This window comes from Acipenser ruthenus, chromosome 1 (assembly GCF_902713425.1).
Source record: "Acipenser ruthenus chromosome 1, fAciRut3.2 maternal haplotype, whole genome shotgun sequence".
In the NCBI taxonomy this organism is placed as follows: Eukaryota; Metazoa; Chordata; class Actinopteri; order Acipenseriformes; family Acipenseridae; genus Acipenser; species Acipenser ruthenus.
This window is the reverse complement of record NC_081189.1, coordinates 57,465,769-57,609,947: the sequence shown is the minus strand read 5'-3', so window position 1 is coordinate 57,609,947 and position 144,179 is coordinate 57,465,769. Positions and strand designations below refer to the sequence as shown.

Here is a 144,179-nt window from a genome sequence, read left to right as displayed (position 1 = left end):
TAATAAATAAATGAAATATTTATCACATTTTTGTGTTATTTGTTCACTCAGGGTCCCTTTTATCTAATATTAGGTTTGGTTGAAGATCTGATAACATTCAGTGTCAAAAATATGCAAAAATGCAGAAAATCAGACAGGGGGCAAATACTTTTTCACGGTACTATATATATATATATATATATATATATATATATATATATATATATATACACTACCGGTCAAAAGTTTTAGAACACCTCAATTTTTCCAGTTTTTATTGAAATGTACGCAGTTTAATGTCTCAATGTACTCTGAAATTAAAGCATAGAACAAATAAACAATTGGAGATAAAAAAGAAATCATGGAATCGTTTTGTTTAACAAAATTTAATCTAAATTTTTGACTCATCAAAGTAGCCACCTTTTGCAGATATAACAGCCGAACACACTCGTGGCATTCTTTCTACAATGGAAATCAAATATTGTTCAGAAAGTTCTTCCCAACACTGTTGCAGAAGTTCTCACAAATGTGTTGCACTTGTAGGTTGCTTTGCTTTCACCCTTCTGTCCAGTTCATCCCAAACCAGCTCGATGGGGTTTAAGTCTGGAGACTGTGCTGGCCATTCCATGATTTGAAGCCTACCGTCTTGTTCTTTTCTTCTAAGGTAGTTCTGGCATAGCCTGGAGGTATGTTTTGGGTCATTATCTTGCTGTAGGATGAACCCCTGACCAACTAGGAGTATACCAGAGGGTATTGCATGGCGCTGCAAAATGCTGTGGTAGCAGTTTTGGTTCAGGGTGCCACTCACTCTGTGCAAATCGCCAACTCTGGATCAAGAAAAAGAGCCCCAGACCCTCAAGCTTCCTCCTCCATGTTTGACAGTTGGTGTCACACACCGAGGAACCATCCTTTCGCCTACTCGACAGCGTACAAAAACCCTGCGTGATGAACCGAAGATTTCAAATTTTGATTCATCGGTCCGTAAGACCTTCTTCCAGTCTTCAGTAGTCCACTGGCGGTGCTTCATGGCCCAGGCAAGCCTCTTTTTCTTATTTTGCCATCTTAGCAATGGCTTTCTTACTGCCACTCGACCTGTCAAACCTGCAGCTCGAAGTCTTCTCTTCACAGTTGAAACTGAGACTTGCTTACTTCGACCAGTGTTAAGCTGTGCTTGAAGCTGTTGTCCTGTGAGCCGCCTATCACGCAAGCTGTTGACTCTCAGAAACTTGTCTTCTGATTCTGTTGTGGCTTTGGGTCTGCCAGACCTCTTCCTGTCAGAGTTTCCTCCAGTTTCCAAGTGCCTTTTGATGGTGTAGGAAAGTGTACTCACTGACACCTTGGCTTTCTTTGCAATTTCTCTAAAGGAAAGACCTACACTTTTAAGGGTTATAATGGTCTGTCCGTCTTCCTTTGTTAATTGCCTTTTTCTCGCCATTATTTGAGCAATATACTACTTCCTGCAGTACAATACTGTCCAAATAATGCTTAAGAGGGTGTAGTAACACAGTCTGTTCCAACACTGCTTTTATACAGACAGAGAGTTTGTAAGTAATCAACAAAAGTTGGGACACCCTTAGGAATTGTTAGCATTAACTTTCAAGGCTTAATTTACTTCCATTGCTGCAGAACAGCTGTAAGTTGTTAACCCATTACTTGTTCCCTGAAAAAGGCCTTTTTGTATAACTCTGAAATGTACATTATTTTTCAGTTTTTGGTAACCTAAACTTTTTTTTTTAACCTCTGGCAGTTTACCGCTTACCTTTGTACCATTTCAGGTTATTCACTGGACTTGAACTGCTTAAATTTCAATAAAAACTGGAAAAATGGCGGTGTTCTAAAACTTTTGACCGGTAGTGTATATATATATTATATATAGGTACTCGTTGTATGCATTGATTTGTGTTTTGTTGCTTTGGCCCTTGTGCCCGTTTATTTTATGTTTTGAAGAAGTCTTTATTTTGTTTAACACTGTGCAGCCACGCAGTTTTTCATTCCTGCCTTTTGTGTACTGCTTACCTGAAACCTGCCGTCACACACACCACCACACCCCTCACATCCTGACACTCGCCTTGCCAACACAGGAGGCCTATTGATGGCCTACCTGGATGGCATGCTGCAATCTGTAACCCTTCCCGAGCCGCTAGCTTCAGAGCTAGGTGTGGTCTCGGGCACTTTATTACATATCTCTGGCTTCCAAGGGCAAGCACTGGGCAGAAGCCTGGCAGGCTTGGTAGTGGCGCACACACAGCTATGGATGTCTCATGCGAGGGTCCCGGATGCGGACAAGTCTGCCTTACTGGATGCGCATATCTCCCCTGGCCATACTTTTGGACCAGCAGCAGAGGAGATACTGTAACACTCTCACAGAGAGCGAGAGGCGTCTCGACAGTTGGCTGCAATGCTCCCCTCCCATGCCCCGGCATGGGGAAGAGGGAGGCAATGGCATCCGGCAGTTACTATGGTAACCCGGACTGTTCCAATCCCCACGGCACCACGGGGCTATCTGAGGCACCACCTCCAGGCCTACGCCCCAGCCTCAACAGTCCCGGCAGGGGCCCTGAAGGTTTGTGGCCTCAGATCCACCCTTTCGCACAACACCAGCTGCAATACTGGCGCAATTGCACCTAGACTCCTGTATGCTTGCCACTGTACACACCGGTTATGCACTGCAGTTCCGCGTGGGACCTCCTCCCTTTCGAGGGATCACGGTCACATCCGTGAATGACCTTCTCCAGGTCTTGGCTCTCAGACAAGAAGTAGAAACACTGCTTGTCAAACAAGCCATCTGTCTCGTAGAACACACCTCTCAAAGAGAGGGCTTCTACTTGAGAAACTTTCTGGTGCCAAAGAAGGAAGGGGGCCTTCACCCCATCCTAGACCTTAGACACCTCAACGGGTTCTTGAGGGAGAGGAGGTTCCAGATGGTCACACATCGCCACATCCTCCAGTCTGTCCGGCCAGGTGACTGATTTACAACAGTGGACCTGAAGGACGCGTATTTTCACGTTCCTATCCGTCCAGCGCACAGGAAATATCTCCACTTCGCCTTTCAGGGGAGGGTCTTCGAGTTTTACGTGCTGCCATTCGGCCTCTCCTTAGCCCCCCTCACATTCTCAAAGTGCATAGACGCCATCCTAGCTCCCTTGCGGCTGCCAGTTCTGCCAGCTGCTGCAGGGCCAGCCTGCTGTGCATGGATCTCCTCAGTCAGGCGAAAGGCACCCTCTGGCACCCAGAGCTGGCCAGACTCTATCTAGCAGCCATATCGACATGCCATTATTATTATTTATTTCTTAGCAGATGCCCTTATCCAGGGTGACTTACATTCGTAAACAAAAATACATTTCAAGAATCACAATACAAGTATTAATACAATTAAGAGCAAGATAAAATACAATGACTTTGGTTCTAGCAAGTACAAGTATATGACAAAATACGATTCAATAACGGAGCAGATAACAGTGTCAGTGATAGTTACATCAGGATATAATTAAACACAAAATACTACAAATTAAATAACACTTGACAGATTACAATACTCTGAAGTACAGGATTAAATGCAGTAAAATAGGGAGCAGATAAGAGTAAGTAGCAGGGGCAGCAGTGTGGAGTAGTGGTTAGGACTCTGGACTCTTGTCCGGAGAGTTGTGGGTTCAATCCCCAGTGGGGACACTGCTGCTGTACCCTTGAGCAAGGTGCTTTACCTAGATTGCTCCAGTAAAAACCCAACTGTAAAATGTATGTAAAAATAATGTGATATCTTGTAACAATTGTAAGTCGCCCTGGATAAGGGCGTCTGCTAAGAAATAAATAATAATAATAATAAGTAAAGCGCTTTAAGGAAGAGTGATAAAGTGTCCAGAGGGAAAAGAGGGGTTCTACAGGTGCTGTCTGAAGAGGTGAGTCTTCAGGAGGTGCCAGAAGGCGGTCAGGGACTGGGCAGTCCTGACATCTGTAGGAAGGTCATTCCACCACTGCGGGGCAAGGGTGGAGAAGGAGCGGGCTCTGGAGGCAGGGGAGCGTAGAGGAGGAAGAGCCAGTCTTCTAGTGCAGGAGGAGTGGAGAGGTCGAGTGGGGGTGTAGAGAGAGATGAGGGTCTGGAGGTAGCTGGGTGCAGTCTGGTCAAGGCATCTGTAGGCTAGTACAAGAGTCTTGAACTGGATGCGAGCGGTGATCGGGAGCCAGTGGAGTGAGCGGAACAGTGGAGTTGCGTGGGAGAAGCGAGGCAGAGAGAACACCAGGCGAGCAGAGAAGTTCTAAATGAGCTGGAGCAGACGGGTGGCGGATGCAGGGAGGCCAGCCAGGAGGGAGTTGCAGTAGTCTAGGCAGGAGAGTACCAGGGCCTGGACCAGGAGCTGGGTGGCGTAGTTGGTGAGGAAGGGTCGGATTCTTCGGATGTTGCTCAGGAAGAATCGGCAAGTGCGTGCCAGAGTGGAGATGTGCTGGGAATAAGAGAGGCAGGGGTACAGGGTGACTCCGAGGTTCTTAGTTGAGGAGGAGGGAGAGAGTGTGGTAGATTCCAGAGGAATGGAGATAGAGAGATCAGGAGGGGGAGGAGAAGGAGGAGGGAAAGAAAAGGAGGTCAGATTTGGAGAGGTTGAGTTTGAGGTGATGCGAGTGCATCCAGGAGGAGACAGACAGGTAGAGATACGGGAGGGGATGGTGGGGTCAGAGGTGGGGAAGGAGAGGAAAATCTGAGCATCATCAGCATAGAAATGGTATGAGAAACCATAGGATGCGATGAGGGGGCCCAGGGAGCGGGTGTAGAGAGAGAACAGGAGAGGACCCAAGGCTGACCCTTGGGGGACTCCTGTTGAGAGAGGGCGAGGTGTGGCGGTTGCTCCACGCCAGGTTACCTGGTAAGTGCGGTTGGAAAGGTAGGAGGAGAACCAGGCCAGAGCAGTGCCAGAGATTCCCAGGTCAGCGAGAGAGGATAGTAGAATAGAGTGATCGACAGTGTCAAAGGCAGCAGAGACGTTGAGGAGAATTAGAACAGAGGAGAGAGAGGCCGCTCGGGCAGAGTTTAGTGAGTTAGTGACAGACAGAAGGGCGGTTTCAGTGGAATGAGCAGAGTGGAAGCCAGATTGGAGAGGGTCGAGCAGAGAGTGGATGGACAGGAAAGCAGAGAGCTGGTGGTATATAGCCCGCTCAAGGGTTTTGGAGAGGAAGGGTAGGAGGGAGACAGGACGGTAGCTCTGGAGGGAGGTGGGGTCGAGGGTAGGTTTTTTGAGGAGGGGAGTGATAGAGGCTTGTTTGAAGGCAGAGGGAAAGAGACCAGAAAGGAGAGCGGTGTTAAGAAGGGAGGAGATGAAGGGATGTAAAGCAGGAGCAGCAGCTTGAAAGAGGTGAGTGGGGAGGGGGTCCAGGGCACACGTGGTGGGTTTGTGACCCTGGAGCAGGGAGGAGAGGTCAGAGTCTGAGAGGGGAGAGAAGGTGGAGAAGGAAGGTGAGTTAATAGGGGATGCAGTGGGTGTAGGGGTTGGAGCGGGAGGGAGTGGGGGGGAGGGAGAGGTGTTAAAGAGTTTGTGGATATCTGAGATTTTAGAAGTGAAGAAAGAGGCAAAGTCATCAGAGGAGATAGAGGAGGGAGGAGGAGGGGGGAGGGTTTAGGAGGGAGGAGAAGGTAGAGAATAGTTTATGTGGGTTGTTAGTGGAGACTTGGATTATAGATTGGAAATAATGTTTAGCAGGAGGAGAGAGCGGTAGAGGTCTAGGGCAGCAGGGGGTTTGGTTCTCTTCCATTTCTTTTCAGCAGATCGTAGTGTGGTTCTTGCTGAGTGGAGCACAGAGGAGAGCCAGGGTTGGGGAGGGGAGGGGCGAGCAGGTTGGGAGGTGAGGAGACAGAGGGAGTCGAGGGAGGAGGTGAGGGAGGAGAAAAGGATGGAGGTAGCAGAGTCTACAGAGAGTTGGGAGAAGGAGTCGATAGGAGGGAGGTGAGAAAGCAGTGGAGGCAAGGACAGAGGGGGAGAGAGAGCGGAGGTTAAGGCGAGATGTGACAGTGGGGGTAGGAGGAGCAGGGAGAGAGGGGAGAGAGAGAGAAAAAGAGATGAAATAGTGATCAGAGAGGTCCAGGGGGGTGACAGAGAGGGTGGAGGGGCAGCAGGCCCTGGAAAAGGTGAGGTCCAGTTGACGGCCAGCTTTGTGGGTAGGGGGGGATGGAGAGAGAAAGAAGTCGGCAGAGTGGCTGGGGTTGGAGAGATGGATATTTAAATCACCTAACAGGACAGTTGGGGTAGACAGAGAGGGGAAGGAGGAGAGTAGATAGTCGAGTTCATCGAGAAAGTGAGCGAGAGGTCAAGGGGGATGGTACAGTACAATTAGCAGGAGTGGACAGGGAGAGGTTAGTTGGACAGCATGAAATTCACAGGTGTTAACAGAGAGTGAGGAGAGGTCAGAAGGGACAGAAAAGAGTAAGGAGGGAGACCAGTCCCACCTCCCCGTCCAGTGAGATACGGAGTATGGGACAGGACGTAGAGAGAGGACAGGGCGGCAGGAGTTACAGTGTTATCAGGGAACAGCCAGGTTTCAGTGAGAGCAAGGAAATCGAGAGAGAGGTGGGAGGCAAAGGCAGAGATGAAATCAGCTTTGTTAGCAGAAGAGTGACAGTTCCAGAGTGCACCAGAGAGTGTGCGGGAGGGGGGGAGAGGCAGAGGAATGAGGTTAGAGGGGTTGGAGGAGCAGCGGCGGAGAGAGGGCAGAGGACGAGAGCGAGAGGACAGAACAGGGATGTGAGAGACAGTCATTGCAGGACAGGCGAGAGAAATAGGCACAGTGGGAGTGTGGGTGAGAGTACAGATGGCGTCTTCCAGAGTGCTGCTAGGTTCGGATCTTTTCCAACAGCGTCTCTGTGCAGGCCTCTACTTGCCAGACTCCCATACATGCCACAGAGCAGAAGTACCTCTCTATGAAGACAGCCTTTCTATTAGCTATCACCTCCACTAAGCAGGTCAGTGAGCTACAGGCACTGTCAGTGCACAGTTCCAGTATGCGTATTTGGGACAATGGAAACGGTGTCGTTGCGCACGAACCCTGCTTTCCTCCCTAAGGTGATTACAGCTTTTCACTTGAACCAGTCAGTGGAACTAGAGGCTTTCCACCCCCCTCCCTTTGCGGAGGAGATGGATCGGAGATTGAATTCCCTCTGCCCAGTTGGGGCATTGAGAGGTTATGTGGATAGAATGAGAGCGCTGTATCAGTCTGACCAGCTCCTCATCTGTCATGGTGAACGGACCCAAGGTCAAGCCCTCTCTTAGCAGCGACTGTCCCATTGGATTGTGTACACAGTTTCAACTGTGTATACTAATGCTGGGCTACCCCCACCTGGGATGGTGGCCGCGCACTCAACCAGAGGTGTGGCTACATCATGGGCCCTCTTCAGAGGTGCCTCATTGACCGATATATGTACTGCGGCTAGCTGGACTACCCCGCATACATTCACCAGATTCTACCGACTTAATGTGGTAGATCCCTCTATCTTCACTAGGCCAAGAGTCCTTGAGGTTGCACGTCCTTCATGTGCTGTCCACTCATTCTCCCTCGCGACAGCTTTGGTATATTTTCCCATAAGTATTGTTTTGATGTTCATCTTCGAATTGAAAGGGAACAAAGGTTACGGATGTAACCACGGTTCCCTGAAAGAGATGACTGCCAACTTTGCGAGGTTGCATCACTCGCATTCACAGGTTCAATGCAAAAGAGACTGAAGTCTCCGTGCAGTGACTATTTATTACCTCGGGAGGCGGGACCGAGGACATCACTCCACAGAGGGGCCTATCGGCAGCTTTGATATAAAATGCTCAGCAAATACCTGACAAACTGGCATATCCCAAAAGTATTGTTTTGGTGGTCATCTTCTCTTTCAGGGAAGTGGGAAGGACTACACAGTTAATGGTTGAGGGGCACATTTTTACACATTACTTGTACTTTACACAAGAATGTCTGTAATCTCTCACTAGTATTTTACAATGTATTTATTTGTTTCCATTGTATTTGCATAGTCCAACTGTTTAAACATTATGTATAACCTACAGTTTAAACTATCAGGAATAGATAAGGACTAATTGACCAATACAATACAATAATATTTATGTTGTTGAAGGGCACTGGTCTCTTAACCCATAAGCAAAAGAGCTGATATAGGCCTTTATTGTATTTTTTGGTGTTTGGTGATAGGTGAATAAAATCTGTTGAACTCCACCATTCTATTCATGTTGAGGTCTGATAACCCCCTACATTACATAAGCAAATGAGAAGTCCTTTTTTTGGAATACCATGTTCCTTCTCAAAAAATAATAAAGGAAAACACCTGCATTTCCATGTATCTGTTTCAGTGTAATGTAGTTTCTTCATTGTAATAAAGAAATACACATTTTAAAAAACATTTCAATTTGATTTTGTTTCTTTAAAAGAAAATTCTGGGGAGAGTAAAATAAATACATTAACTTTGATTCATGTACTTAGGGTTACTCTTAAATGAATTCACAATCCAGTTCTGGTGTACATTTTTATGGTAATCTGAGCATGACCTATAAACTGGGCTGTCATCTTTAAGAGCAGAACATCCCAAAAACTTTGCTGAATTCAGAACAGCAGAGTGACCCAGAATTTGGGAAGTTATCTAAAAACCAAAGTGTCCCAGAATTTGGGATGTTATCGGAAAACTAAATCAGCACAGAAATTGGGACGTTATCTGGAAACCAAAGCGTCCCAGAATTTGAGACATAAATGAGAACTGGGACAGTCTATATGTAAAACTGTGATTACATTAGAGATAAACTAATGTATCCTGTAACAAAATGCAAACAATTATAGATATATGGTATTTGAAAGAATAAAGTACATCACCACAGAAATAATTCTTACATTCGTGCATGATTTATATAAAGTAATAGTCACCCATAGTTTGTTATATTAGTACAGCAAAATACCACATTATACTTTAATGGAAAGGTGCTGGAAAGCAGCTCTCTGTATCTCCTCTACGCTCCCCTGCCTCCAGAGCCCGCTCCTTCTCCACCCTCGCCCTGCAGTGGTGGAACGACCTTCCTACGGATGTCAGGACTGCCCAGTCCCTGACCACCTTCCTGTGCCTCCTCAAGACACACCTCTTCAGACAACCCCTGTAAAACTCAACTCTCCCCTTCTGGTCAATATAGCACTCTGCCTTTAATGCACTTTAACTTGCACTTATCTGCTCCCTATTTTACTGTATTTAATCCTGCACTTAACTCAATCTGTAGTATTTTGCTTTGTGATGTGAACTAATGTCTTCAGAGCGCTCGATTGAGACCACCAAACTCATTTTACTTGTAACCTGAGATGTGTTTAAACTCAGGTCTGAGTTGAAAGGCATGAAAATGCAAGGGACCATGTACCTTCTTGCCCCTAAGTACTGTATTTTTCTGCATACTGGAAAGCAGTGCAGATTAAAAGTTATATTTCTCAGTTTCCTAATATTTAATTTAAATATATAGCAAGAAAAAACAAAGGATTTGGTGTTTACCCTGTCAAAAAGTCATGTCTGTGCACCCTCTCTTATAAAGGTTTACCACAGTATTTTTGCATAGCAATTTTGCACTTTTACCACACTTTCCCCATGGTTATACTGTGCATTTATCATAGTTTAACCTGTTTTGCCATGTTTTTAATATGCTTTACCATACATCTCTCTACAATGCTTACCTATGCTTTACCATGCTTTTTTACACTTTGCTAAGCTGTTACTGTTGGAAACTTTTATAAGGGATGTGCCAATTACAGAGACATTTTGCCAGATAGGAAAGAAGTCTCCTATAATGTAGAATAAAAATGCAACAAAAAAGGCAGTTTTTCTTATAAACTACAATACAAATGTGTACAGGAATAAATGTAAAGATGCTGATAAAAAGCAAAACTATGACAGGTTACAAAGGAGGTCTACTATACATGGGACATAATTGATGGAATACCACAGCATACCACACACACCCGCTTCATTATCAAAAGTACAGAACAACTACTGAGGGAATGCTGAATCAAAAGATGTCTTTAACTTGGATTTAAAAAACATCAGCTCTCTCTGAACTCTAAATAACTCCAGGCACCATGTTCCATAGTAGGAGGCACAACAACAAGTTTTTAAATGGTATCTTGACCAGTCAGCCAAACACAATAAACATACTGCAGAGGAGTATTGCTCTAAATGCCTGTTTGGGCTAAGCCAGGGGTCAGTGACCCTGGTCCTGAAGAGCCGCAGGGTCTTCTGGTTTTTGTTTTAGCTGAGCTCTGAATGACTTAATTAGACCAATTATTTTCTTAATTAGTACAATGTAACACGTTTTTCAGGTCTCTGCTCATTGATTATTTTCAGTTACCTATAAAACCTGCAGGACTGTGGCTCTCCAGGACCAGGGTTGCCGACCTTTGGGCTAAGGTCTAACACACATACATGCAGATGTAAAGCCATTTTGAACCTGTAATTGTTCTCAGCTCTTAAAATGTTGCCATTTAAGGTAACTAACATTTTACAAGTAACTTGAAATATTTAACTTTTTAAGAGCTGAGAAATTAAGAGGTCTGTGGCAGGGCAGGGCCCTGTCTGTAAATAGTGCATTGTTTGTTTTGTGGTGCTTTGGTGGTGGTTGGCAGGGATGGGGTTAATTACCTATCCCTGCCAAAAACATGTGAGAATGTGGCTGAAGCCTTTATTGAATAATTGATGATTAATTAGGCTCCAGTCACATTGGATAAAATGGGGAGAAATCCTTTGTTTGGTGGTGGTGTTTGAGAAGGGAGTTTGGTGAGTGGCTGGGCTGGGCTGGGCTGGGCTGGGCTGGGCTGGGCTGGGCTGGGCTGGGCTGGGCTCTGTTCAGTGAAGGTGAATGCGAATGCGAATGCCCAGCCTGACAGCAGTTTTGTGTATTTTGTTTAAACCTTTATTTTGGCCCTTGTGTCTTTTTGTTTGTATTTTGTTCCTGTGCCATTTTGTTTGTGTTGTTTTTTGTTTATTAAAAGTGCTCCTGAGCGCTTAACCCTTTGAGGTCCATTTATTCAGCGCGTCTCAGGCGCGTCAGGTCCACATTATTTTCACACGCGCAGTTTATTTTAGACGCGCTGTTTAAAAGTATTTTTTTTCTCAGTAAAACAGGTTTAAAAGGCACTGCATATCAACAGGACACTCAGTACTGCATCTCCAGCCCCGCCCCACCCCTTGTTCGCTGTATTTTTCACATACCTCTTCATAGTAGTGCATACCGATACATCATCTCCTGATCACTGGTTTTATCACCAAACTCCTCAATAATGCGATCCAAGGCATTATTTTATTACTATAACATCTCAAAAAGCTCTGCAAATGTCCGTGATATTCTTTGAGCACTGGATGCAGAAGCAGCTATCTTGTTTGTTTATGTCCGTGTTATCGCTGTGGTGCTGGGGCTATCTGTATTTCTCAGATACACCCCCTTTTTTTTCGGCTTCTCTCGGCTCCTATCGGCCATTGAATGGTTTTCATCGGCTTTATCCAGAGAAAAAACGACTGGATACCTGTTTTTTACGTCTTTTTGATGATGTTGGACAGGGTCTGACATTGGACCGGAAAGGGAAAATGATAATGTTGGACCAGGTCCGACATAGGACCGCAAAGGGTTAAACTGCAGCTCTCCTTGCCTCCAAGTCTCTGTCTCTGCCGATACCATTTGGGCCCGCAATGCTACCCTGTCACAGGGTCAAATTAAGCACATTATTTATTAAATTAAGGGTTTAGTTAAGCAATTGAGACAGTTGGAATGAAAACCAGAAGACTCTGGGTTCCCAAGGACCAGGTTTGGGAAGCCCTGCATTAGTCCAAGGTTAAAATAGTTGTAGAAGCTTTTAAAAATGATTAGCCTAAAAAGAAATTAAAATATAAACCTAAAACTGGCCCTGCTAGCATTTCCATAAGTGTTTGGTAGATGACCACCCCTCAAAATACTTGACTTCACCTTTTATACTTTGCACATAACTAATGAATTACCTCATTCCCACGTGCCTTCACAAAAGTGTCTCAGCCCTGCATTCCTCAAAGGAACCAACAAAACCCCAAATACCTATTTAACTCAGTAAAAGTGATATTAGCAAACTCCTTATATAAATACATACATATACATCAAGGTGTAAAAAGAAACAAGGAAAAAGAAACATTGTGCAATAGACATTGTGGAAGCATGTGCATAAATCAATAAGCCAAATGAGTGCACAAAAGAACAACAAGAAACAATAGACAAGTGCTGCAGCCTGCAGGTGCTGTATGATGGATACAGTGCTGCAAACCTTTGAGGCTGTTTGCTACAATTGTATATTTCTGATGTTGCAAAACAGGTCAGAAGTTAAAACCACAATTTTTGCTGTGCTGCAGACAAAGAGTTAAAACATGTTTAAACAACAGAGTTAATGACAAAGAAATCATATTGAGTATAGAAAGGTTTACAGCTTTACGTGCGTATCCCAGCAGACATTGCAAAGACTGAAAACAGATTCCATCATTTTCTTTGCGATATCCTCTGTACAACCCTGAACAAATACAAGTTTTCTTGCTGATTTGGCTCATTTGATCCCAAGCTGTTGTGGTGGTGTGCAGAGAGCACCTGCTCCGCCAGTGACAGCTTCTGTGGAGAATCTCCACAACTGAATGAATTGTATCAACAGTCCTAAGGACAGACTATCCCTTCACTCGGAGTAGAACAAAATTACCTGCTATAGACTACCACCCTTGCTTCTGGATGAAAGTGCCATTTTAAAACTCTTGGTTTTTATAACAGGTTTAAATGACATCAAAGACTGAATCTGTTTTGAAGGCAACCAGTCTTTTAAGGCAGGTGGCCTGCTATAACAGGTGGGTCTGTTAGTTTTACTGGGGGCGCTAATACATTAGATCTAGAGTGACACATGCATAATACATCAAAGAATAAGCAGTGATAGTCAATTTATATAATAACAGTACAAATATAAATATCAACAATAGTCAAAGTCTCAGATGCTGGATACCTCTCTCTCTCAGCTCCTTTCGTGTCCCGATCTTCCGGTACCGACTTCCTCTCGAGGGGCGGCTTCCTGAGTCATAACCCTCGTATGTGTTTTCGGTATGCTGGGTCCTTCGCCTCTGAGATGTGTCGGCATCGCCGCCTTCAGTCAGTGACCATCTTTTCTATCCTGTCTTCGGTTGCTGGGTCCTTCGCCCCTGAGATGTGTCGGCATCGTCGCCCTCAGTCAGTGACCATCTTTTCTATCCTGTCTTCGGTGGCTGGGTCCTTCTCCCCTGAGATGTGTCGGCATCGCCGCCCTCAGTCAGTGACCATCTTTTCTATCCTGTTTTGGTTGCTGGGTCCTCTAACCCTGGGATGTGTCGGCATTGTCGCCCTAAGTCAGTGACCACTTTCTGTCCTACTAACTGCTCCTTTCTGCTTCTTCTGCCCTATCCTTACATCCCCCAGCTCACGCCCCGTGAACTACTGTTAATGCACTTTGTCCATGTGTCCACCAACAGTGCTGCTCACAAGATTTGTATACCATTATTACTAAGTCAGGGAAGCTCAGCGACCTAGTCCTGCCAATTTTGCCTACCGCATGAATGAATCTCTAATTACAATTGGGTCAAGGACATGGGCAGTAACACATCATGCACAACAACCTTTAATTGTTGGCAGTGTTTACACACCGTGGTTGAATTTTTCACTGGGTTTATAAAATCCAGTCACTTCCTGTTTAAATCTGCACAGTTTATCATTTACATAACATATTGCACTTTGTTTTTTAGTTTTTTTTTCTAGTCACCTAGTCACTCAGTAGAAACAGCTTGGCAAGGTTGCTTGCAGCTGTGAAATTCGGAGTTAATGAATAAAGAAATAAGTATGATAATGAAAAACAAGAACCAGGCATACTGTAGTTAACCTTGTTACTGTGGGGCTAACACTCACAAGAGTATTTTGCAGTTGTTCTCAAGCAATATTTTTGACATTCATGCTGGATAAATCCACTATCATGTGAAAACTAGTTTGCAAGTACATTTATTTATAGATTTGTTGATTGTTTTTGTACAGTACCCCTAATTTACTGAACTATCAATTATTGTGAGTTTTTCCGGTTGCTGTTACTCAGATATTAGTTTTCTTTTTCTTTTTGCTGCAGCCTTTGGGAAGGTGTTTTGTGCTGACATCAGGGGCTGGTTGTTCAGTTGTAGCTGCCTGACTCTTTATTCCCTTATTTTCTTATTATATTAATGTAGCCATAGCCATTGTAATGCTTCTGTGACACCACTATTGATAGTGTTATAATGAAGGACACTGGAGGCATTAATATAGTTTATCAAACTATTACTAATTATATACACAGTTATGTGATAGGAGGAATACAGTATATCTCTGATGCACATCTTTCAGTTACTAATCCGGCAGCTCTGCCCTTGAATATTAAATATATCCAGTATAGCATCCGCTGGGACTATTCTACTCAGGAACATTGGTTCCGGATACAGTAGTGCTGTGCCTATCACCACATCACCCCTCCTTTGAGTCTTATAGACTTCTGGATTCTTTTATTGTTTTTAACTAAGCATTTGCTTTAGTTTGAATTTACTCAAACCTATTTACCATTTTCTGTTAAATATTTACACAGACATATAAAGACATCTCTAGCTCTCTAAAGGCTTCTGGGTAGACTACTAGTTGCCTTCATAGCAGCTGAGGGTTATTCTGCTATTCTTTTAGCTTTGCTCTGTTTATCTAGCTAGGTCTCTGTAGCGTATCTGGCTTTTCCTGGTTCTTCCTGGACTCTGAGGAGGATCAGGCTCAGGCACATTTTTAGGATCTTCAACATCAGGTAAGTCTTGTGTTTTAGCTTCTTCATTCTCTCCTTCCTTTCCTTCTCAGCACAAAACATTCTCTTTTATTAGCTTCAGGTGTCTTCTGTTCCTGTGAAGCACACCTCTCTCTGTCTGGACCAAGTAATATCTGGGAGTTTCACCAAGACGCAATACTGTAGCTGTGGTCTTCCACCCTGCTCTCTGTCCAGTTTCACTGGTACCTTGTCTCCCAGATGCAGTACTGGCAACTGATGAGTGTATATAGCTTTCTTTTGCTTTGTCATCAACTTTCTGAATTTGTTTTAAGTTTGGCCATTTTGGCATAAAATTCTTCTGTCATGGGAATTGTAGTTCTGAGCTGTCTTCCCATCATCAGCTGTGCTGGGCTGGTTCCTGATGCTTGCAATGGTGTAGCTCTGTAACTTAGTAAAGCTAAAAATATATATTTTTGCTTCAAGATTCTTTTGGCTGTCTGTACAGCTCTTTCTGCCTCACAATTGTCTTGTGGATAGTGTGGACTTGTTGTTATGTGGTGGAAATCGTAAGCTTTGGCAAACTCATTTAAAATCCTCTTCCTTTTAAACTGTGGTCCATTGTCTGTTACCAGTTCATTTGGGCAGCCCCATCTAGCAAAGATGTTCTTTAAATGATAGATCACTATATCGCTAGTCACGTTTGGTAGATGAGCAATTTTTAGGTATCTAGAGAAATAATCAATAACTATCAAATAGTGTTGCTTTTCTAATTCACTTTTGCAAAAGCTTGTTCCTGTTTTGAACTCCAGTTTCAAGCTGCATTGCTCTTTAACAATTCATTCTGAGGTCTCGTTGTCTCTGACAGTTTAGGTAGGTATCTACCTAGGTAGTGTATCATGCTTGAATTCTTCGCAATTAAGCTACATTTTTGGGTGGCTGTATCTCTGCTATAGCTGTTACCTTCATTGGGTCTTGGTGTATCCCATGGCCATCTATGCAGTGACATAAATAGTGCAGCTGTCTTTGTCACATTAGACATTTTTCTTTATTCAGCTTCAAACCCACTGCTTCAATTATCTGGAGGGCATCCAAGAGTTTTCTGTTGTGTTCTTCTTCTGTGTTGCCGTATATCAGGATGTCATCCATATGGAAATATAGACAACTACTCTGTCTTGTTGTCAGAATAGCTCTGTCATCTCTTGTTGAAAGATTTCTGGAGCACTTGTGATGCCAAAGGGTAACCTGTGAAAAAAATACCTCCTAAATGGGGTTATAAATGCTGTTAGCTTGGCACTTTCCTCTTGTTTCACTTTCAGCAGCATCGGCACTGAAATCTTTCTCGATGTGGGTACGCTGTAAGGCACAGCACATTCTTTAAGGCTGATTATAATTGGATTACAATTTAGCAGACTGTGACGGGACCAGTGTTGCTAACTTAGCAATGTTGTCACTAGATCTAGCGACTTTTGGGTTTCCCTAGTGATAACAACATTGTCAAAGCGACTAGCGACAAATGTATCGACTTTCACTGCCAACAACAGCGATTTTCAGAGAAAGAAGTCCCCAAATTGTATCATCATAATATCAGTCACACAGCTCAACACACCTCCCATCCTCAAGTAGTACAGTGGTGGCGTTCTTGTAGCACAGATTTCTGCAGTGCTGCACAGATCTGCACAGTTCTGGACAGAATCGCAGAGATGTGTGTTCTTTGAGGGTTGCTGCATGATGTCACTCAACTGAATTCTGTGCAGATCCTGCACAGCCCAGCGCAGCTTTGAAACGTTGCTGCGGAGACTGGTTGGGTCTGTGAACCAAAGCGATCACAAGTGACCTGCTAATCGTAATGCAAATAACTACTAAAACTACTGCTGCCCCCTAGTTAAAGGAAGCGAATGACATCAATTATTTAAACAAACATATTGTACAAAATTCATGATAAGTGATGTATAATGTTACAATACAGTTAATGTTAAGCAATTACATCAAGCTAACTCTGTATAGGTAGATAATCCAGACAAATATAAATTAATCGTTCAGACGAAGAACCATATATGTGCATTCCAAGTAGTTCTGAGCTATTCAATCTTTTTTAAAGTGCTAAAGACAATGTCCTGAGATGCATTACCTGCATCATATTTATTCTTCTGTAGGCCTTCATCTTTCCTTAAATTATTTTTTCAGTTAGATTTTGGTTTGTGACAGAAATACAATGAGTTTTGGTTGTAAATCTCCCTCCCGACCTGTGAGGGCGCTAAGCAGGAAAAGTAGAGTTCTTTGGACGGGCTGGCCTGATAGTTCTTTCCCCGGGCCGGGAAGTCGGTCAATCTGGAAGAAGGCGAGACTCTGTTACAGGAAAGTATTGACCCGGAAGGGAAACGACGTAGCAGCTGCAGATAGTAGAGACAGCTGCACTCGTTTATCAAGGGGTCATGCGTGATAGCATAAAAGGGGACAGAGAATCGCAATCTACTCCTTCGCTTTGGTTAAGGAAATATAACCCGGAAGGACCCGTGCAGCATTTTATAAAATATCGTGAGTGTTTGTTTGTCTTGTCTATAATTGTTACTTGTGTTTTATAGACAGCATAAAAACCCGGAACAGCACTGCACTATTGTCACTCATTAAACTGTATCAGCCACCACGAGCACTACAGCACGCACCCAGGACTGGTGACCGTGTATGTATATTGTGGGAGAGATACCTGTTTTTATTGTTTGGGACTGCAACCCATTATTATTTAACCCCGTGCATTACGCATTGCTGTGTATTGCTGTGTGGGGATCATTGTTTTGGTCACCAGACCTGGAGTATAAAAATAAAATACCCCTTTTCCATACCGGATTACAGTCTCTGTCTGTGTTATTCCTGCACTGCATCACCTCTGCACCTGTTCACAATCAACCACTTTACCACACGTGGTGTTAGTAGTGGGATCATGGACCGCAACGCACTGGCAGAGCTTCTGGAGGCGCTGGATAGCAGATGGGAGACAGAGGAGAGAAAGAGGGAGGAGTGCTACATTGCGCTCATTGAACAGGTAGGGCTGGTGTTTTCCACAGCACCAGCTCCTACAGGAACACCAGCAATGTCGGCACCGAAGGCTCGGGCGATAAAGATGTTGGTGGAGGATGACCCAGAGGCGTACCTGGTCACGTTTGAGCAGATGGCCACCACCGTGTCATGGCCGCAGGAGTTCTGGGTGAGCCAGCTGGGACTCTGCCTGATTGGAGAGGCTCAGGGAGCCTACCAGGCTATGAGCGACATCAACGCCGCCAGTTCGACCTCTTTAGCTGGCCATTCTCTGTCGCCTCAACATCATGGCAGAGACCCCCCGGGTACGGTTCAGAGTACCAAAGATCCTCGGAGACACGCCCCATGGTGGTTGCAGAGCGGTTATGTGACCACATGGTGCACAGGCTGACCCCCGAGACCAAAACCAATGTGCAAATGGGGGAAGCAATAGTGGTGGAGCAGTTCTGCCATTTGGTCGGCGCCGATACCCAGGCTTGGATACGGCGCCACAACCAAGACACCCAGGAGGCCGCCGTGAAACTGGCCGAGGACTACGAAAACAATTACATCCCAAAAGTAGACAAATCTAAATCTAAAACAAAATGGCCAAAATGGTTTAATAGATCAATTAAAAAAAATATTCACTTTACAAAAAGGCACTTTACAGAGTGTTTAAAAGAGACCAAAGTACACAGAAAGAGTACTTGGAACTACAAACACAAGTCAAAAAGGAAGCTAGAAAGGCCAAGAGAGAGATAGAAATCAATATTGCTAAGGGGGCTAAAACCAATTCAAAAATGTTTTTTCCACTATTATAACAGCAAGAGAACATTCAAAGAGGGGTTAAATGTCTAAGAGACACAAATGGCAAAATCATAGATGAAGAAAAAAAATAACAAATATATTAAATGATTACTTTTCACAGGTTTTTACAAAGGAGGACACGGACAACATGCCCCACATGTCGACCTGTTCCTATCCAATTTTAAATAACTTTAGCATAACATAGGCAGAAGTGTTAAAGGGACTAGGAGCTCATAAAATAAACAAATCCCCTGGGTCGGATGAGATCCTCCCAATAGTACTCAAAGAAATGAAAGAAGTTATTTACAAACTGCTAACCAAGATCATGCAACATTCTCTTGACACAGGGGTTGTACTGACAGACTGAAAAATAGCAAACGTAATACCGAGGGATCAGTATTAGGTCCTCTGCTATTCCTAATCCACATTAATGATTTAGATTCTGGTATAATAAGCAAACCCGTTAAATTCCGATCTAGACAGCATTCAGAACTGGGCAGATACTTGGCAAATGAAATTTAATAGAGAAAAGTGTAAAGTACTGCACGCAGGCAATAAAAATGTACATTATAAATATCATATGGGAGATACTGAAATTGAAGAAGGAATCTATGAAAAAGACCTAGGAGTTTATGTTGACTCAGAAATGTCTTCATCTAGATAATGTGGGGAAGCTATAAAAATGCCAACAAGATGCTCGGATATATTGTGAGAAGTGTTGAATTTAAATCAATGTTAAAACTTTACAATACATTAGTAAGACCTCACCTAGAATATTGTGTTCAGTTCTGGTCACCTTGTTACAAAAAGGTTATTGCTGCTCTAGAAAGAGTGCAAAGAAGAGCAACCAGAATTATCCCGGGTTTAAAAGGCATGTCGTATGCAGACAGGCTAAAAGAATTGAATCTATTCAGTCTTGAACAAAGAAGACTATGCGGCGATCTGATTCAAACATTCAAAATCCTAAAAGGTATAGACAATGTCGAGCCAGGGGACTTTTTCGACCTGAAAAAAGAAACAAGGACCAGGGGTCACAAATGGAGATTAGATAAAGGGGCATTCAGAACAGAAAATAGGAGGCACTTTTTTAAACAGAGAATTGTGAGGGTCTGGAACCAACTCCCCAGTAATGTTGTTGAAGCTGACACCCTGGGATCCTTCAAGAAGCTGCTTGATGAGATTCTGGGATCAATAAGCTACTAACAACCAAACGAGCAAGATGGGCTGAATGGCCTCTCGTTTGTAAGCTTTCTTATGTTCTTATGTTCTTAGGACTATGAATGTCTCTACGAAAACTATTTTGGCAAGCCATTAAAACTGAATGTTTGTTCTCAAAGACTTCTGTACTCTTGTATTGTCGTAGAGACTCTACCTTCACTATATACAATTACCTTATACTGGTCAGCACCTCTTCAATATTAAGCTTTGCATTGCACAAATGACTCTCTTGTTTGTGTATATATATATATATATATATATATATATATATATATACAGTGCCTTGAAAAAGTCTTCACACCCTTGAACATTTTTCACATTCTGCTGCCTAAAAAAAAATTCAAAATGCATTAAAGTAGGAGTTTGTTTCACTGATCTACACAACATCATCTACACTTTCAACGTGAAAGAACAATTATAGAAATATTCAAAAAGTAATTAAAAAAAAAGTCTTGATTGCATAAGTCTTCACACCCTTTGTCATAGCAAACCCAAATTAGCTCAGGTACAACTAATTGCCTTAACAAGGCACATAATAAGTTAAATAGAGCCCACCTGTGTCCAATCACAGTAGTTCAAATGATTTGAATACTCCTGGATGAAGAATCAAGCTGTTTCTGTGGTATGAAGTGAATTTGAAGCAAATGGCAAAACATGCCGAACAAGGAGCTGCCAAAAGAACTCCGGGATAAAGTTATTGAAAGGTACAGATTGGGGGAAGGCTATAAGAAATGTTCAATGTCTTTGAATATCCCTTGGGGCACTGTATGGTCCATCATTGTAAAGTGGAAAAAGTTTGGCACTACAAAGACACTGCCTTGATCAAGCCGTGGCTTAAGGAAACTGCTGAGGGAGGTCACTGTGAGGCCTAAGATTACTTTAAAAGAACTACAGAGGTCTCTGGCTGAGATTGGGGAAAATGTTGACTGTTCAACATTTCAAGAGTACTCCACAAACATGGCCTGTATGGGAGGATGGCAAGAAGGAAGCCACTGCTGAAAGAAAGCCATATGATGTGCCGCATAGCTTTTGCAAATGCATGCATGTTGGAGAAGGTGGAACTTTTTGGTTTCAATGCTAAGCAATATGTGTGGCGTAAACCAAACACGGCACATCACCCTGCTAACACCATCCCTACAGTAAAGCATGGTGGTGGCAGCATTATGTTTTAGGGATGCTTTGCAGCAGCAGGGACAGGGAGGCTTGTGAAGATCGAGGGAAGGATGGATGGTGCAAAGTACAGGCAGATCCTGGAGGAAAACCTGTTCCAGTCTACCAGAGACCTGGGACTGGGGAGAAGATTCACCTTTCAGCAGGACAATAATCCTAAGCACAAAGCAAAAGCAACAATGGAGTGGCTCAGCAAGAAGAAAGTGAATGTCCTTGAGTGGCCTAGTCAAAGCCCAGACATGAATCCTATAAAAAATCTGTGGCAAGACTTGAAGACTGCAGTCCGCAGACGATCCCCAGCCAACTTGAAAGAGCTTGAGCTATTTACCCAAAAAGAATGGGCAAAAACTGCACCATCCCGCTGTGCTAAGTTGGTAGACACTTATCCAAAACGACTCATGGCTGTTATTGCTGCAAAAGGGACTTGCACCAAGTATTGACTCAAGGGGTGTGAAGACTTAATGCAATCAAAACTTTTTATTTTATTTTTAATTACTTTTTGAATATTTCTATAATTGTTCTTTCACGTTGAAAGTGTAAATGACGTTGTGTAGATCAGTGAAACAAACTCCTACTTTAATGCATTGTGAATTGTATTTTTTAGGCAGTAGAATGTGAAAAATGTTCAAGTTTGTGAAGACTTTTTCAAAGCACTGTATGTATATATGTATACAGTATATATATATATATATATATATATATATATATATATATATATATATATATATACACTACCGGTCAAAAGTTTTAGAACACCCCCATTTTTCCAGTTTTTATTGAAATTTAAGCAGTTCAAGTCCAGTGAACAACCTGAAATGGTACAAAGGTAAGCGGTAAACTGCCAGAGGTTAAAAAAAAAAGTTTAGGTTACCAAAAACTGAAAAATAATGTACATTTCAGAGTTATACAAAAAGGCCTTTTTCAGGGAACAAGTAATGGGTTAACAACTTACAGCTGTTCTGCAGCAATGGAAGTAAATTAAGCCTTGAAAGTTAATGCTAACAATTCCTAAGGGTGTCCCAACTTTTGTTGATTACTTACAAACTCTCTGTCTGTATAAAAGCAGTGTTGGAACAGACTGTGTTACTACACCCTCTTAAGCATTATTTGGACAGTATTGTACTGCAGGAAGTAGTATATTGCTCAAATAATGGCGAGAAAAAGGCAATTAACAAAGGAAGACGGACAGACCATTATAACCCTTAAAAGTGTAGGTCTTTCCTTTAGAGAAATTGCAAAGAAAGCCAAGGTGTCAGTGAGTACACTTTCCTACACCATCAAAAGGCACTTGGAAACTGGAGGAAACTCTGACAGGAAGAGGTCTGGCAGACCCAAAGCCACAACAGAATCAGAGACAAGTTTGTGAGAGTCAACAGCTTGCGTGATAGGCGGCTCACAGGACAACAGCTTCAAGCACAGCTTAACACTGGTCGAAGTAAGCAAGTCTCAGTTTCAACTGTGAAGAGAAGACTTCGAGCTGCAGGTTTGACAGGTCGAGTGGCAGTAAGAAAGCCATTGCTAAGATGGCAAAATAAGAAAAAGAGGCTTGCCTGGGCCATGAAGCACCGCCAGTGGACTACTGAATGGAAGAAGGTCTTATGGACCGATGAATCAAAATTTGAAATCTTCGGTTCATCACGCAGGTTTTTTGTACGCCGTTGAGTAGGCGAAAGGATGGTTCCTTGGTGTGTGACACCAACTGTCAAACATGGAGGAGGAAGCGTGATGGTCTGGGGCTCTTTAGCTGGATCCAGAGTCGGCGACTTGCACAGAGTGAGTGGCACCCTGAACCAAAACTGCTACCACAGCATTTTGCAGCGCCATGCAATACCCTCTGGTATACGCCTAGTTGGTCAAGGGTTCATCCTACAGCAAGATAACGACTGAAAACATACCTCCAGGCTATGTCAGAACTACCTTAGAAGAAAAGAACAAGACGGTAGGCTTCAAATCATGGCATGTCCAGCACAGTCTCCAGACTTAAACCCCATCGAGCTGGTTTGGGATGAACTGGACAGGGTGAAAGCAAAGCAACCTACAAGTGCAACACATTTGTGGGAACTTCTGCAACAGTGTTGGGAAGAACTTTCCGAACAATATTTGATTTCCATTGTGGAAAGAATGCCACGAGTGTGTTCGGCTGTTATATCTGCAAAAGGTGGCTACTTTGATGAGTCACAAATTTAGATTAAATTTTGTTAAACAAAACGATTCCGTGATTTCTTTTTTATCTCCAATTGTTTATTTGTTCTATGCTTTAATTTCAGAGTACATTGAGACATTAAACTGCGTAAATTTCAATAAAAATTGGAAAAATTGAGGTGTTCTAAAACTTTTGACTGTAGTGTGTGTGTGTATATATATATATATATATATATATATATATATATATATATATATATATATATATATATATATATATATACCTTAAAACTTCAAATAATTGCCGGATCTCAAATAATCGCCTGTCTCCAATACGCATCGGGTATGCTGGCAAATACTGTAAATAAACGCCGGGTCTCTCTCATTGAAGCTGAGAAAGATGAGGAGGAGCTTGAGCATAATGAACTGCTCATAAGTGACAGTGATGATAGTGACTCTCAGGATTAATAAATAATAATAATAGAAAACGTAATTTAAGGTGGGCCTGCATGTAATGCATATTTGTTTAATGCCGTTATTGCGTTATTAAAAGTTTTGATCATTTTAAGCGCGCTTGAAAGTAGGCCAGATACAAACCTCTTGGTGTATTTTAATTAGTTTTGTTGTATTAACAATGTACAAGTTTGAGATTAAACAGTGTTTATTTTTGATAATTATACGTATTGCTTTTATTCTTCATTTTTAAAAAATATTTTAGAAGTTTGTATTATTATTATTATTATTATTATTATTATTGTTGTTGTTGTGCTGTGTAGCGTAGCCAGCATACCTGTGTTGTGACATCTACAAGGCTGTCTTAGTGGATTTAACTGTGATTATTATTATTATTATTATTATTATTATTATTATTATTATTATTATTATTATTATTATTATTAATGGTAGATCTAATTCCGTTTTTAAATACAAATTCGAACTTCTGCTTGTTCATTTTCCAACGTTTTGCATACCGTATCTTTGTTAGCCAGTGCATATAAAAATACCGTAATAATACTTTCGCTTTATACTTGAGGGTGTACAATCAATACAATGTCGTTTTGTTATAAAACAAGGTTGTGTTAGCGGCTTCTCAATGGCCGCATGAAGCTTGTGATCTAATATAATTGCCGGTCTCCAATACGCCAAGTTTTACGGTATGTATAGCGCTCAAAAGAGCCAACTTCCCAACGTTTCGGTATGTTTACATACCTTTGTCAAGGGAAAGTGTGTTTGAAAACAAACAGTGGAGGTACTTATAGGCTTTGGATGTCCTGGCAACTACACTCATTTATTTCTAATTAAATCTATTAATGTGATTCACCACATACTGTAGTTGATGATGTAATTATCTAATAGGCTATTCCTTTCTCTTTAAACCTTCAGGCATCATGGTACTGAGTTTATCCATTGATTTTCTTTTAGTCTTCTGTACATTGTCTAATTATTTTCTTTCTAAAACTAAGAATTTTAGGTGATTTCATGTTATGCTTGTTCTTTGTAAAGTGCTGAACCACTGTTTACTTTTGTATTTCATATGTTTGATAGGTGGTTCTGTATGCGTTTGTATAATGTTGTACCTGTCTCTCCGACATATTTAATTTCATTACATTTGTGTGTGTGTGTGTGTAATATATATATATATATATATATATATATATATATATATATATATATATATATATATATATATATATATGTGTGTGTGTGTGTGTGTGTGTGTGTGTGTATCGATCAATCTTTATTTTTTATAGCGCCTTTCATAGATTAAATACAGTGGAAAGTGCATAATACATGATAGTAATATATAAACACAATTCTAGTTTTACAAATACTGCTAATGCAGAAAACCACATTAGAATTGAATTTAGTAAATCTAGAGGTTTAAATCAGTTATGAACAGAATTCTCAAGTGTATGCAAAAAAAAAAAAAACACAGTCGGAGCCACTGTAGAAACTGTTACTCTGTCGTTTTTTTTATTATATTGATGAAATCATGATAAAAACGAAAAAAATCGTGACAAACAAAAGCTGCTACTTGCAAACCTTTTTTTTTTTTTTGCAGAGGCTGCAACCAGATTTTACAAATTCGTTTGTTGTAGTATTAAGTCTAAAAAGCATGGTCTAATTGTAGAACATTTAGAGTTTTTGCACGTTCCACCCGTCTCCGAAAAATAATGACTCCTGCTGATACTCTGGTCAGACTGCAGCACTGCCTCTTCCCGGAATTGCAAACTTTCTCCTCCTTCGAAGGCGTCAACATAATTCAAACAGATCGGATTCACTCCCGGAGGCATTGTTTTGCAATCTGAAGAAAACGCATCATTCATTTCTTATTTTAATGCATTTATTTACATTTATATCACATGAAGCTTCACTCAAATTCACAAAGGAAGGCGTCTTTTAAATATCCGTGTTTTTTATTTTATTTTATACATCATGGTTTTACGCTTATTTCGTGCTGTCATCATGGGACCCCCCGGCTCTGGGAAAGGCACCGTGTCTGAGCGGATTGTAAACAGTTTTGGATTGAAACACCTTTCCAGTGGAGACGTTCTAAGGACCAACATTAAAGCAAAAACAGGTACGATGTAACGGAGGGAAATTTAGTTCTCACTTGAGTCTTGCTTGGTTAAATTGACAAAAATAAAAAAAAACAAATGTAAAGTACAATAAACTGCTTTTGGGTCATCTGACAACACTCGGTTCACTTAAACCCTATCAACAACATAGAACTAATATTAATGGGGGGAAAAAAAACAAAAAAAACACATGAACATATTTAAAGAAACTGAATGTGCATGTTGTTGGCATGAATTATACTTTCTTGTATGTACCCATGTTTGAGAATGCGAACATGCGGATTTCATCGGTCCTGTGTTAGCAAATGTGACTCGCAGAAAAAGTTTTTGACAAGTGCGACTGATTTACTCACGGCTTTTGTAATATCAGCAAATGTATATGGACATTTCGGTGTATACATGGTAAATTATATTAAGATGCATCTCTAAAACAAAATTAACTCCTGGTGAATGCAGCTTTGCAAGTAGAACAAAGGTGACCTATGTTTAAAAATGTGTATGTTTGGAAATGTTGAGAATTGACACACGGTATTTGAAAAGTACATTTTGCATCAACACTTGTTTGGCTTGTATATGTCCATGTAGGTTGCATCTAGTCGAGGTGTAAGTTCTGTGGAGTGAACCAAACGACTTTAGACACGTTTTTCAAATTTCAACAATTCACTTTTGTTACACAGTCACGTAGTCAGTTGTATTTCCAATGGAGATCATAAAGGCCTCCCATCATTAGAAATCTGTTTTTTGCATCTTGCTGAAACGTTTGTGTGGGTCACTCATGTAAGGTTTTCAGACAGTAATATATATATATATATATATATATATATAATATTCGGCAACAGCTAAGTGGGTCTGGTTTCATCATTACAATCCATTAATCATAAAAGATGGATAACGAGAGAAACATACGAATTTACCTGAACAACTTGCAGTTTGATGGTATGAAACAATTAATTGCAAAAAAAAAAAACTGTCGAATGGGATCCAAACACAAGTTTCATGCAACTTTGTCAAAGGAGAGTTGATTTTGTAGAAGCAACATTGCATCATAGGATTAGTCAACCAATTAAAAGTCACAAGTAAAGTCATGTGACTGATATCTTGCTGACTAAAGGCTATGAGAAAAGGGCGGCAAAGCCAGTGTGGGATGTCATCAGTGAAAGGCTCATGTACTGTATTAATATTTTTGTGCATTGCGTTTAGGGTGACCACCCGTCCCTAATTGGGTGGGACAATCCCAAAATGTAAAGATCAAGTATCGGTCCCAGGCTTAATGCCTCGAATTCCTAGACACTCTTACAGTTTTTAGCGTCAGTCAAACCATAGCATATCTGTTTATAACACATCATAGCACCACTCCTACCACATTATTTTGAAACAATAAATATAATGTATGTATATATACCCCAGCATAAGAAATGGAAGCTGTCCCGTTTTTGCATTTTGAAAGGGTGGTCACCCTAATTGTCTTATGTATATTTACAGATATAAAAGGTATAGTTAACTAGCCATTTATATTTTAGTTGTAAAATGCACAGCGGTTCAAATAAATTGAAGGTGATAAATTTAATAGGCTTCTGTTAATAAATACAATATTTTTGCGGTAGTGAATAGATCAAGTGAGTTTTTTTTATGGCAAGCAGTTTCAATATTGGGTAGTATGGTGTTTTGTGGGCTTGTAAATATAAATACGTTGTTTACCTTTAGTTATCTGAACCCGTATGTGGTGCATTTACAGCTAAAATATAAATGGCTTTACCTTATTTCATGACTTTCCTCATGACTTTTCATTGGTTGACTAATCCTGTGATGTAATGTTGCTTCTACAAAATCAACTCTCCTTTCATAAAGTTGCCCGAAACTTGTAATTTGGATGTGACAAAAAAAAAAAAAAAAAAATTCCTTTCTACAGTTTTCTGGCAACATGTAGACTAGTGGCTCCTTGGTTTAAGTCGTCTTGCACGTGTGACCAGCACGCTTGCTTTACCTCATTTCCACAGAAAAACAAAAGTCTAGAACACTTGTTATGTAAGCCAGATATTGCTCCTAACCTGCTTATTTAATTTATATTTGGCACAGTTAAGATAAAGCTACAATTAAGGAAGGAATCATAATTATTTAGCCCATTGCATTTTGCTTTTTTTTTTTTGTGAAAGGAAACGTAGGCTATTATTTGCAACCTCAAATATTGGTTAGCACTAAAGACAGCTCTGGTTTCTAATGTGTGTCACTGTAAGAATAAATGGCAATTCTGAGGGTTTCAGGAAGTCTTTCTTTACAAATCAGTGCGAGTTGAATTAGAATCCACTCTTCAACCCTTCCTGAATACCAATTGGCCAACATTTCAGTAGTACCGGACTGGACCAGTGTGCTGTATGAACAAGAAGGGCAAGTAAAACAAGCCAAGGGAACAACACTTGAATAGAAGAAAGGATTTTTGAGGAGGTCTTTGGTTGCGTAGCTGGAAATAATCTGAGAAGAAAAAACAGCTTGATGTTTCAGTGAATGTATTGTATTGGTAAAAAACAAAATCTGATTTTAGAAGTTAATCATTTATCATTGTGCCTTTTTTGATAAGGAAGCTGTTTGTTTGGATTAATACATACAGTACACCCTCGCTATAACGGACCTGTTGGGGTCCAAACCTTTTGTTCGTTATATATGGAGGGGTTTGTTATAGCGAAAGGACAATCAAAGTGAACGATAAACTGTTGGAGTAAGTTAATGAGATGATATTGTGAATACAAGTAGAATTACATGTATCTGTTCGTCTCATGTATGCAGTATTCTGCCTTTGCTTTTTTGGTAAAGGGTGTTTGTGAAAATAGAAATTCATACAATTAACATAGTTAATGTTGATCAATTTCTATGTTGATTCATAACTGATGGTGTATTAATCAAAGCAAACTCAATTCAGCCTCATTTTCATTGCATGAATTTATAGTGTCTTAAAATACTTTTCCCAGCTATTGGTAAAATTAACTGGTCCCTATTTAAATTTGTTTTATAGTGTGTCAGTGCTCACTGAGCCCCAGACGTTTTGAAGTGCCGTAGATCTGCCCTTGTGTTCATTTGACAAACAAACATAGGTGATCTTGTTATAAGTAAATACACACCTATTCAGTCTATTTAATTGATGTAATCAGTTATTATTATTTTTAAAATCACTTAAAAATCAGGTCCTTCCTTTAATATATAACCTTGGTAAACATAATCCTGTTTAGTTATCTAAACACAGTTCATGTATTCAGATATGCCTTTGTTTAATGATTTAATTGTCCCCCTCCATTTTATTCAGTTATTTATTTGACAGTAAAGCTCACCAGATGTACTATAGTTTGACACAAAGTGATTGGAAGACAGTTGAGAGAGTTTGAATGTGCTGAAAGTTTAGCATTGGAAAGCACTTAGTGTTTACCTTGTTAGGTATACCCTTTGGGAATTAAAAGATTGTGCAGGGTCAAGATAATGATGTTGTAATATATGAAACAAAGGCCTGGTGGTAAAGCTGAAATAGGTGAAAAACAGGAATTCGGTAAGTGGGTGTTTCAAGCAAGACCATGGTCAATTTCAATTCAAACAGTGGAAGATACTAGTAACTCCATCTGCTTGACTTCAGAGCATATTCTGTACACCAGTGCCTGCCTTGAAACTTAATTAAGCATTTACAAACAAGGTGAGAACCCCAGATGTACGTTTAAGTGAGTTCACAGTTTAGATTATGCAGTGTTTTCCCTAATACGTAGTGAGATTTAACACTTCAAAAGGTTAAAGATTAATTGCTGTTTTTTAAAAATTAGTAACTAGCCCTCCAGATAAGCTGTGTATAGAGTGTTTTACGCATAACAAAAATATGAATAAAAATAATAAAATTATTTTGCTGCACAGCTTGTGTTTGCATGTTACCAAGCTTTGTGCACTTCGCTGGTTCCCGGCGTCTCAATGGTTAATTGTTAATATACTGTAAGCAATAGATAGACAATCCACTCGCTTGCAGTGCGTGTTTGTAACTGGTGAATAAGCGATTGGATTCTTGATCTTCAGGATTTCTCTGTGCTGTTTTAGTCCCCCTCAACCTAACCTACCAATTTACTGTTAACTGAATTTTTGGAAGGTAAATCTATATAATAAATAGTGCTGGGACAAATATCCGAACAAACAATGTGTGATTCCGTGGGCGTTAGCTAGGCCCCCTCTATCCTATCATCTCCTTTCATTAATTATCTACTCTATTTAAACCATTAGTCACCCGTATGTAGTCGTCTTGTGTTTTAGTTTTTGGTTCATGTATCAGACCCACATCTAAATCGATTATTTGGAATACAGAAGAATACTAACCCGTAGAAATGTTCTTTCTGGAATCAGGGAATCTCAAATGATTCCTCACAACCTGGCTTTACTTACGGATGCTTCATTTAAGAGATTTGGAGGTTTTTTAACAATCCATGGTTTTCTAGTGCATGGTCACTAGAAATCGAAAACCTATCACCACAGCTAAAATCCACAGTTCTTCAAATGTACCCAACAGTCGCAGCAGTATATATATCGGGTCATCTTTGATCAAATAAATCAATACTTTTCATGTGCGAATACAAATGTACAGTTCATATTATCAATAAAGGCCGTTCCAGTTTTCATCTGTTATTATGCAGTTACTTCGGCGGTGAATATGGATTTCAGTATAATTATTTTCTAATCCAAGCACGCCATCTACCGTGCATTTATAAAAATGCAGCTGTCGCTCTTTCTAGTATACAGATTTACAGATTTTAGTCTGGTCCCTACAGCTCTGCCAATTCCAGCAGTGACACCCCAGTTCAACCAGCTAATTTTCAAATGAACCTAACTATCAGCGGACTACTCAATACAGCGCAAGCATACATGGCTGCAGCACTTGTTACTTCCATCACCCCTCTTATTTCACCGGCTGGACCACCTATTGATTTTCTGTTCCCAAAGCAGGATTAATCCTACTCCATTTAACCAGGACTGGATCATGGATTTCATAGTTCATGCAAAGGATTCTTTTCATCTGGGACCAGCTACAATCAAATCCTATTTGTCAGGAATCCAACACCAATTTCGCTTGATGTCCATCGCTTCTCCAACCATACTATTAATCACAGCCGTCTGTCTCCTCCTGTGAGGAATTTCCAAGAACTCTCCGATTGCATCTCCTGCTCACCTGCTTATCTCTATAGACATTCTCGGCAATTTGATTTCAATTCTCTGTCAAGGCTCTTTTCTCCAATTGATGATCTAACAATGGAAGCCATATGCCTATATGCATTTTTTTATTTTTGAGATGCACCAAGTATACAGTTTCTTCTATTTCCAGTTTTCCTTCTCTGGGTATTTGCTGCAGTGATCACACGCATATTCTAGATTCCCATTTTTCAAAAGCAGATCAGCTTTCAAAAAAAAACAAAAACTCTCCTTTACGCCCATATGTTTCCATGCTGAAATATCACAGAACGTAAATCCAAATCTCCGTCTGACCCCCTGTTCATCAATGTAAACAGGTCTGTTGTATCAAGGCATTGGTTTTCTTCCCAGCTCTCTACTTTGGTTTCCAGAGCAGGATTTCCCCCTAATTCTACACTCCTCATTCATTCAGAATCAGAGCAGCCACTTCCGCAGCAAGAGCAAAGATTAACCAGCATCTAATCAAAAATATGAGATGCTGGACTTCATCAGCATTCTAAGCTTAAATTTGTTCTTCACCATCTGAAATAGCATCTGCCCATCAGTCCATTGCTAGTATGTCCAGAGTGGGGACGACCTATCCGCCTGGGCCACCAAAGGATTCCCCCTAAAAAAATAAATAAAAAGAAAGGGTGTTCTTCCTTTCCACTGTGTGGAGGGTCTTCACATAGTCAGTAGGGTACAGTTTACTGACCCCTTTGTCACTGTAGCAGGGCGAGTGCCCTGCACGTGTGTATTTAGTGTTGGTTATATAATTTGTATGTGGAATGGGTTTATTTTGTGTCATTTTGGGAGCTGATTTGTTTAATTGAATTATTGTTTACAGACGGACGCTCGATTGAGACTTGCTGCCTGCTAGGCTTGGTTGAGGGGAAGGGCAGCAGGTGATTGGCTGGGCTGGACCTCAATCAGCAGGTGGGCGGGTCTTGATCGAGTGTCCGTCAGGTTAAAAACATCCGCGGGAGATGGTTCAGGGCTGCTGCAAGGCCTGCCGTTTTCACGGCACCTTTGATTTATAGTTTGTGGTATTGTGTTTTATTTTGCACTTTTTGTACAGCTTGATGTACTGGTCCTCTGTGCGTTACCATCGCTGGTAACGTCACATGACCATCTTTATTTTACTTTCGTTTTGTGTTTCTTTGTTTGTGAATAAAACCTGCGCGCCTGTGCCGGCGTTTTCAACACCACCACCTCTGTCTCTCTGTATGCTTGAACAGCGGCTACCCACACGCGTGACACGAGGAAGACCCGGTCACAGTCACGTTAAGTGTTTTCTTTCCTTCTCGTGTTAAATGTTTTTTCTCTTTTTCTTCTTTTCTATATGCATTGGCAGTTCTCCTTTTTCTTTTCATAAACGTCTTCAGCGGGGAGCTGGGGGTCCATCCTTTGGGGGGTTAGTGATTCCACTTTCTCCAACCCTTTGTTAAGCATCGCTTCATTTACCTCATAGAGGAGGATTCTCCGTGAGTCAGAGGGGACCCCCGGCCAAACCGTTCCTTTAGCATGCATGATCCCTCGTCGTCTTCTCTTTCAGGTTCTGATGCCTCTCTTTATGTGAGGGCCCCTAAGCGATGGGACCCCTTTTCGTTTGTCGGGTCTCCTCAGAGACGGTGACCCCTCTCCTGTTTGTCGGGTTTCGTCAGTGACGAACCCCCCTTCTCTATGCCGGGCTTTTGAAGAGGCAGAACATCCCACTGTATATGTTCTAATAACTACTAACTCCATGTTTTCTTTCCAGTTCGCAAGCCTCTTCGTATGTCGGGTTATGTCAGTGACGGTGCCCCTCTTCGTATGTCGGGTCACCTCAAAGACGGTGGCCGCCCTTCTGTTTGTCGGGTCTCCTCGGCGACGGAACCCCCTTACTATTACATGTTGGGCCTTTGAAGAGGTGGAACCTCTCGTGTTTTAATATATACTAATCCATGTTTTTCTTTTCGGTTCACGAGCTTCTTGGTATGTCGGGTTACCTCAGCGACAGTAACCCCCCTCCTGTTTGTCGGGTCTCCTCAATGACGGAACCCCCCTTCTATATGTTGGGCCTTGAAGAGGCAGAGCCCCTCTCTTCATGTTTCATCTATTATTAACTCCACTTACTTAAACATCACCTCGGGGGCCTTGCTCGCGCCCTGTGAAAGATTTTTTGACATTTGAAAAAGGAAAAGGCTGTGTCCGTCAGAAATTACTTTATCTGTGAGATATATATTGTAGCAAAGCTTGGGGAGAGTCGGGATGCTTTATATATTGCTATAGCAAGGTGATCAATAAGGAACAATGTTGTTTTTTTATTTGTAGGGATGAGACGATTCATCGTGTGTCGATGCATCGCGATACTTTACAACACGATACGATACACCTCTGTGTATCGTGATACAAGCTTGAAATGAGTAGCTTACAACGGACAAAAACGTGAAATAAATGACAACAATAATAAAAAGTTTACGAAATTTAAAGAAAAAAAATACTTGGATAAAAACATAATAATAATAATAATAATAGGCCGAAATAACAAGAATGTTTTTTTTTTCTGTATTCCATTGCTAGCAAGCAGGGAATACTGACACTGTACTAAAGGCTTCAGAACAGGCTGCAGAAATGATGCCTGGCCAATGGTAGTTGAGACAGCAGTGATTCTGTCCAATGGGAGAGTAGAGGAGGCGGAGATGGCCTGCTTTGTTGTGGACAGAGAGGAATAAGGAAGCGAGCAGTGTCTGTAGAAACTCGCGGCTATGACTGTAATTTTACTAGTTGCTAGTTTTTGTATTCAATTGCTATATATCTCCTTTTGTCAGAGACAATTTTATTTCATATAAATAGACAACTATATGTTTTTCTTTTTTGTTTTACCAGTTTTAATGTATTCCTGTCCTTTTCATGCATCCTAATTGGGGCTCTACATTTAGATTTTTAACTACTGGCCCCTTGGGCCGCTGAGCTACTGTTACTGGCACGGAAGCAATTTTATCTGGCCATATATATTTATATATTTTTTCATGATGGTTTTTATTTTCAGTATGTTTCTAACTGTGTATGGTAACCAAAGAGAGCCCACGTCTCAAAAGAAAGTGGCTAAGCAAAGCCTTTCAATATATGTTACTTCAGCCATTTAACATGCACACATTTGTGTGTGCTTGTTGGAAAATGAAAATACTGTATTCAATATTTGAAAATGTATGTGTACAAATGATACTAATTTTTTCACAAGCAAACCCGCAACTGAGCTGTTACCATATGGTCACAGCAACGCTAAAACTGAATTATAATAATCCTAATTAGGGATCCATGGGTCAGTGTAGTCGAATACACGATTACACGAAAATGAACTATTCGAATAGCATATTACATATTCGAGTACACAAAAAACAGCCTTATACATTAGCTAATGCTGACGCTTAACACGTTTTATGTCAGTCTTAAACCCGTTGTTATTTGCATATTAAACGTAAGAACCCGAATTAATTACGCAATGCTTGTAATAGCAACATTCTACAGTAATCGTATTCTGTTTGAAATTGTTGTCAATTTTATTGCCTTGTTTTTAGCTAATGTTAATAGATCCCTGCATGAGTTCCTCTGTAATGACTGTACACAGCAGCTTCTGCAGCTGTTGCTAGTGACTGATAAGAAAAGGCAAGATACTTGGAGTTGGAAAAGAGTTAACATTTGCACTGACCATTAAAAGTACAACCAGGTATCCTTGTTTTGAATTATTTATAGGTTATTGAATAAACAAAGTGACTTGACTTAGATTCATCTGATGTCAGTACTTGATGGCTAGTTGTAATTAGTAATGTTAAACTATTGTAATGTTGGAATGTATTTTCTATTGTTTTGGCCAGGTTACAATATTTACACTTAAGATTATTTTATAAATATTATTTGTTAGAATTAAACAGATGTAGAATATTTAGGTTGCTATATGATAGATGTTATTGTATTCTGAATACACTACAGCAAAAAATTATTTGGTGGTTTGCGCAATATTATGCTACTGTTGCTTTAATTGGAAGAGATACACGCTGTGACGTTGCTGCTCATTGAGTTCTGTATTTTAATTCAGTAAACAAAAGGAAACACTTGTGCCTAAGGAAATAGGGTATTGAACGAAGAAATCTCGTCTTGGACATTGTTTGTACACTTCGTGAACCCGGCTAAACTTTACCTGCTTACACTGTTATGCTGCCTGCTGTACACACGCATTTGCCTTTTACTCTTGGTAGCGTAAGGGACCAGAGTTCGGGTAATCGAATACACAAAAATGTTGCACCCTGTGTATTCAAATAGGAAACTATTCGAAATTCCCATCCCTAATCCTAATAATAAACACTATTAAAACAATATTCATAATACAAAATAATAACAATCCTTCTCAGAGTGTTGTCGCTTGTGTAGCCTCACCCAGTCAGAGCCAATCTTGCTGAGTGATCCTGATAGTACCAACGAGCCCTGGAAAGATTGTGAATGGCATTTTTGACCTGAACACATCGGATCTCAAATCTAAAAGTTAGACAATTCGATCGCGTATCTGGGTGTCGATTGGGACATCTTACTGTGAGACTGGATATGATGTAAATGAAATGTTGAATTCACAACAATAAAGCTGCTGTTTTATCGGTTTATTTGTAGTTAAAATAACATTGCAGTTAAAATGTTAAGCTGTAATTTAATGCATACACCATAAGTTAGCATTAAAGTATGTACAGTATTTATTAAAAGCATGACTTTAAGTTAATGTTGCATTTTACTCAACCAAAATACAGTTTGGAGAATAAATCACTAAATGATCCAAAACCGTATCTGGAGCGCTGTTAGTAACATAACAGAACAAGCTTGAACTATTCCCTTCAAGTGAAATTCCTTATAAACATGCCTCTCAAACACTGCCTGCCGTAATTAACATGTAGAGCTTGATGCTAGTGTAATCGAGCAGAATATACAGCAGTATGCAGTTAGGAAAATGTGAAGGTAATATAAAACCAATCTTTAAGAAAACAACAGCAACCCATAAAACTTTATTGTTATTGAAAGGTAGTCTACATGAAACAAGCAAGTGACAAACAAGTTTACAACCCTATACTCCAAATAGTTGTATGTATTTTGATGCTGATTCTGTCTTGCCTCTGCTTGCCTTCACAGAAGTAGGGCTGCTGGTCAAGTCTTACATCGACCAAGGTCAGCTGGTGTCAGATGATGTCATCACTCGGCTGATCCTGCATGACCTGAAGGGTCTGGAGCAATGCAGCTGGCTGCTGGATGGTAAGAACTTTAATTTTTTTACTGTGTTTAATCTTCTAATCTTTGTAATTGTTTGTGTTTTATATTCTATTTGAAGACTGCATTAACTCACAGTTACCTTTTAACTATCGTTTTGTTTTTCTTTCTCCCCCTGCTGCCTCTGGTTGTTTGCACAGTAGTCATTACTTCAGTACTAGTCTGTGGTCAACGGTCCCCTGCTGTGGATGAACACCATGGGACATCCTCTGCATTGTGTTGTGCAGAATAAAGCTAGTCTTGCAACAGTGGTTTGAATGCCTTGATTGTAATGGTGCACATTTTGGGGATTTCTTCTAGAACACAGAACAGTGTTCAGAGGTTTATTTACCCACTCCCCATGTGAAATGGTGAAGGACTCAGAACATTAGGGGTCCATGGTATACACCCATGTGGGTCATTCCATGATCAATCACCTAAAAAGTACTCTGTTTAAATTCCTACCGCCTCAGATTGACACCAAACTCAGTGCTTAAGGTTGTTCAAGGCAAAAATAAACAGTAAATTGATGTTTTCAGCCAGATCAGTTCAAGGGGTTGATTTAGAGGGGGTCAAACTTTCCATTTTTTTTCACAGCAAACCAAAAATATTGCCTTCCTGTAACTTTGTATATGTGAAGCAGAGACTTTGACTTTAACATGATATTTTTTTCAGAATTGTTTTAGTACTGGGTTTGTTCCCAAAGGTCAAAAGTCAAAAACTTGATTTGTTTTTTAAATGTGTTTAATATAATTTTTGGATTCATGCAATTTCCAATAAATAGACACTTAAAGTCTCTAGATCAAATAGTTTGAGTAAAAGTTTGATTTAAAGGTTGGGGATCCAAAATCAAGCAGGCACAATGCATGGGGAAAACAAGGGAGGTGGATTATATGAATAAAAATGAACATGCTCACTTTAAAGATCTGTGCTATTTTGTGGCCATTGCTGTTGTGGTACCCCTGTAGATGTAAGGTGGTGTCCGTGGCTCTTGCCTAAGTCCTGTAAATGCTATACCCGGTGCTCTAAATAAGGTTTTGGGTCATTGAGTAAAATGTATTTTGGTTGAGTAAAATGCAACATTACTCATGAGTACTTTAAATACTTTAATGCTAACTTATGGGGTACGCATTACCTAAAGTCTTATAAATACAATAATACAAAAATACAATTATTCGTATTTGCTTTATTGACCACGAACAGTATGAAACAAAAACACAAACATATTTATTTTTTTATTCCAATGCTGCAGATGGAATGACTGGTACTTAATAAAAGGCCTGCATGCACATATACAGGTAGTGGACAAAAAAATGGAAACACCAATGTAAAGTCACTTAACAGGACGTTGCACCACTATGGTATCCCGCTCTGTGGAGTTCTCGGCGGACCGTTTTTGATGAAACTGGCTGCTTGCGCCCCAGGTTGAAATTTGCAGTCTATTGATCTGCAGTTGCTCGCCTGTTTTGCCTTGCACTTCGAATTAATGCACGGATATCACGATACTGGAGTATGCGCTTCCGCCCACTGTTGCCCTTTGCTGATGATGTCTTTCCCTCAGAGTTCCATGCCGACATCGAATAAACAGAAACTTTCCTTGCGGAATTGAAACTTTGACTTGGGCGTGGCTGTTTGTTATGCCTCGGCTCACTAACGGCTTCAAGCATTTTGTCTCGCTCAGCCCAGGTCAAAGCGTATTAACCCACATTCTGAGGTAGGTATGTGGTTTCACACTAAGCAGGATTGTGACCCGCTTAGCCAGGACCCGGGTCCGGACCGCGTAGGAGTGCCAGTGTGAAAGGGGCTTCAGACGGCACTGAAGAATGCAGTCGCTTATTCACCAGTCACAAACATACATTGCAAGTGACTGGATTCAATTGTAGGTTGTTTTTTTTTTTTTTAATATAAATGAAAACCCGAACTTAATGGTCATGTGTTTCTGGCAGTTCACAGATCCATTCTCTAGCTACCGCATGCAGTATATTCACAGTTGACCACTGAGACGCCTGGAATCAACGAAGAAGCTTGATAACTTGCAAACTCAAGATGTAGAGCAAAATTGCTATGTGTATTCGTTACGCATTAAATGTAATTATCATACATAATAATTTTTCAATGCATACCTGTAATACTTTAGACAGTTGTTAAAAGCAGGCTGGTCTATACCCCGGCGGAAATCTAGGATTTGGTTTAAAACACAGGAGTTGATTTTCAACTGAACAGTTAATACAGTAAATATAAATGTAGCAAATGTTATGCCTACAGACTGCTTGGCTCATGTTGCTCTTAAGCTTTATGATGTACAGGTATTTATTCCTAGGAGTAACCTGAGCTGCTTTTTAATTGAAAGGTTTCCCACGGACAGTGACGCAGGCAGAATGTCTGGACACAGTTTACCAGATAGACACTGTGCTAAACTTGAATGTGCCTTTCGAGACCATCAAAGAGCGCCTTAGCTCCCGGTGGATCCACCTAGGAAGTGGCAGAGTATACAACACCAACTTCAACCCTCCCAAAATCCCTGTAAGTTGTCTGTAACTGTCTTAGAATTACAAAAAAAAGATGCCTTTGACACCAATCGGTTCTGGAGTCTTTTGTAACGTTGGGACAAGGTTCTGAATTTTATTTTTGCTGCAAATCAAACATTTAGATTATTAAACTACGGTTTTTCTTTTAATATTTTCTTAATTTTTTACTGCTAACAGTTTTATTTTGTTCAGAAGCAGCTTTATACAGTATACATCTTGTTTCGTATTGTTTCTTTCTGTTCATATTCATTAGCCTAAACCTTAATTCCCCGGGTGTTTTGTATGAATCCAACATTACAAATATTGTCGTCTATGTACAGACGTGCTCAAATTTGTTGGTACCCTTACAGCTCATTGAAATAATGCTTCATTCCTCCTGAAAAGTGATGAAATTAAAAGCTATTTTATCATTTATACTTGCATGCCTTTGGTATGTCATAGAATAAAGCAAAGCAGCTATGAAAAGAGATGAATTATTGCTTATTCTACAAAGATATTCTAAAATGGCCTGGACACATTTGTTGGTACCCCTTAGAAAAGATAATAAATAATTGGATTATAGTGATATTTCAAACTAATTAGTTTCTTTAATTAGTATCACACATGCTTCCAATCTTGTAATCAGTCATTCAGCCTATTTAAATGGAGAAAAGTAGTCACTGTGCTGTTTGGTATCATTGTGTACACCACACTGAACATGGACCAGAGAAAGCAAAGGAGAGAGTTGTCTGAGGAGGTCAGAAAGAAAATAATAGACAAGCATGGTAAAGGCTACAAGACCATCTCCAAGCAGCTTGATGTTCCTGTGACAACAGTTGCAAATATTATTAAGAAGTTTAAGGTCCATGGAACTGTAGCCAACCTCCCTGGGCGTGGCCGCAAGAGGAAAATCGACCCCAGATTGAACAGAAGGATAGTGCAAATGGTAGAAAAAGAACCAAGGATAACTGCCAAAGAGGTACAAGCTGAACTCCAAGGTGAAGGTACGTCAGTTTCTGATCGCACCATCCGTCGCTTTTTGAGCGAAAGTGGGCTCCATGGAAGAAGACCCAGGAGGACTCCACTTTTGACAGAAAAACATAAAAAAGCCAGACTGGAATTTGCTAAAATGCATATTGACAAGCCACAATCCTTCTGGGCGAATGTCCTTTGGACAGATGAGTCAAAACTGGAGCTTTTTGGCAAGTCACATCAGCTCTATGTTCACAGACGAAAAAATGAAGCTTTCAAAGAAAAGAACACCATACCTACAGTGAAACATGGAGGAGGCTCGGTTATGTTTTGGGGCTGCTTTGCTGCGCCTGGCACAGGGTGCCTTGAATCTGTGCAGGGCACAATGAAATCTCAAGACTATCAAGGCATTCTGGAGCGAAACGTACTGCCCAGTGTCAGAAAGCTCTGTCTCAGTCGCAGGTCATGGGTCCTCCAACAGGATAATGACCCAAAACCCACAGCTAAAAGCACCCAAGAATGGATAAGAACAAAACATTGGACTATTCTGAAGTGGCCTTCTATGAGTCCTGATCTGAATCCTATCGAACATCTATGGAAAGAGCTGAAACTTGCAGTCTGTAGAAGGCACCCATCAAACCTGAGACAGCTGGAGCAGTTTGCTCAGGAAGAGTGGGCCAAACTACCTGTTAACAGGTGCAGAAGTCTCATTGAGAGCTACAGAAAACGTTTGATTGCAGTGATTGCCTCTAAAGGTTGTGCAACAAAATATTAGGTTAGCGGTCCCATCATTTTTGTCCATGCCATTTTCATTTGTTTTCTTATTTACAATATTATGTTGAATAAAAAATCAAAAGCAAAGTCTGAATTCTATTAAATATGGAATAAACAATGGTGGATGCCAATTACTTTTGTCAGTTTCAAGTTATTTCAGAGAAAATTGTGCATTCTTTGTTTTTTGTGGAGGGGTACCAACAAATTTGAGCACGTCTGTATAATACATATCTTATTTGAGGCTGAAGCAAAATAAATAATAATCAATAATGAATAAATAGATTTGTTGCGGGAGTAACCAAGCCACAGATGTGGAGCATGTCTCTGAGCTGGGAGATCAAATTGTATTTAGCTTTTATTTACTATTAACGTCACCTTGGGTAAAGGCAGCAGCTAAATAAATAATAATAATAATAATAATAAAAATAATATGTTGTCATGTTACCCATTATAGTATGCAACAAAAGAGTAACGACTACATTTGAGCTATTTATGAATAACTTCAGTATCATAAGATAATAAATTAACTAAACTACAAAGGATAATCTCTGAAAGACAGTACTTAAACTATTGTTGATTTATATATGAATGTTAAAGCTCCTTCATTTCAGTAACGGAGTACTTTGTCAGACACCAGTGCAGACCGCTACTAGTCTAGCACATGCTTAATCCATGTGACAGAAAGCACCATTTTAATCCCGGGGATCTCTCGGGTGAAAGGATATTGGCTTCTGAAACAATTGTGAAATAAGGAGTTCATATGTAACAACGTTTGTAAGTGACAAAATGGACATACACAATTTTGTGCAGTATGTACCCCCAGCGTGATTGTAAACACTCACCTCTGTACCAATTATTTTAAAATGTCTTGAAACAAGGAGGGTGCCTTTATTACAGCACGTTATTGGAGTCTTCATCAGAAGGGCAGCTCAGCTAGGTCAAAAGTTTGGAATTAAGAAAAAATGTAGACATATCATAAATGGAAAGGGACAAATCATAAGAGGTAAGGGCTCCTATTTGAAACTAGAAATTTTTGTATTTCCTTTATAATAATAATAATAATAATAAAGCAAACAGAGATCAGATAAGGCTCAGCTTTTGTTTGCTTTACTGCAAGTATAATAAGGTGTTTTCAGAACATAGATATTTTATTTGAGTTGGTGTCAACAATCATTTGGCATTGAACATTTTATATAATCCATATAGAGCCAAATACTAACCATTTAACATTAAGTGCAGGTAGTCAATGTGTTTGTTCTGTCTTGGCTTGGAAAAGGGTTTAGATGACGTTACTGGTGAGCCCTTGATACAGCGGAATGATGACAAACTGGAGACTGTCACAAGGAGGTTAAAGTCCTACGAGACGCAGACCAGACCAGTCCTTGAGTATTACAGGTATGTTTGTATTTGCACGATTCAAATAAGTGTTGAAACCAGATGTTCATCACGTCACACAGCTTAACCACTTTAACTCCAGATGTAAAAATGAAACCCCTTCCCAGCTACCAGATTTTGAAAATAATAATAATAATGTTTTCAAACCTGTAATTACTATAAAATGTTAACATATAATGAATAAAACACAAATAAATGACCTAAACTGTGTGTTTCATTAACCCTTTATGCTGCTCTGTACTACATAACCATATTCAATATAGAGATAAAAACACTTTTTTTTAACAATGAAAACAAAAATGCTGCTAATAACAATAATAATCAGTAAACAGTAATTATCAAATACAAATCAAACAACATCAAAACGTGTGCCATTATCGACTTGCTCTGTGCCATTTATTGAAATGTTCAATACAACAGAACCCGGGGTTGCCTTCGCAACCACTGCACAGTTTTCTTGTGTCTTTTCTTTTGTTTTCATTTTGTACAAATGCGTGTACACACCTACTTTGCACAGGCATTGTGATGGATCTGGCTGCCTCAATGCCTGTACCCAGTGCTGTGTTTTGATAGTATTTCGTCACAGCACTGCTATTTCAAACCAAACAGCTTCCCGTTTGCAGCTGGCTTACCTGTAAAGTAGCTGCATGCTCTTCTGTTTGTACAGTTTGTATTGTTCTTGGCTCCACATCCTCCTCATCATCATCACTGAGTGATAAGTCAGCATCACTGTCGCTGGTATCGAAATCCTCCGAACCAACTTCACTCCCGTCGCTCATTATAGAAAGACCACCTACGTTGCCATGTTTAGCTTTTGCTAAAAACTATATAAACTACAACTAAACAAATAAAACTAATAATAAAACTAAAAATAATAATTTAAAACACACTATATATATATATATATAATTTGTAAAAGTTGAATGACTTCCCGCAAAATATCTCAGTCTTCTAAACGCCCACAGGAAGATTGGAATCTCTACATGAAACGCAATTGGATACAAATGTCACCTGACCCTCCCCCGACTTTCATTGCACATTCCATAGCACTAGCACTGCCTTAGAGAATGAAACCTGAAACGCTAGACTGAGAAACCGATCATAGAATAGAATGGGAAACTTGACGTACGCAGGTACGGCATGGTACTGTAAGTGGGTTTTCATTTGACGTAGGTGCATACGTCATGGTGTTGAAGTGGTTAAGTATTGGCGATCCACTGCTTGGTAGCCTAATATTTTGCTACAAATCAAGGAGATTTTAAATGATGGACTTGCTATAGGTGTACACTCCGTACTGGGTATTTTATACTGAAAAGAAAATCTGTCAGGACAACTCTGTTAAACAAGTGAAAATGACAAAAGCACTACGATAAACTAGGCGTGCAAGAATGAAATGCAATTAGGATCAGTGATGAGCAATTCACGTAATTTGTCTGTTTGAAATAAAATTAAGGGGACCAGAATTAGGCACAGGCAAAAGATGAAGGTAAAAACAAAGATTGTTTTGTAATTAACAGCTATTTTCTGATTTTAATTATGAAAACAGAATCAGCTCAATTTGTTTAAAGGGATGTCACTTGATTAAAAATAACCCCCCAAAACTTGAAGCCCTACTTGTGTGTGTGTGTGTGTTTGTATTTACTTTTTCCAAAGTACTTGTTTTATTTCTTTTTAGCAATATGCACCTCTATTAATATGAAGTATAACCCATTATTTTAAAATAAAATACAGTGCATGGTGGGATACTATCATATTCATTTCCACTGTTCATTGTGCTGCTAGGAACTGTAACCGGACCATTATAATAGTCTGTAGACGCATTAAGCCCGCTTTGTGCTGGATTAATTAGAACGGTTTCGAGTACGGTTCTTGAGATCGGTTATATAGTGTGGACAGGGCCTTCGTGTACCTTGGGTACTAATCCATGAAAATATCAAATAAGGTTGATGGCATTACATCAAGCATAGTTGGTTAAGGAGTACTTTGATGCTGTGTTGCAGGGAAACATGCCATTTCATAATGCCATTTTCTTGTCTTATTTTTGTTTTATTGTTACATGGGGTGACCGTGAAATTTAAAATAAAGTTACAAAACTAAAATGTAATCCCAAGGTTTAGTCTCATGTTGTAACAGGCCAGCTGTTGAGTAAATTAGAAGACAGGTTGCTTGGAGAGCCATCTATAATTCGTTGATTTTACAGATGTCTCATGCTAATAGTACATACCCATTTAATTGTCCAACTAAAACTTGAGGGTAAAACATGATCTCAACAACCATAAATTAGATCCACTACATATTTCCAGGATATAAGTGCAAGCCAACGTAAATACCTTCACAGATAGCTCTTTATTTTAGTCTGACTTTATGCTGAAGAGTTCCCATGTTCAAAGTACATGAATGCCTGAGAAAGCTCTGTTTTTAATGTTTAAGCCATCTGTGATCAGTCAACAGACATATTTTAAATGGGATTTCTAATAACATGTCAACAAAATCTAATGATTTAGGAGGAGGCCTACTGTGTAAGGGACTTTAACTTTAAAACTGGAGGTGTTGATTTTTAATACGATGTGATCTTGGTTTCCACAGGAACAAAGGGGTATTGGAGACCTTCACAGGAACAGAAACCAACAAGATCTGGCCTCACATACAAACTTTTCTCTGCAGTAAAACCTCAGATGGTGACCAGAAGGCTGCAGCTGGCAAAGCTTGAAAAAATAGGCCGTTCTGAAGAAATAAGAGGGAGGATTACTCCATGGTGTGAACAAACACAAAAGGACCACTCATTGCTTGAGGGAGTAAGATCCTTTCATGGGGCCAAGACCACACCTGTGTTGGCTGAAACTAGAACTGATGTTTTCTGTTAATAAATTGGGTGGGGGGACGACGACACTGCTCAAAATAAAGATCACAATTATATTAATGTTTCAAATATTACATTGTTGATTTAAGACTTTTTTTGTTGCTGTTAATTTGATTTTATAATCATGTGTCCTAATGATTCCTGCCTTAGTACGCGCTAGCCATTACTTTTTTTGTACACCCACAGATTCTATTAAAATGTATTTCTGTGCATCACATAAATGCAATGCAGCACAAATGTAATCACAGTCTAAACCAAGTTAAAACATTTCTGTAGTGGCTTTGATCAAACAACCTATGTCACTATTGCACACTTTAAAGTAAAAAGATACTGTACCTGTAAAACATTTTGTCTTGCGCACTGTCAGTAGTTGATTTAGAAGTAGCATAGAATAACACACACACTTTTTTATATTGTGAAAATAGAAAGCAAATGCCCACTTTTTTCTCCTCTTTTTTTGTATTCATCTTGGCCCCTTGCTCTTAACCTTTAACCTGTCTCATTGTTGCCCGCTTGTAGACCAGCCCTTTTTTTTTTTTTTTTTTTTTTTTACCTAATCTTAAATATTTCTTTCAATTGTTTTTATGTATTAAAATGAAAGTAATATTTTATGACCAAATATTTTTTATTTTTTTTTAATTAGTATTTAATTTTATTTCATATTCCCACATGGAAATATACAAGTTACAGTATAAAGTACATCCTGCATTACTGGCTGAGACTTTATCAAGGTGTTCTAGTGACACTAGAAACCCATGAGCTAAAAGCTAGACTAGTACAGTGTTTATGTCTGCTATTGACCATCATAACTGTACTGTTATTGAGCACTGTATTTCCCTTGCATTTTGCATTGCTCACTATAATTGTATAGCTTGTTTTGACTGCAAAATGCATTCTTATATGATAGGTATTGTTGGTGATCAATACTGTACCACTAAATATTGCACATAGCCAACTGGAATATAACCACAAATAAACTATATGTGTTCTATGTTGTGTTCCTATTGGAATGAAATACAGTTGTGTATCTACCCAGACAGAATAACGTTTCCAACATTTTATATAGGAAAAAGACAAACACAATAAAATAAATTAACAACATCTGAAAAGTGTATTATTGAGTTAATAAAAAAAAACCTTGTCTTTAATAAGCTGCCATGAAAATATGTATCAACTGCACAAACAGCTACCTTTAACACAAACATTACAATACAGTCTAATATTTATTTGTGAAAGGTAGAAAGGGTAAATTCATCCGCTATAGAACTGATTTGTCTGTTCAGAATTTAGTTGAACTAATCTTGTGAAAACTGAAGAGACCTACTCCCCAGCAGGTCGGAGTTGTATCAGACCAATCTGAGGGTTAGTCTGAACACAGCTTTAGTGAATGAGCTGTAGTCGGGTCTTGTATAAGTGGATTAGCATTAAAATGTTAGTAACAAACAATATAAATAAGAAATGCAGAAGCCAATATCCCTTTTCATTGACAAAGACAGTAGGAATATTTGTGCAGTGAAGTTGAAGACACATGGCACTCCACCCATCCCTCCCTTCACACACACACACATCACATTACTGCAGCATGGAAACATTTGTAATGGGGGCAGGAACCTGTCTTGGGGCAGGGGTCAAAAGTAATTTGTTGCACTGACAGCATGAGTTTTAGGATAACAAATTTAAGAACAGAAGACCACAAAAGTAACGTAGCATTATACAATCAAGGCACTGTATGCTTACAATATATAGGCCCTTTACCCTTCAAAAAAAAGTCTGAACATATTTTTTTTTTTGAGAGATTTGTAGGAAACAATTTAAATTTATGAATTTTTTAACGAACACTCAGCATTATGGACGTCCATACCCAAGGGCGCTCTGGCTGATGGTAGCATGGGCAATTTCAAATGAAAAGTGTTCGGTATACTGAACAAAAGGGCTGAAAACATTCTGAAACTCTCTGTAATCTTATTAGCACCACCTCATTCAATAAAGTTCAAACAAAAGGGTCTCATCTGAGATACACATTAAAGTGAGTGGATTCCTAAACACTAACGAGGAGGGCTAATCCCTTCACCTCTTCGTTTGGAGGTAAACCCTCAGTTCAAACAAAGGCAACATAAAACAAGGTAATAATGAAGAGAACCTAATGAAAAACACTCAGGCCTTATCAATAGTTTTCTGTATATAATTGCCTCTCAAACCACTTCTCTCCTCAAACTCTCCCTCATAAACAAAGCTGGCTCTCATTTTATAGCACCAGTCAGAGGCAGATAGGTAATTAATCCTGCTTCAAGTAATTAACATTAGCTGTATTTAAGTAACATTATAAGGTGGTGTTGTTTTAATTAGGTGATCTAGTGTTTGATTAGTACCAGGTGAGTGTGGTTAAATTGAAGAGGTTGATCTGCAATTTGATTGGTTTCCACACAGTGTTTTGTAGTTGTCTGATCCCATTGAAGTGCATTGACACTATTGTATTGCTTAAGTATTGTCTTTAGCAAAGTTTAGCAGCTGTTAACCAGTTCCCTTGCAAAGTGAGGGTGGAGCCTACTTAAGCTGAGTGAATCTACTAGTGGTCAGTCAACAGGTAAGCAGAGGCAGAGGCATAAGTGATAAGTGATAAGTGATAAGTGATAAGTGATAAGTGATAAGTGATAAGTGATCCTGCTTCAAGTAATTAACATTAGCTTTATTTAAGTAACATTATAAATGTTGGTGTTGTTTTAATTAGGTGATCTAGTATTTGTGATTAGTACCAGGTGAGTGTGGTTAAATTGAATAGAGGTTGATTTGCAATTTGATTGGTTTACACACAGCTTTTATCCATCTAGTTAGTATAATAGACAGCTAGCCTATTTGGGCTCCAGCATGAAGTGTCTCTACTAAAGAGCCGGGAGTCCAGCTAGGAGAGGCTGTTAGAGAAAAGCCGAATCTAGCAGCTCTGGAAGACACCAACTACTAGACAGGTCAGTACTCTCCCCCCACCGCTCCTGCTCCACTACTACTGTACCTATCTGTCTCTCACATCCCTGTTATTCTGTCCACCCACTCCTGTCCTCTCTCCGCTGCTGCTGCTCCTCTAACCTCATCCCTCTGCCTCTCCTCCCCCCCCCCCCCCCCCTCCCCCTCCTGCACTCTCTCTGGTGCCCTTGAACTGTCAGTTTTCTGCTAACAAATCTGATTTAATCTCTGGTTTTGCCTCCCACCTCTCTCTATTTCCTTGCTCTCACTGAAACCTGGCTGTCTCCTGATAACAACACTAACTCCTGCTGCCCTGTCCTCTCTCTCTCTCTCTAAAAAGCTGGGAGTCTAGCTGTGGGAGTCTACAGGTAACCAGCGTCTGAGGCAAGATAAGTAATTGATCCTGCTCCTAGTAATTTTAAATTAACTATGTTTAAGAAACATTATTACATTGGTGTAATAATGTTACCCTCCTCTGTTGACTTTGGCTCTTCTCAAATCTCTGATATCCGCAAACTTTAACACCTCTCCCTTCCCCATCCCGCTCCAACCCCAACACCCGCTCCCTGGGCCCCCTCATCGCATCCTATGGTTTCTCATACCATTTCTATGCTGATGATGCTCAGATTTTCCTCTCCTTCCCCACCTCTGACTCCACCATCTCCTCCCGTATCTCTACCTGTCTGTCTGCTATTTCCTCCTGGATGCACTCGCATCACCTCAAACTCAACCTCTCTAAATCTGACCTCCTTTTCTTTCCCTCCTCCTCCCCCTCCCCTGATCTCTCTATCTCTGTTCCTCTGGAATCTACCACACTCTCTCCCTCTTCCTCAGCTAAAAACCTTGGAGTCACCCTGGACCCCTGCCTCTCTTATTCCCAGCACATCTCCACTCTGGCACGCACTTGCAGATTCTTCCTGAGCAACATCCGAAGAATCCGACCCTTCCTCACCAACTATGCTACCCAGCTCCTGGTCCAGGCCCTGGTACTCTCCCGCCTAGACTACTGCAACTCCCTCCTGGCTGGCCTCCCTGCGTCCGCCACCCGTCCGCTCCAGCTCATCCAGAACTCTGCTGCTCGCCTGGTGTTCTCTCTACCTCGCTTCGCCCACGCTACTCCACTACTCCGCTCGCTCCACTGGCTCCCGATCACCGCTCGCATCCAGTTCAAGACTCTTGTACTAGCCTACAGATGCCTTGATCAGACTGCACCCAGCTACCTCCAGACCCTCATCTCTCCCTACACCCCCACTCGACCTCTCCGCTCCGCCTGCACTAGAAGACTGGCTCTACCTCCGCTACGCTCCCCTGCCTCCCGAGCCCGCTCCTTCTCCACCCTTGCTCCGCAGTGGTGGAACGACCTTCCTACAGATGTCAGGACTGCCCAGTCCCTGACCACATTCCGGCGCCTCCTTAAGACTCACCTCTTCAAACAGCACCTGTAGAACTCCTCTGTTGTATCCTGGGACACTATCACCCTTCATTTAAATATGCTTTATTTTGCTCTTATCTGCCCCCTATTTTACTGCATTTAATCCTGTACCTCAGAATATTGTAATCTCCCAAGTGTTTAATCTGTAGTATTTTGTACTTAATCATATCCTGATGTAACTATCACTACTTAATCATATCCTGATGTAACTTTCACTATTATCTGCTGTATTATTGAATTGTGGTTTGTCACACTTGAGAATTATTGTATTTCTTGTTCTTATTGTATGACTTATATTGTAACACTTGAATGTATTTGTATTTGCTTGCGATTGTAAGTCGCCCTGGATAAGGGCGTCTGCTAAGAAATAAATAATAATAATAATAATAACAACCTGTCTCCCCTACTAACTCACCCTCCTTCTCTCTCCCCTCTCACTCTGACCTCTCCTTCCCTCCTCAAACCACCTCCCACCTCCCTCCAGAACTACCATCCTGTCTCCCTCTTACCCTCCCTCTCTAAAACCCTCAAGTAGGCAGTACACCACCAGCTCTCTGCTTTCCTGTCTAACCACTCTGCTCGACCCTCTCCAATCTGGTTTCTGCTCTTCTCACTCCACTGAAACTGCTCTCCTGTCTGTTACTAACTTGCTAAACTCTGCCTGTGCTGCGCCTCTCCTCTGTCCTAATTCTCCTCAATCTCTCTGCTGCCTCTGACACTGTTGATCACTCTATTCTCCTAACCTCTCTCACTGCCCTGGGAATCTCTGGCACTGCTCTAGCCTGGTTCTCCTCCTACACCTCTGACCACACCTACCAGGTAACCTGGCGCGGCTTAACCTCCACACGTCACCCTCTCTCAACAGGAGTCCCCCAAGGGTCGGTCTTGAGTCCTCCTGTTCTCTCTCTACACCCGCTCCCTGGGCCCCCTCACCTCCTATGATTTCTCATACCATTTCTATGCTGATGCTCAGATTTTCCTCTCCTTCCTCTCCCTCCACCATCCCCTCATGTATCTCTACCTGTCTGCTATCTCCTCCTGGATGCACTCTCATCACCTCAAACTCAACCTCTCTAAATCTGACCTTGTTTTCTTCCCCCTCTATCTTGATTCCTCTGGAATCTACTACACTCTCTCCCTCATCTTCAGCCAATAACCTCTGAGTAACCCTGAACCCCTGTCTCTCCTACTCCCAGCACATCTCCATTCTACACGCACCTGACGATTCTTCCTGAGCAACATGCGAAGAATCTGACCCTTCCTCACAAACTACTCCACGCAACTCCTGGTCCAGGCCCTGGTACTCTCCCGCCTAGACTACTGAAACTCCCTCCTGGCCGGCCTCCCTGCGTCCGCCACCCATCCACTCCACAAAACATCAATGTCACCAATTTTTTTTGTTTTAAACTTATTCACAAAAAAAAAATGTTTTTGATAGCCTAATTGATAGCTCTCATCAGTCAACAATTCATGCCTTTTTCTAGGTAATGACACAAACTGTTTAGTTCCAGTTAATGATACAAAGTGTACTTGTCCTAAAATAAATTATTTCCATTTGTTTAAATGTGAAGAACGACTAAACACTGCTCTTTAATTCACCGTTTTAGTTTTCTTTCTTTTTTTTTTCCTTGCACTGTGCTGTCATAGGCAAATTTGAAACTCTGTTTATATCATGAGCTATGCCTGCACGGCCATCATGACATAAAGCAGATTCATCTGCTTATGTTTAATCACACACTCAAACACCCACTTTTCCTCTGCAGAGCCTCTGCCCTGTCACAATAGTTCTTAATATATAGATTGTTAAAACGCATAGCTGCTGGATGGCATTGAGCAGAACTACTGGTGAATCCTAAAATGACAAGGTAACAAATATTGTGGTAACTACCTTTGTGTTAAACCAGGGTCATTCCACGCCAACTCAACCAGGAAAGGGCATTTTGTTGCCCGACTGTCAAATTTTGCTAGAAAAATTCACCTGGGGGGTTTAGGGGTCCGCTGAGTTCAGAAATGCTAACTTATTTATTTTTAATTTCACCTTTGAGGTGTGACCTTGCAAAGGTCACCCTGAAGTGAAAAATCACCCTAGGCTCAACTTAAACACTATCGTCACGTGTAGCACCTCATTCGACTCGTAATGAATAGGGCTTTTGAGAAAAAAAATACCAGGAGCACCTCACTCACTTTTGGCAAGTTGCCAGACGAGGGGTAAGTGACGAGTTTTATTCGAACTTCAGCCCAACCCTTTACGCTGTAGGGGATGCGGGTCCTAAAATGTTAGTATTGCTATAAGAACCTTAGGGACCACTCTTCCACATTTTGTGAAACACTTCTGGTTTCAAGTCCCCCCCACTGGTCATTAACCCCCTCTGAAACGTGAATTTTTAGTATTTCTACCAAGTTTAGGCTGAAATAACTGGGGGGGGGCAAGGCAAAGGGTGGTCACACCAAATATGGATTTGATTTAGATTTTTCTTCTGTTCACTCACTTTGCATTTAGTTAATTGATAAATATAATCTATTAACATGTCTATTTTTGAAAGCATTCTTACTTTACAGCATTTTTTCACACCTGCCTAAAACTTTTGCACAGTACTGTATTTTTGGTTAGATGTTGATGAGATTTACAAGAATCAAGCAAAACATTTTGGTATCCATGGATTTTGGATATTTGGCAGATTTTTGAAGTTGCATTTGTCTTGCATTCGAGCATTGCTTATGGCCACTTTGGTGAGGCTAAAGTACCACGTAGTCCTAACCGAACTGGCGTTATTCTTCAATTTTCCATTGTCTGGGGTTAGATCTAGAATAAAGTGACAGGGTGTGCTAGCTTGGAGCTGAGGGGTTATGAACTTGCGTGTGGAACTTAGATTCCTTTGTTACAGTAACACATTTGATACTACCAAAACCTTACTTGGGTGCATTTTAAAAACTACAAACTGATAGAAAACACAAAAAATAGATAATCTTGGCAAACTTTAGGTGCTTGAGGGGTTAAGCATTTCATGATCTTTGTATCATACTTACCGTACGCAGTTTCCAATCTCAAAATTTCCTTTGGCTGTAAGGTCTGGTGTTGAGAAAATTCTGTAATATTCACCAAATAAAAAAAGTCTGTTTACCCCACTGATTGCATACATATGCTTTCCGCCATCTTGACAATGCAGGGTGGTTGCCATGTGGTTTTGAACACTGCTCCGTGCGCCGCTGCAGTGTCCTGGCGCCATGCATACTGGCAACTGGCACATTCTGAAGAAATAGGACTTGGCCTATTGTGGCAAGGTAGAGCTTCCCTGCCACTGAAGACTTTCAGGTAGCCTGCCCAGGAGGCTTAATTGACTGATTGGCCAGCATGAGAATGCAGCAGATGGCTTTCTAATGAATGATTGGCCAGTCAGTCAATTATCCCTTGACTGATATTAAACAACTTTTAAAACTTTTAAGATCCTTTCCTTTTTTGCGTAGTTATATACTTGTCATAAGAACTGAGATTTTTAGTTTGATTCCAGTAGGCGTAGACGTGAAATTCTAGTGATGCCGGAAGTTGTTAATCTCTCAGATTCCTTAAATTTACCATGGTAATCTATTTTTTTGTGTTTTCTATCAATTTGTAATTTTTAAAACGTCCCTAATTGAGGTTTTGGTAGTTTCAAATGTGTCACTATAACAAAGAAACCACACGCAAGTTCATTACCCCTCAGCTCCAAGCTAGTGCCACTGCAAGCACACCCTGTCACTTTTTTATTCTAGATCTAACCCCAGACAATGCAAAATGGAAGAATAACACCAGTTTAATTATGACTATGTGGTACTTTGGCCTCACCAAAGTGGCCATAAGCAATGCTCAAATGCACAACAAATGCTACACATAATGACAGCGTCTAAGTTGAGTCCAATGTTTTTCTGGTCAGCATTTCTGAACTCAGCAGGTATGAAAACCTCCAGGTGAATTTTTCTAGCAAACTCTGAGACAGTCGGGCAACAGCTCTGGTTGAGTTGGTATGGAATGACCCACCACTACATTCACAATCTATAATGTTATTATGATAAGTAAGAACAAACAACGATTATTACCAATAGACCACCAGTGCTTCATTCAACTTTATTTTAGAACACTTTGTAGTAGGCACACATTGAAAGTAGTGATTATTGTACATGTAAATCCTACTGTTTATCTTGCAATATATAGCATGTTTTTTTTACCCAAAAACTTAACATTTGAGAACACTTATTGGTTATTTAAATAACTATTAAATGCATTTCAAGTTTTGTCCAGTGTGAATACATTACAGAAACAGCATCACCATTTAGGCTGCAATGAAAAAACAAAAATACAGAAGTCTGTTCTCTGATTTTATATCCTTAGCTTATCAACTATAAAAGAGAATATAATAGTGTGCATCACTGTTGAACCATGACAACATTTTCTTATACTGTATATACCCTGACATTCCTAATTTAACAAAATAACTAGCAGATTGGTTTTGGATATGACATTGCCCATAAGCTCAGTAAGTGGTGTATTTGTGGAAGAAGTGTTTTACAACAACATTTACAAATGTAATTTCAATATTGGTTTAAGTGGCGTTTGCCATCATTCCTGTTTCTTCAATATAGCGCTTTTTTGCTTGCAAACCACTATTGATTTAACATGTGTCTTTGCTTCCTGGTTCTTGATAAATAATGTTCTACTGTGATCCTTCAACTCAGCTGGCTCCACCTACTTTGTAGTAGAGCATAGAAGCAGGTAGAGGCACTGAGCTGAAAGGTTACCGTGTCACATAATAGAACTAGGAACCAAAGAAACATGACAAAACAACATGTGCCTGCAAGCAACATGGCAGCCAGTTAGACAGAATAATTAGAGCAACAGAACACAATTTGCAAACATTATAAAAAGCTAAGGGATTGTGCCAGTACCAGATCAGCAATAGCATAAGTGGATATACCCCAAGCCAAGTAAACAAATATGAACAGACTGTAATACTACACAATAATCCTTCAGTATAACTGCTGCTGCTTCACACAGCGTAATGTACAAATAAATGTGACAGTAAAAGCACTATTTATTTATTAGATAAAACTAAATTTCCCTGGGTAAATACCGGTATTGTGGGTAATAATGGGGGCAGACTCAGCTGCTTCTCTTCACTGTAAATGCAAACTACTGTAAACAGAGCATAGAAATTTCTCACGAAAAATGTATATGAGAAAAATATAAATATATTACACACACACACACTACATAGCTTTTGTAAAACCCAGAAATGTTTTGGGGAAAAAATGTTAAGAAAAAATGGAAATTAAGGCCCTGTCCACACTATTTCTTTAAACCATATTAGTTGCATTTAAACCAGCTTAAAAGTGCTAAATACGGTTTTCGTCCACACTACGCAGCATTTAATACCGTACTCGAGAACCGGACTCGAGACCACCTCAGGAGGTAGTCTTGAGTCTGGTTTTAATTAGATCGCATCAGGTGATGCGGTTTATTAGAAGTGTGGATTCTGTAATACCGAACTACATTTTTTGTGTATTCTCCAATACCCCAAAATGCTTTATGGTATGTTTGGCGAAATACTCAGAGCAGGCGTCTCAAGGACTTGCTGTCAGTGTACACTCTACTAGGTATTCATTTTTATGCTTAAAAAAATAATGTGTCAGAACACCTCTCTGTTAACCTAGTGGGGAAAATAACAAAAGCACAACATTAAATTAAAATATAACCCAAAAACTTCAAGCCCTACTTCTGTTCGCATTTACTTTTTTTCCAAAATACTTGTTTTATTTCTTTTTAGCAATATGCACCTCTATTAATATGAAGCATAACACATTATTTTAAAATAAAATACAGTGCATGGTGGGATACTATCATATTCATTTCCACTGTTCATTGTGCTGCTAGGAACTGTAACCGAACTATTTTAATAGTGTGTGGACGCATTAAGCTCGACTAAACATGAAACGGTACTTCAGTGTGGACACTTTGAGCTGGATTAATTAGAATGGTTTCGAGTAAGGTTCTCGAGTTCGGTTATGTAGTGTGGACAGGGCCTAAGACATCTCTACAACATGGCCAGAAAAGGAGCACTTCTCACAACACTGAAACTAGGGTTACTGAAAAAAAATGAATACAAAATAGTTTTTAAAACTAGAAATAACTTTTAATATCCCAACCCATCAGGTGTCGGGATTGTGAAGTACCAAACAGTCAATTTTAACTAAACATAACTCAACCTTTTGACCAATCATAACATTCAGCAAATCTGGAGCATTTAGTCTTCATAAGAAAATCAAAGTCACATGACCACAAGAGAGCATCAGTAAATTAGTTTCTGTAATCCTGCAATGATGAAATCGGAAACAGTTTCTGATATATGAAGTGCTGAAAGTTAATGAACACTTTTTATTGATCCTACGGCATGTGCCTAACTTTCCTAAACATTACCAGAAATAGTTAACTGGAAATAGGACACTGTCTCCATCAGAGAGCGTTAGGGGGCTTTAATACCTGTGGAACACTCTTTAGTGTTTGGTGTGAATACTGTGTAAAAATGGCATTCACATAGATGGAGCAGTGACCACACTATTAAAAAAAGGGAGTTATTTTTAGATAACAATAATTCCAAATCAAAGAGACATCTTTAATTTCTGAATAGCTTCTTAATTTTATTGTGTTTTCAGTCTTGTTTTGTGAGGTCTAAAATTGTCTTGTTCTAAAATTGCGCCGTTAAAAAATGCAATGAACCATTTTGAATATCTATAGTATGGTTTAGTTGTGTAGAAAACAAACCCAATAAATGTATGTATGTATGGTGCCTAACCTTAAATTAAAAAAAAATAATACAAATAATAACAATGAAAACCACACACACACATTTTGCAGTTAATGAGGGAGTGTAAAATGATGCATCTTGAAAGGTGGGGGACTTCTGTTCTTACACAATTCACCCAAAATACTGCACCATTAATTTGGAATTTCAGTGTATCTGCTGATGCTAACATCATTAAAGTTATTTCTCTTTTCAGCAGACACTGTTTATATGCCAACTATAATGACACAAGGTTATGAATTAACCTGCTGTGACTGCAGATTTCATTCTATCCTGCACTGCACATTAATATTATTTGTTTATTTAGCAGACATGAACTGCAGCCATTTGATGCAAAGTTTCCTATGGAAGAGGGAAGATTATTTAATAGTAACATAAGTATTATATACTCTTCCGATTAGCACCACCACTAAAAATAGCCTTTTCTTAACTAACATAAAAAGAACAAAGCAAAAATACAATTTCCTCTTAAATACTTTTGAACAAATATAAAGTGCAGCACTTATTCAGGCACATACCAATCTGAATACAAAAATAGTCTGAACCTCTCCCATACCCCACCCTGTTTACGGAAGCATTCCTCTGCATATTGCGGTTGAGCACAATTCTTTGGCTATGAAGTCTCCATCATTCGAGTTTCATCGGTATCCTCTTTGGTTGGCACAACCCACAGGCCAGCATCTATGCAGCACTTCACATAATATTCAGAAACCTATGGATTAAAGGGAAATGCTTAACAAATGTAACCGCATCCTGAAAATGCTGCATACTGTGCAGTGGACTCCCAAAATAATGGGATTATCTTATAATATAAAATTTAAACTCTCTCTCTCTCTTTTTTTTTTTTTTTTAAATTTGGAATCGGCAATTATTTTCCCCCTGATTTTCCTCCAATTTGGAATGCCCAATTATTCAACCCGGCTCACCGCTGCAACCCCCGCACTAACTCAGGAGAGACGAGGACGAGCACCCGCGTCCTCCGAAACGTGTGCCGTTAGCCACCTGCTTTTTTTCGTACTGCAAGCCCGTGGTGAAGCAATTAAAGAACTACAGCATCGGAGGACCACGCTGCACACAGGCAGGCCTGCAGGCGCCTGGCCAGCCACAAGGGTCACTGATGCGTGGTGAGCCAAGGATTCCCCAGCCAACTTAACCTTCCCTGCCCGGGCAGCGCTTGGTCAATTGTGCGCTGCCCCCTGGGAACTCCTGGCCACGGTCGGAAGTCGCATAGTCTGGATTCGAACTGGCTATCTCCAAGCTATAGGGCGCATCCTGCACTTCACTGGATGCGCCACTCGGGAGCCCACTCTATTTTAAACTGAGCAAAATATGTTGGATATTTTGACACATATTTTCATCCAGCCTGGTTGTATTTTTCAAGTTTAATGGGTATGCTGAACACTGAATTTGTTAAAGTATCCTTTTTATGACCAGTTTAAAATACATCTGAAATATACGGTGATTTTCTTGGTATTTACCAATTTTCACATAATATTTAAACTACATTTTTTATAAACAATAGTTAAAAGCAATTTCCAGATACACTAAGTGATCACAGAAATGCTAAATATCAGACAAAGAGCACCGGCCCTCTGCTGTAGTTTCAGATTTGCTACTGTTTACAATGAACAGTAAACAGTAGAAACCAGGGAGCAATTAACACTGACTGTCTTTTTTTTTTTTTTATTTAATGGTCGCCAATTATTTTTATTGTTTTCTCCCCAATTTAGTAATATCCAATTATTTTTTTTAGCTCAGCCCACCGCTACCACCCCTGCGCTGACTCTGGAGCGGCAAAGATGAACACACGCTCTCCTCCGAAGAGTGTGCCGTCAGCTGACTGCTTTTTTACACACTGCAGACTCACCATGCAGCCACCCAGAGCTACAGCGTCGGAGGACAAAGCAGCCCTGGGCAGCTTACAGGCAAGCCCGCAGGCGCCCGGCCAGACTACAGGGGTCGCTGGTGCGCGGTGAGCTGAGGACACCCTGGCCGACCTAACCCTCCCTCCCCCCGGGCAGCGCTCTCGTCAAATTGAGCGCCGCCCCCTGGAAGCTCCCGTCCTCAGTCGGCAAAGGAATAGCCTGGACTTGAACTCACGACGTCCAGACTATAGGGCACATCCTGCACTCCACGTGGAGCGCCTTTACTGGATGCGCCACTCGGGAGCCCCTGACTGTAATTTTTAATTAGCAGGAAAACAAAATAACTGCAGTAACACCACCCCCCACAACTGTAATTATTCCCTTAATTGAATTGCTATCATCAAAATCTGAAGGCTTTGCTTCAATCTGCACACTGAGTTGAGAGTGAGAATGTAGAACCCTTGCTGAAGTCAAAAGTGTAGTCTCCAAGATATTACAATTATGTTCTGTACTAGCGTCATACCATTTCTTTATTTTAAAGTGTTCCTTTAGGAGTTAGTAGCTACAAATTAAATTCTCTTTCTTTTTTTTGCCATCTTAAGATGTTTGCAATCATTTGGAGCGGTTCTTATTGTACCGTATATATATATATATGTGTATATGTTTAAATGTATATGTTTAAACAGGCATGTTAGAATGAAACCGAAACATTTTCTGTGAGGTGCTATACTAACAAACTGAATTACTATATACAGTCAGCACTCATATATTCAACCTTATAAAGTTTTGACTTCAGTGACGGTTAAACGCGCGTGACGCATATCTGATTATTTCATTTTGGCCCGTTCCAACCCTTTTTTCAGGGTGCAAGTCTGTTTTTCAGGGAACACAAAAAAAATACAATATCAAAAATACATAGCTGAAACATGAAACAAAACACAGAGCACAGGGGAACATGAGAGAGGCATGGCGGGCCCACCAAACAAAACGTACGTAGACAAACCAGTGCAAAGCCTACATTTTTTTTTTCAACTTGGACGCACGTGTGCCTATGAAGAAAAGTTAGCATAGAGCCCTACCTGATCACTAGATGACACTGTTGTTGTTTAACAGAAGGTTATATACAATGCATTACATTGCAACTAAAGGTGCACGTTTTAGTGTCTTACTTACCTGTGGGTTCATATTACTTTGTACATTCTGTAGAACCTGCCTATCTTGTAGCTGGAATCCTCTCTTTAAGTCCTTAAACAAAAAAGGAGACATGCTGTTTGTGACAGGATAGTGACACGGCCCAGGCTGATTACCAGCAGGAAAGAGGCTCAAAATAAGAGGTTCAAACAAAATAACAAATCACTTATAGGCTGGGCATTAGCCTTCACTACACTGTTACAAAACAATACAAAAATCACAGCACAAACTCCTCCAACAAAGGATCAATCCTTCCTTATATACATGTGGCCACTCACAGTTAGCACCAATTACCTAACTGGGGAATGACCACACCTGTAATTGCTGGCAGGGATAGGTTTAACCCCATCCCTGTCAACCTTACATTCCCACACACACACTATTTACAGTTGTATTTCAAATCTAATTCAACCATGGTCCAGTTTTGCACATCATATACAACATGGATATAAAGTCAGTTACACACTCTGAATCAGGTTTATCATGGTTCATTTAAAGTCTATATAGCGAAAGATACCATTTATGTATTTATTTATTTATTTATTTATTTTTGGACACATGGTGACACAGAAGAAAACCGTTCATTGGATTTTCATTCTTTTTTAAAACCTACTGGTGCTAATGATTCCATGACTTCCGTAGGCTCCACAGAGCAGTGATTCAAAGACTTCAGCTGCTGCATCTCCTCCGAGATCTCGCCACTGCAATTTAATGGATATTGTTTCACTCGCCACTTGAATGCTTCTAGTTCAGTTGTAAAGGCTTCCAAATAACCCTCCTCTCCTGCCTAAGAAAAAATGTAATCAAATATCATTAAGCCTTAGGTATTAAAGCTGCAGTCTTGCCTAGGCCAATCTGGCCCATGTACTGTGCCATGTGACTTCTTATAATACACAAACTCTATGTGCCTGTGGCCCATTCTAGGTGACCACAATAATCAATGTCCAGAGGTTAAAGCAATGTGGCACAGACTATTTTTAAAAAACAAACCTTTTCTGCTTAAACCACAGTGGTTACAGAACAAACTAACTGGTGAGTAGATTAGCAGTATTTCTCAGCCTGCCCAGCAGATTTACAGATACGGAACTTAACAGCAGTTGTGGACTTTGATGTAAAGCTGCAATAAATATGTAGATTATGATGCAGTCCTTGTGACGCTAGTCTCCTCTAGAGGTAGATCTCCGTGAAAACAATTACTTGGGAAGAGGAGGCTCAATGGAGATGGGCAAGATTAATTCTTACTTTTGCTTTCTGGAAGAACTGTCGAAAACAGCCCCTGGGGTCAACTTTATGGCTGTTGGCCATTTCGAGAATGAACTGCATGGCCATGGCCTGATGGGCCACCTGCTCCATCAGGGCTTCTTTCTACCAGACACAGAGAAAGAAAAATACTGTCAGAAAAAAAAGCTGTTTACTCTTTTTTCCTGTCAAAGGCTGAGGAAAGAGAATTCAAACCTGCAAAAATAATATTGTGTACTATATACTGAGCATCAAAATGTCTGAGACACAAATGGCAAAATCATAGATGAAGAAAAAAAAATAGCAAATATATTAAATGATTACTTTTCACAGGTTTTTACAAAGGAGGACACGGACAACATGCCCCACATGTCGACCTGTTCCTATCCAATTTTAAATAACTTTAGCATAACAGAGGCAGAAGTGTTAAAGGGACTAGGAGCTCTTAAAATAAACAAATCCCCTGGGCCGGATGAGATCCTCCCAATAGTACTCAAAGAAATGAAAGAAGTTATTTACAAACCGCTAACCAAGATCATGCAACAGTCTCTTGACACAGGGGTTGTACCGACAGACTGGAAAATAGCAAACCTAATACCGATCCACAAAAAGGGAGACAAAACCGAACCAGGTAACTACAGACCAATAAGCCTGACTTCTATTATATGTAAACTTATGGAAACTATAATAAGATCCAAAATGGAAAATTACCTATATGGTAACAATATCCTGGGAGACAGTCAGCATGGTTTTAGGAAAGGGAGATCGTGTCTAACTAACCTACTTGACTTTTTTGAGGATGCGACATTGAAAATCGATAATTGCAAAGCATACAACATGGTTTATTTAGATTTCCAGAAAGCTTTTGACAAAGTCCTGCATAAAAGATTAATTCTCAAACTGAACGCAGTAGGGATTCAAGGAAATGCATGCACATGGATTAGGGAGTGGTTAACATGTAGAAAACAGAAAGTACTGATTAGAGGAGAAACCTCAAAATGGAGCGAGGTAACTAGTGGTGTACCACAGGGATCAGTATTAGGTCCTCCGCTATTCCTAATCTACATTAATGATTTAGATTCTGGTATAGTAAGCAAACCCGTTAAATTTGCAGATGACACAAAAATAGGAGGAGTGGCAAACACTGTTGCAGCAGCAAAGGTCATTCAAAATGATCTAGACAGCATTCAGAATTGGGCAGACACATGGCAAATGAAATTTAATAGAGAAAAGTGTAAAGTATTGCGTGCAGGAAATAAAAATGTGCATTATAAATATCATATGGGAGATACTGAAATTGAAGAAGGGAACTATGAAAAAGACCTAGGAGTTTATGTTGACTCAGAAATGTCTTCATCTAGATAATGTGGGGAAGCTATAAAAAAGGCCAACAAGATGCTCGGATATATTGTGAGAAGTGTTGAATTTAAATCAATGTTAAAACTTTACAATGCATTAGTAAGACCTCATCTAGAATATTGTGTTCAGTTCTGGTCACCTCGTTACAAAAAGGATATTGCTGCTCTAGAAAGAGTGCAAAGAAGAGCAACCAGAATTATCCCGGGTTTAAAAGGCATGTCATATGCAGACAGGCTAAAAGAATTGAATCTATTCAGTCTTGAATAAAGAAGACTACGCAGCGATCTGATTCAAACATTCAAAATCCTAAAAGGTATAGACAATGTCGACCCAGGGGACTTCTTTGACCTGAAAAAAGAAACAAGGACCAGGGGTCACAAATGGAGATTTGATAAAGGGGCATTCAGAACAGAAAATAGGAGGCACTTTTTTACACAGAGAATTGTGAGGGTCTGGAACCAACTCCCCAGTAATGTTGTTGAAGCTGACACCCTGGGATCCTTCAAGAAGCTGCTTGATGAGATTCTGGGATCAATAAGCTACTAACAACCAAAATGAGCAAAATGGGCTGAATGGCCTCCTCTCGTTTGTAAACTTTCTTATGTTCTTATCACTTATATTTGAGTATCAAAAGGAACTTATCACTTATATTTGGATAAAATTCACTAGATGTGATCGAAAAATTACAAACTCTGTTTTAGAGCAGGTGCAGTGACTTTTTATTGTGCTGATTAACAATTGACATCACGAAGATGTTGCAAAATGATCTTGGGCAGGTGTTTTGACTCTTGGTCTCCAAGTTCGTGGCCTGTCATTGACAGAGTGTGTCTGGTTATACTGTCTTGCCAGGTTTGAAATTGCTGGCTGTGAGCACCCAAGACGGCGAGCCACAGTACGCTGCCCTAGTCCAGCCTCCAACATGCCGATTGCACGAAGGCGTTGCTCTCTTGACAGACGTGGCATATTGTTTTTTGTTTTTTTTCTGTGATTTTCTTTATTTGCTTTTTAATTAATTCAACAGCTGAAATCACCCCATATCCAGTGTCCAATCAACTGTCTCACTAATTAGGTGATTAAGTGCATATACTTCAGTCATAGTCACTCAAGCATGTCACGGTCAAGGATGAATGATCGAGTGATTAAAAAGAAACCAAAAACATTTAGTCAATGTCCATCATTTATATACCTTATTTTTTTTCGAAAATAAATGTGTTATAATAGTGATAAGCTTCTTTTGATGCTCGGCATATATATATATATTGTTGCAGAGTAGGGGGAGGAGCCAGAGGAACACATGGTTCAAATGGAGTTAATGAGGCCCCTGCATAAAAGGGTTGGAAACCCTGCAGTCGGTGCTGTGTGCCAGGCTGTGAAGCTACATGTGCTGGGGAGACCTGTGTGATCAGAAAGAAAGGGACTGTATGTACACTTTTTTTGTTGCTGGTAAACGGCATTGCTGTCCAGCATGTTAGTGAGGGCAGTTCAAGAAGAAGTTTAGTTAGTGCTCCATTCAGGAGTTTGTTTATTTTGTTTTGTGTTTAATAAAAGTGTGCAACGGCTCTAAAAATTTAATTTCGGTGTCTGAGTCAGTGTTTTTAAAGGGTGCAAACGAGCCTAAGATGACATATCTATATGTCACACAGTTAAATTCTAATCAAATAAGCCTCAGCCCGGAGTAGCAATTCTTAACCTTAAAATAAAACATTTTCTGCTGGGGAAATAATTGTGGTGGGTAAGAAATTTGATGTATCTAGATTATGTTGTTTTAAAAGGCTGAACATCTACTTCTACCATGTTCATCTGATTAAGCTGAGTCTGCATCATAATAAAGTATATTCAGGTGTTATGGCTTTTCTTCAGTGTACTAGCTGTAGGCTAACAAATCAAATGGGCATCAAAAGCCTGCAGCATGACATATGAAACATTTCTTGATTTAATACATTATTTTATTCGAAAAAAAATATTTCAGAACTTGCTACCAGCAAACAGATTTGGTTATGCATTTAGTCCACATGTACATCTATGACTGAGGCAAATCACAGCTAATACCAGTGGTTTGAAAAGATTAGGTCATTTTTTAATACATCACACAGTCAGGAGTAAGGCTGGAAGAGTTTAAAAGGTAAACAAAAATAAAACATTTTCGTTTTACACTTAGATTATACATAAACCCCTATTCCCCAACAAAACATCTCCATTCAGTCATTTTTACTTCCTCTGCGCCTTAGGCTTGCCCCACTTCCAGTACACCATGCGATTAATCTTTAGCCAGTCAGAGAAGACTGGTACAATGCAGGGTGCAAGCGTAATATGTACTGATGTCGTGCGAGTCGGTAGCGATAGAAGCAAATACAACATGTCTGATTAAAAAATTAAAATAAGGAGTCTTGTTGGGACCTACTTGGGACAATACTGTAAAATGCAGTTTGTTCAAACTTGCCAAGTTATCACGGAGGTTCCACGGGTGTAATGCTCAATCATGAAGATGAAGACTCGGCCCAAGTGCATCAGCCCAGGATAGCACAATTTGCACACCACCACTTCTGTGATCCAGTAAGGGCAGATAACATATCTGATCTAGCAGCAGAGATGACTGCGATAGACTGTTTACCAGTCTGAGTTGAGGAAGGACAAGGATTTAGTCGTCTTCTGTCTTTTATTGAGTCTGACTACAAAACCTTCCACAACACCAGCTCGTTCAGCACGTAAAAAAGATTTGGCACACGGATAATTGTATGCTTGAGCATCTCTTGGAACAGAGATGGGCAATTTGTGCTGTCTTAAGCAACAGATGAATCACAAAACTCACTGATGCTTTAGAGATGCTTTAGAGATGACAGCTGGCAGATAGCCAAGACTCTCTTGACTACATTAAAGCCATTGTACTTTGCTATAACTGTTCTGTATGCTGAAAGCACCGCAAACACATTTGAGTCCATTGTACATCCTCTCATGTAGGGATTGCTCGACAACCATCTTGTTTTTTCCTAATGACGACTTGCCCGCAATTAAAAAATTCAAGAGGGTGTTAGCTGGAGAGATTCAGTCCAGATTCAACATAGAAAACGTACGATCAGCTGCTGTGCTTTCACTGCAGTTGATTGATGCTGATATGAGAGAGCAACTCTGTTGCGTAGCAAAGTAGGAAATGCATACAGTAATTATCCTTACCAACATTGGCAGTGAAAAAACACAGCCATCAGAAACTGTATCATCAAACACAGAAATCAAAGCTTCATCAACTCACACTGAGGACAAAGGTGCTCCGGCAGCAAAGCGGGGACATGAGGATCCAAAGTCAGCTTTGTGTTTTCTACTCGGAAGAAACACACAGAATGCACCCTCCTTGCCAAGTTTGAACGTGAATTTGAACAGTTCTTAACCTGATTCTGATATTGACAGTAACCCACTAAACTGGTGGGCACTGAACAGCAAAAAGATACCAGCCACTAGATAAATTGGCACGCAAATATCTTATTGTTCAAGCCACTTCTGTACCAGTGGAGAGGATTTTTTCAACTGCTGGGAATATTGTTACAAAACTCAGAAATTCTTTGGATCTGGAAAACATACACAAGCTAGTCTCCTTGCAGAAAAACCTGAGGAGTGGATTTTACCATCGAAGTGGCTTGGATTTTTTTAGACACTTTAATTTGATTCACTTTTAGTTGACATTTGCTGTCTTTTTCTTTTTTTGTGTGTGAAGTCTGACGAGGAGCTAGAATAAAAGACTGCTTGAATTTATTGTATTTCTTGCTCTCATTGTATTACTTGTATTGTAACACTTGAAATGTATTTGCTTACGATTGTAAGTCGCCCTGGATAAGGGCGTCTGCTAAGAAATAAATAATAATAATAATTTATACATTTTAATTTGCCTTCACGTGAATTTTTATTTCTGTACAATAACTTTAACGGCAATATTGAAAAAAAAAAAGAACAATAACTTGCAAAGTGATTAAATAATATATTGGTTGATTCCTCAGTAAGGTAAGGTAATTTTATATCAGAACAAATGTTTTGTGACAACTTGTGTTAACTGATGTAGTTCACTTCCAAATAACAATTTTGTTTTGTTTTGTTTTACTGCTAGTTGGTGTATACACATTGTGCACATCAGTACTGAAAATATATGTCAATATTAAACTTAAAAGTAAAAATAGGAGTTAAAATAAAGTTAGTAACATCTGAATAAGAGTCACAAGAGTACTTTTATTAAATATGGATGTTATGAATCATTTAACTGGTAAATGACCGGATATTTAAACACATCAAACGTATATATATATATTTATTTAAACGTAGATTTACAGCCTTAGTCAGGAGGTGCTGCCTCATTAGTCAATCATTTCTCAATAATGTGTACTTTTGAAATCAAGGATGGCAATTAACTACTGAACCCTGGAGGCAAGGCAAATTTGTCTTTGCTTTTACTGTGTCAAAGTGAAATGAAGTTTCCTAAAGAAAACAGAATTGTGTTATTCTACTGTACCACTGCATAACCACATGTACACCAGCTGATTTTCACACAACAACGTGTAAATAATTACCTTATCCGCCTGCAGATGGAAGCACCACAAAAGGAGGTAATTGGCGGTCTCTTCACAGACAAGATGAGAGTGATCAGAGAGATACCTCTGGCTGTCATCCCATCTGTTTAGCATGCCTAGTGAAACACAACAAACACATCACTAGTCCGTGCCCGAATGCATTCATAAACAAACAGTTTATTTCATCATGTAAGACTAAATGCATGCTAGTTACTCAAACCAAAACCCACCACACACAATCTTATCTGTATCAATATATATATATATATATATATATATATATACATACAGTATATACAGTGCCTTGCATAAGTATTCACCCCCCTTGGACTTTTCCACATTTTGTAGTGTTACAACCTGGAATTAAAATGGATTTAATTAGGATTTTTTGTCACTGATCTACACAAAATAGTCCATGATGTCGAAGTCACATGATCTCAGATTAAATTCTGGAAGGCCCCAGAGTTTGTTAGAGAGAATATCTAAACAAACAGCATCATGAAGACCAAGGAGCTATCAAAACAAGTCCAGGATAAAGTTCTGGAGAAGCACCAATCAGGGTTGGGTTATAAAAAAAATATCCCAAACTTTGAACATCCCCCGGAGCACCGTTTAGTCCATTATTAAAAAATGGAAAGAATATGGCACAACCGCAACTGGGCCTAGAGAAGGCCTTCCACCAAAACTCAGTGACCAGGTAAGGAGGGCATTAGTCAGAGAAGCAACCAAGAGGCCAATGGTAACTCTGAAGGAGCTGGAGAGATCCACAGCTGAGATGGGAGAAACAGTCCATGGGACAACTATAACCAGGACGCTCCACAAAGCTGGGCTTTATGGAAGAGTGGCGAGAAGAAAGCCATTGCTGAAAAAAAACCCATATCAAATCCCGTTTGGATTTTGCCAAAAGGCATGTGGGAGACACAGCAAACAAGTGGAAAAAGGTTCTCTGGTCTGATGAGACCAAAATTGAACTTTTTGGCCTTAGCGCAAAAAGCTATGTGTGGCGCAAAGCCAACACTGCTCATCACTCTGAGAACACCATCTCCACGGTGAAGCATGGTGGTGGCAGCATCATGTTATGGGGATGCTTTTCATTGGCAGGGACTGGGAAACTGGTCAGGATTGAGAGCAAGATGGATGGAGCCAAATACAGGAATATTCTAGAGGAAAACCTGTTTCAGTCTGCAAGAGACCTGGGACTGGGGCGGAGGTTCACCTTCCAGCAGGACAATGACCCTAAACACACAGCCAAAGCTACACTGGAGTGGTTTAAAAACAAGAACCTGAATGTCTTAGAATGGCCCAGTCAAAGCCCAGACCTCAATCCGATTGAGAACTGTGGCAAGACTTGAAAATTGCTGTTCACCAACGCTCCCCATCCAACTTGACAGAGCTTGAGCAATCTTGCCAAGAAGAATGGGCAAAAATTGCAGGATCCAGATGTGCAAAGCTGGTAGAGACTTACCCCAAAAGACTCACAGCTGTAACTGCTGCCAAAGGTGCTTCTACCAAGTATTGACTCAGGGGGGTGAATACTTATGCAACCAACAAATATCTTTTTTTTTGTTTAATTAACTTTTGTGTCACAATAAAAAATATTTTGCACCTTCAAAGTGTTAAGAATGTTGTGTAAATCAAATGGTAAAAATACCAATTAAATCCATTTTAATTCCAGGTTGTAACACTACAAAATGTGGAAAAGTCCAAGGGGGGTAAATACTTATGCAAGACACTGTATGTATAATATATATATATATATATATATATATATATATATATATATATATATATTATTAAAATAAGCACAGCTATTTAGTTGTTACAACTTACCAAAATGTTTGAGCTGTTCTTCATATTTCTGTACAAAGCTTTTGCTTCTATCCTCATCTGCTTCTTTGTTTCCATTTTGAATGTTTATAAAACTCTACAAAAACCCAGGTAAATCAATAACATATATTAGACTGTGAAAACAAAGTTATAGTTGTCGCTATAAAAAAATTGGAAAAAGGTAAGTACAGCACATAAATGTACATACAGACACCTCTATATAGTCACAGATTCTACAACTATCACATTGTACTTAAGAAACAAGTTTAAATCACAATTAGAAAATGGACCCAAGATTTCCTTTAACCTGATTGGTCAATACGAGGGCTTTAATCTCTGATAAAAGGACCTTGAATGTTATCTTTCAAACTATGTTTAATCACTGTTCAAAATCAATCCGCCTGAAAATACGTAAATACAGTATTTATATATTTTACCTTTTTTCTACTTGATGAAAGAAAATCTCTGTTCTTGTACACGTCCTCTGAATGTTGTCTGTCAATGCAGACTAATTCAGCTTCCTCGCTGTCCTATCTATCTATTTAAATTTAGTATAACAAATAAAGTACAAAAACAATTAAATAATCAAGGTTTGCTGCAGTTAGCAGCAATACCGTAACCACATATGGCAACAAGTCTCCGGTTTAAATTACAAGTTGAAGAAATCAAACAACTGGATGCAGACTCTTAACTTTCACCAACAGTATTGCGGCATACCACAGTAACAACACACTGTTCTCTTCTCTAAAAGCCAGGAAGGAGGCTTTAAAAAAACTTGAACACACATATAAACTGTGAACAAACAGCAAGATTAGGATTAACACAGCCTAGATATTTTTAATTACTAAACTTTTTTTATTTACTCAAATCCAAATAAAACATTTTAAAAGTTAGCTTTACTTTTATTCTTTACTTGTTTTATAGAACCATGTTTTTGCTTTTCTGTACGAGGTACCTGAACTGAAGAACAGCTCCATGCAAGTAGAATTTTTTTTTTTTTTTACTATTATTTGGCAATTGGAAATACCCAGGAAGCATCCACCACTGGGATGAAGCCCGAGTGAAGGCTACCAGACCACAGATGGAATTCAGCGCAAACCGCATTACTCATGGAATAATGTATTCATTAGCAACAAAAACTAGTGCTGCATAAAATTAGGAAAAAATCAAACAGAAAAACTGAAAATGTGTTTTTTGTTTTTTTTTTGTAAACGTATCCATTTTCTAACAGCAATAGAACCCTCATAATAGGGATTTACCGTCTGGTAAGGCCCTTCTCATTATGTTAAAGGCCCTGGCCTTCGGCTCTGTACATTTAACAACACGAGACCAGCCTTACCAGAAGATAAAGCCATCTTCTTCAGGTTCTATCGCTTAATTAGATAAGAATTTCTAGATATAGGTTATAAATGTAAGTGAGATATACAGACAGACAGGTGACACAATATACAAAATCCCATGTACTCATACTCTCAATAAATTGTGCTTAAGAATAACCAAGTTTCATCACAATGAGATATGAGGTTCTATATATGTAAAACTTTGTTCTGGGAAGGCAAAAATTGAATGCTTTCCAGAAAAATAAATATACAATTTAGCTGGGACATTAATGGTACAATTATGCATGAATGTGAAACTTGAGGAAAATGTACTCAATGCAGGTTAACTAGGCAGTGCTTTATGGAGTTTAGACAAATGCAAGGCTACAATAAGTGTAAAAGGCAAAAAATATCAACGCATCATCTGTACTTCAATAAAATATCAAGTCACGTTTCAAATCCTGGAGCTGCATACCTTATTGAACACCTCTCTGCTGAAGGCATTGCTAAGCACGGGGTTCTGCCTTTCACCCCATCTTAGCATCTTCTCTTTGTGTCTCCAATCCTGCTCCGTCTGTCTGAGCTCAGAGGAATCGGCCTGGGCTTTGGCATGCTCCTGCTCTAGAGACTCTGAGTTGTGCAGTTCCAGGCTGCAGAGTTTTTGCTGGGCTTCTGCCAGGTGCCATTTGCACTCTATAGAGTTTTTTACACGCTGCTTTTGACTTTTGAACATTAAATCAGCATTCCCCTAGAAGAAAAAATGATTGTAACAGTGGTCTGCACATGGGTCCACTGCCACTACACGCTATGCTGAGTTACACTACACTGCCACCACTACCTAAAGTTCTCAATTGGAATGCTTTACTTTCAGGGAGTCTGATTGTTACACTTGAACTTTACAGCATTTTCTCTATCCTTTTCCCTGTCATTTACTAACAAGCAGCTTCCCCTAAACTACTTTAACTCTAACCCCAGTAACACTGCAGTGAAGTGTGTTTACAGACTACCTCAAAGTAAGGCTTGCAAACATACCATGTAAGGTACTATTTTTTTTATTAAGTTGGGAGAGGACATTTTGTTCTTGCACAATCTACACAGAATGGTCCATACAGCCATCACTTTCTCAGTAATTTGTGCAGTCTTAGATACAGATGCACATGCCAACCTAGTGCTTCCTCTGTAATATCTGCAAATTGCACCTAACTTGCAACAGGGAGAAAGCTTCATCTTTTATAAAATGACATGACATCAATGCTCTTTGCATCACATGACTGGCACACACAAATGTGTGCTGCAAAAAGGTGTTTTAATTTTTTTTTCAACCTTGTATTTACTTTATCTCTCAACTATTTAAAATAGCATGGAGTAACGTGTCCGCACCCTGGAATATATGACATATTATTTTCTTGGGAATGCACCAGAGACAGATAGTTTTGTCTTGATAAGAAAAGTTTTAGTAAAAACACTGACAGTCACTATATTACTTTAAGTCCAAAATGAAATAGAACACAGTCAATGTTCATTCCCTGATGCCATACAGACCTGTAAATACAGTCAAACAAAAATGTACTTTAATATGGCATAAGATATCTTGAAATATTTAGAGATATCTGTATATCATTTGCAGATCTGTAAATAAACCATTTTGAAGATATCTTTATTTCATTTTTAGATATCTCAAAATTAAATTAAGACATCTCAAATTGATTTACAGATTTCTTTAAATAATGTTTTGCTTGCATGGTACGCCTACAGATATCTCACAATGACTTCCTGTTCATTTAGAGTTATCTCTAAATGAACAGTAAGTTATTGTGAGATATCTCTAAATGAACAGGAAGTCATTTTGAGATATCTTAAATTGAATTTCAGAGATCTGAAAAGTATTTAAAGATATCTTACAATGGTTTAAACATAAATGAAAATGCATTGTATATACTGTATCTAATTTAAAGCTCCATTTAAAGATATCTGGAAATCATTTTCATGTATCTCTAACTGTATTTTACATATCTTAATTATTTAGAGATATCTTGAAATATTTAAAGATATCTGGAAATAATTTAGATATCTTCGAATATTTAGATATATCTCTAAATGATCATTTGTTTGCCATATTTTAAGCACCGATGAACAACTGCCAAAGGAACGTCACAGTGTATTCTACTATTATTATGTTTATTAAAGCGACTTAGGTATTAGTTTTTGAACCTTTTGAACATACAATTCTGACATTCTAATAAAAGTTTTTTCTAAAGTACCCGGATAGTTCCAGCATTTGGTGTAGTGTGAAAGCATTAAGTTAATATGTATTGCCCAGTACCGTACACTACCTGCTGATGTAGCTGGGAAGTACTGGCAGAACTGTCAGCTCCAAGCCCTTCGTCATCCGAGATCATACTGGCTCCATCGTCACGCCACTTGCAGTACTCCATTATTATCTTTAAGAACTCTTCGTTCTTAGGCTTTCCAAAACGATTCCTCTCCAAATCAGTTCACGTGGACATCAGACTCTGTTTTTGGGTAAATTACATAAACCTCCAGCCTCCATGCTGCTGACTCACATGCCCACGTGGACCAGGGGCTGGATCACATGACAGATATGTTGTGATCACGTGACATTGCAGAATACCGAGAAAGCTAATGTAGTACAGTAGTAGGTATATGGAATAGATTTGGTAGTTGCAAAGATATTTTATATTATAATAGAATGACTTGTAATAGAATGAATATGTCTAATCTGGATACGACTACTACAGCGTCCAAAACAATGCACCTTATTTGCATCTTATTGCCGCATTATAGTGCAGTATTGCATTCGAAAACTGTCCGTTACAGAGTATGTACTTTTTTTTTGCACATTATTGAGAATTAAAATGAAATACATAATGGTACACTATACAACGAATAGTATATAAGTGCATTGTAATATTTTTTTTCATCAACATACTGTTACCGAGGTGTATTGTGACAGTTTTTCCTTGTGCTCCTTTTCCATACCAGGTTCTTTTTTTTAAAATTGCAAAATATTACCTCAGTAATATCGTACATTTTCATCTACCTTCTACATTGCACACATGTGCAGCCAGTAGACACAACTAGAAACAGGAATAGTGGCTTCGGAAGAAAAGTGCCTCTTATTTGTAATCAGCGCGCATGCAAATTCATTTACGCATGCCTAGTTTATTTTTTGAATCTTGTCTGCCAGGTGTAACATTTCAACGGTTTTGCTCCTAACGTATACAGTAGATCTTTAATTCTTGAACCTGTTGCTAAGTATCTCAAACTTTATAATCTTAACTTCGTTCTATAATACAAAATCATTTTTTTTAAATATACAGTATTTCTACAGTGTCAGTGAGAACATTTTTTGCATCCTCAGCACATGAGTAGACACAATAAAGAGTATCGGGGTTCTGAAAAATATAGCGTTACGCGGCCCCACGTGTTGCTGCAACTGTTTAAATAACGTACCTGTGATTTTTATTTTCATTGTTGACATCCTGACAACTTTTTACACTTATAAAGCTATTTTCAAAATGGCCACCCTAGTGCACTGGGTTGAGATCTGTCCTCTAAATCACTGCAAGAATAAAAAAAAAAAAAAAAAAAAAAAACATAAATGGTCTGTCTTTTTTGTTCAGGATCGTTATTGCTGTTTTACCTGTTTGACAATGTGGGCAATAATCCTTACACTATCAGTGCACTAGAGCGCACATTTTGAAAAGAGCTTTGAAACAGACTTTAAAGTTATAGGTGTAAAAAGTTGTCAGGATGTTAACGATAAAAAGAAAACTTACAGGTATGTTATTTAAACAGTTGTAGCAACACATGGGGATGTATATTTTGGGAACCCCAATACTTACTCTTTAAAGTGAATGGAGACGGTATTCTGCTCCGCAGCAGTAGTAAGTGCACTAATTAGCATTACAATGTTCTCTCAGCTTTAAAAACAAAGAATGTAAAACAATTCAAATATAAAATCAATACGGTTAATATATTGCACATTATTACTTTGTTTTTACAATTGTGCTGGAGACACTATTTGGCACGTAGACTGCCAATTATACTGCCGGGAGACACTATTTGGTAGAACCCCTGTACAATGCAACAGCTATGTATATGTATTAGTATTTCGATTGTTTTGCAGTACTCTATTAACGCTTTAACTAATGAGTTTGTTTTTCAACACTTTAATGAAAAATATACTGCATTTTATTCATTACATTAATACACACTTGGAAAAAAAATACATTCTCATGAGTTAAAGCTTTATGAATAGGTACCACACTGCTGTAAGAGTTCAACAAAAACTAATATTATCAATAATAAAGAAATACAAAAAATCGTTACAATCTTTCTAAACAAAAATTTAAATACAATGAAAAACACTGTTCAAAGATGCCGGTGGGCCCGTTTCATGGCTTTAGCTATCAGAACTAAGGAGGCATAGTTACATGGAACACTGGGAAATGATTTAGTGTTTACATCTACTTTAAAATTTACATAAACTTGTAATATACAAATGTAATAGCAATATAGCTATTAAAATAGCTAATAGCTCACAATTTTATGTTTTTGTTATAAGCAAAAGTATATCCTCATGGGCAGCAAGGGGACATTCACCACACAGTCTTTTACGCATTACTGTTCATGGGGAGATTGTTTGAAGTGTTTTCTCCAGTCTTAAATAAGCTTATATTTTTTGGAAAAAACAAAAACAAACAAAAAAACACCTTTAATTAATTTTACAAAACTATAACCAGACAACTAACAACTAACTAGAACCAACACCCTGGGGTCAAACATAATTACAATTGAAATTACAATTACAGCAGAATTGTTTGCTCAAATTGCAATTACAATGCTATTTTGTTCAATTATGATTGCAATTTCAATAAAAAGTAATATAAAGCTCCACATATTGACATGTTTACTCTGTTTATTCTACAGAGCAGTAATCACAGGTACAAATATAGAAAAATACTGCAGGTGTGGTGTTATTTTGTGGTATGTGTTAAAACGTGGTATGGCATGCACAAATGATTTTAGCTCAGAAAACAAGGAAAAGACCATCTGAAAGGAATACGATGTACTGAGTTTGGCCCTTAAAGATCTTTTTAATATCTTTTTTTCCACAATTCAGCAGATTCGTGTGACTTTAACTGATGAGCAACAAATTGGTTTATCTAAAATTGTAGACATATCCAATTTTGTGGATGATCTACAGTTTGTCTGGTTCGTAGTGATTTGTGCAGTAGTCAATCACAACATTGACAGACAGGATACCATTTTCTGGCGTTAAACGGGTATGCGTACCACATTATGATGATGTACCAATTTTTGGCCCTACACCGGTATATAATTTTTTTTCAAACAAATGGGGTCACTAAAAGTGGTTAAAGAAGAATGTTCGCTCAATGTAAAACACAAACATGGAACTGTGAATGATTAAGCTTGGAAAGGTATGTAATTGAACTGCAATTGATCCATCATATAGCAATTACAATAACAAATACAATTATGCAGGTGTTCCATAGTTCAACTGCAATTACAATTGTAAAAATATGCCAACTCCTTGTTTTATATAAAAAAGAAAAGAAAACAAAAACTGCAAAATTAAAGTTCACGCCCATACATTAGTTTATAAAACTCAAACCCCACCACTTGGAAAATACTAAAACTGAGACTACAATGTGAGCTTTATATAGAAACAAGAAAATACTAACTTGTCAGCCTTGTCAGTCCTGCAGTGCTGACGGGGTTATCACTGGTGCCTGAGCAGCCGTGTGTGGGGTGGAGGCACCCTGCTGTAAGAATGAGGGCGGCCCGTGACGTCACGTGATACGCCGGGTCCTCACGGAAGTGTAATGAATATGGAGGCTGATCTCGGCTGAGCAGAGCATTGAGAGCAGAGATAAAAAATAATTAAAGCGACGGCTACAGCAATACTTCATTTTTTAAACCGATCCTTTGGAATACATTACACGTTTTTTTTTTTTTTTTGTTAAAGCAACAGCAGTACGTTCTCCCCAAGTGGGTCGCCAGGACGATTATGTCCCTGTTCCAGTCGGCACTTGATTTCCTGGCGGGGCCCGGCTCTGTTGGAGCCGCCAGCCGAGACCAGAATGATTTTGTTGGGCAGACTGTAGAGCTGGGCGACACGAAGCTTCGGATCAAGCGGGTGATCGCAGAAGGTAAGATACATTATCTAAAGGAATCGGTGTTAGCATGCAGCTCAAGATACATTGAACGAATTTTGCATGGAGTGTGGCAGGGCAGACACAGGTAGGTGCACAGTGTTGGTAGTGGATGATGAATATCTGATCTGGCCTGGCAATACAGTCACAGTACACCTGCGGTGTTGTCAATGTACACCTGTGTTCTTCTGGTTGCACCTGCTGATCAGGGTGTTGTTCTGGGTGGGGATCAAGCTAAACAAACAAATAAAAAAAAGCAGTGTTGTTTTGAGCCACAAGGGTATTGCTGCAGTGCAAAACATTTCAAAAAATATTTTTCTTGGAGGTGAGATTTGTTAGTTTAATCTATTTATTTTATTTGAATCGAAATGAATCAGTCAGCTGTGGTAACACGTTTAAAGTGAACTAGTACAATCTGAGGAGAATACATTCGGTGCATTCAGAAACGCTGTTTCATTTTTTATCTTTCCTGTAGACTCCTGTATTTTATGTGATTGAATGTATTACATTATACATGTATTAGATTGCCAATCATGGTCCTATAGGGGGATTCCACTCCTGGTCTTTGTTCCAATCCTGTTCTAAATTTAATTGAACCAATTAAACCTCCATACAAGCCCTGAAGTTGTTAATTATCTCATTTTACCTGTTAAACCTGGAGTGGAATGGCCCTCCAGAACTGTGATTGGCCACCCCTGCCCTTGTCTTTCAGGGCATTTACACACTTCAATACAGGAAGCTACTGTGTAACAGGTTATGTACTGTATTATGATGATGATGTACTTATCAGAACTGCATGAAAAAATATATAGTTCTACTCTTTTTTTTTTTTTTTTTTAAATAATATCCACAGGATGATCATAGGTAATGAAAGATATATTTTCATGTTTGAAGTAGCCTGTCTACCTAATGAATCCTATGTTTTAACACACCTTTTTCAGATTTGGCTATAGGGTCATCTGGGATAATTTTGAGAATTGTTCTCAAACTGAATACCACTTTTCTAGGGGTGACAAAACAGTACATTTTGAAAATACAGTATTGACCAATATTAAAGCAGGATTTTGAATCTTCTCTTAATCCATTTCATTAATACTAAAAGAAAATGAATGGCAATAAGTTTCTTTAGTATTCCTACATGTCTCATATTCCCCTTGAAAACCAAAAAACTAACCAGGGGTAGACTGGATAGAAGGATTCATTTGACCTTATCAAGGCTTTTCGCTTGTGTGTTAAGTTTATTTCTATTACACTTTTGAACTGAAGAAACACATGAGGGGAAATGTATGCATGAACAACTGGCCACTGGTCTAGTTGTTGTCCAGAAAGCTGTTAAATAGAAATCGGATTCAAAAGGTTTAGTTTTTGTTTCTTCTATTTACACCTGATGAATGGATGTGGCTTTTCGTCCAGTAGTAGACTAAATAGGCCATCGTGGTGGGTGGAGTTGTGTTTGCCAGTCCAGGGTCTACCAATGATCATGGGAAGCACCTCTAAAATGAATGAATTCAGATCCATACAGTATTTGGAATGGTTTGCAATCAAAGGTGTATCTCTTAAAGAATGTGGTTGTCCGTCGCATGTCAGCATGGTTTTATGCATACATTATCTAATACTGTAACAGTAGTAACAGCAGTGTGGAGTAGTGGTTAGGGCTCTGTACCCTTGAGCAAGGTACTTTACCTAAAATTGCTCCAGTAAAAACCCAACTGTATAAATGGGTAATTGTATGTAAAAAATAGTGTGATATCTTTTAACAATTGTAAGTCGCCCTGGACAAGGGCGTCTCTAAGAAATAAATAATAATAATATAGTACTGTAGTGTTCCGTGGTATATCGATACCTATGGTATATCATGATACCAAAATCCTACGGTACCTAATATCTGGGTAAAATAAAAATATCGCCGTATCGTGGTTTTTTGATATTGAGCTTTTAAACAAAACTCTGTAATTGTGTGCTTTAAAAACAATGTAAACTAAGCTTACTCATTTCTGCTTAGCGGAAGTGACCAACTACCCTGCACGTTTTGGGAAAATGAAATGACTGCAGCAGTCATGGCGAATGCCGGAGAGAAGCTTGGTGTGGAACTATTTTGGCAATCCGGTTGAAGCGGACAGTCAACATGTTGAAAGTGTTTTGAAGAAGTGAAAAACAAAGGAGGAAATGCCACCAATTTATTGAAACATCTTTCAGATCGGCACCTGTTTACTTTTACTGTAGTTTCCTCCTTTCTTTTAGTTTAAGTAAGTGAATCCCAGTGCATATTAATTATAAAAAGTCACAGCCAGTGGTCCAGATAAGCTGCGTACGTGCTGTTTTTTGCGCATTAAAAAATTCAAAATACACACTAAATTAAAATTTAATATGCATTGCAATTTTGCTGCACAGCTTGTCTGCCTCCCCTCCCGCCTCCCCTTAAACTTCTACTAACAACTACATGTCCCAGAATACAATTTCTTCAGTTACTAGGAAACTGTACACAAGAAAAACCAACCCAATAAACATTAACCAATCTCTGGCTAGCCTTGTTGTCATTGCAGCCAATCACAGTAAGAATAAGAACATTTTGAAGCTACACAGGTGAAGCGTAACACCCCAGTCCAGCTACAAATCCAACTGGAACCATCGTCAGAGGCAACCGCTAAAAAAAGGTTCCTATAATAGTATATAAACTATTTTTTTTCCTTATTTTATTTATCTGTATGGCTTTGTTTAAGAATTTAATGTTAAAATAAGTAACAATTAATTTGCAGTCAGTGTGATACCTGGAAAAAAATGTACTGAGCCGATAAAGAACCTTGCAGAACACGCATGGTTGTGCAGTAGTTCAAAGTAACACTGCAGTTAAAATGGAAGGCTCTTTTTTAATGCCTACCCCATTGCCATTACAGATTGTACAGTATTTCTTGATTACTCATGACTTCAAGGAAATGTTGCATTCTCCCCGCCCCCCGAAAACACATTTTACTCTCTGTGTTCAAATTATAGGGTAGGTTACTCCCAGAACCAAAAGCACTGGTCACAGCAAAGATAACACATAAAGCAGGAATGCGCTAGAAGCTGATCAAATGGGAGTTCATTGATGCTTGTTTATTTTGTCATTACACTGCATTTGCTAGAAGCTGCAAAAATATAATTTGCTGACATGTGTCATTGAAACTACCCCATGTCAAAAATGTTAGCAATGTTTCTATATTCTTTGGATTTTGTGTTAATCCGTATTTTATGAGCATGTAATGTGATAGCTGTGGAAATCCTGTGTTTTGAATTGCATGCATGAGCATTGGAAATACCAAAATGAATACAGACTTCATTGCCAGGATATCAGTTTCCCTAACAGGATCAATTTGACACTTCACCTGCAGAAGAAAGCACAGGACCTATAAAGCTTCTGAGTCACACTGCAAAAGTCCACCAATGCAGACGGCAATAAAAAGTACTTGCAGTTTATTATAGTAGCCAGAGTGGTTGTCTCTTGTCTAATTTACTTTTTTGCAAGATTTTTAACAACCAAACGAGCATGATGGGCCGAATGGCCTCCTCTCGCTAGTAAAATGTCTTTTGTTCTTATTTAAGGTGCACTGGGGCGTTGTTTTGACTGAGACATTTGGCTTGAATACGTTTAAACAGAATTCTGTTCTATAATATCTAACACTTTTGTTCGTGAACCACCTGAATGTTTATTTATTTTTATTTTTTTATCTCTGCGGACCACGCAATAAACAGTATAGGTCACTGAAAAATAAGCACATTAAATAAATACTAAGAATAACCATAGACTGACTTTGTTTCAATGCGATGGACGGGCCTGTTTCTGTGAGCAAAGTTATTTTAAAATTGGAGTTTTAAAGAACAGTTCTAGTTTACTTTTCATTAACACAAATTTACTGAGATGGAAAAAAAACGGACTGATTTTTAAATTGATTTATGTGAATTAATAATCTGTGAAGTTACAATACATCCATGAGGTCCCAGCACAGTCGGAGCTACGAATCTCCAGCTATAATCTTTATTTATAAAAAGGAATGTTTGGATGCTGCACGCTGATTGGCTGTTGAAGATTTTTTATCCTGCAGAATAGTACAATGCACGGCAGACTTCATTTTTGCCGAAGCAGTTCAATTAATAAATTATCAATACACAACATATAAAACTCGCAATAAATATTCACGTTGTTGAGGGGTCCTTTTGAAATTTTAAAAAATGAGTGACCTTCCTTTCGTCACATTTGATCTTTTCGGAGTACAAGTGCATAGAATTACAAGAAGCAAAAACTCTTGAGGAAAAAAAAAACAAAAAACAAGAGACACAAAGATTTAACAAGTCAACAACTTAACAACTCAACAAAAATGCTTCGGCAGCCGGTGTTTTTATTGATTTGATGAAACTTAGACACTTAGTCTGCTACGATAATGCTGTGCTTCAGCACGTAATTCTGCTGCTCAAGCGTAGCCTACTCAATATTGGTATGTTACCTGCGTACTGGTCTCAGTCGCTCTGTAAACAGTGCTGACATAAACTGCAATAATAGACCAAGCATTTAAAAATGCCAATCATGTATTTTTGTATTAGCTTCTCCTGGTCAGTGGTAGTAACGCATGGATAGTGAACTTTGTCTTTGTCTCCTTTACTGTATCTTTTCATTATCAGCAAACATACATGATTTGGAATTTAAATGTTTGGTCACTAACAAGGCTAACATTGCGGATTCTGTTAGTTCTGTTTACGGATTAATTCATTTTAATTAATTACAATAAATGGAAACGTTGAAAACCTCCAGTCTTGTCGTTACTTTACAAGCTGCTGTGTTGAGTGCACGTGAGCGCACTACACGAAAACTCCCTACTAACGAATACATTTTAGACACTCCGACGTTTTTTACCTTGGAGATATTCTCCATGTATGCTTTGTCTTCCTCCATCTGTAGCTGAGTTAAGGTTTGGGGTTTGCAATGGGATCTATAAACTATGCTGCAGAGTCCTTTCCGTAATTATGTAACCTTTCCATGGACCACCTTAAAGGAGCCGGCAGATCACCAGTGGTCTGCAGACCACAGATTGAGAACCATGTGAATCATTTTACAGTGCACATCACTCAATCAGGCTAGTCTAGTTTAGCATTTATAGTCTGTGTTCACTTGTTTTATTTATTTATTTATTTATTTTTTAATTTAGTAGTCGCCAATTATTTTTATTATTTTCTCCCAATTTAGAATGTCCAATTATTTTTAGGCTCAGCTCACCACTACCACCCCTGCGCTGACTCGGGAGGGGCGAAGATGAAAACACGTTGTCCTCTGACGTGTGTGGTGTCAGCCGCCCGCTGCTTTACACACTGCAGGCTCACCATGCAGCCACCTCAGAGCTACAGCGTCTGAGGACAATGCAGCACTGGGCAGCTTAAGGCAAGCCCGTAGGCGCCCAGCCAGACCACGGGTCGCTGGTGCGTAGTGACCCAAGGACACCCTGGCCGACCTAGAGTATAGTATCGAATATCATAACACCGTGCATGGTATTGCATCGTATCGAGGCTCCCTAAATGAGGTATCGCAGAACACTAATATGTACACAATAACACAGTTTCTTGCTGAGTGAGGTTGAGAAGTTACGGACAAAGGAGAGATGATTTTTAGTCTGGTTTCACAATAAAGTTGACGTTGTTAGTAACCTGATTAAGCATATGACTGCAACAGTAAGCACTTGTGTGGAGGTGTATTTTTCCAAGTGAGTGTTCGGGCAGTCGGGGTCAGGTGATGCAGTAGTATAAGCTGTGTGAGAGATGTGTGCAACTATTCAAAAACCATTATGGGAAACATGATCCAGAAGTTTCCATTATGCATTATTTTTCAGATTATTAAAAGTAATTGTAGCATATGTAGCTAAAGGAAGTGCAAAATGCAATTATTTTGTTAAGTACAATTACAATGAATCATCCGAAAACACATTCACTTAACTTGGAAAACCAGAAATAAACAGCTCTGCTAGGGGCTTGTAAGCAGATGATTTTTATTTGTTTTATTTGTTTTCAATTGATGCTTTTTCCTCTATAAATGTTCCCTCCAAAAAGTTAAAAGTTCACCTTCATATTGTAAAAGTATTGGCTGGAATTCCTAAAACCAACCACTTTTAAATGTGGTCATGACAAAAGCTTTCGATGGGTGGGAAAGACTGCTCACACCCGAAACTCGACAAAAGACTGAAGACAACAAAAGTATAATAATTTGAAATTAGTTTGCACAAATAAAATGTGGGGTAGCACACCATTATTATATACTGGTATACCATGTGTTTTTTGTAACCAGGCAGCTTTGACCAGTACAGAAGGATTATTACTGAATCAAGGCCACCAGAAAGTGCAGGCTGACCTCCAAAAGCTGTCTGCCGTATCTGATTATCTCACTTGTATATTGTGTGTGTTTGACAACCTATATACACACGTAGAGGTACAGCATCTACCTCTACCCACACAGTTACAGTAGCTATACTGTGTAATCCTACAGCAATACAAGCTCCGAGCCTTCAGACAACATCCTTGCTTCTGGTGATATCATGTGTGATGGACTTTACAAACACAAGACATTTGAGGCGGGGTTGGCTGATTTAAATAGTCAATTTTAAATCATTATTTAAATCACTTTTTCATTTGCTACCTGTTTTATATAGTTTCTCAAGGAAAAGACATGAAAAGTATGTTTTAAAAACCTTTTATTAACATAAACATCTTAAACTCTTACTGTCTATAAACTAAAACTCTTAGGGCTGTATTCTGATTACAGCGCAAGCGCGAACTGCGCTTGCCCCCCGATTTCTGTGGCGCATAAATGGAGCGAAGACGTAAAAAAAAAAAAAAAATACTGCACTGAAATGGTATTCTGAAGACATCTTGCCCCCGTGCCCAACCCTTGTGCATATTTATTTATGTATATAGTGTTATTGTATATTGTGTTTATGTGTGGGTGGGCGAAAGCCCTTTGTTATTATATATTATTCGAGACCGGCGAAAAGCCGGCTGTATAATGTGTAGCTGTGTGGATGGGGTTAATTCCGCATCCTTTATAAAGCTTGTGGGAAGTAATTGTTTAATTGTTTTTTTTATATATTTTTTATATATATATTTTTTTTAAATAAAAAAAAAATCACCAACCCTGATTTGACAAAACTGCGGAAACAATGTCTTCTTTTCTGTTTAGAATATTGTGCTTGTTGCCAGCTGTGATTGCCTCGCAAAAACTGAAACGCAGTTCAGTGGTTAAAGAGTAGACCTCAACTAATTAAGCTGCGGCTCTTCAAACTCAGTAAACATATCTATTCTGTGATTCCTTAGGTCAAGTCTGATGGTGGGTCATTTTACCTTTTGAAGTTACAGCTGCAACACTGAGCTAGTGCCTAAATGTCTGCTATACAGCTGTATTCTTTGATTTTCTTTCCATTTAACCTTACTTTAAATACCCACAGATTCAGATACTAATAACTTGAGGTAATGAATTTCCTTTTGAATTTAACATTAGTCAGAGTTTTCCCATCATCTGTTGCCACCGCCTCTTACTGGTTTAATTTCTTTGGATTGAATTTTTTTTTTCATATGCTTCAGGAGCAAGAACACCTGTATTCACAATCTCAGTTTCAAAAGAGTTAGGGTACATTTATATTTAGGGCTTCTGTTTTTAATTTCATTTTTCTGTGTTTTATTTTGAGAGCTTATGTAGATTGAGTTTTATGTAGATACCCTGAAATAGGGTTGGGACGATTTACGATAACTCTGTAATATTGTATCGAACAGAAGTCACAATAAAAAAATTGCATTATAAAAATAATTAGTTATCGGAAATGTACGATATTTTTAATGACAGCTAAATTTGTGCTAGTTTTTGTTTAATTATTCCACAAGTAATTCCAAGTATTCCATCTGTTCTAGTCATATTTAATTAGTATGTCTTGTAGTGTATTAGAGCAGCAGGCACTTCTGCCTTAACGATGGCCCAGTGGTTGTGAGGCTTTTGCGAGATTTAGTTGAGAAAAGGCCGCGAGTGAAAGCAGCAGTGAGCACTCTCTTTCAAAACAGCTTAACAGCTTTTAAAACAGCTTAACAAAAAAGAAAAACGCTACGCTAAGTTCAGTATCTATTTCGATATTCTTGGAGAAAATGGAGGTAACATATGTGCAAAATATGCTACACTAAGATTGTCATACCAACATGAAACAATTGTGGACTATTTTAGAAAATAGCAGGTATGCTACATGTTTCTTGCAGCCTCACGTACACTGTAAACTATTCTGTAAATTTAAAATGTATTTATTATTTCTTTATCGTGTGTAGTATATGTAAGGTGCTGTATGGTGTCATAGCTTGTACTACGAACTATTTTACCCTTACCCTGAAAGGTGCTTTTGCTTTTTATATACTGTACAGGGTTAGAAATGTACTTTTTGAGGAGGTGGACACTTGGACCACCAGTCAAGAAAATCTGGTGGTCCATTAGAGATGAACTTAAAAATAATCGCAATAAATCTGGTAAATAACACAGCGTGTGAACAAAATAATATCACACCTTCAAACCAAATTACACTGTTTGCATCCTCATCCTCAGATTATTAAATTCATTTAATGTTTTTTATGGCACTTTACTCAAATGTTAAATGTTCATCATAATACAGTAGATTAAGTTAAACATTTTTTCCTTGTATTTTTTCAGGCATTAGCAGTACATAAAAGTAGAAAATGCGTTTTTGTAATCCCGACCATTGTCATTTCTTTGCAATAAAGAAAGTGACAAAATGCATATTTTCAAGTAATCGCATTACTGTTTTACCTGAAAAATCAAGTGAAAACTTAACCCAGATAAACACTTCCAATAAGTGAACGTGGAAAGGGTGTTGTACAATTGGGGGGGGGACGACGACTCATTTTTACATTTGACATGCAGAATATTAAACAAAATGTTACTCGCTACATAAAATATTTCCATCGCAAGTTAAGCCAGTGTTCGAAAGCGTGTGGAGTGGCATCGTCCCTGCATCTGTATCCCCCGATTCTGACTCGCTTCACAAATCTACAACACTGACTTTAGCCAGTAGAGATCACTATTTGGCAGTTTGGGTTGCATATACTTCCTACTCTAGACTGCTTAATTTTTGCTGCCAAAAAACTTTTTTATTTATTTATTTTTATAAATTTAGTCATTGCCAATTATTTTTATTATTTTCTCCCAATTTGGAATCGACAATTATTTTTATGCTCAGCTCACCGCTACCACCCCTGCGCTGATTCGGGAGGGCGAAGACAAACACACGCTGTCCTCCCGAAGTGTGTGCCGTCAGCCGACCGCTTTTTTTTCACACTGCAGACTCACCATGCAGCCACCCAAGAGCTACAGCGTCAGAGGACAACGCAGCTCTCGGGCAACTTGCAGGCAAGCCTATAGGCGCCCGGCCAGACTACAGGGGTCGCTGGTGCGCAGTGAGCCGAGGACACCCTGGCCGACCTAGCCCTCCCTCCCCCCGGGTGGCGCTCGGCCAATTGAGCGCCGCCCCTTGAAAGCTCCCGTCCTCGGTCGGCAAAGGAATAGCCTGGACTCAAACTCGCAACGTCCAGACTATAGAGCGCATCCTGCACTCCACGTGGAGCGCCTTTACTGGATGCGCCACTCGGGAGCCCCCAAAAACTTTTAAAATAGCGGGTGATGAGCAGCTGTGTTGATCCTCTGTTTTTTATAGTGTGTACAGGGGTGTGCAATGCATGCTGCCCGACGCCCGGGACAACAAGATTTGTGTGACGGACAACAAGTTTTGCTGTTATACTTTGCCCGTCGGACAAGTAGATTTTATTGATTTATTTGTTGGGTATATTTTTAGAGAGACACGCAAGTTTCTGAAAACTAAATTGCTGAAGTCTAGCACCTACACACAAACATTTTAAAAAGTGTTTACGACCCACCGCTATCACTTCTGATTGGCTAGCTGTGGGAAAAGCTGATCTTCTGTTGGTTACAGAAACCCAGAAATGGCTGTAAGCTGCCCAGAGCCGCGTTGTCTTCTGATGCTGTAGGGCCTGCAGAGTGAAAAGAAGCGGTTGGCTGACAGCACACACTTCGGAGGACAGCGCGTGTTCGTCTTTGCCGCTCCCGAGTCAGCGCAGGGGTGGTAACGGTGGGCTGAGCCTAAATACAATTGGGCATTTCAAATTGGGAGAAAAACAGGGTAAAAATTAATTGGCAACTACTAAAAAAAAAAAATCAAAAGCCCTAAGTATATTACAGTAGGTCAATACTATTAAGTAGAAACTTCAAAAGTCACACATAATACTTTTTACATGAATAAAGTTATATTAAACCATTTATTCAAGCTTCATGTAATTCTTAAAAAAAAAAAAAAAAAAAATTATTTATTTATTTCTTATCCAGGGCGACTTACAATTGTTACAAGATATCACATTATTTTTACGTACAGTTATATTATTTTTTACACATTATTTTTACAATTACCCATTTATACAGTTGGGTTTTTACTGGAGCAATCTAGGCAAAGTACCTTGCTCAAGGGTACAGCAGCAGTGTCTCCCACCCGGGATTGAACCCACGACCATCCGGTCAAGAGTCCAGAGCCCTAACCACTACTGCTGCCCAAGATATGTTTGTCACCAGTGAAGTCATTTTTATCCTTGTCTACAACTCTTTTCTGTAGTACACCTTAATCTTGGCTACTGTACTGTATGTAACCTGGCTACAGCATTGGTTATCAGAAAAAAATAGATTTGAATACAGCCTCCATGATTAACCCAGATCATTTAGAACATCTGTTACAACATCTTCAAATCTTATCTTAATTTCCCATAGGTTGCATAGCAAATCACAACTCTGTAAACAAGCATACAAATATAATTTTTACATAAATTTGTTTTAGATCTGTTTTTTTTTTTGCCTTAAAATAAAGGCCTTGTTGTTTTAAACACATAACAGATGTAAACCTTTTTTTGTTTTCTAAATAACATCTCGCAATACAAGATTAATTTGCCTAGTCAGATAAAAAAAAAAAAAAGAAATACAGAAAATTCCTGTATTGGCCTGCAAAAAAGCTTCAGTGTCACCTGAAACTGAACCAAACCAGTTCCAAGTTAAGAGTGCCACCGCATGAACAGGATATCCTTTCTCTCCCTCTGTATAGAGAGCTTTTTTAAGAAGCAAAGGCGATGCATGGGAATTCGTTCTAGTGGGTCACAGCCTAACCTATTTCACCTTATGTGGAAAACCTATATGGTGTGTAATGCAGTATATACCATGCACATTGGATCTTTTTACACTACCTGGCCACTATATTAGGACCCTCTAGAAGGCAGAATAATGACTTGTGTGTACCAGAACATTTTTCCTGAAGAAGTTTATACCCTGACGGACAGGGCACTTTGTTTTTTTTAAAGATGATAATGCGACTATCCACCATGCTCATATTGTCTGTGGCTGAGAAATGTTGAATCCAGAAAGAGATAGTTATACTGTGAATGGTTGAATAAAGTTTCACTAAAGCTTGTCAGAGATGAAAGTTCAAAAAGAGTAGCCTGTCCTACATAATACAGGAATGCCATCAGTTTGCTTGCAAATCAGGTTTCTTATAAGAAAAGGTTTTAGGCAACATTCTCTTTTTATGTAATTTTCTTTAAATATTTCTGTCATTTAATTCAAAGAATTTGCAATTTTTTTTGGCTGGCTGGCTTAAAATACCTTGCAAGGCAAATACCTTCCTAGACTTCCGATACCTGATATTCGATGGGGAACAGGAGAGCTGGGATTCTATATTTAGAGTGTTTACAAAGCCACTTTACACTGCTTTATCAAGAAGAGTGTTTTTAAAACATTTCTACATAGTGTTTGCCTGCAGCACACAAGACATGGAACTAAAATGAAACCACACAACACTTGTGGTTGCTTTCAAGGTGTGTCCTGTTTATGCTGACTGTGCTGGAGATTGATTCACTGGATAGCTGAACATGAAACAACATTAAGCAACAACATTAACCATTAACAATCATACTTTTTTTTTAGCCATTTAAAAACAAACCTACAGATGTTATCCAACATGCATTGTTAGTCTCTTTAGAGTAGTTAATTAAAGAAAACATTAAAATACTTATTTTTGAAAGCAACAGTTTTATCAAAGTTACTTTACCTTTGGATAGATAGATAGCTAGATGGATTTATTTATTAGAGGTCGGCACAAAAACCCGGGTACTTGTCGGATTTAAAATTATCCGACCCGGGTCTCTTTACTACCCGGGTATCGATTTAATTAATTTGAGAATTTAAACAAAATTTAGAAAATATAACAATGCACTTGTAAGCCCAGGTCTCATTTAACTTTTTACCGAACATGTTATTACTGTACAATAAAAGTCTTTCCTCCTTTGTAACAGGTGGCTTTGCCTTTGTGTATGAAGCCCAGGATATTGGAAGTAGTAAAGACTATGCTCTTAAGGTAAAATTGATTTTATTAATGATTAAGGTAAATATGAAAAATGTGTTCCTTTGCAAGACTTTTTTAAACAGCAATTTGATTTAGCAGTTCAAGCTGAAGCACATTATTATTCCTAAGCATTTTTTATTTTTAATGACCAATTCATTTACAGGGTTATCCATGAATGTTGCATCACTTACATTTATGTTTCGACAAAATGAAATATGTTTGAACCTTTACAAGTAGGGATATACGTTAGGGAGACGTGTATTTGGGAATGACATCAACTGCAAAAAAGTCTATTATATATTTTCGAAAATTTTATGAACAGTGTTTTGTGTTCATTGGTTAACAAGTGTTCCAACCCGTGCAGATATGTCCCCATACCAGCACAGCTCTTCACTTGACAGTGAGTTCATTTTTGTAGGGGTGCCATTTTATAAGCACAATAACACACTTCAGGTTCCTCAAATATGGTCCAATATCCACAGGCCTAAGCTGTTTAACAGTACTTGGCTTTGCCTAGTGACAAACACCACATCTAGGCTTGTAGATATGGGACAATATTTAAACTTCCTTTTGTGTGTTACTACTTAATTTTTTTTTTCAGTGTAAATCATTATAAACAATATCCATGGATTTTAATTTCCTTACTTTTTTATATATATATAGTTTAACCATATTTTCTAATGGCAAACCTTGTTAAGAATGAATGAAAATGTATAACAAATAGTGGTAATATTTATAGGCTTCACCAGAAATTGCCCTTAATATTAGTTGTTCACAAATTTGAGATTGGCTGTAACTTCCTTCTTTGTTTTGCAATTTAGCGGCTGCTTTCAAACGATGAGGAGAAGAGCAAGGCGATTATCCAAGAGGTCTGCTTTATGGTATCCTTTACTGGAATTGAGAATTGCTCTTGGGGCTGCTGGGCCTCTGTGAACTGGCAATGGGACTACGGTAGTATGAGGTCAGAAAGAAATGGGCCCAGTTATTATTATTATTATTATTATTATTATTATTATTATTATTATTATTTATTTCTTAGCAGACGCCCTTATCCAGGGCGACTTACAATTGTTACAAGATATCACATTATACATTATTTCACATTATACAGATATCACATTATTTTTACATACAATTACCCATTTATACAGTTGGGTTTTTACTGGAGCAATCTAGGTAAAGTACCTTGCTCAAGGGTACAACAGCAGTGTCCTCCACTGGGGATTGAACCCACAACCCTCCGGTCAAGAGTCCAGAGCCCTAACCACTACTCCACACTCCTGCTTCAGTTAACTTTTATCTAGGAAAATACAAATTCAAGAAATAAACACCTTTTTAAAAATGAATGCACAAAATAATAGTTGCTCCACATATGCTTTGTTTGTAACATTTCTATTTTCTCAAATGTTGTTTTGTTTTTTTCACAGCTAAGTGAATAGAATGGGCCCTGAATTAGTCCATGGGCCCTGAATTAGCCCTGAAGTATATTGTTATATGTTGCTCAATCTTGTCCCAGAATAACTATGTAGGAATTCAAATGTATCAAGGTTTTTATGGATGTTTAAAAGTGTTGTTGATGGTTGACTATCTCACTATTGGTCACCCAAGTTCATTGGACATTTGTTACAAGAAATCCACACACACTACTGAGAATGTAGGTAACAGTGACGTTTTCCTCAATACTTAAGTACTGACAGCTGGTTAGATGAGTTTTCTGTTATACTGACACCTGACAATGTTAATTTATATCACCGGCAGGGATGTATGATGTTACTGTTGTACTGTATGCAGCATTAGTGAATCATATAGTAGGTTAAACTGGTGCTATTTGTGACTCATAGATGTGACTATGGGAAGAATAGGTTTACAGGAGGAATCTCAGTGAATAACCCTTACCTTAAGTTATTAGTATTGAGTGAGAATTAAACTACTCAATGCTGCAGTGTTTGTTTTACGTGAAAAAATCCATGTTCATCCAAGCACTACTCCTTTGAAGTTATTGTTCAGTACCTAATGGTTTGTAAACTAGCAGGTGAACTGTCCCCATCCTAACAGCCTCACTAGGTATTGGTATCATTTTACCTTAACCATTCAACTGCAGAAAAAGCTCTCGGGCCACCCTAATATTGTTCAGTTCTGCTCTGCGGCATCAATAGGAAAAGAAGAATCTGACACAGGACAAGCAGAATTCCTCATTCTCACTGAACTCTGTAAAGGTAGGTTTAAAGATGTGTGACCCTGTTTGTAGGACCCCTCTAACACTGGTTTCTACTTCCCTGCTTGCTACTCCTGCAAGGGATGAGGGGATGTATTGGGGCTGCAAGCCGACAGCCCAGCACTGCTCTTTAGTCTTTTGCTAGTCCGTAGATGTTTATTATTGTCAGAATCTGGTTATATCTAGAGGAGCCCTCTACATTTTCAGAGTATAACATGCACTTTAGGGTGAGTGTTTTCATATGTGGGTTGTACGTTAAATTTAGGGCTTCTGATTTTCGATTTTAACCGATAAAGCACCCCCAAAACAAATAAAATGAAATCGGTGTGTATCCAATAAACTCCAGAAAAACACTGGAAATGGTTTCTTAATTCACGTTGACTTGACCCCTTTCCCTGTGAAAAATATAAATACCTACAACCTGCAGCTGGGGAGTGTCTCTCCTTCCTGACTTGTGTCTCACATTGATTCGTTCTGAATACTTCAAAACCACTCCAACTACTGAGTGGCAGCAAATTCCTACATTTCTTTTAGAGGATTGTAGCACACTTGCAAGATTTAAAACGAGATTACGAGAAACAGAGGATTGTTCTTGCTTGCCGGTTGTGCATTACATTCTGAAGTTTGTGGTTTTGCAAACTTTATCTTTTGTGGATTTAGGTCACGGTGTTCTACATTTTCAAGATACTGAAAGCCGTGGCAGAATGTTTATTATTGCAATTCTTTCACCATTGACATTGACTTCTATATCTGATTCAAAGACATTTATTTTTTTGGAGTATTAAAAGATTTCCACCCCAATATTTAGAACCTTTTTTTACACTTCCTTTTGGAAAACTAAATATTAGAAGTTTTGCTGAATGTATAATGTTATTAACCTTGGAATGACAAATATATGCAATTATTTTAGTAAATGGAACTCCCGTTGCGGTTACAAAGAGATTTAAAAAAGGGTTGAAAAGAGTAGATTAGTTTCACAGGCACACTCACTTAAGAAGACCTGTCCATGAAGTTGTATCACTTGCATGGTAGATATATATTTGTCTGTAAACATTTTTTTATTACTCAAATGATTTGTAAAGGGAGACACCTAAGCTGGGCTTCAGAACAAGCTTGTTGTCATAAAGAAATGATTCCTTTTTATTGTAAAATGTATTTCCTGAATACAGTGCACTTGTTGCTGTTTTTCATTTGAGTATCTTGGTGGCATTACCTCATTGTGGATATTATTAACTGTTAGTAACCTAATTTGACATGTATTTGTTTTATCTTTGCAGGTCAGTTAGTAGACTTTATCAAGAAAGTGGAGTTGAAAGGTCCTATGTCATGTGATACAGTGTTAAAGGTCTTTTACCAGAGCTGTCGAGCGGTACAGCACATGCACAAACAGAAACCACCTATTATTCACAGGGACCTCAAGGTAGGGCAGCAATTATTTTTAATATTTTTCTTATCTGTGACACACTCTTATATTTATTGTACATTTCCTTAACAGTTTTGATTGATGCTGTCAAGATTAAATATAGAAACAATACAAAATACAGTAGCACTTTATGACCTCCACAAAAGCATTCTCCTGTTAATATTCTAGAACACCCTAATTTATATTGCTCTTTGATTTAAATTCCAAAGAACAGGGAATAACTTTGGTAATGTTTTTATTACTCCCCACACATATATCTATTGTTGCTACATCTGCAGTAAAACATGATTTTATTTTATATCCTTATTAAATACAATCAGCCATCTGAAATGTCTTTTTATCTGATAATTTGTATCGGATGGAAATAACATGACATTAAAAATAGCTATAGGCCTACTGTTTACTTATTCTTATTTAACTATATGCTGTCAATTCTCATTAAAACAAACTCAGATTAGACAAATTTCCTGATTTGTTTATTTAGCAGACTCCTTTACCCAAGGCGATTTACAGAGACTAGGGTGTGTGAACTATGCAATAAAACGTTCAAACAGTTCAAACAGCTTAGTGTGAAGGATATTGGGAAATATATTCACTTTCACCCAGGTTAGCGCCTCTGTTCTGTATTTTAGTGCTGTTTTAAGACTACGGATCCTAAAATGCATTTCGAGTTGCCATGGTGCTCTAGAAAATGTCGTTTCCATGTAGCGACACAATAAAGTTCACAAAAGTGAGGTGTTGAAAGGGTTGGATAATGCACCACTGTAAAAGAAAGATGCTGCTTCAGATTTCAACATTCTCGCAAACACTTTGTCAACCAATCTGAAAAATTGGGATACAATAATACAAGTGTATGAACAGCAAACTGTGGATGTAAGTAGTCAGCGTGTCCGATATGCTAAATACCACGATGTTGAGGATGCCTTGCTTTGTGGAAGTGCAGTTCCTTTGCAATGTATACTTTTTTAAAAGTTCACTTACAGCTATCAATAAAAGGCACAGTACTTTTAAAAGTATAATACTTTTAATTGTTCTGTAATTGAAATGTGATTTCTGCGTTACTGTAAGTTCATTAAAAACTGTCACTATGCGTTTGTCTTAAACTTCTGATAATACCAATTACTGTTAAGACCTTTTTTTGCTGGTCCCTTGAAATTCGTGTTAATGAGAATTGACTGTAATATAAAAAATATAGTATGTTGTGTTGTGTTAGATACAAGCTAATTTTCACCCACTCAGTCAGAGCAACCAGCAAGCTCCTCGTAGAGTGGATATCGGCGTGTATGGTACAGCACCCTATACAATGTTCTATATGTATTCTGTTATGGTTCTAAGCATTTTATTGGGGTGTTTTAATATAATCATCCATTTGTGATTGCATATTGTCAATGTGCTGTTGCCGTGAACAATAAAGAAATAATGCTTATATACTGTGCATAGATTTTTCTTTTCTTCTTCTACTTTATAGATCGAGAATCTGCTTATCAGTCACCAGGGCACAATCAAACTGTGTGATTTTGGCAGCTCGACAACCATAGCGCACTATCCAGATTACAGTTGGTCTGTACAGAAGAGATCAATGGTGGAAGATGAGGTGTCTATGCAAATTCATTTATATATATATATATATATATATATATATATATATATATATATATATATATATAATAATTTTTTTTTTGTTTAGTTCCTTATATTTGATACATTTTACATCCTTTTTTCTACGCAATTTGAAATGCCAAATTTAAATGTTTCACTACTGCAACCATAGATATAAAAACATTTGTTAGGCTATTGGATCATTTTGGTGTGTAACCCCTTCAACTGTTTAAAAAAAAAAAAAAAAAAAAAAAATGAAGGTGCACATCAGGTACCAGATTTTGAAGTCATTTTAATTGCTATTTTTACCCCTGAAATTGCTATAAAGTACTATTAGAAACATAAATCAAAGAAGCTCACGTTCTTGTCTTCCCTTTTATTTTGCAGATCACCAGAAACACTACACCAGCATACAGGACACCAGAAATGATAGATCTGTACTCTAGCTATCCTATTAATGAAATGCAAGATATCTGGGTAAGTGGACAATTGTGGAAGCCTGAGGTGGGTGCAGAACCTGCATAAGTCGGAACAAAAGCTCAAAGTCGTCAGTGCAGTGTCTGCTTGAAGTAAAAGCAGAGTAAAGCAAGCTTGACCTTGCCGCAATGAGCGAAAATCTGAATAATGCTTTACTTCTGCCCTGTATCCCGACTTCATCAGATAGCATGTACCTACTTGTGTAAAGAAGTACCTGTTTATAGTGACTAGTCTGATGATTCCCCAAGTATAAACATAATTGCGGGAATGTATTTTCAAAGCCTTTTTAACTCCTATTTTTTAAAGGATAAAAATTAATCTTAATGTTATAAAATGAGAAATAAACAACTTGAGAGTGCTAAAGATAACTCTGATTAGAATAGTTGTTTAGTTATAGTTTTGTAAAATTAGCAGCCATTTTATAGTAAAGATTACTTTCTAGTAATTATTTTTATAATGTTTCTTGTCTCCATTCGTATTCAGATACATTTTAATATTTTAAGTTATAAATTAATGTTGAATAACCAGGAAACAAATGTATGCTCACTGATTTTTAAACAGTCAGTTATAAGTAGGGCTTCTGATTTTCGGTTTTAACTGATAAAATCTGATAAAACACCCGCTACAAAAAAAAATGAAATCGGTTATATCCAATAAACACCGCAAAAATACTGGAAATGGTTACTCAATTCATGTTGACTTACCCCTTTCCCAGTGAAAAAAATAAAATGAGAATAACCTGCAAAAGAAACATTGTGCAGTACAGATGGGCAATCCCTCCTTACTGATTTGTATCTCTCACTGATTCGTTCTGAATACTTAAACCCACCCTACTACTAAGTGGCAGCAAATTCCTACATTTCTATTGGAAGATTGTAATACGCTTGCGAGATTTAAAACGAGGATTGTTCTTGCTTGTAAGATTTAAAGTTATGTTCCAGTTCGAAAGGGATTATTTACACGCTCATGGAATTTACGTATAACCCAAATAGCTAAAAATAAGCACAGAAAAATGAAATTAATAAAAAGCCCTAATTATAAGAAAGAAACAAAGTCTAATGTTTAACAAAGTGAATGTACTGTATTCTTAATTACACTGAGGAAGGTAATGGCCAAAATGTTAATATCATCTTGATTTAGATTTTCTTCATATTTGTGTATCAATGTACAAGAAAGCCATTCTTTTCCCACCAAAAATCATATTTTTTTATATTTGGAGTTTTTTTTTTTTTTTTTGCATATACTCTTCTTCAGAAAAATGCCTTCTAATTTTAACTTGATCTAAACAACCAATATAATTAAGGTATCTCAAATAACCATGTCATTTCCACATGTTCTGAGTCTTGTATTATTTGGTTCACAGGCCCTGGGCTGTATTTTATACCTTCTGTGCTTCAAGCAGCATCCATTTGAAGAAGGAGCTAAACTTCAAATCGTGAATGGGAAGTATTCAATTCCACAGAGCGACACCAGATACACAGTCTTTCACGATCTTATACGTAAGTATGAATTGAAATAGTCTGCTTTTATTAACCAAGGCTAATTATCTATTCCATGTGAGATAAAAAAAAAAAATGTAACTTGCTTCATATTATGCAGTGCATTATTCCCAACCTGTTGAAGTTTATTTGAGAAAAATACTCTTCCCTGAGTGGTAAAAGCACAGCTGTGTCATGTGCAGAGTGAGGCCTACAGTCTAGTCTGCAGGTTTGTGTCCTGCCTGTGCAAAGTTTTCATTGGGGATTCGAAAGGCAGCGTTGCATTGGCTTTGTAATTCCTGTGGGTTAGAAAGGTCTGTTTCTCCTGATGGCGCTACAGCAGACTTTACAGGTCAGGCGCCTGGTGAGCTGAAGTACTGGCACTCCAAGTGAAAGAACAACAGCTCGGCTTCTAATTTCAGTCAAAAATACAGACTGTGTCACCTAGCAACTGATATTTATCCAGTTAAAGAAATTCAGAAGAGAACAGAAAAAAACAACAACAAAAAAACACATGCACTGGAAAGCAAACTGTTTAAAGGCATAATATTGCATTTTCATCTCTAAAAACTGTCAATACTTTTTGTTTTCCCTCCTGAACCACCACTTACTGGTTTCAGTACAAAACCACAAAAAATGCATATCATTTGGTGTGATTGCTATAATGGTTAGGGTGTTGACTGTTATCTGTTATTAACTGTGAGTCAACCTTTTAATCTCAGTAATGGCCGGGCTCCTGATCATTACTTCTTTAAATAATTAACTTCATGCATGTGTTTCAGGTTCCATGTTAAAAGTTAATCCTGAGGAGAGACTGTCAATCACAGAACTCGTAAATCAACTGCAGGAGATCTCAGCCGCCCGCAACGTGAACCCCAAGTCCCCCATCACAGAGGTGGAAATCTCTCTAGAAACATGATGTTTAACATTGTTTTGTTTTTTACTGAACTGCACCTGTTGCATATCCTCATGTACCCTACTCTATATTGTACACTACAAGATGCATTATTTTGGCACATTATGTATTGTTTTTATTTAAAACATTTTACTGTTGACCAGTTAAAGAGGTGCCCCTATGTTAAAAATATTGAAGAATGTGTCTGCGTTTGTAAGCCTGAATCCGTCTCTTATGAGTCTGTTAATCACCTATTTCTGGAAGCCTACTTATGACGACTATGACTCATTGCAGCTCCTGGAACAGAACGGTGGCTATGGGAACAATGCGACCCCCAGGACATCGATAAGTTCACCTCCTCAAGTGTCCAAGCCAGAAGCTCAGCTCAACAACATGCACAATGCAGGTAAGAAAACACGATCATGTGTAAGTTGGTTTTACTTATCATAGCTGTCGGAGACTGTCGCCATACTGAATCATTAGGACTTCATCCATGAGGCTTGCTTTAGGTGTGGTTATATAGGGAATCATAGATGGCAGGTATTAATGCAAATAAAACAGAAAGCAGAAGTTATCTAATAATGTAGCTGTATATCGTTGTGACTGTTTAGCCGTCTGGAGATAATGAGCATGCCCATTTAATTGCCTGCTTTGATTTTAACGTGTGTTTTTTAATTTGTGTATAAAATGTATGAAATACTGACGGGTAAATATGTCTGGTAAATGTTTATTCACTTGAAGAGGTCAGGTCAAGTGGGTAAATAAAAGGAGGGTGGTCGCTGGACGTAAAAAGACGTGGACCTTGAGTCTATATGTAGAAGCTGTAGCACGTTTGCGCTTTTGTTTGTAAATATTGCAAATATAGGTATGTTGCGATTTTATTAAACGCCTAACGCCATTGCATTCTGTAAACATCAGCCATTCTGTTAATTCTCAGTCGCAGAAAGACCAAAAAAAGCACAGCTGCTATTACATCTGATTCTACACTTCGGTAAACCATAAATAAATAGTGTTTATTTAAAAATAATTGACTGATTGAATTGCTTAGTATTTTGCTTCTCTTAAATGTCTCAATTGTCTTTTCTTTTCCGTTCGTACCCTATAGTGTGTGTCTCTGGGTCCTATTTTAAGGTCTTTGAGCATTAAGGTTGAATTGCAAAGGCAAATATCTTACAAAAATAATACAGTTTGTAGTATAAAACCAGCAAGAAATTATTATTTTAAATCCTTAAAAATATTTTATTCCTCTCAGAAAAGCCATGATTTAAATAATAATGTTAAAGATTCTTCCATGCAGCCCCATTTATCTGAGACAACTTGTAACTAATATAACCTGATATATATCGCCATGGTTCATACGGCACTACTCTGAACCAGTTTTACTGTTTGTTGTGCACAGATTATCTGTAAAGATGCCTGATATGTGATCCTACTGATTTACAGTGTACATTTACAGCAGTGTGGAGTAGTGGTTAGAGCTCTGGACTCTTGACCAGAGGGTCGTGGGTTCAGTCCCAGGTGGGGGACATTGTTGCTGTACCCTTGAGCAAGGTACTTTATCTAGATTGCTCCAGTAAAAACCCAACTGTATAAATGGGTAATTGTATGTACAAATAATGTGATATCTTGTAACAATTGTAAGTCGCCCTGGATAAGGGCGTCTGCTAAGAAATGAATAATAATAAAATGTAAGCTAAAGAAAACGTATGCTGTGCTTTTGACACTCTCTAAGCCTCGTCATCTGAAATGTGTTTTTTTTAAGCGAGTGAAATCTGCGTGAGTGTGTGTGTAAGGATTTTCTTGTCAGAAGCTTGTCTGGCGATCTGGTTAATTGTGACTATTGTGGAAGATTAGGGACTCTGTGTTGTGTGACACCTTATACAGATTTGGGTGTCTCTTCACATTTGTAGAAACTTCTCCATGTCTGGAGTCAGTATTAGCATACATACTCTCAGTTTTAAAGTAGTCTCTCTGAAATGTTTACACTATTAGAGTATTTGGGGGTGGGGGGTAAAAGATGGAAAAAGTGGTGTTGCATTTACTATATTTGTGATCTTGGGAAAATATATAAAAGTAAAAAGTCCTATTCACATAGATTTAACTCGTGGGTTATTTAAAGAATATTTTTCTAACTTATCTGTAATGGATTAAATAATGTTAAGTGGTCCTTTTTGAGACCAAAATCATCCTAAAGCAGTTCCATGGATATTTAACCCATCAAAACCAGGATCATTCCGTGACAAATCACCCAATAGGTTATACCCAACATCTCCCATTTACACCAAACCTGGTTCTTGGGGTTGTTTCAGGCAAACAAGCTCAAATTTACATTTCTAGACTGATCAGGTCAAGGGGTAAAAAGTTAGAGGTCAACATGTGGTTGATGGGTACCCCCCTTAACCTTTTACTCGAAAACGGTTTGTGCTACAGACTTGTGGGAGGTGTCATTTTATTAGAAATCACACGGCAAATGCAAAAAATAAATTTGAAAGAAAACAATAGGAAGTTTCACCTTTAAAAATATATAACAATTATAAATATAACTCCTATACCATTTTCACACAGAAATGCACCTACTGTGCTGTCTCTGAAACGTTTTAACGAGTGTATAAAATACCCTTTCACACAGCATGAAATTGCGCAATCTATGCCGGTGTAATACCATCCTAACCCTTTCACACAGCCACAGAGGTCGCACGAGTACAACTTTCAAACCTGGCAATCAACAGATTGTTCTCATGGCAACAACAGACTGTTCTCGTGCAATCTGAAACACTGACAAGACCTAATACATGCATGCAGTGCTTCATTTGTAAAGAAAGAGGTGCCAGGTCGCAAGCAATGACAATAATACCGTCCCTAGGAAGCACATAATCAAAATCATAACATGTTTATTTGAAAGAGTATTGTACGTACTTGTGTTAGATGTTTACAGTCACGTATTCTACATCATATACAAAGTAGTCGTACGTGCAGAAAAAACAATTAAAGGCAACCACAGGACAAATAATTAAAAATAAAAAAAAGCCTGTATACATGTTTTGTTATGGTTTTGCATTTAAATGGTTTAAAAAACAAACAAATTAAAAGGTATTCAAAGGCACTCCAGAAGGACGACATTGATGAAAAAACGCACCCCAACAGGAACATTGGTATGACCCACGGTTTGCACTATTATCAGTGATGTGTATGCAACAGAAGCCGCTGGTAGATTACAAAAACGATTAATTATTTAGGCTAGGTAGTTGTTAACTTTAGTATGTTTTTATTCTCTATTAGTTAAATTATATTCATTGAAAAAGGCAAGAGAACCAGATAGTTATTAATTTTATTGTTTTGGTTTAATACAGCAGGCTAATGTTCCTATTGAAGTAGGCTACAGTATATTTTCATAAAAAAAGTTGCCGTTGTTCTTTGTTGAAGTTAATGTTGAACTTTCATATTTTGTTGTGTACTACTCATTTAATTAAACCAAGTAGTGTAAGAAGTTGCTTGTATCGTTCATGACGTTTTTCAAATCAAGTAAGCTTATTTGTGTATAAAAAACAACAACAGAGTTGCAGCCAGTGTCATCTTACTTAAAGGCACTCAAGCTGAAATCATAAGGTAATTTAAAGTAGGCTACAAACATGGCAGTGGACTGTCTCTCTTTATCGCACACAAGAACTTGCAGACTTAATGCAACTGTGTTGAGATTTTAAAAAGAAAGCATTTTAACTAGAGGTACCGGCGTTATGACTCTGCATGCCCAGAGGTTCCGGGGCTGTGCCCTGGCACAAATTAAGCACTGCATGCACGCCCCTTACCTACCTACGCTATAGTGATGTGGCATATTGACTTTGAAACCACACCCACTATAGTGCATCATTGGCGGTATAGCCTTTCACACAGACAGTTATGTCGGTTCAGTGCCTTCTCTGGACCACAGGTTTAGAGACAGCATAAAATATGACGGTTCTGTGGCGGTTTAGGCAATTCACACAGACCTATAAGCCGCTTCAGTGGCGGTTCTGAACCGTCATAACTCCTCTGTGTGAAAGCACCTCTAGAGTTGTATGTTCTGGACTAGAAGAGGGGAAACCATATACAGGTGTAATTTTACATCTGCTTTCATATTGAAATTTATAGTGGGGTCTTCCCTAATTTGGTATTGTAGCATGATGTTTTACTGTTCAGTTTTATAGAGCAGATGGGAATGTAGAATTGTATTGAATTTGATTGAAGTTGAAAGATCATTGTGAAGACCTATATACTGTATAGTATAGTTGGGATCAATAACATAATTATCCCTCTGTAACAGGGGAGATCTAGACTGACTATCTGACACATGCGTGGTCAGGGTGATGACACGGAGAGGTGGGGAAGAGGGTGTGCGGGCTTTCCCTCTCTCTGAGTGGCTGAGAGGCGGGCCTTGGGAGATTGCTCAGCCCATAAGAACTGCGCTTGGTTGTGCATTGGGGTGGCCGTGTTTGGGGATATACAGTGACGCTGGCACTGAGTGAAACAAGGATCAGGCGAGCCTGGCTGAGGGAGACAGCCTTCCTTAAAAATAATTTACAAAGTAAAAAAGAGAATTACATACCCGAGGGGACGTGCTTAGGTATATGGGAAACCCTGGCCACCCCCAGTGTATAGGAACAACTGAGTGTAGGACAGAGACCCGTTCTGACCGGCTTAGCAGCAGTGGGGGCACTGCGTAAGCAGCACATTTGTTTGTAGTTTTATTACTGTGTTTTATTTTCCCTTTTTCTTTCGCCTTTTGCTTTCATTATTATTTTCGAGCACTTGTACGTGCACTGGACTGTGTACCTGTATTGTTAACCCCGTGATCCTGTTTTACTGTTGGCAGTATTCAGGCCACGGACAACAGCGCCCTCTGCGGGGTAAAATAAATATATAAAAAAAAAGAAAATAAATACAACTGGGCACCTGTGCGGTGTTGGCAAATATAATCTTCTGTCTCCCATGTCAGTGAATACCCCCACCCTTCCACACCCAGATATAGTAGAGATTTGTTTATGTAGCATACCATGTTTTTTGTAATAGAAATGCTGTATTAACAATGAAAAGTTACCAGGCTCGACACATGGTAGATTTTATTGATGACAGAAGCAGTGTCCCCAAAAAAAGAATGTTTAAAGCAACGGTGACATCATACTGATAGTATTATTGGAAAAGCCAGCATCCAAGATTTCTATTTTCTTTCTCTATTAATCACGTATTTTCGTCTAGCTGAAAATAATAAAGCAATGGTTTCGCAGACCAGCCCTCACAATACTGTATTATGCAGCCTGTGAGGCAGGGAATTGTTAGGAAGGATCCCACTCATATGTCACTTTTCTATTATATATGAGAGAATTTGTTTTCCTAAATGTATTGTGTATGTACAGCTATGGCCAAAAGTTTTGCATCACCTAGAATTTTAGAATTGAGACATTAATTAATACAAAAATATGTGAACATCATTTTGGTCTTTTATTTAACATCATGTAATCAAACAAACTACAAAATTATATTGCAAAAGTCTACCAGAAGACATAATATTAGGACAGTATTTCATGTTAGATTTTTAAATGTCATATTTTTCAGTTTTTTATCGGTTTTTGTTAAATATCTGTAAAACGACAAAGCGGTATGTAATTCAATATGTTATTATTATTATTATTATTAATAATAATAATAATAATAATAATAATAATAATAATAATAATAATAATAATAATAATATTTGTTTATTTAGCAGACGCCTTTATCCAAGGCGACTTACAGAGACTAAGGTGTGTGAACTATGCATCAGCTGCTTAGTCACTTACAATTACGTCTCACCCGAAAGACGGAGCACAAGGAGGTTAAGTAACTTGCTCAGGGTCACACCATGAGAGTCAGTGGCTGAGGTGCGATTTGAACCGGGGACCTCCTGGTTACAAGCCCTTTTCTTTAACCACTGGACCACACAGCCTCTGTTAACGTAACATTATTCAGAAGGTTTCATTTGACTACGAAGCAAAATTAGTTAATTCTATAGGGTGATGCAAAACTTGCAGCCTGGTGACTAAATCACATCACATGCACGTTAGAAGAGAGCGAAAATGAAGAAAGTAGCAGCGGAGCACAGAGGTGGCTCGCCAGCCGAGGCAAGTGAGGCGTGGCCTCACCAAGAATTCCCAAATGCTAAAAAAACATTTTGCATATTTTTTTTATTTAATTGAGAAATATAAACACATTTAAGCACAGTTAAGCATGTATATATTAAATACATGTAGGTCCACAGAAGCACTAGTGACATTATTTAATTATTTATCGCCAGAAATCTGAGCATGCGCAGTAAACAATTTGACGTCACTGGACTGGCGAAGAAGGGCGCTAAAATGCTCAAATACGCGAGCTTGTCATGCAAGTAAAAACTTCTTAAGTCGACTTAAACCGTTTTCCATAGCATTTGTCGGATATATTTTCTTATTCGCATAAGTTTTACCGAGCTTAAAAGTTGGATGGGAAAGGGTCTACTGTAATGCTGCACTGCTGCGTGCGGCACAAACCTTTCTGAAGGCGTTGCTATGGTAACCACAGCTTGGTGAGGCACCTACTGGCTTTGGAAAAGTTAGAATTTGTGCGATTAACATTTTTCAATAATGGCTTTAGTTGAATCTGATATATGCGACCTGAGGAAAATACGTTTTTACAGTAAGATCCCAAGAAGAGATGTTAAATTGTTAAGGATGGCAGAATAACACTAGCACTGGAGGTTGAGGAAAGACAGTAAACGAACACAACAAGTAGTCCATAAAATGGCAGGCAGCGCTGTGACCAAACTCTTGTTGGACTTGTTTCCTTCTTTCAACTTAATAAATCAAGGAAACTCTTTTAATGGACGTAAAACTGTCAATTTCTTGCAACAACATGACAAGCTACCTTGTTTGTTTTGAATTCATGACTTGGTGATATTGTATTTGTGTCTTTATAGCGAATGTTCCACGCTGGTGTCGCGTATTAATTTGTGGAACTAAATAATATGTGATGTTTAGGTTCTGATTTGCCAATAGATTAAAAAAAAAAAAACTTATATCCTCAATTCTGTAAGTTGTGTGTTTACAGTGTTGGAGCCGCGACTGCTGTGTGTTGCATGATTCGAGGTATTGTCGAATGAAAGTTTGAAGCCAGCTAATCTTTGGCTCCACTTTGAAACAAAACACAGTAACTCTGACTCCTCCAAAAACAAGTGGATTAGAAACCCATTCATGAACATTGAACTTGACATCAAAGGAGGAAGACAGCCTAAAAGAGCTGTGTGACAGCTCTTTAAAGTTAGTCTTCACGCAACTAAATCTGACTGACTTCTGGTTACACGTTCAATCTGAATACCCGGAACTGTCCGACAAGGCAGTAAACTACCCGATGCCGTTTGCCACCACATACTCTTGTGAAAGTGGACTTTCTAAGCTTGTTGGGTTGAAATCAAATTACTGAAGTAGGCAGGATGTGGAACCAGATTTCAGATTAAAACTGTTATCACTCATTACTGGACATTCATGCTGTGACTGCACCAGCCATCTCATTAGTTAAGTTAATCAATTTCCTGTATGGCATCGTTATCAATTGTCACACTATAGTGGAAAGCAAAATGAATATACTTTCCTTGTATAGCGGCTGTGTGTCACCATAATAGTAGCACATGGTGGTCCGCAAAATTTTTGGAGGTTCAGAAGAGGTCCGCACACCGAAAAAGCTTGGGAACCGCTGCTGTAAGGTGATGCAAAACTTTTGGCTATAGCAAGCTGTACATATATATATCCTCTCTATGCTGATTCCTCTAGAAGTGCTCTCTGTGTGCTCTTTCAGATCCAAAGTGCTGTGCAAATGCATGCAGGTGTTCTTTAATGATTCTGTAATAAAGTAAAACCATTTCAAGTATTTGCAATGAGCCTTGGCTTTGAAAGGTAGATATGGAATGGGATTTGATCCAGGAAGTGCAAAGACATTGTTCAGCTCAGATTTAAGTACATGGGTCATTCTGGCTTCAGTGGACTAAATCCCACGGAGGTGTTTCCTACATGGTTGATAATGCATAAAACACGCATGCACAAGAAGAACTGTGTTACCCATGCCCACTTGTCTGCAAAAATGACCGTATTGGTTCGCTTAAGCTGAAACGAACCATACATAAAGAAAGAAACTAAATACTTTTTGGAACTGTTTGAATACAGACTTCTACAACCTACCAATATACTAAGGCAGGCCAAGCACTGTTCATGTGTACATCTAAAATTATTAAATTTACACTAGCCAATACTGAAACCTGATGAAGCTACTAACATTAAGGAATGTTTACGTCCTACAGAATGAAACATGTTAACTGTTCAGATGTGTCTGTTCCTTTCAGGGATTGTTGTGACTGACAGCGGTTTCTTTGACATCCTTAAAGGAGGCACAGAGAGATTTCTGACCAACATCAAGGATACCTCCTCCAAAGTCATTCAGTCAGTGGCCAAGTAAGTCTGAGAATAAAAATAATAACACATAATATAATAAGTGTACTTCAACACAAGGGGTGTGATTACTGAAAGAAAAACGCTTTCACAATTGTGGTCTTCATTTGTTTAAACACATATTACATATTATTTGCTTCATTTTAAGTTGTGTTTGCTGTTACGTGTAGTCTCCTGTTTTAATGTAATTCTTCATATTCATTAACAAGTGCAGCACTGTAGAACATTTTTTAAAATGTTTTATTATATTGGCATTACTTGCTGTTCCTTCCCTTGTGTAATCTAATTCTAATCAGGTTTGGTGGATATCTACAGTGGCATTAAAAAAGGATTCAGACTGTTACTGTGTTTCAATATCTGTAGTTTAAGATGTAAGAATTAGTTTCAATTGTGTAAAAAAACTATTGAAGAATAATGAAGTAAATAATAAAATACCATTTACACATGGCATCTTTCAACCAATGTTAAAGGAGTAAAAGCACCCATTGTGCTAATTCTCCGTCAAATGATCTAATAAGCTCTTTAAGTCTCAGGGGCGTACTAGTAATGGGCAATAAAAAATGTTATAATACTGCAGAAAGGCAAAATGTAGTAACCCCTAATTCACTGGCGGTGCTAGGATTTAGTGGGACTGTTAAGTAGACCCCCCCTAACCCGCGTTCCTTGCAACCTCTCCTGATGCCAGCCCTGCCCTAATTGAGGGGTGTCATTTTAACAATCAATTACAATTTTTTTTAAAACTGAAATATTTGTGTGTTAGAGTTTATCCACCACATGTTTAATTCTCCAAAATAAAAAATAAATTGATGATAATATTAAGCAAAATTACTTAAAGCTGAAATTGAGGTGTATCAAGTCTTTTCCAGGTTCCACAGCTTGACAGTGGACAGCTGTGTTTTTTTTTTAGTTTTTTTTAATATAAACACAACTGAACCTAACATTTTATATACTGTTTAAAACTATTTATATTAAAACTTAAAATAACTATCTGGATCTTTTTGGCACTGTTTTGTAGGTTTTGGTTAAGAAACTGATTTAGTTACAGGCCCTCTCAAGAATCATTAGCAAAGTCTGGGTCTGTGCTGGCTATTGCTGTAGAACCAAAACACACATATACTGCACATCCAGCAAACAGCTTGATTTTAGTAGAAAGGTACTATGTTAAAATAAACTATACAAGAAATGACTGGAAAATCAGGAAAAAAAGTGGTCCCTATTGACTTAAGTCGTATATAATATAATACTTTAAATCAATGTTATTATTTTTTTTTGTTTATTTAGCAGATGCCTTTATCAAAGGCGACTTACAGAGACTAGGGTGTGTGAACTATGCATCAGCTGCAGAGTCACTTACAACTATGTCTCACCCGAAAGACGGAGCACAAGGAGGTTAAGTGACTTGCTCAGGGTCACACAATGAGTCAGTGGCTGAGCTAGGATTTGAACCGGGGACCTCCTGGTTACAAGCCCTTTTCTTTAACCACACAGGCTCCTTCAATGTAAATCGAAGCTTGTCTTAAATAGATTTTTATTTAATTCTGACAAGTCTCTGTAGTGAGTTGTGTCAAGTTTGTACACTAGTACTAAAAACAATAGATAGATAGATAGATATAGATATAGATATAGATATCTATATATCTATGTATATCTATATATCTATCTATATCTATATATCTATCTATCTAGATAGATAGATATATAGATATATATTTGGACAATTAGTTGTTTAAATCTTACTAAGGGGTTTATTTGATCAACCAAAAATCCCACCAGGACACACCACAGATCAATGTTGGTTGTTCAAGCATTTTATTGCACTGTGGTTATGTAACGAGAACCCCTAAAAACTAGGTGGCTGATAAAATCCAGGTGGCTTCCCTCAGGCTCTAAAATACTGTAAGAAAATCCAGGGGTGGTTTACCCTGGCAGGGAGTAGTGTGAATTGCTAAAATTAACACCTACGTTTCTAAGTACTGCTGTATCTGGTAATGTTATGGAAACAGTTTGTCAGTTAATGTTTTGTATCTATTAAATGAATTGAAGAAGTGAAGTAGAAGTAAAACTGATCTTTACTTGTACAAGTTAAAAAGGTGGTGCTGCGCTTTGAATCATTTGTTGCTTTTTATTGTGTTGTTGATCGTTTGCATGTTTTTTTCCTCCCCACGCCTTTCCCTCATACGCCACCTTTCATGGTTTCATACATACCTCTGATAGCAACCCCAGGTAAATATTCACTGTGCTGTTTGTGTGTCAGTGTGCCTTGTCAAGGCTAACAAGCATGGGTATGTCAATAACCACAGCTTGTTCTGTGTTTTGTATTTTTGATGTTTTAATCATTTTTAACATGGCTAACATGGCACATTGCGTGTGTTTATATAAAGTATGTGGTATCTGTGATAGTTTTACATAGTATATTAAAAAAAACAAATAGAATGTACAGGAGTCAGACCAAAAATAACCCCCTGTACTTTACATGTAGGAAACTTTCCAATGTAATTGTCCTTCACAAAAATCTGTGATGCAAATTGCATTCTTGAAACATATTCTGTAATATGGAGTACAAAAGCAGAGTCCCCATGTTGCAGGTCATCCTTGGTCACAATGGGCAAGACATGTGGAAGGTAAATGACACTGACAGGTTCTTCTTTATCCAAGACTTTCCACCCTGAGTTTCCTTAAAGTAACTAGAGGTGGTATCCATTAAGTAATGCTCACATATTCTGCCATCCTGGCAGTCCATGGTGGCCTGTAAAACACTGTGAACCATGTCATATCACAGAAAAGTTAAACTGTTTAAAGAATGCCAGCAGTCAACATATTCTGAAAATTATTGAGGCAATTGGGTCATCACTGGTGCTGTCTTGTGGAGAACAGCCTATGTAGACAGTTGAGAATGACACACTATTATCCTTTACCAGTCGTGTCTGTAAAGTTACGTTGCCGGGTGTCATAATATCCCTTCCAGAGTGATCAACACAGGTGGAAGAAAAAGTAGTAGTCTTTGTGCCGTGTGGAAGCTGGAGTGAATTCTTTAACAGAATTTTAGCATCCTGCCCTGCTTTTGTAAGAGAAACTGCAGTCAGACAGCATAGCATGGTAAATTCCTAGACTGTTTACTTACTTAACCTTACATGCTGATTTTAATGTTTAACTGCATGCACCTTCCGGAGCATGTTGAGAGTGCTGACAGAGTTGGTTTTTAAAACAGCAGTGCTGTGAGATTCCAGCTCAGTAAGGCTTTACGATAACGATTTTTAAAAATCATTCCAGTTCAAATGAGTGGAGGTGGTCACACCACAACGATAACAATCATTGTAAACGATAACGATAGCTATCGTTTCGATCGCTTTCAGAGTGATTTTTTTTCCTCCTATAACGATAAATGTTCCTGGCCAATCAGAGCTGTATTAAATGTGACCTCATCACCTACCTGGTGTTATTTTATATATTATGTTAAATATGATAAACAGTAAATACAGACGTTGTAATGATTTAATACAGAGAAGACTGCCCTCCACTGTTCCACCGCAGAACATCACGTCGGAAAACTGGTTCCAGTATACATCAAGGAATCTTTTTTTTTTTATTATGCGTTATAAATTATTTGATAAACAGCCTTTAATGTATAATTATAGCACAAGCATGATGTATGATCCTATATGCTCCATAAAGACATGTCAGTCTTTAAATAATAATAATAATCATTAGTATAAATATATACATAATTTATGTAGTATCGTCATATTAAGAAAGGTGTAATCAACGATACATACCATGTTCTTATGTTTTCGCTGACTGAATGGTACCACGATTGCAATAAAAGGCAACTTTTATTTTTCCCCGTTTTATTTAATATATAATTTTATACAAGTCTGGGAATGACAAATTGCTGAGACAGAAACCCAAACAGTAGGCTTCATTCTTAAAACTTAATTACATTTCTTTGGATGCAAAGAATTAAAAGGCAGTAGGATTTTTTGTAAACACTCATATTCACGTTCTGTTGGGCAAAGTCATTATAAATAATACAAAATAGTCTGCACTGTAAATGTTTATTGTGTTACTATTTACTTCCCACTTCAGCATAATTGTGTGCCGTTAAAATGTTTACAGCATCAAAAAGATTAACCTCAAGATAAAACTTTGATTAATAGTACACTTTTATATTTTTTATTAAAGCCAGTATAAAAATGATCCAAAGGGACTCTATAACTTTCTGTCACTTTGCACTTTGTGTTTTCCTTCGTTTTTCTAAGTAAGAAATGTATCAAACACCGAAAACATATTCAACCAGCCGCTACCGCTGTAAATAAAATGCAGCTGCTGTAATGAACAAAAACCATCAAATTATGAGTATTGTAATGACTGTGTATGTTTACCAGAGCATTTATAAAAAAACACATTAACATAGCTTCACTGATACAACAAGTTGAAAACAGCAAAGATCATGAGCAGCACAGAGCGCTCTCCAGGCACAATCGCCAGACGCCTGCTTCACCTACATATCAGAGTGGAAATCAACTCAATCGAAATCGCTCATGCGTACAGGTGGAAAATGGGGACATGATAGAGTCTGTGTTTTTTTTTTTTTTTTTGTTTCATTAGCCGTTCGCTTTGAGCTGCTAAACAAAGATTAAATAAGTATACATCGTGGTTTAGAGAATATATATAATACCGTTAAAAAAAAATAAAAAATTCAAGATCATTATTTTCTCTTTCATTTTTATTTGTGCATTTCTGAGTCGTCCTGCGTACCCCCTATGACCCTTAGAAGTACCCCCAGGGGTACACGTACCCCCGGTTTGAAAACCCCTGATCTAATACAACAGGAGTATTTCATAATGTTCCTCATCAATGTCCCTCATCTTGCTGGAAATAAAAGTGGGAGTGTACTAAAAAGTTGTTGGCATTTGCTGTACAATATATTGGAGCCCTTTTTCGTTCTGGTGTGACCGCTCCATAAATGATTTATGGTTATTGTTATCGTTCCAGGTGTGACCGGGGCTTTAGTTGCCTTATCTGACTGAAAGGCATGTAAAATTAGGAATCTGTTTTAAGATTTACACCTGTTAGCTAGAGGGAAATCTGTTGTCAAAAGATTTGAATGTGCACAAGAAATCAAAGTTTTAAAAAGTATGTGTATTTATTTGATTTGAACTAACCTTACTTATCCTTAATATTCACACATCAGTTTTTCAGTCACTCAAAATGTGACAATTATCAGGGTTTTTTAATTAGTCCATTTATACAAAAATCAATGAAACCTGCACTTTCCTAGCTGCATTATTATTAGGGATATTTGAAACCCATTAAAAATTAAAGTACTGTTCATTTATTAATTGTTTTAAGTAGAGGGCCCGTAGAGTAGTTGCACATTTTCACATAGGGTAGGATGATTCTGCATAAAAGTACCTGCCTAGGACATCTCGGTCTACTGCAGTATAATTAACACATGCACACTACTGGACTGGATCGGGAAATCTGCCTCCATGACATCATAATATTATTATTATTATTATTATTATTATTATTATTATTATTATTATTATTATTATTATTAATTTCTTAGCAGACGTCCTTATCCAGGGCGACTTACAATTGTTACAAGATATCACATTATTTTTACATACAATTACCCATATACAGTTGGGTTTTTACTGGAGCAATCTAGGTAAAGTACCTTGCTCAAGGGTACAGCAGCAGTGTCCCCCACCTGGGATTGAACCAACGACCCTCCGGTCAAGAGTCCAGAGCCCTAACCCCTACTCCACACTGCTGCCATATCCAAAAACCAGGTGCACGTAAAGTCCAATAAATACACATTATTAAATGTGGAACACTGTTTAGGTTTTCTTAGATGTTCTGATGTGACAGATCGGATGGGCACAGGGACTGTTTATGTACATTACGTAACCTGCCATTTTCATCAGTTATAGATTTGAAGTTCACAGAAAGCAATGCAAAATAACTGATTTCATGGATTATACTGTGATGGACTAAAGGACATCCACTGATATTTTGATCACATTCTGAGATGATACCGTCTGCTGATTCTATCATGAAAACAGCAACAATTGTTTTCAACAAGCTAATGAGTTTACTATTCTCATTTTAGTTGGAAATTAAGCAGAAATACATTGCAAAGTTTCGTCATTGAAAGTGAAGAAATTCAAGTTTTGTCTTTTAATTGGCTTCAGAACCAGAACTAAAAAGTCCAACCTCACAATGAAAAAAGCTACATATAAAAATACATAAATACATGCTTAACTGTCTGTATTTTCAGCTATGCAAAGGGAGATTTGGACCTATCGTATATTACTTCAAGAATAGCAGGTATGTTTATGCTTTATTTATGTTTGATGAGGCTTCTGTGATGTGTAGTATTCACTCATGCCTCATTCCTACTTTCTGTCACTAATCATTTGTCAATAAAATGAAATGGCAGAATTAATCTATTAGTCTATTACAATGATCTTAACAGTTGAAGACCTTTGGACCTTTTAAGTCTGGAATAACACACTTTCTATTATTATTCTAAGAGTTGCTCATGAAGTTTTCACACATGTTTCACAGATGAATCTGTAAGTTGTGTATAGATGTGTATTCACTCTCTGTGAAAAGTAGTAGCCAGCAAATAATTAAAAAAAAAAATAATATTCCTCCTGTCTTTACAAAGGCTTACGGAAAGGAGAGGTACAGTAGAATACATTTTGCATTTGCAATCTGCATTTTTTCATTATTTAAATAGTATTAAAAATGAGCATATATATACATTTTTCAACACTGAAAGAAGCAATAGCATTGGAGTAAAACTGCGGTACAACACAAGAAGTGATTTAAAACCAGGAAGCAGCAGCAACTTACTGCAGTAGTGAAATATGTGTATATTCCAAATTTAAAGTACTAAAATGCAAGCATTGAGACACTTAATAACTGGGCATATTAATATAACTATGGTGTTTCAATGTTGATAAATTATTGGAAATTAAAAGTTGAACAAAACAATGATACGTTAAATTGGGGTTTTAAATGCTGTTCTATTGTGAATATGGTATACTTTTGTCAGCAACCCCTTGCATTTTCATACATTTGTTAAATGATTGTTACTAGTTTTAAAAAACAAAAAAAAGCACAAGACACAAAAAACAGTGATGCTTCTTTTTGGTCCTGTTGTAGTGATGTCATTTCCAGCAGAGGGGGTGGAATCTGCAATTAAAAACAACATTGAGAATGTGAGGCTGTTCCTGGACTCGCGCCATGCAGGCCATTATGCTGTTTACAACCTATCTCAACGAATGTACAGGCCTTCAAGGTTTCACAACAGGGTAGGTTAAAACATGTACATATTGGCTGCTGCTTTACTAATATACTTGCACTGAGTGACACGTTTTATTTATACAGGTGCACTCCACTTATAACAGACTCCAAGGGACAATGGAAATCAGTAAAACCCTGCAAATCCACAGGTGTCTGCTTTATATCCGCGTGTATTTTTACATCTTTGCGGATGGCGGATCGGATGCGGATATAATTATTAACATTCACAGAGATGCCAAGGGTTGGTTGTCCTAAAGAGATTCACAGCCCCAAAAAGTGAGGGAGGTCGGACAGGGTGTCCTCGGCTCACTGCGCACCAGTGACCCCTGTGGTCTGGCCGGGCACCTGCGGGCTTGCCTGTAAGCTGCCCAGAGCTGCGTTGTCCTCCGACGCTGTAGCTCCGAGGACAGGCACATTATTTCAGTTTCTGGACACAACAGCAAACTCAGTCTCAAGCATTATGCGACAAACACAGATGAAATAAAAAAGGGAAATAAATACATTTCTTCACACAAGTCTTCAGGAACAAGTCCCCCCTGCTGTGACAGCGATGCTAGTAATACCTTTCCTACACCAAATCAGAGCAGCTGTTTCAACTCTTCAGTTACTAACGATGCTTCAGGACACTTAAATGCTAGTGGTGCAAGCTTTACAGGATGTACATTTGTTTTTAATAAGTAGCTTCATCACGTTTAACTAGTCTGAAAACACAGCACAGAAATGTAGAAGGGGGGTTGAATGTTATATTTAACATTCAAGTTATTTTCGCTGTAAAGATATTGTGTGTCTAATCATTATGTGTGATTTATAATAAGTTAATACGTCGTGTGAAGGATGTCTCTTATACAATAAGAGACATCATTTCACGCAGTTTGTGCAGCTTCGCTTCACGGTCCTCTCGCCCAAACTGCGTGAGATGACATCACTTACACAATAAGACACACTTTTCATACAACGTATTAACTTATAATATAAACAATACAAGGAAGCTTAACTGCCAAAGAACAAGAGTTTATTTGTACAAAACATGCCCCTGTGATCTGTACAAGTACCATTTTATGAATTTATATTTTCACTAAATGCAATTAAAATTGTATACGTTTTATATACCAACAAAAACATAAAGCAAACAGCAACTGTTTTACCTGCCTGACGTCACAAATGCTGCCGTGACTGTCATTTACTATCCCGAATGCGCAAAATACCTGTCTGTGGAACAGGAAAACTGTACGTATTAAACGGTACTTTATGCATTAAACTGTACGTATTAAACACAAAATACCTGTCTGTGGAACAGGAAAACTGTACCTATTAAACTCAAAACATCTGCCTGTGGAACAGGAAAACTCTACGTATTAAACGGTATATAAACAAGAGCATTTTAACCAGAGTAATTCCCCATTAAAACCCATGTTGTTTGGCAGGGACATGCCTCCTCAATACACTGTAAACGGAACTCCGTTCTAAAGACATTAATTAAAAAAAAAAAAAATTAAAAAAATGTTAGAGGCAGTGTTAGTATAAATGACATTACAATTTGAAGTAACTGCTTATTGGTGAATCCATACACCTGAAATTAAGCAATGAACGTAATGACTACTGAAATTAGAGATTGTTATTAGTGCATTTTTAGAAACTGGAACAAACAGGAATAATATATCTTGAGAATCGATGATGATGATTATTATTTTTTCTAATTTAATATTTACCTAGATTTAACTACTTTCTGGATGAAGTTTTTATTTTTAATTAACCAGAAATGACTTCCATTTTTTAATTTTTTCAAGGTTTCAGAATGTGGCTGGCAAGCAAGACGGGCACCCAACCTAAAAAACTTGTACAGCATCTGCAAGAACATGCACCTGTGGCTTAAGCAAGACCAGAAGAATATTTGCGTTGTTCATTGCCTTGTGAGTTGTGTTTTATTATTACTGTTTTTTGTTAATCGGAGAGACTCTTCTCACCCATCGAGGCTTGTTCCTTCCAACCACAGCATCTCATGCCATTGGGCAGAATCGAATTGTTTTTTTAATGTTCATGTGTTTCAGATATTACTATATCACCATGTATCCTATAGTGTTTGACGGTGACCTATGACTACATTTATTGTTCTCTACTGGGGATGAAATTCCCTGTGAAGGGGGTATAGTGGAAGTGTCCATTCATCTGTATGTCACACTTTTTTTCATGTCTGGAGAACCACATTTCCAATTGACATGAAACTTGGTACTAACTTTATTTAGCATAAGCTGTTGGGGATCTATGGAGGTGTCTCTGTCTGATCATCCGTGACTCTACACACAGTGTCACACTTAGATTTTTGCATTTATCTGGAGAATCGCTTATCACATTGTGATTAAATATGAAATTGCTAATTCTTCTATATTATTCTGTATGTACTGTTGATATTTCATTGTCATCAACTTTTTCATTATACAGATAGGTCTAATTTCAAATGTAAAGCTGTGGTGGCGGATGTATGCTGCTGACATATTTGTTTTTGTTTATAATCTCCTGCTGGGATATAGTAGTAGAAATCAAATTGTGATGAAATTTGCTAAGGAAATTGATTAGCGCAAGTTATTGACAGCAGCATAATGGGCCATATCTGTATGTCATACATAGATTGGTAGATGTGCCTAATGTGGTGATTTACTTTTTCATGTTTCTGACAGCTCTACTTGTGTTTACCAGCCATGGTATTAATTTGCTGCTGTGTTGTTTCCAGGATGGCAGGGCTGCCTCTGCAGTGGCTGTCTGTTCATTCCTCTGTTTCTGCCGCCTCTTCACCACTGCAGAGGCTGCAGTCTACATGTTCAGCATGAAGCGCTGTCCCCCAGGCATCTGGCCTTCTCACAAAAGGTAAACCAGCAGCACTCTCTTACAATATAATAAAATAACAAAAATATCAATGTATCTTTTCAAAAAAAAAAAAAAAAAAAGTGACCAGAGCAAAATAATCAAAAACAACATGGATTTGGACTAACAACCTAGAATAGAAAGACTTGATTCACACTGCCTATCCAATTCAGAAAGACTTGATTCACACTGCCTGTTCAATTCAGAAAGACTTGATTCACACTGCCTGTTCAATTCAGAAAGACTTGATTCACACTGCCTGTTCAATTCAGAAAGACTTGATTCACACTGCCTATCCAATTCAGAAAGACTTGATTCACACTGCCTATCCAATTCAGAAAGACTTGATTCACACTGCCTATCCAATTCAGAAAGACTTGATTCACACTGCCTGTTCAATTCAGAAAGACTTGATTCACACTGCCTATCCAATTCAGAAAGACTTGATTCACACTGCCTATCCAATTCAGAAAGACTTGATTCACACTGCCTGTTCAATTCAGAAAGACTTAATTCAGCTGCCTATCCAGTTTAAAGGAGTGCTAACCAAGGTTTTTAAATCCTTACCTCCCCCACTCCCCTGGCAACATTATCACTGGCATTTTGGTTCTTTGCATTTTATATTTCAATTTGTAATATGAATATATTTTAAAAAAAAACAACCCTGATGAAAACTACCTAATCACTTTATCTAATGTCATTGAAATTCACTCCAATGATCTTGCTGCAGCCGGACTATGTGACCTACAGCAAAGGTACAAGGATACAGCAGTTTAACCATAAGTTTGTATTTGAAATACTTGCATAACTCATGTAAAGAAAAACGGCAGGACTGCAAGCCGATGAGACTCGGTTTGACTACAAGTAAAGCCACTGCGATTTCTGTTGTGTGCCATTTGTGCTTCTGCTAATTAGTCATTAATAACCAATAGACGAGTGAGAATAACATTGGTGCCTCTTTATTGGATAAATACTATATGAAATCAAGACAAAAGCTGTTTGAAGCCACTTTCACTTGTATTATTTTAAGTTCCTTAAAACAGGTTAAGTGGTCTCAGACACAAGGTTACATTCCAGTCCTGAACTCTTTCTCTGACTTTCTCTGCAGGTATATAGAATACATGTGTGACATGATGGCAGATGAGCCCATCATCCCTCACAGCAAACCCATACTTATCCAGTCCATCGCCATGACACCGGTGCCCCTGTTTAACAAGCAGCGCAGTGGCTGCAGGCCTTTCTGTGAGGTGTATGTCGGAGATGACCGAGTGGCAACCACCTCCCAAGAATATGACAAAATGAGGTATGCGTGAAAGCTTCTCCTCCAGATCTCTATCGTACGACTGTGTTCCTTTTTTCAAATGTGCCCGTAACTTTAGACACTTACTGACTATGAAACTATTGCATCTTTATTTTTTTCAGGGATTTTAAAATGGAAAATGGGAAAGCTGAGATTCCCCTGGGGATCACCGTTCAAGGGGACGTCCTTATTGTCATTTATCATGCCAGGTCAACCTTGGGAGGGAGACTACAAGCTAAGGTATGATTAGCAATTTGCATGTTTTCGCCAACACTTCAAACTGTATGCTTCCAGGTTGCCTGAAGGGAGTATCATAAATAGGATTAAGAAATGTCCTTATTGACACACTTTTGGTAATTGTCAAACTGCATTGTTAACATATGAATCCTATATTTATTTTCTTTATTGATTTGCAAATGAGGTTAAACTCTTTCCCTTTGACCAGCTCCAGATATATAAAACAAAAACCAAAAAAAACAAAAACCAAAAAAATAAACAGCTTACCATTAAGACCCCGTTCTAATGGGAGCGAAATCCGAAGAGCTCCCTCTGTTAGGACTAGGGGTCGTATTCATAAGTCTTAAGAAAAAACATCAAGTTCTAAGATCTCCAAAGTTTCATACGATTTTCTTACATCTTAAAACAAATATTGAGAAATGTAGTGATAGGTCGGATCCTATTATCATATGTACATATTAGACTCATCTAACGTTAATTTATGTTTCCGCAAGGCTAATTTTTAAAAATAAAAATCAACCATCTTTATGTGAATCAGTCACGATGCGTATAAATTTAGTAATATTGACACATTTGTTCGGTAGTTTCAGATACACCAGTTTAGCTGGATCCTTGATGTGTTTTGCCTTTTTCATCAAAGCTACAATATAAGTCATAATAGAATAAAATACATTAAAACAATACTGTAAGTGCTTGAAGTGGTTTCAGTAACATATGCTTTTAACTTGATGATTGACATTTTATTGTATAACATTATTATTATTATTATTATTATTATTATTTATTGCTGATGATGGATCGCTTGGCTTTCGTTTCAGGGGGGCTGGTGATGGATCGAGATCTTTGCACATGGCTGCCTCTTTTTTTTATTTATTTGTTTGTCCCATGTAATTGATTCCATTTGTATAACAAATTAATCAGTCATGAGGTTAAGCTCACTACACATAATATATCAAAGCTTACATTTTTGTCAAACCTTTTATGATCTTTTAATAAAAATTGTTATTTTAACTTTCAGATGTATTTCTTACATATCTGATGACAGCTGCTGGTTTAAAACAAGGATTTTGCTATCTTAAATATCAAGTTTCTTATAAGAAAAAAGTACTTGGTGTTGTGAACAGCAGTTCTTCTTTACTCTTCAAACTTAAGAGAAATGTTCGATTTTAAGAAGTTTTTTCTTAATTATGTTTCGAGAATACAGACCCAGCTACTACTGTACTCATTGGTGGTCATAATCATGAGATTAAACTGCATATTATTTTAGCTTACTTCATCATTACTCCGTAAAGCTGGGGCGATGACTAATTTTTCACTATTGATATATCGTTCTCCAAAAAAGCAGATGCATCGATTTATCAACGTTATGAAAGGTAAAAACAAACAAAAGAAAACGCAGTAATACACGTGGAGCTGTGGATTACTGTGTAACATTGCTTATAACACTTGTAAACGAGCTGCAACTCACTCTCGGTTCGTTGTCCCTTTAAAAACAGACCCAGGACACAGGAATGGATTTTTCAGCGCCGACGCGCTATTTTTTAATAAACAAAATAAACACAACCAAAACAAACATCTAGCTCCTTCAGAGCGCTAACTACACAGTCAGGATCACCCGAACTACCAAACAGGACAGCTAAGCTGTTTACCGGCAGACATAAACACACAGTACTTACAATGCTCGGAAACAGTGCTCTGTTACTTTGAAGACTCCTGCACAGATGCAATCCCATCAGTAAACATTCAGGGTGCAGGGCAGGGGGGAGAAGGTGAGCTCAATCGCATGCAGATTCAGTGAGTCAGACCTGAGGGGAGCAGAGAAGCTCTGCGCTTAATGCAAACAATAAATGCCGATTTCCAAATTTTATAAAAAAAATAAATGTTCCTTTGCGTAAACCCTTTACACAAAAATGATGCATAGGCTTGACTATCGATAGTGCATCGCCTCAGCCTTATTCATCCGTTATCATTGGTTATAGCATATCTTATTTTTTTTTTTTTTTTTTCAGATGGCTTCAATGAAGATGTTCCAGATCCAGTTCCACACAGGCTTTGTGCCCAGAAATGCCACTACAGTCAAATTTGCAAAGTAGGTTTATTTCCTTCTTTCCTGTCCAAAAGTGGATGTGAGGTGTACGGGTGGGTATTGGGACTGATGAGCTGTATTGCAATATTGCAATGCTGAAGACAATATTGCAATATGATGCTGATGTTGATATATAAACTCTGCTTTTTGTCATTCTTATGGAATTTAAAGTATTACAATGTAATATGACAAATTAAACTCTCATATGAAATGCCCAGTAACTCATTTTTGTTGGGTCCTCTGAAGTACGTGCATGTGCTCCCAATTTGAAAAATAAAAAAAACTGTAAAAATTCTCTAAAAACATAGATTCTAAATGTAATTTTTTAATTTATTTTACATAATATCTTTATTTTTATATGCTTTATATATCAGTGCAGAGACCAGGGGTTTGGAATAAACGACTGACCTTGCTTTTAAGATTTAATATACATTACAAAAGCATAAATAAGTGCTACACATTTATTTAAAAAAATAATAATAATAATACTGGTAAGTAATGTTATAAACTACAGATGAACCTGTTTTATATCACCTTGCTTAATATCATGCCCTGTTTATTATCACGATTTTTCAAAAACTACTCGCCATGCACCATAGGTTTTTTGAGAAATTACCTCAATATCATCTCACAAACCCACTTATTGTCACGTTTTGTGCAGCCTGTCAAATGCGGCGTGGCTGGGCTTTACTAAGTAACCACAGGATAGAATTATTATTTTTTTTTTTATCTGATGAGATCAAATGCGGTAGGTCCAGGGAAAAAAAAGATATTCAGAATATAGTGTAAAATTATATTGGCCAAGGGGTTCCCGAGTGGCTCATTACTTCTTAATCCAGTTAAAGCGCTGCCTCTGGGAGCGCAGGATGAATCATACAGCTTGGACGGAGCCAGTTCATGTCCAGGCTGTGCAGAGAGGCCGATCTTTGCTGGGGATCCCGAAGGGGGTGTCACATTGGTTCTGACATTGGCCCGGGGAAAATAAATAAAGAAATAATTGGTCACTCTAAATTTATTTAAAAAAAAAAAAAAAGAAACAAAAAATTACATTTGCCAAACTGTCGGCAAAATTTTACTGATACAGTTCTTAAATTGGTGACGAATGAAAAATAACTGAGTGTTTGTGTGATTCGTAATTTTGTTTAATGTAGAGAAAAAAGACGGGAGTGGACATGATATACTATACAGGGCATTGTGGTGATTGAAGTTCTGCGCTGGAGATGACCTCATAATCGAAAGGAATAGAAAAAAAAACATGCGTGATAAAAACAGCCAGCGAATAACCAAACCACCAAAGGCATTTACCCGCTAGATGCTTTCAAAACAAGCCAAACAAGCTGGAAAACCACCAATCTGGCAGCACTGATCAAGGGGGAGTAGCCTAAAAGTCGCATTCAAGACACATGCATTTCCTATAAAGTCGAGAGTTCCTATTAAAGTCTTCTTTGTGGTTTAGCTTTGGCTGTGCAATGGTGGCATGTGTACGATACAATTTAAACTAATGTAGTGCCACAGTTTATTTTATTTTTGCACTTCATTCTTGGAATCATGCTGGTGTGCTAGTTCCCCTCTGAAACAGTGCGTTTGTGAGATTTTCCATTGCAAAGCTCACTATTTCAGAAGGGAAGAAGATGTTTACCCTATTTGTGGTTTTATACAGAAATTCCTCTTTGCCCAGTGACGGGGTACACCCTACCCCTGTGTGTATTATATTTGTTGCATTATTATTTAAAATGTATTGTTTTGTATGTAAAAACACAATGTTTTGTTATTATTGTTTACAGCCTGGATAGGGTTAAAATGCCCCATCCAGATAAAATCGTGAGAATGTATGGTCAACAGAGAGTGATTATTGACAAACTGGCTGTTGGCCACGTGTATGAGAAACCCCGTGCCAAATGTGGCAGAGGGATAAACTAGGTAATTAATAGCCAGGTAATCCCTCTGCCACAATATAAAAACCTGCAGCTTTGGCTGAACGTTGAGTGTGTTCAGAGGCAGAACGAGAGACGTGAGTCGTGAGACAAGAGAGTCTATATTATTACAAAGCAATTGCTACCCGTGCTGGTTTACACCAGCACAATACTTTTCATATCTGTCTGTTTTGTGTTGGACACTGTGCCATTTTGTTTTGAGTTCAGTGTTTGTTTCTGTTTTGTTTAAACCTTTTATTTTTCAATAAACCTGCACACCAGTGCATTTCATTCATACATCAGTGCTGTCTGTGTCTGTCTCCTCCCTGGTCTGACATCACCCACCATCTGTGACACTCAGACTAGTAAAAAAGATTTAAAAATAAATAGTGACTTTATTAAATGTGCCAAATATCCATGACTGCAGAAAGAGTAAGTAATGATGATTTAAGAATAAATAGCATGGGAAAATAAACAAGTAAAACATGTAGTATTATGCATTTGAGCGGGTTTAAAGTAGTCCGTGCTTGTCTTTTTTCACTTCGAATGGCATGCACATTAGGGGGGCACTATAAGCATGTATTGTATTATCTTGTGAACCTCAAAGTGCCACAGGTCTGGAGGTTTGAATCCCAAAACCTTGAGATTCATGGGCTGTATGTAACGTCTTGGCCATTATTGTCTCTTTTTTACCATTGACCAGTAGCAACATTATCCTTTGGTCTATAAACTTCTTGAAGTCACCACTTGAAGTAAGATCTTGGAGTAAACAATTTTCGAGATAGCATTAAAATAGAAGGGGTGTTCATTGCTCAATGCTGTCTTCCCCTCTGCAGATACGACCTGGACGCCTGTGATATCCAGGAGAAATACCCAGACCTGTTCCAGGTCAACCTGGAAGTGGAGGTGGAGCCCAGAGACCAGCCCAGTACCACGACTTCCCCCTGGGAGAGCTTTCCCACCAAGGGACTCAACCCCAAGATCCTCTTCTCCAGTCGGGAGGAGCAGCAAGAAATCCTGACCAAATTCGGTGAGCTCTCAAGGCAAGATCTTATTTGTCTGTGCTGAATCACTATATACTGTAGCAAGACAGTTTTAAAGTTATATGCCGGTGGTGGGAGACTGTTCCTAATAAGCCTGTATTGCACTTCTGCAGGTAAACCTGAACTCCCCAGGCAGCCCGGCTCCACAGCTTTTTACGATGCAGGCACACCACCATCTGAGCAACCCCAGGACGGTTCAAATACAGAGCCAGAGTCTCCACAAAGCACTGACACTAATGCAAATAATTTCTTCCAGACATTGGATTGGGATGGTGAGAAAGACTTTATTTTATTACTATAACCTCTCAAAAAAGCCTGCAAATGTCCGTGATATTCTCTGAGCGCTGATTCAGTAACAGCCAGCTTGTTTCCTTATGGCCACAGTTATGTGATGCCAGGGGCAAGTATGACAATTCATGAGATACGCCCTTTATTTATTTATTTATTTTTCCGGCATGTCTCGGCTCCTGTCGCTCCCACTCGGCCATTGAATGGTTTTCTCGGCTTTTTCCGGAGAAAAAACGATTAGAAACCCGTTTTTTGCGTTTTTTTGATGATGTCGGACAGGGTCCGACATTGGACCGGATAAGAATAATTGTAATGTCGGTCCAGCTCCGACATAGGACCGCAAAGGGTTAAAAGGTGTATTTGACACACACAACTATTATGTTCAGATGAGAAGTATATTAAAAATGTGTATTATGCCAGTTTGGGAATGACTACATTTTCTTTTCATTGTTTTTGTTTTATATTTGATTTATCGAGCACAGAATGTCCCATCTTTTAACTCATTGTGTAGTTGAAATAAAGTTAGTTTACTGAATTGAACAGAAAATGTGAAGCGAGTACATCTGTCAAGCGTGTTCTTATGAGGTTTCTTGTCTCGCAGAGGAAAGAGGGACTGACGATGTTCCTGATGGGCAGTTTGCCCAAAAGAGACACCCAGGCTTGATGGAGGACCGGGATGACTTCAGCGACCCTTCCGGTGACGAATTTGCCTCAGTTGACAAAAGGGATGCTGCTGCACCTCAGGAGAACACAGAGCCTGTCTTTGAGGCTGATTCCACCCAGCTTCCCCAGAAGCCCCCTCCGGAGGACAGCGTGGATCTGCTGGGGCTGAAAGATGAGCAGCCCAAGGCAGACCCCACTCCTGCTCCCGCTGCAGGAGGAATGAAGACCTCCTCCAGCAATGCTGACCTTCTCAATGACCTCTTTGCTTCCGTCGGCAGTGCCACGCCACCAACTCTGCAAGACAGTACAGAGGACCTGATTGGAGGAGGAACAGAAGATGATTTCTTCTTAAGTACACCACCAGCCAGCACACAGGGACCTCCACCAGGAACCACTGTGCCACCAGCGTCCTCGAGTGGTAAACACAAATATTTTTATTTTCAAGTATAGCATTAGTGATTGTAGCTAACAAAGTAATTTCCTGTTGTGCATTTCCATTCGCTGTATACCGGTAGGTCTCAAATGTGGGGTTTTTGAAAGAAAGAAGTTATTTTAAAACATCGTAACTGGTACTACACTAGATTAAAGAAAGCCATGCTTTCAGGTAGGGTTGCACTTCCTTGGAACTTCCCTTCTAGGCCTGCTTTCCTGTCATTAACAAACCAGCTGCTGACTGACATGCTTTCAGCCAATAATCCCAAAGTGAAGTTAAACTGAGGACTTTCTTAAACCCTTTCAAGGCCAAGCCCGAATATTCGGGCCCCGCCCTTTCACAACGCTGCCTGGTTTGTTTTTCAATTGCATCATTTAAAATGGCGTTGAAATGTGATCTGTGGTAGGCTTAGAACACTCATGTGGACTAAGGGGAAGGCTAGATGAGTTTCTAGTTAGGAGGGGAAAACAGTGAATTTTGTGAGGAGTGGAGTAAAAGTTATTAAAATGGAATTCGGCAAGCGATCTTGCAAGGTAGATGCACAGGCTGCAATCCAGTTAGTTTTGGAGGATGGCAGTGATTTTGATTACTCCAGTGCTCACATATCCCTTATGCTCACATATCCCTTACTAATATGCAATTACATATATTACATCAGTAATATATTTAGGACACTCATATTTCCTTGCAAGATGCTTTATTTACTGTGTTTATATATTTACCTGTCAGAGTGATCACTTATCGGTAGTCATTTAGGTAGATTTACTTTATAAAGCGAAGTTCTAACAAGTCAGTCTCTTGTCAGCTCATCATTCTTCTCCCGTGCTCATACTATGCATCTTCTGATGCACTGCTTGACACCTAACAGTGCAGAGCCCAATGCATCAGGAGGCTGTGTGGTCCAGTGGTTAAAGAAACGGCCTTTTAACCTGGAGGTCCCAGGTTCAAATCCCACCTCAGCCACTGACTCATTGTGTGACCCTGAGCAAGTCACTTAACCTCCTTGTGCTCCGTCTTTCGGGTGAGACATAGTTATAAGTGACTCTGCAGCTGATGCATAGTTCACACACCCTAGCCTCTGTAAGTCGCCTTGGATAAAGGCGTATGCTAAATAAACAAATAATAATCAGGGTGGCAGGCCAAGCACCACAGGACATCTGGTGAGGCTGACAGCTCGCCAATTTCCAAGCCTCATCCTCTCCAAAGAGAAAAAGGCAGTGTTTCGGCAGTGCAGATTGTGCAATGAGGGTTCTGGTCACCGACCTTAGCAGGGCGAGTCAAGAAGGCGGGTGGAGACAAACCACCACTGCATACCGTGTATTGAATTCTGGGACACAACATAAAATATTTATTAATATTTTTACGTTCATCCTGTTTATGGTCTTATTATTGGAGAATTGTTTTTATTTCTCCTTTAAATTTCGACTTTTATATTAACACCACGTCATGGTGGAATTACATTTTGGTTGACAATAGTTATTTAAAGTCATATATATATATATGACACACACACACACACACACACACACACACACACACACACAGTACAACCTCGCTATAGGGCACTGTTGTGTTACGAACCTCCGGCTATAACAAACCTGGTCCATGGATCCCAATTACAATACTGTTCTGTATTAAAAAAAAAAAAAAAAAAAAAAAAGGATGTTGCAAATGCGCGCGCAATGTTACGTTCGCACTGAGCTTCTAAATGTGCCTCTAAAACGAAAGTAGCACAAGTGTGCCATGCCTCCTAAGCAAAAATCTATTTCTTTTACAACAAAGCTAGAAATTATTAATCGTTTGAAAAAAGGAGAAACGCAGGCAAATCTCTGTCGTGAGTGTGGCCTGTCAAAAAGCACGATTGGAACATTTAAAAAAATGGAGGAAAATCTCATAAAGTCAACACTGAGGAAGGACTGTTAAGAAAATGTGATGACGATGCGCTAGATGAAGCGGTCTTGATGTGGTGTGAAAAAGCAACATTCTGGCAAAGGAAATTAATCCCGAAACAACATTCAAAGCATCTGATGGATGGCTATGGCGATTTTAAAAAAGTCACGGCATTCGGGATCTGAAAATTGTTGCAGAGTCCTCTTTGTGCGATGATGAGGCTGTAAACAGCTTTCTCCCTAAACTAAAGCAACTTTTGTTAGAAGGAGGTTATACACAGGAGCAGATATACAATGCCGATGAAACAGGGTTGTTTTGGAAGTGTGTGCCTGACAGGACATTGTCGCAGAGGGCTGATTCAACGAAGGGATATAAAGTGCCAAAGGAAAGGGTGATGTTTCTCTTCTGTACAAACGCAAGTGGAAGTCACAAAATTACCCCACTTTGCATTGGAAAATCATGGAAGCCACGATGTTTTCATCACGTTAATATGAAGTCACTTCCAGTGAGTTACAAGAACTCCCGAAAAGCCTAGGTGACGGGCGGGGGAAATTTTAAACAGTGGTTTTTTTGAGGAATTTGTCCCCAGTGTTAAGAAACTTCAAGCACTTCAAGATGGAAAAGCCCAGTTACTCCTGGACAACTGGCCAGCGCACCCTCCTGCAGACCAGTTAGTGACATCTGACGGAAAAATGACAATTGTCTACTTACCTAAAACACAACATCGAAAATCCAGCCGATGGATGGTGAGATAATTGCAGTATTCAAAAAGCAGTACAGAAAAAGGCTACTGAGGGAAATCCTAGTCACAAGGGATACAGGCTATGTGACTTTTTTGAAATCCTTAATCCTGAAAGATATGATGTATATTGCAGCTGACGCATGGTCCGGTATTCATTCAGGAAATGTCAAAAACATTTGGAACAAGACGTTAGGACCCTCCCTCCCCACTGTCAATCAAGATGTTGAAGAGCTCCAACTTGAAAATGATGACAATGAGCAACTTCTGTCAGATGTTCTGACACTTCTTTTTGCTGGATGAAGAGGAGGATCCGGAAGCTGTAGTGAATGACTGGCTTCATGTGGATGATGAGTGTGCAGGGACCACCATGCTGACAGATGAAGACATCGCTGGTGAAGTGTTCGGGGGGTCAGCTGCCCAGGAAAATTAAATTGATGAAGCAGATGAACCAGCAACCCCACCCCCACTTGCATCTAAGGCAGTGAAGGGGTAATTCTACTTTTACTGTATTCATATTATTATTATTATTATTATTATTATTAATAATAATAATAATAATAATAATAATAATAATAATAATAATAATAATAATAATAACTAGTAGGCCTAGTATAGTAGTAGTGGTTGTTTTCAAAACAAATACTGTAATAATCAAGAAAAGCAAAGGGCTCATATTATGATACTGTAATTTACCGGTAGTTAACGCCTCTATCCAAGCGACTTCATTATTGCTCGTTTTTGATTATCCCATGGCTGTAACGAACTACCGGCTATAACAAACAAAAGGCTTGGATCCCAACAGGTTTGTTTATAGCGAGGTTGTACTGTATATACTTTTGCTTCGACATGTATTTTTCAAAACTGCACATTATGTAGGTTTTATAAAAAGAAATGTAAGCACCCAGTTAACTTCACGTGTGAAACTAAATATGGAAGAAGAACCCATAGTGGCTAAAAAGGAGCACTAGTTTATGACCTTGACTAAGCATGGTTGTTGTTATTGTTCCATAGGTGGAGATCCCTTTGACCCGTTTGGAATCCGCTCCTCAGCTTCTGTGTCTGAGTCCTCAGCCTCCACAGCCCAGCAGTCTGGAACGGATCTCTTTGGAGATCTCCTGAGTCCTGATGGCACCTCCAGCTCCTTCATGTCCTCAAACCCCACCCCTCCCCCCTCTTCCAGCTCCGATTTCTTCAACCTCAGTAAGACGAGTCTCTTTGAAGCATTCTGTGAATATTGTGTTATTTTAGCAACCCAATACCATTTTGCAATGCTGCTGTCGAGAAGCAATTCACTGCAGAGCAATAAAACTTGGCAGGTGGAGGGACCAGATCGGGTAGCAAGATTCTAAGATTAACATTATGGGTCATAAAGGGTGTTGGAATTTAGATATTTTATGTTATACATGCTTTTCTTGGATATGAACAATACGTTGCTATTTTTCTCCTAGTCAAATGTCTCATCTTCTCATGTTTTGCACACAGGTCACTTGTCTTCAAATTCATCTAAGATGGCCTCTTCTGCCAGTCAACCTGACCTGCTTGGTGGCTGGGATGCATGGGCTTCAACTCCTAACAGCAGCAACACCGTTCCACCTCAGATCAACAAGCCTGCATTTGCAGGTATGGACAAAACTGCTGGAACCTGCTGAACTGAACACGCAATATCTCTACCTTCAAAATATTCAAAAGATTCTAAAATGTATGACCACATCCACATGTTTAGTCTCTTGTGGCCTCATTTAGCACTCAAGATATCACATTATTTTTACATACAATTACCCATTCATACAGCTGGGTTTTTACTGGAGCAATCTAGGTAAAGTACCTTGCTCAAGGGTACAGCAGCAGTGTCCCCCACCTGGGACTGAACCCACGACCCTCCAGTCAAGAGTCCAGAGCCCCAACCACTACTCCACACTGCTGCCACTAGAACACTGTCATTACTTGCCAACAATATTTTCTTTCAAAAAAATCCTGACTGCTTTGATATCTATTGTAAAGTTACCCTGAGTCATCAATGAACTGTGAAATGAAAAGAAAACAGATAACCTTGCATTAGTTAGTAAAACCCAGCTCTTTATCTAAACATCAGATCATTGTGATGTACTCAAATAACAAGTCTGGCTTCTTTTTTAGAACATTTTGAAACTGCAGTTTTCTTTCTACTTTTTTCATGCGTGCATCAATGGCTCCTGGCAATGGTATGTAAATTGTAAGTCATCTTTTTATTTAAGGTCTTTGTCTCTCTTCTAGCCTCTGCCTTTAGTGCGAGTGCTACTGCTTCCAGTGTGTCCTCCAGCTCTTCATTCACTCAGTCCAAGTCACAGAGCTTCGACCCGTTTTCTCACCTCGGGAACCTTGGTGCCACTTTGCCAGGTAATGTGAAATAGTCTGTTTTGAGTCTCTCACTGAATTATGCATTAAGCTGTAGATGACATTCAAATGCAAGTGAAGTGTTTGTGCAATCCCTGTGCCTAAATACAACTATATATTTTAAATCACTTGTGCTGCATAGACCCATTTATATCCTGTGCAGCAATATCTATACACCAACATTAACACTCCACATGCAACACAGAACACATAAATACACACAGGGGCGGGCACTTGGCCACAGGGACATTGTTCCTCACTGGAGGCTAAACGTGGTCCTTAATGCACTCATGAAGCCTCCATTTGAGCCCATGCATTCAGCTGAAAGTGGCTTACTTGCTTGCTATCACCTTCAAAGTGGGTGAGTGAGATGCAGGCGTTCTCCATTGCAAAAACCTGCTTAATTTTTACAGAGGCCAGGACAAAGGTTACACTCTGTATCAATCCTGCCTTTTTGCCGAAGGCGGTCTCGGCATTCCATGTCAACCAGTCTGCCCTGTCTCAGCAGAGGCTATCCAAATGGATAGCAGATACAGTCAGGACTGCCTATGAGCTGGCCAACTTGCCACCTCCAGAAAAGCTCACTGCCCATTCTACCAGGGGCATGGTAACTTTGTGTGGTCATTCCAGGCTGCATCTGTCAAGGACATTTGCAATGCAGTAGTGTGGGCTACTCCCCATACCTTCACTAGGTTCTACAGACTGAATGTCGTGGATCCTCAAAACCCTGGGTTTGGAACTAGAGTGTTAAGGGCTGCTTCCCAGTCAACCCTTACAACACAGGCATAGAGGAGAGTTTCTCCCTCAGTTTTTTTCAACTTAGCTACTTGTTACTGGGGTTCCATATGATAACACACAAGGCAGGCTCTTGGCTTAGCCTGATAGCAATCCAGACGTTCTGCAATATTGCCCTTGCGACGGCTGTGGTACACTCACCCATGCGGTAATGGTTATATTTCGTACTTGAAAGGGAAGGTTAGGTTATTACCATAACCCTGGTTCCCTGAAATAGAAATGTAACCATTAACCTTCAAGTTCGCTGCGTCCATGATGCAGGTTTGAAGGAAAAATGACGATGAGATCTGTGTGCACAGTCCCTTTGTGCCCTCAGGCGGGCATGATTGCGTTACAGGCTCTGCGAGCAGCTTTGATATATCTTAATCAGGTTTTTGGTCTTTACAGGTAAATACCCATATGGTAATGGTTACATTTCTATTTCAGGGAACCAGGTTATGAGAATAACCTAATGTTTTTAAACCAACTTGTTTGTCAGATTCTGGAAAACCCAGTGTTTTATGAACTGTAGCAGCATGGTGATTGGATTGTTATTTCTTTCTCGTCCTTTGTTAGGTTCTTCTAGTGGTGGATTTCCAGCACCTGGTTTCAGTCAGAAGCCTGCCCAGGGGCCCATGGGTGGCGGTAAGTGGCAGTCAAACAGGCCCCAGGGTACCAGCATGCCTTGGCAGCAACAGACCCCATCAATGCCTCAGCAACCCAAACCAGCACCAGCACCAGCACCACAAGCCAAGCCCAACTACAATCTCAACTTCAGTGTGATTGGGGGGCGAGAGGAGAGGGGCATCCGAGGACCTGGGTTTGGTAAGATAGTTTTGATGTTTACTTGCATAATGTTGGAATCATTTCCAGGGAGTCAGTTACACCATACACCAAAAGTTGCTCAAACTGATGAAATTCAGTAGGATGGTAGATGCTTATGGGAAGTTGATAAATGTTAATTGAACATATGTTGTAGGTCACATGTTTTGGCCGCCATATTAGATTGAAAAAAAACATTTTGCTTAAATGTAAAAATTCATCTTTCGAAAACCACTTATTGCAGAGTTCTGAAAGTTGATATACTTGTTGAGGGATAGTCTCAAGATTAACTGGTGCATGCTGCATTACGTCATAATCACACGATACAGACATCATAATCACAAACTACAAAGATCTTCTTCTCCCAAACCGGTAGTCCAATTGAACCAAAGATTGGCACACATGACCCTAGTATGGTTGTCTAAGATTTGGTCAGGGGAAGTTGCTACAATAAAAAACATGGCAGCCACATTGGATGACATCATCAACATACAAAACTGGCTTACAAAAACTCTCTGTAACCACTAGTGTGACTGAGCCAAAAATTGGCACACATGATCTTAGTGTGGTTGTCTTTAAACATTGTTCAAGGGAAGTTGCTACAATAAAAAACATGGTGGCCACGCTGGATGACATCATCAACTTACAAAACTGTCTAATAACTCCTTGTAGAGTGCAGATAGTGCCATGGTTACTATGGAACACATATAGTAACCCATGTAAGCTCTATCAAAAAATGTCATTGCATGTGACCTTTGACCTCTCCTAAAGGTCAAATGTAAAATTGGCTTATAACTCCTGAGAGCGTGCAGATAGTGTCATGGTAACTATGGAACACATATAGTAACCCATGTATGCATACTGCACTATTTGCTAAAGTGTTTGGTACTGGTACTGGAAGCCGTAAAGTTGCTGGCAACTCTAGTTGTTGTTGTTGTTAAGGCTATTTTTTTTCAGAGTTATGGATTTCATGATTTTTGTGACATTTACCCATTGTCATCTAATATGTAGTTCCCGTGAAAATTTCCATTTCTGAATGAAAAGTGTAAATATACATATTTTTGTATCACTTAAAAATAAATACAGTAAGCGTTTGCCTGATTGACATACAGCCTGTTACACTGCATTTAGGAACCTGGCAGACCAGTTTATTTTGCTTATGGTAAATGATTGAACACACTGCATAGAGATTTTTCAACAAAAAAAAAAAACACCAGCTACATCAAAGATCAGAAGATCGCCCTATCCAGTACAATAAGTGGACATTTCATGTGGCTGGTTGTAATTTTTACATTTATTTATGTTGTTATTTTGTTTGATAATTCACTGGAGGTGAAAATAGAATCTGGTTAAAATGTGGACATAAAAATTAAATATTCTACAATTTAGCACTAACTTTTTCTGGTAAGAATTTAAATATTTACATTTGTTGTATAATAACTCCTGGAAAATGATCAGTTTTGAATGACAATGCTATTTTATTATGCTTTAGTAAATATTGGCCCATATGCATAAAAGATGGCGGTAATTTCCGGCCATTAAAAAACATTAATGAGCAGTATTTAGCGCACGATTTATAAAACTGCTGCCTGGTTATTTTACCGGCCAGTAATGGGTTTAGGTTTGATTTACCGTTGCAGATTGCTACCGAGAGATTTTATCTAACCAATTGCAGAAGTATCCAAATGAGCCGTGTCCCCTACTTAAGATGTCGATGGCATACACAGTGTGTTTACACCGTCACAGGTTGTCCAAAATATCGATGTCAGGTTTTAAAAAAAAAAAAATAATAATTATAATAATTGCACACACAGGTGGGGTTAGGTTAGGGGCAGTGTACACTTTTTGATTTAAAAAATGATGACATTTTTATATAGCTTATATGCACATTCCTTCCTGAAAGAACTGTAACCACGAGAAATTACATTTGTTACAGGTCGTGATACTTTAATTTTGGTTGAGAAGAAAAGGATCCTCTCATGTTCGCACACGTTTCCTTTGCAGCACACAAGAAAGTGTAGAAGAGCGTCAGCAAGCTCCGGTTATTTTTCTCATACGTTTAAACTTTCGTTTGAATGCAAATGGCACAGGAAGACAGAGCCGCAGTTACGTTAAAACAACGTTCCTCAAACTGGGGGCCCCGAAATTTTTTTTTTTAAATAACTCGAAAATAGCTAAAAAAAAAAATAGGCACTGAAAAATGAAATGAATAAAAACCAAAACAGAAGCCCTGCTTAAGATCCTTAGCATTACATTCCAGCGCATAGACACAGAACTGCATCAGGTTGTCTGTGAAACTTAAGGTAAGACGCACATTTTTCAGACAGTAACACGTGTTTCTTAAATGTCTACATACCCCTAAAGAAGAGACCTTGAAAGTGGAACTTAAAGAAACAGGCTTTATTTACAAATTAAAGGAGTCTACAAGTAGACCGTACCAATACTATATACAAGTTTTCGATGCTTCGCTCCATTTCTGATGGCAAAATTAAATCTTGATTCACACAGAATTGTGGGTCATCACACCCTGAAACATTTCCAAAGGGGGGACCAGGAAAAAAAAGTTTGAGAATCCCTGCATTAAAATACAACAAATTGTTAAAAACACCCTATGCTTTTATTTGTTACTGCATTCCCTCAGTTTGCAAAAACAGTAATCCGTTGCATATCCAACTGTCGCATATCCACCCTAACCGTTTATCCGCCATGATCAACCTCTTCAGCAACATTTAGTTTATTATTGAACAGAGAAGATTAGTTCAGATATCATAGATCCTACCAAAGTTGTATGTGCTCCATGAGCTCACATTGCTGGGAGTGTCATGTGAGCTGTTCAGTGTGTTGACTTGATATAAATCCTGTTCGCCTGTGGGGCGTATCAACTTCAACCTCCGTCTTGATCTCCTGCCTGTCACTCAAATTCAAATTCGCGCACCCCCACACGGCAGACAGCTACTCTGTCACAAGCATTAATACCCTGTATCTTTCTAAACAAGGGATTTAGGGGAGCTCCCTAATAAAAGCTGAATCTCAAAATAATAATTGTGTGAATATAGTAATTGTTACAGCTGTGTATAATGAAATTTAAAACAGGATTCATTCATCCGACTTTTTACATATCTGCCCTTACTCTGGTCCCACTGCAGTCGGATATGCGACGGATTACTGTATCTGCACAATTCATTCACAATAATAATAATACATCTCAAATCTGTTTCTCATACAGTACACTTAACCATACAAAAAGCTTATTTAAAACTACAATAAATAAATACAGCTAGGTTGAAAAATCCTGCCTGTCACACAATAAATACTACTCGGTTTCATAGTGAAATTGGATTAGAAAACGCTACATATTTCTTGCAATTAATTTGTAATTACTAAAATACAAATATTTTTGTTGTACATTTGACAGGAATATGTATTTTTCAATTTTAGGATTGAGACGTATGTGTTTTTTTTTTAAAACCTACATGAGCATAATTTAGATATTTTATTTAACATCATGTAATCAAAGAAACTACAAAATTGGGGCTCCCGAGTGGCGCATCCAGTGAAGGCGCTCCTCGCAGGATGTGCCCTATAGCCTGGAGATCGCTAGTTCGAATCCAGGCTATGTCACAGCTGACCGTGACCGAGAGTTCCTAGGGGGCGGCGCACAATTGGCTGAGCGCTGCCCGGGTAGGGAGGGCTTAGGTCGGCAGGGGAATCCACGGCTCACCACGCATCAGCGACCCCTGTGGCCGATAGGGCGCCTGTGGCTCTGCAGCGGAGCCGCCAGATCTGTGTTGTCCTCCGGCACTGTAGGTCTGGTAGCATTGCTGTGGATCTGCAGTGCGAAAAATGACGGCTTGGAAGGAGCACGTTTCGGAGGACGCGTGTTTCAGCCTCCGTTTCCTGAGTCGGGGGGGGGTGGTGGGGGGGGGGGGTTGCGAGCGGTGAGCCGGGGATACAGATAATAATTGGGCATGCTAAATTGGGGTGAAAACCGGGGTAAAAATAATTGGCGACGACTAAATTTAAAAAAAAAAAAAAAAAAAAAAAAAAAGAAACTACAAAATTATATTCCAAAAATCTACCGGAAGCCATAATAGCACAGTATTTCATGTTAAATTTTGAAATGTCATATTTTCAGTTTTTCGTGAAGTATATGGAAAACTACAAAGCAGTATGTAATTCAGTATGTTAACGTAACATTATTTAGCAGGTTTCATTCGACTTTATGAAGCAAAATAAGTTAATTCTATACGGTGATGCAAAACTTTTGGTCATAGCTGTAAGTAATAAGCACACGTACATGATGGGGGACAAAATGACTTGAGCTGCCTCTATCGGTAGATGGAATGCTATAAAAATATGTAAAGTACTACTAGCTTTCTGCGCAAGGACAGTGGTCAATATAAGAACGAAACCTAGTGTGTGTCTTTTTTTTTTATTGGCCTCCAAAGGCTTGTTATGCTAACGTCACCATGAGTGATGTTTTTTGATGATAAATGCCTTTTATGAATCACTCTATTGAAATACTGTCATGTTAAACACTATTACTGGCACGATAAAGGAGACGGTGAGTTTTATGCATATGGGTAATTCTGTTTAATCGTGAAATGTCTAGACTGTGAAATGCCGATATAAGCCATTTTTACCAGAAAAAAAAATACAGCTTATTATTATTATTATTATTATTATTATTATTATTATTATTATTATTATTATTATTCAGTCTTTTCTTCAACCTGTTGATAATAAGATATACATTGTTCAGTTTTCTGATGGTGGCTTTTAAATACTGTCACCTGTTATGCATTGAATTTAAATTATCGATGAAAGCTGAGAGAATTATATTAAGAAGAACAATAACACAATTGCTTTACATAAACAATGGAATGGTATTAACTTCATAAGAAATTACCAAAGAAATCCATTTGCTTTGCACTATTTAACTCTTTCTCTCAGTAAAGCACTGAAACTCTATGAAACAATGTGTGACCATGGAATTATTTATTTGTTTATATACATGTGGGTGTACATTATTCCTTATATGCTTACTATATTTTTGTATATTGCTAGAAATTTGGAAAAGAGTAACATATTTCTGAGACATTTGTTTTTATTGGTCTGTTAAAATTTTTTTCATGTTATCATTCTTTTGTCATTTGACTACAGCAGATTTGACACACCAAAGGCGTACAATGTCCTTCTAATTTTTTTGTAAGACCTCACCCCATGTGGCAAGATGTGTTTTCAGTTTCCCACAAAGATATATCTGAGCTTTTCAATATTACTCTAGACAACTGTCTGAATTTCCCTTCCTCATGCTTCACTCTCTGAATGGTAGCACAGAAAACTATCTGTCCAGGAAAACTGACAGAAATGGCTGCAAATGGGGTGGTATGCATATCAGCTGCACTCCCACAGTTTTGGAGAATTTCATTTATAATACACTTGCATCAAACTGAATTTTAATTTAGAGAATTTGGGAAAAAGCAATGAAGTTTGACTGCATCCATTCACCCCCAAGTACCAGTCATATAAATTGAAAAGCAGCTTAAATGGAATGTGTTGTTTTTTTCAGGGCGAAAAACTAAAGTAAAGGAGAATGATTTTGAAGACCTGCTGTCCAAACAGGGCTTCACTTCGACACAGGAACGAAAGGGACCGAGGACCATTGCCGAGATGAGGAAGCAGGAGCTTTCCAGAGACATGGACCCCCTCAAACTTCAGGTTTGAACGGATTTTCTACTGAGAGACCTATGTTTGTGTTGTCTGAAAAAGATGAATAAATATGTCTTTTGAACTGTTGATTATTTTGTAATGCCTACTCCATCCTTGAGGTACACATAAACCTGTTTGAAATACAATGTGCTTCTGATAAAGAACTTTGTAAGTGTATCCATTTTGGGGGTGATCATTTGCACAGTTTATAATCATAAAGAATATACAGAACAGTAAGATCATTTGATGTGATGGGGCAAGTTTATTTAATGTAATACTGTACCAATTGTACTGTATTTTTCAGCAAAAAATGAATATTGTAATACTACTGCAATCTGTGCTTGTCCCAGAACTAATAACTATAACACTCATTCACAAGTGTTTATTTATAGACTGGGGAAGAGACCTATGTGGTTTATTTTCAGCGTCTATGTTGGTCATCTCAGCATTGTTTCTTGTTTGATATTGAGCTTTTAGTTTAGAATATTTTCATGAATATAAGGCGTTCTTGAAGAAAGGCTTTGCGGATGGGGCCCATAGTAGCACTAAAAGCACATATATAAATTCGATTAAAATTAGAATAACTTAATATAGAGTAACGCCTTAAATGTAAGCCTTTGTTGTAGTTTTTTTTTTTTTAATCCTTTGCGGTCCATTTATTCAGCGAGTCTCAGGCGCATTAGGTCCAATTTATTTTCACACGCACAGTTTATTTTAGACGCGCCGTTTAAAAGTATTTTTTTTCACAGTAAAACAGGTTTAAAAGGCATCTCCAGCCCCGCACCACCCCTCGTTTGCTGTTTTTTTCACATACCTCTTAGTAGTAGTGCATACCGATAAATCATCTCCTGATCACTCGTTTTATCACCAAACTCCTCAATAATGCGATCCAAGTCATTATTTTATTACTATAACATCTATAAAAAAGCTCTGCAAATGTCTATGAAATTCTTTGAGCGCTGGATGCAGAAGCAGCTATCTTGTTTCTTTATGTCCGTGTTATCGATGTGATGCTGGGGCTATCTGTATTCATGAGATACGCCCCTTTTTTTTTGGCTTCTCTCGGCTCTTATCGATCTCACTCGGCCATTGAATGGTTATCTTTGCTTTTTCAGGAGAAAAAACGACGAGAGACCTGTTTTTTTGCGTCTTTTTGATGATGTCGGACAGGGTCCGACATTGGACCGGAATGGGAAAATTGTAATGTCGGACCTGGTCAGACATAGGACCGCAAAGGGTTAATCAAAACCCTTTATGTTCAAAAATGTAATTGCAATCTTGCAAAGAAGTTGGCTCTTAGTGGTACAGAGCAGCACACTGTGAACATTGCAAACAAAGTATGCCTGTGACTCAAACTGGGTTGACCGTCTGCTCCTTTAAGTCAATATTTTAATTGATAACTGTGGGTTCTTTGTGTTCAGATCCTGGATTGGATTGAAGGAAAGGAGAGGAACATTCGAGCCCTCTTGTCCACTCTGCAAACTGTGCTGTGGGAAGGAGAGAATAAGTGGAAACCAGTTGGAATGGCTGACTTGCTGACCCCAGATCAAGTGAAAAAGTATTACAGGAAGGCAGTGTTGATAGTCCATCCGGACAAGGTAAGACATGGGAATCTTTATTAGCAAGTCTACAAGTCTAGTATTTAGGTTATTGTAATTGTAATTTAGGGAATTTGCATAATTAGCTATCCGTACTTGCAAAACATTATTTTGTTTTAGAACGTATCACGTACTGTTACTTATGCTGTCTTTTATCTTTGCATTATTCTTTAAAAACTAAGATTTGTGGTTATTTATTTGTTATGGTTCAGTAGAAATATTATGAGCATCTATTCAGCCTGCTCAGAGCATGCCTTTTAAACTTCAGCACTTTTCACATATAGGATACTACCTTGTATCAGATTAACAGGATGCTGATATATTGCTGCAATGCTGGCAAAATTGTAGCGATTGAACCAAATCTACGCAGCTGATTTTTCTGAAGCAAGACATGACGACAAACATGCTTTATAATGTATGTTAATGTGTTTGGTGGCTTCCTCTGATCAAGTTGAGAGTATATTTCTTGCGGACCCTTTGCTGTGTCAAGCCCGCAAGTGAAGAGAGTTGCACATTCAACTTTATTAGAGGTAGCCACCAAGCACTTACAAACATATTATTATAAGTCATTGAATCTAAATAAACAGACAAAGCTTATATTAACTTATTTAATCTGTTTATACTATTGTGGTTTAAACATTCAGAATTCTTTGTCGTTGACATTCTGAGTGTGAGATCTACACGCTCAGTAAAATAAGTGTTGCTACTGCTAATACTTTGACTTTATATTTAGGGCTTCTGATTTTTGGTTTTAACCGATTTAAAAACCGATACAAAAAAATGAAATTCGTGTAGTCAATAACACTAAAAAATACTTTAAACCCACCCCAACTACTGAGTTGCAGCAAATTCGTACATTTCTATTGGAGACTCTGCTTGCAAGATTTAAAACGAGATTACAATTAGAAGGCGTGTTCGTAGGATTTAAAGCTATATTACAGTTAGATAGAATAAAACAGAATTGCAAATTGTGCCAAAATGTAAAATGCCTAGACACACAAAAAACCTAGAAGAATGTGCCCGTGACCATAAGGATTTTGTTGTAGAAGACAGCAAGAGAAAGAAGGTACAACTTAAGTGTGCAAGTATAGTGGAGTTACTACTATTGTGACAAAAAAAAACAAGCATTTTGGAAAGTAACCGGAAACAATAATTTCATACAGTATATAAAAAGCGAAAGCCCTAAAAAAAAAAAAAAGATTTGCATAAAACTCGAAAATAGCTAAAAAATAAGCACCGAAAAATGAAATTAACAATAACCGAAAACCAGAAGCCCTACTTACAGTGATTTATAATATACTGTTGTAGATGGTGTTCCCATATGAAACACTCACCTTTATTTTCATTTTCACATTGTTTTTCTATTTTAGGCTACCGGACAGCCTTATGAACAGTATGCCAAAATGATCTTCATGGAGCTGAATGATGCTTGGTCGGAGTTTGAAAACCAGGGCTCAAAAGCACTGTTTTGAGGATAAAAAAATAAATTAAAATGGATTCCGGATGGTTCAGTGGAATCTGCGTGTCTCAAGAGTTCCTGTTTGCAACTGCTAGAAAAAATATTGGTAGTATTTTCATTCAAAAAGTTTTATGTTCATAAGATAATCACTGTATACAACAACAAAAAAGGTCATCTAATCATTTGGCTAGCCAACTGAATGTTCCATCTAGAAATCATGCTACATATAGTTTTAATGAAATTGCGGTATTTAAGATAACTGGCAGAGACATCACACTTGCATTTTGTTACGTTTGTATTGGATAAGTCTTCATAAAATGTTAAGATTATTTGGATGTATAAGGACTTTTACCAAACCTTAAAAAAAAAATGTTCTGTGAACTGTTTTCATATCGGAAATTAATTAGTAATGCACTGTACTTGTGCATCACTGTTGATTAGAAAAAGATTGTAAAATATTCTGTAACCAGATTATATTTGGCATTGCGAAGATGCAGGAGTGTGTGGTTTTCTTTTATTTTTCCTCCAAATGTCTTTGTGATAGTTCACTGATCACCACTGAATAATGTAAATAATACACTCAAAGTTTCTGTGGAATCAGATAGCAACACGTTCAGTCAATGGTGATGATGGAATTATGGCACCTTTACTTATTTTTCTGGAAACATATCATGCCTTCTCTGTTTGACATGCAGTTAGGTTTATATTCACATTATTTTAAACTCGCTATGAATGTGGGAGGGAGCTGTAGATAGAATAGGATTTCAATTTAGCAAAACTATTGGTAACCTTTAATGGCCTTTCATTGTACTCCATTGTTTTTTTTCCTCCAACTAGTGGACCAATCAGACTTATGTTTTTTATGTATTGTGCAGATATTTTTTGGAGACGGGTTTATTGAAATTAATGTCTAGTAAAAAGGCTGGGGTGGCAAGCACACCCCAGTACCATTTTAAGAGCATCAATCATTCCACAACAACAGTCTATTGCTGTTGCTAGGCATGTGTGTTCTTTACAGCTATACAGCTGTTGGAAGATAATCTGGTCAAGATTGGTAAAATCTGGAAACTGCATGCAGTTTTTGGTCAGGCTTTTCCGTTTTGAAAATGTACCAGCTTGGTATTTACCCGCTTCCAATAAGATCACACATTACACATATTTTTTATTATTTTTTTGCAAAGGTCGCCATTTGTCGCAAAATAAGGACTTAAAATCTTGGAACTGATTGCTTGTTTGTATAGTCTTATTTAAAGACAACCAAGTTATAATCTTACCAAAAATGACTATGAATGTCAGTTTAAGTAAATAAATAAACAGTAAATGAGTAAAAACCTTAAAGCTGGCATTTACTTATTTTTAACCTTAATAGTTCAGACTGGAAGCCTATATTCTTGTCCCACGCAATACCAATAAGTTGCTAAAGGTACAAAAGTGCTTAACCATTAAATCATGCAGTACAATGTAAATACATTAAACAATACAGTGTTGAAAACCAGGTTCATATTGGCATGCTACTCCCATAGGACACTACACATATTGCATATTTGTTTTCATAGTGGCTCCCATTTTGTTTCAGATTTAAAAAAATACCCTACTACAAATATCCAATGAATTACTACTTGTTTCTTTTGTACACATGTCAGAGCCTTATTTATTTTATTTTATTTTTTGACGAGGACACAGTATGCCTTGTTTCCACGTACCTGACCCAAAACCGTTAAACAAACACAAAAAAAAAAAAAAAAAAAATGTATCCATAATCAAATAAAACAATACTGTATATTGATCTGAAACCAAATATATGTGCTCTGCTTTCAATTTGTAGTGTCTTGGGTACTTGGAAACACAACTGAATGATTTGAGACATTTTTTAAATTTAATTTCTGCCCTTGAAATAAGGCACCTGTCCCTTTTGGATTTCATGGTGGCATAAAGGGTTTTGAAGAGTACATCAATTCAATTGTGATGTAAACCATGACAGCAAAGACACTCCTTTACAAACTAAATAATATATTTGTGACTCGGACATCCAAACATAATTTTAATATTTCAATAGGAAGTAAATCATGTGATCTCTTGGTGTTCTCACTATACTTTTTTAAAATTGTTATTTCACTTCTAGGTTATTTCAAGAATGAAGGGATTTTGACTAAACTCTTACTTTGGTCAATGAAAATAGATTGCTTAATTTGTGATCCATCATTATAAATATATGTGTGTATATAGATATATCTATATCTACATCTATATATATATATATCGGAATATGATGAAAAATAAACAAATCAAAATGAAGTCAAGCCTTTTTGCTTTTTTATTTGAAGCCCAGCATACATCAGTTTTACACCTGTCTTACTTTTTGAAGGAATAGACAACAGACTATACATTCAGTCGGAATGTACAAATTCACTACAGGTGGATTGTAGCAGGATAGCGTCACGAATGGGACTCAGAGACTAGAAAAGCTGCAGTTTAAGTGCTGCTGCACAAGTTTAATAAACAGAACAAAACACGAACAAAATAAACTAGCACAAGGGCAAAATTAACAGGTTTGAACAAAACAATACAGATGTCAAACACTAATGTCAGGCTGGGCATTCGCCTTCTCTCACTGAGTCACTCATTCATTCAAACGCCAAAGACGAAGGGTTGCTGCTGCTTTGTGGTGCATGTACCTAACCACTTCATGGGGTCTATACAGTTGATCTAAACATTGGCAGATCTAAGTACCACCAGTGAGAAAATGTGCATAACAAGTAAATATGAGTGTGTTTGCATTTCTGCCTGTAAAAAAAAATAAAATGCAGGTTCTATTTTTTTTTGTTTGTTTGTTTGTTTTTTTAAAGGGCAGTTGTATTTAGATGTTTGGATCAAGTAGGTCCAGCTGCAGTCAGACTGTGATCTACAGCAAAGGTACCAGAGTCTATAGTCTCTAAGACTGCATTCACACTGAGTCTGTTTCAAACAGACTCGGCCTGTTTCGTTTAGTTTGAAACAATGTATCAATGTGCTTGCTGTTCACAGTTATCTGCGAGCAAAGGGACCAAGTTCGTTTGGATGCAAACTAAATTTGATTTGTTCACAATGCAGTTTGCGCTTGGCTCGTTTATATGATGTACTGCTCCGGTTTTTAGCATGTTTTAGATTCTTACTTTTGGTGGAAGAAAACACTGGGGGAGCACTTTGCCAATTTAATTAATACATGTATTGAATGCCTACAGTAGGAGGACAATGCAGTTTACACAATACTGCACTGTTCTCCTACTGTCGGCATTAAACAAGTAATTTAAGAAAAGACTAAATATATTTTACTATTTTTATAGTTATGTCCAGTTCGGCTTGGATTTTGGTGTCTGACCAAATTTGTCAGCGATTCAGTTTCTCCCACTGTCCAGGTTTCCACAGTGAAAAACTGGGACGCTTTTTTCTTTTTTTCTTCAATTCACTGACACTGTAGCAACTTTGAAGCTGTTAAAATAACAGTATCTAATAACACAATAATGATTAAACAAACAGTCCATATAGTTGTTTATTTTATTTTTGAATGGTATTAACGCAACCTAATACATTACTCTGCTATTAACTTGTAGAGCACACTGATGCAGTTTTGTACTTAATAAAAAAATATAAAATACAGTTGCAAAACCGGGACGATTAACAATTAAGATTGAAACTGACAATTCCAGTTTTCACGGGATGTCTTGTAACCGTAATGTAGTTCCCAAAGACATTTTTATTTTTTGGCTCTACTTGTTTCTGCAGAATATGAACTAAACTACGCATGAAATGTTTACTTCTGAGTTTGGTAGTTGTTCACATTGACATTTAGCAAGCGAATCAGACTCAGATCACCTCTTTAGTTGGACACGATACGATTTGTTTCCCAAGCGGACGTTGTTGTTCACACTTCACACCGAACCATACCGAGTGTGGACCATAAGAGGCTACGGAGGCAAAGTATACGTGTAACTTTGTAAAAGTACAAATTGTTTGGTGTGCATTCTCCAAGCGTACGTTGGAGAAACGTTTCTCCTGCAGTCCTACAGAGTGCTCTGCGTCCCTCACCTGTACAGTGCACTTTCCCATCACCCTCTCTTAGAAGAGGTGGCTGCGTCCTCACCCTATGGCTCTGTGCCAAGGGAGAGCCCCACACCCAGGAATAGAGACGCTTTGGGCAGCAGTTTCCCCACAGACACGTGTGCCTGATGGGGACAAAGTTTGCTCCATTCTGTCTGGTTCCAGCCCGCTACCGACCGATGTTTACATCCCAGTCTGGTACCAAGCAGGCCTTGTTGACAGTTATGTTGCTGTCTTTAGCAGCTGAGGCAGCAACTGTACATTCTAACTGTACATTCCTTGCTATTTCATAAGGCCTGGGTTTTTATTCCTGTGCCAGCAGACTCAGGGACCAGCACAGCCAGCTGCACCTGCAGCCAGACCGGTGCAGAGACAAGAGCCTCAGGTCAAGCCACAAGGTGAGAAGCGGCCCTAGGGGTTTGCTGCCACAGGTCCAGGGCCCCTTCTCAGGGGGCCAACTGGAGTTTTGGCGTCTGCACCACAGACATTCAGGTGCTTACTACCGTTCAGCCCAGCTACTCTCTGCAGTTCAAGCACAGTCCGCCTCCCTTTCACCATCATGTCTCAGGAGGTAGCAGTTCTGCTGCAAGAACGGGCTATTCATATGGTACACCCCCTCTGGTTGCAGGACATGTTCTACTCCATGCTCAAACGGGATGGTGGCCTCAGACCAATACTCGACCTCAGGCAGATCAACCTATTCTGAGCCGAAAGCTGTTGCAGTCATTCAGGCCAGGTGACGGAGGTGGTGAGCCTCATTTGGCATTGTCCCCGCTAATTCTCCATAACAGGAGCCGGGAGCCCACTAGCGATAGATGCCTTGGCACACCTGTGGCTGAGGCAGCTGCTGTGTGCCTTCCCACCACTCACCATGATCCTGTTGTGTCTGAACAAAATCAGACAGGACCGGGCCAAGGTGCTATTACTAGCTCCTTACTGGTCCTGGAGACTGTGGTTCTCAGCTCTGATACAGCTCCTGAGTGGCCAGCCGTGGAGCCTGCCCGAACGTCGTGACCTGCTCAGTCGGGTGCGGGGGACAGGCATCCCAGCCCATCAAGCCTGCGGCTCTGGGTCTGGCCCGTGAATGGCAACATTTGAGCCGTCTGGGGTTTTCCAACAGGGTTATTGACACCCTGCAGAATGCCAGATCAGTGTCCACATGTCCCCAGTGTGGGTACAAGTGGGTTGTTTTTCAGACATGGTGCTTGCCTATGTTAAAATTGACTCGGTCTCCCCAGGAGCTCACTTCCTGGTGGGGCAATTTTTTAAAGGGGCACGGAGGCTGCACCTTCCCCTTAAGGACAATATTCCTCAGTGGCGGCTGAACATAGTGCGTAATGCACTCATGAAGCCGCACTTTGAGCCCCTGCATTCGTACAGCATTTTTGCTTGCCATCACCACCGCCAAGTGCATGACCAAGATGCAAGTCTTTTCACGCTCTGCACGAATCCGGCTTTCTAGCCCAAAATGTATTTCCACCTTCCTCTTCAACCAATCGGTAGAGCTGCTGGCTTTCCACCCCCACTCCCCCTTTCCAGTCGGATAGGGAACGTAAGCTCCATGCACTTTCCCCTGTTAGGGCATTAGCGTATTATATTGACAGAACAAAAAGTTGGAGGCAATCTGAACAGCTGTTCATCTGCTATGGAGCTAAGGACCACGGTAAAGCCCTGTCTAAACAGAGGCTGCCCCCTCCTGTAAAGGTCACTGGTCACTCCACAAGAAGTAAGTCTACCTCTTGGGCGTTGTTCCAGGGTGCATCTGTCACATACTTTTCACAAAGTTTTACAGACTACATGTGCTGGATCCTCAAAACCCTGGCTTTGGGACCAGAGTGCTAACGGCGGCTTCTATGTCGATACTGGAAGCACCTGCAGAGAATTGATTCTGGAACGTTACGCTATTATCATAACCTTGGTTCCCTGAAATAGAAATGTATCCATTACAATCTTCGATCGCTGTGTACATTACACGCACCAGGCTGAAGAAGAAAAAAAATGGACTGATGCTGTTCAACTGTCTTCATGGAGCCTAGTCCCTTCCAGGAGGGGCGGAGACTGCCGTGATGACGTTGTCAGTCACTGCGTGACAGCTTTGGTAAGTCAGAATTTTCAGGTAAACAAAGTTAACCCATTATGTA

The 144,179-nt window shown here is 38.8% G+C and overlaps 3 protein-coding genes across 5 annotated transcripts; 2 read left to right on the top strand and 1 right to left on the bottom strand.

The window, feature by feature from the left end:
- Positions 1-25,302: 25,302 nt before the first annotated feature.
- LOC117421039 (GTP:AMP phosphotransferase AK3, mitochondrial-like) lies at positions 25,303-44,995 on the top strand. The gene is made up of 5 exons (XM_034034907.3): positions 25,303-25,696; positions 36,030-36,149; positions 38,494-38,666; positions 41,673-41,791; positions 44,378-44,995. Exons 1-5 carry the CDS (start codon positions 25,552-25,554, stop codon positions 44,499-44,501), a joined length of 681 nt encoding a protein of 226 aa, XP_033890798.3. The 5' UTR covers positions 25,303-25,551; the 3' UTR covers positions 44,502-44,995.
- Positions 44,996-55,180: 10,185 nt separating this feature from the next.
- LOC117420994 (hsp90 co-chaperone Cdc37-like 1) lies at positions 55,181-75,028 on the bottom strand. Of its 2 annotated transcripts, XM_059026398.1 has the most exons (9): positions 74,954-75,028; positions 71,558-71,737; positions 69,700-69,972; positions 67,909-68,002; positions 66,079-66,194; positions 60,173-60,295; positions 59,544-59,717; positions 58,913-58,984; positions 55,181-56,586 (listed from the first exon to the last, which is right to left on the bottom strand). In XM_059026398.1, the coding sequence occupies exons 2-9, from the start codon at positions 71,657-71,659 to the stop codon at positions 56,488-56,490; spliced, it is 1,053 nt and encodes a 350-aa protein (XP_058882381.1). In that variant the 5' UTR covers positions 71,660-71,737; positions 74,954-75,028; the 3' UTR covers positions 55,181-56,487. The 2 variants fall into 2 exon arrangements, with proteins under 2 accessions (XP_058882381.1, XP_033890713.3); XM_034034822.3 differs by lacking the exon at positions 74,954-75,028 and having other exon boundaries at positions 71,558-71,819.
- On the top strand, positions 75,001-139,293 carry LOC117421252 (cyclin-G-associated kinase-like). 2 transcript variants are annotated; one of them, XM_034035405.3, is made up of 28 exons: positions 75,005-75,421; positions 87,830-87,891; positions 88,701-88,760; positions 89,981-90,095; positions 91,372-91,514; positions 92,986-93,111; positions 93,504-93,593; positions 94,957-95,092; positions 95,854-95,966; positions 96,261-96,372; positions 104,347-104,455; positions 110,736-110,785; positions 111,629-111,777; positions 113,557-113,679; positions 114,498-114,631; positions 115,737-115,931; positions 116,051-116,168; positions 118,175-118,254; positions 121,001-121,194; positions 121,321-121,479; positions 122,097-122,576; positions 126,235-126,423; positions 126,706-126,843; positions 127,477-127,599; positions 128,947-129,195; positions 134,765-134,913; positions 136,326-136,502; positions 137,873-139,293. In XM_034035405.3, the coding sequence occupies exons 1-28, from the start codon at positions 75,280-75,282 to the stop codon at positions 137,972-137,974; spliced, it is 4,017 nt and encodes a 1,338-aa protein (XP_033891296.3). In that variant the 5' UTR covers positions 75,005-75,279; the 3' UTR covers positions 137,975-139,293. The 2 variants fall into 2 exon arrangements, 1 of the variants encoding a protein (XP_033891296.3); XR_009329051.1 differs by lacking the exons at positions 134,765-134,913; positions 136,326-136,502; positions 137,873-139,293 and having other exon boundaries at positions 75,001-75,421; positions 127,458-127,599; positions 128,947-129,082.
- The last annotated feature ends 4,886 nt before the right edge of the window (positions 139,294-144,179 follow it).

Excerpts from the sequence above, each read along its gene's own strand:
- LOC117421039 (XM_034034907.3), top strand. The coding sequence starts at position 25,552 with ATGGTTTTACGCTTATTTCGTGCTGTCATCATGGGACCCCCCGGCTCT. Across the intron at positions 36,150-38,493 it reads ATGCAGCTGGCTGCTGGATG|GTTTCCCACGGACAGTGACG; the intron begins GTAAGAACTTTA and ends TTTAATTGAAAG. Across the intron at positions 41,792-44,377 it reads CCAGTCCTTGAGTATTACAG|GAACAAAGGGGTATTGGAGA; the intron begins GTATGTTTGTAT and ends TGGTTTCCACAG.
- LOC117420994 (XM_059026398.1), bottom strand. The coding sequence starts at position 71,659 with ATGGAGTACTGCAAGTGGCGTGACGATGGAGCCAGTATGATCTCGGAT. Across the intron at positions 69,973-71,557 it reads CTTCCCAGCTACATCAGCAG|GGGAATGCTGATTTAATGTT; the intron begins GTAGTGTACGGT and ends TTTTTCTTCTAG. Across the intron at positions 56,587-58,912 it reads AAAGTAATATGAACCCACAG|GTTTCTGAATATTATGTGAA; the intron begins GTAAGTAAGACA and ends TTTAATCCATAG.
- LOC117421252 (XM_034035405.3), top strand. The coding sequence starts at position 75,280 with ATGTCCCTGTTCCAGTCGGCACTTGATTTCCTGGCGGGGCCCGGCTCT. Across the intron at positions 111,778-113,556 it reads CTTCAAGGTTTCACAACAGG|GTTTCAGAATGTGGCTGGCA; the intron begins GTAGGTTAAAAC and ends AATTTTTTCAAG. Across the intron at positions 126,844-127,476 it reads CAACAAGCCTGCATTTGCAG|CCTCTGCCTTTAGTGCGAGT; the intron begins GTATGGACAAAA and ends TCTCTCTTCTAG.